Source organism: Gracilinanus agilis, chromosome 1 (genome assembly GCF_016433145.1).
Source record: "Gracilinanus agilis isolate LMUSP501 chromosome 1, AgileGrace, whole genome shotgun sequence".
Taxonomy (NCBI): domain Eukaryota; kingdom Metazoa; phylum Chordata; class Mammalia; order Didelphimorphia; family Didelphidae; genus Gracilinanus; species Gracilinanus agilis.
Genome location: NC_058130.1, coordinates 311,984,464 through 312,128,642, shown reverse-complemented (window position 1 = coordinate 312,128,642; position 144,179 = coordinate 311,984,464). Strand labels below are relative to the sequence as shown.

General features: G+C 36.5%; 1 protein-coding gene across 1 annotated transcript; it reads left to right on the top strand.

Moving 5' to 3' along the window:
- The first annotated feature begins 44,348 nt into the window (after positions 1 to 44,348).
- RHOBTB3 (Rho related BTB domain containing 3) lies at positions 44,349 to 135,693 on the top strand. Its single transcript, XM_044662712.1, has 12 exons — positions 44,349 to 44,381; positions 44,619 to 44,847; positions 50,922 to 51,114; positions 57,226 to 57,380; positions 70,648 to 70,759; positions 75,472 to 75,837; positions 95,674 to 95,786; positions 106,029 to 106,149; positions 117,338 to 117,511; positions 120,926 to 121,092; positions 123,518 to 123,614; positions 135,511 to 135,693. Coding segments are annotated over exons 1-12 (1,845 nt in total). The 5' UTR covers positions 44,349 to 44,379; the 3' UTR covers positions 135,627 to 135,693.
- The last annotated feature ends 8,486 nt before the right edge of the window (positions 135,694 to 144,179 follow it).

Sequence of the window (144,179 nt, the reverse complement as noted above, 5' to 3'; positions counted from 1 at the left end):
CCTCTCTCCACTGTGCCACCTAGCTGCTGCCACTCTCCTTGCTATCATCTTGTATCTCTCCTCCCTTTTTCATCCAAAGTCTGAGGGGTATACAGAAGGGAGAGAGAACAATTCAAATCCTCAGCTTTGATAAGAGAGAGGATCTGATTTATGAAAATTAATTAATTAGATACTGCATCTAGAGTTAGATAATGTGGGCAACAATTTTGGCCCTACTGCACTTCACCTATATGTTAGTACGAAAGTCAATGAATTTCTTTGGGGACCACTTTTCTCTTTTGTATAAAGTTGGATTAAATCAGGCATTCTGAACTTAGTGTCTATGCACAGATTAAAGGGGTCACTGAAAAACTTGCATAGAAAAATATATCTTCATTTTTACTTTAATATTTAGCATTGGAGGAAATGAAATTATGAATTTTTAAAAAATTGTTATTCTAAGATGGGGGTCCATGGGCTTCACTAGACTGCCAAAGTTATCACATAAAATGTTAAGAACCCCTGCACAAGATGATGCCTAAGAGTTTTTAAAATTCTAAATCTTATGTCTAGAAGAAGGGTGGCAATTATGGAGAGACCGCCTCAAGTATTTTTAATATCAGGTAGAGATATCCTTTTGGCTATGTGGCCTCCAATTAGAGCATTCTATAAACTATAAAGTACAGGGCCTAGGGTTACTATACCTTAGGGACAACTCTAGGTGACTTTTTTTTAATACATTCATTATTTATTCTTACCATTCTTTTTCAATTTTTTTTTTTTTAAATTTTAAACCCTTAACTTCTGTGTATTGACTTATAGGTGGAAGATTGGTAAGGGTAGGCAATGGGGGTCAAGTGACTTGCCCAGGGTCACACAGCTGGGAAGTGTCTGAGGCCGGATTTGAACCTAGGACCTCCTGTCTCTAGGCCCGGCTCTCAATCCACTGAGCTACCCAGCTGCCCCCTCTTTTTCAATTTTGAGTGCTATATTTTCTCCTTCCCTTTCACCGTTCCCTGCCCACTGAGAAGACAAGCAAAATATGAATTTTACATGTGAAGTCATACAAAACATATTTCCATATTAGTCATATCCTCTTCCAAAACAAAAAATAAAGAAAGCTAGAAAGTTATACTTTAATTTTCACTCAGAATTCATTTTTCTCTCTCAGGAGTTCGATAACATGTTTTCTTTACCATGAGTCCTTTGAAATTGTCTTAGATCATTGTATTGATCAGAGTAACCCAAGTCTTTCACATTTAATCATCTTTAAAACATTGCTCTTATTGAATGCAATGATCTTAGTTCTTACTTTCTCACTTCACTTCTGTTTTTTTCTAAAACAACTGCCTTTGTCATTTCTTATAGCACAATAGTACTCCATCACAACTACATGCCACAACATGGTCAGCCATTCTTCAATTGATGAACTCCCCTTCAATTTCCAATTCTTTAAAACCACACAAAAAAGCTGCTATAATTTTTTTGTTCACACAGGTTTTTTCCTTTTCCTTTGATCTCTTTGGGAGTACAGGTCTAGTAGTGGTATTGCTGGGACAAAGGGTATGCTCAGTTTTATAGTCCTTTGAATATAGGTCTAAATTGCTCTCCAGAATAATTGGACCAGTTAAGCAACCTACCAACAGTTCATTAATGAAAGCATTTCCTTCATTCCCTCTAGCATTTGTCATTTTTGATAGTTGTGAGATAGTATCTCAGAGTTTTAATTTTGCCTTTCTCTAACCAAAATTTAAAATTTTAAGTTATTTCAACATTTTTATGATTTATGACTTAAAACATTTTTTATAACTATAGATAGCTTTGATTTCTTCTGAAAACTGTTCACATTCATTGACCATTTATCAATTGGGGAATGTTACTTATTTTTAAAAATTTGACTTATTCTCTATATGTTTAAGAAATGAGGCCTTTATCAGAGAAAGTCACTATAAAATTTTTTATATTACTTCATTGTTTATGGTACCTTTTGGCGGCATGTATGGGGTGTAACAGGAAAACTAACACCTCTGGTATGAAGGGTTGCAAAAACTTTTTTTGTCTATCTTTGATGTCCACCTTTCATCCAACTCTCACCTGTGGCTCCAAGAAGCTGTAGTATGTGTCTTGGCCACACTTTGGTAAAACCATGTTGGCAGACAAACTAAACCAGGTTGAGGATAACCTACAGACCTCAAACCCATTGGTGAGTTAGTGGGATGTCTACCCCAAAATGTGAAGATTTTTCCCAATGGAATGGGCAGATGAGAACAATTCATTTCGATGGCCATGAAGGCATTTGAAACAGGTGCTATTTAGTGCTTAGATCTTGGCCAGACAAAGAAGACATCAAAGTCATCCACTATATCCTGGGCCATTGCCAGTCATCTTGACTTTTGTCTTGACACTGAACTCTGATGACCTTAGAAAAGAGAGTGAGGCTGGCATCTTTGTGCAGTGTTGGCTCACTTATATTCAATTCAGTAGCAATTCAAGATATCACTTATCATGACTTCATTGGCCCTCTTTGAAAATAAAAGACAACAATATCTTTTAGCAAAATCGTTTACCTAATTATCTCTTTTAATTAGGTCTGTTTTTCACTTTTGCTTTGTCTGAAATTATGATTACTACCTCTGCCTTTTTAAATTTCAGCTACAGCATAATAGATTCTGCTATGGCCTTTTATTTTAACTCTGTGTGTCTTTCTGTTTCAAGTGTGCCACTTATAAACAAGATGTTGTTGGATATTGGTTTCTAACCCGTTTTGCTATTGGCTTCCATTTTATGGGTGAGTTATGATTACTAACTGTGAACTTCCCTCCATCTTATTTTCTTGTGTTTATCCTTCTCTCTCTTTTTATCCCATTCCTCCTCAAAAGTCTTAGTTTCTGATCATTTACTCTCTTAATCTACCCTCCCTTTTGTCACCTCCTATCTCTTATTCCCTTCTCCTTTCCCCTATTGATTCAGTTGATTTCTATACTCCTTTGAGTATATCTTTCCTTTTTGAACAAATTCAGAGGTTCAAGTATTGCCTTCTAGCCCCTCCCATTTCCCCCTTTATTGTAAAAGCTCTTCTTTGAATGCTTCTTTTATTTAATAAAAAATTCCCCATTCTACTTCTCCCTTTCCTTTTCTCAGGGCATCCCTTTTTCTCACTTTCAGTTTTTTGAAGTTCTTCATAACATAATTGATTCATACTCATAACCTCTGTCTATATAGTCCTCTAATTATGATGAAGTTCTTAGGAGTTACAAGTATCGTCTTCCCATATAGGAATGTGAACAGTTTAAACATTTTGACTCCCTCATAATTTCTCTTTCATGTTTACCTTTTTATGCTTCTTTTGAGGCTTGTGTCAGCATATCAGATTTTCTATTCAGCTCTGATCTTTTTAACAGGAGGGCTTGAAAGTCTTCTACTTCATTAAATATCAGTTTTTATCCTGAAGGATTATACTTAGTTTTGCTGGGTAAATTATTCTTAATTGTAATCCTATTTCTTTACCATGTGGAATTTCATATTCCAATCCCATAACTCATTTAATATAGGAATATAAAAGAAAAATACTGAAAATTATCTTCTGAGCAGAAATGACTTTATTGTGAATGCACAAGTGACATATATCAGTGGTTTGCAAACACCCCTGCCCTTTATCAGCTAACAGGTATTTATATTTTATGAGAAAGAGCTAGATTACACAAACTCCTCCTAGAATGCGGGGTTGGTCAACTATATCTTTCTTCTTTGAAAAGTGTTGGTCAGCTACATCTTTTTTCTTTGAAAGAATGGCAACCACAATTTTGTTTTCTTGAAGATGAAGCAACTATAGTTCCATAGTGATGGGAGGTCTTGGGTTAAATCTGGCCTCAGATACTTTCTAGAGCCATGATGGTGATCCTATGGCACACATGGCAAAGAGGGTACACAGAGCATTCTCTGTGGGCATGCATGCCATCCCCCAGCAGAGTTCATTACTAGAAAGGCAGAGGGATTTGGGTAGAGCTACTCCTTTCCTCCTCTCCACCATACCTGATGACATTTTTTCACATCACCTACCCCTCTGCCCAACAGCCTAATGGGAGCACTTACTCCCCTCTCCCTCTCCACCTGAGCTAAGGACATTCTTCACTTCACTTGTCCTTCTACCTAGCAGCCTAATGGGAACACTCAAGTGATAAAGTAGGCAGCAAAGCTGGAGGAGAGTGGAGTGCTAGGACCACTCCCCACCCCTCACCACAAGCTGAAGACATTTTTCACATCACCTGCTCCTCTGCCCAGCAGCCCAGTGGGGATATTTTCTCCCTCCCCTGTGTGGGTAAGGTTGGGGGGACACTCAGCACTCGGTCTGGAGGTGGGACACAAAACTGCACACAGTCTCTAAAAGATTTGCCATCACTGTCCTAGGGCAAGTATTGCCTAGCCCTTACCATTCTTCTGCCTTAGAACTAATATACAATATAGGTTTAAAAAAAAAAAAAAAGAAATAAAAGACAGGGGACTAAGCTGAATCTTCTTCAAGAAGAATGAGGCTTTTTTCTTATCTTCATTCTGTGAGAGGCAGATTATTTAGACACCTATTCCATACATGTTCAAAATAAAGATGACCAAGGTTATTCTGTAGTTTCAAAGTCAAATGAGATATCATAAATCCATAGCCTCAGAAATATCTGAACACATTTTAGGACACTGAAGACACAAACAACCCCCTTTGGCAAGAATATTTTGAAAGGTACTACTTTTTTTTGGAATGAAATTAAAATAATTTTAATGTTCAAAGAGATCTCCCTAGATATTTAACATGAGAAGAACATGAGTGTGCCAACAAGGTACTACATTTTAAAAATTTTTACTCATACGGATTATTGATTCTCATATAAGTTATTTAATCTTAAACAACCTGGATTATTACTTGTAACATAACTAAAATGCTGAATATCTAATAGGATTGTATGCAGAGTATATAAAGTTATAAAGAGGCATAAAACACTGTATATTGATGTTGCTTACTTCCTTCACAGGAATCACTAAATCTTATATGACCATGACTCTACGTATAAATTGTTGTGGTTCCATGATATTTAAATCATTTCTTTCTGGCTGCTTACAATATTTCCTCCTTAACCTGTTTGATCTAGAACTTCCTATAATATTCCTGGGAGTTTTTATTTTGGGATAGATTTCAGGATGTTATTAAAAGATTCTTTCAATTTCTATCTTGCCCCCAGATCCAAGATGTCAGGACAATTTTCCTTTATAATTTCTTGAAATAGAATAGGTAGGCACCCCCTTTTCTTCATTATAGCTTCCAGATAGTTCAGTAATTCTTTAGTTATCTGTCTTCAATGTATTTTCTAGTTCAGTTGTTTTTCCAATGAGATAGTATACATTCCCTTCTATTTTTTTCATTCTTTTTACTTTGTTCTATTGTTTCTTGGTGTCTGTAAAAACAATTTAGGTGAGCCAGATAGGAGGAAAATAAAGGTTGAAAATTGATTCTGATATTTTTGAAAAATGTTATCAAAAGTATCTTCAGTGGTAAAGTGAAGTGAAGCTTGTAGAAAATATATGTAAGGTAATGGGGTCACCAGGGATATTATAAATAAACTAAGTGGTTTGTGGGAACACACTCTAGGATTTATGAAAGACTGGACCAGGATGGAGAGACCAGAGTTTACTGGATTCCCACAGGAATGGCAGTTAATCTTAACTTTCACTCAGCTTCCACTAGGCCAGAGTATAGTAACAGGATAACAAGGTAAAAGGGACTTAACAGCTTTAATTATGTTTGACTAAAAGGTGGGAAAAGGGATTTCTATACTTAAAATCTAAAGGATAAAACCACAGGGCAATGGGAGGACTTATTCTACTCTTATCTAAGTGATCTAAACTAACAGGGCCCAAGGAGCTATAAATGGAGTCTCTGGGCAACTGCCTCAGACCTGGAACCTGCCAGGCTTGAGTACAACTGGGGCCTTTGTGGCTTTGGGATTCTCACTGCAATCCACTGATGATCTCTGGATGCCAGGAGTCAAGATGATCTCAGGTACCAGGTTGTGAGGGTTTTGCTTGAAGCACTGTCCATCAGATCTCCAACTTCACCTCTTCCCTGGCACAGGATTATTGATCTTCTCTCCTTTTGCTAGATGCCACCACTCAGTATCCCAGGGGAAATCAGGATGCAGGGTGTCCTTTGCTCTGAGGTCTCCCAGGCTGGCAACAGTTTTTGCCCACCACTAATGGAGTCCTCTCTCAGGCACAGACACACTTCCTCCTCCCTCATTCTATCCTGGAATTCCCAGCTCCAGCTCCTTCATGCTATGTACTTAATACCTAATTAATAACTACGCTAATCTAATCTTCCTCACAGCAAGCTCAAAGATGAACTTCCCTTCAGGGCCAGGCACAAGGAATTCTAAAGAGACTCTTGTTATAGAAAATTAAACTTTTTATTTAATATATATACAAAGGTAAAAGGATTTCTAATTCTAAGGGATTCTAATTCTACCCAAATAAACTCCCAGGTTCTGCAAGAAACCACTTCTCCTGTGGTTCACAGACTACACTAATCCTTCCTGATCTAACTAACAAATGTTTATACTATTCTAACTAAAACTACCATTACAATTCTTAACTTCGCCTTTAAGTTATAAAGATAACCAAGGCTAGCTGGTTGAGTCTCAACAGGAATCAAGTTAGGACTCTGAGCCTTAACAGACTCAGAGTCCAAATCAAAGACTAGGTTTTCTTTGATCTTTTCAGAGTTTAACCAATCTATACACAGTAACAGATAAATGAATAGTGTTTCCCAAGTTGGAAAAGAAAAGAGACTCCACTCCTTCAAGTCTTTCACTCAGACAGATAAGAGAGAGGCAAAGGTGTTACCTTCTCTAGCCCTGCAAGAGAAAAGAACCTGCATGTGGCTCTGTCAACTGCCAGAAGCCAACTGTCAGAATGCCACACCCAGAGTGTGTAATTGTCATAGAAATAATGGTTTCAACCACCAACAGTTGAAATTAACACTCTCTCTCAGCTCTATTTGAAATTCCAATTCTTCCTTAAGCCAGCTTCTCTACTTCTTATCTCTAAACTAATAAAGTAATACTTATTTTCTAATATCATCCTTATATGTCTCATGGAGTCATTAGCTTCCACTTGCTCAATTCTAATTTTTAAGAAATTATTTTCTTTAGTTAGCTCTTGTACTTCCTTTACCATTTCGACAACTTTTCTGCTTTTTTAAAAAGTTCTTTTCTTCAGTGAATTTGCATACCTCTTTTTCCATTTGACCAAATCTTCTTTTTAAAAAGTTCTTTTCTTCAGTAAATTTTTGTACCTCATTTTACCATTAGGCCAATTTAAATTTTAGTGTGTTATTTTCTTCAATACTTTTTGTGCCTCTTTTACCAAGCTGTTTTTCTCTTTTCAAAAAAATTTTTGTATCACTTTCACTTCTTTTTCCATTTTTTCCTCCACAAATCTTTCCTCTTTCTTTAATTCTTAGGAATTCTCATTGGACTAGGTCCAATTAGCATTTTGAGTACTGCTTTCACATTATTGTCTTTCTTCCCTGCTACTATAGTAGCTTCATAATGCTCAGTTTCTATTTTTTTTTGTAACCTCATTTTTCACCTTACTTCTTGACTTTGAACTTTATTCCAAAGTTGGGCTCTGCTGCCCAAGTGATAGAAAGGCACTGCCCCAAGCTTCAGGCTTTTTTCCTGTTGTTGTTTTTAGAGTTAGTTCTGGGAATCTGAAAGTTTTGGTGCAATCCAGAAAGAGTGTAGTCTTTGCTCCTCTGGTCTACTCTCTGAACTTTACCCAGTGCTATTCTTCCTCTTTTTTTCCTTGGAATTATGACCAGGCCCCCTGCTCCCTAGTGACAAGTGTTATGCACAAGTGTGGGGTAATTGGATGGAAGGATAGACAAAAAGATGCTTCTATAAGCTGGGCCTGATAAGCCGGCCCAAGATCCTCAGGTGGTAAGTGGATCTAGGCTGAGTGGGGATAGTGATGTTTGGGTAGCCCCCAAGATATGCTGGTAACCACCAGGGCTTATGGATGATCAACTCAGCTAAGCAACTGACCCCACAAACAGTGCCCAAACCAAAGTTATTGAGAAAGAAGCTGTATATATTGTTCAACAGCTCCTCTGGTCCATTGGCTTGGGGTGAGGTTAGATGGTAAAAGTTGGTAATTAAATTGTTGGTATTTAAATGGATAACGCTAACAGACTGATATGTTGGTAATCCCTTTCCCCTTTGGCTGTAGTTATTTACTTGCCCCTGGAATGAATGCCAGTCTTCACTTGAATCAGGCTTGAAAGGGGTTTAATGCTTTGACTTAAAGGGGTAGGAATCAGGATAAGGAAAGAGCTGTTGGGAATGGCTATGCTATACCTAATGAGAGTTAAAGTAATCTAATCAATGAACAACAAGTTGGTAATTGGCTAGAGATTCTTCTCCCCCTCACAGACCCTGGTCAGACCTGGCCATGGTCTAGACCAAAGGAAAGGAGGGGATAATGATAATCTTCTTGATGGCTGTGTTGTTGTTGTCTCTCAGCTCTGTTTAGTAATAAGTGAATGAACTTCTTGTGGTGATAAGGTACAGATGCTGGATCTGCAGGTCTATAGGCCTACCCACCCTTCACCACCCCTCTACCCTCCAGAAATTCCCTTCTCAAGACTGAGACCTTGAGTGGCTGAGCCCCTGGGCTTTTATAGAAGTGGTCCCAAATGTCTTTTGCTCTTGGCTTATGTCATCTGAGTAAATTCCAAGTTCTATCACTCAAGCTGTTCTCCATCTTTTTCCAGAAGTTACCTACTACACCAGCCACAAGATCTCTCTCCACCCTGGAACTATAACCCAGAACTGCTTACTATCAATAGAGTTTCCAATCAGTACCAGCTATGTATAGGTTCCCTGTAATTTCTCTCTGATCAGTTTTCTGATTATTTCCTGATAGTTTACTATCTCTATAAAATAAAAAAAAGATTTATATTATAATAAAAATTATGATACATAAATTACTAAACAATAGTCACATAATTACCAACAAGCATTTATTAAGTGTTTAACAATGTGCCTGGTCCAGGAGAGAGGGAAATGAAAGGTGAAAACATTATCCCTATATTTGATGAGCTCACAATATAATGGGAAAAACAATATTCAAAGTACCATGCTAAAAAAAAGATATTCAGAATAGGTAAGTCAAAATGGACACATAATTTAGAAATAAAAGATGATACCATAAATAAATTAGATGAATATGGAATAGTTTACCTGTCAGATCTATGCATAAGAGAAGAATTTATGTCTAAACAAGTCATAGAGAATATTGTGAGACATAAAATAGATACTTTGCATTAAATTTAAAAAGTTTTGTACAAACAAATCTAACACAAACAAAATTAGAAGGAAACCAATGCACTGGGGAAAAGAAAAATTTGGAACAAGTATCTCTGACAAAGGACTAATCATTTCTCAAGTATACAGAGAACTGACTCAGATTTACAAGAATAAAAAGCATTCCCCAGTTGACAAATGGACAACGGATATGAATAGGAAATTCTCAGATGAAGAAATTAATACTATATTAGTTATAGGAAAAAATGCTCTAAATCACTATAAATGAGAGAAATGCAAATTAAAACCACTCTGAGGTACCACCTCCCACCTATCAGACTGGCTAAATATAATAAAAATGGAAAATGATAAATGTTGGTGGGGATGTGGTAAAATTAAGGTGGTACTATAAATTGATCCAACCATTCTGGTAAGCAATTTGGAACCATGCCCAAAGGGCCATAAAACTGTGCTTATTCTTTAACCTAACAACACCTCTACTAGGTTTGTATTCCAGAGATATTAGAGATAAGAAATATTTTTGGTACCAACTTGTATAAAAATATTTATAGCAGCTCTTTTTGTAGTGTTGAAGAACTGGAAATTGAAGGGATGTCCATCAAACGGGGAACAGCTGAACAAGGTGTGTATATTATAGTGAAATACTATTGTCTCATAAAAAATAATGAACAAGATGATCACACACACACACAAAAAAAAAACCTGGAAAGATTTATTTATATTAAGTGATTATAAGGATGGGATTTGTGCTGAGGGGATGGGACAGAAAGAGCCGGAGAAGGAGTTGCTGACAGTTGGTGACAGTTGAGACCAGAGAGAATTCTGGGTATTTTCTCCAGGAGAGGAGAGGAGGAGAGAGCTTTGGGTGGAGGACTGGGAGGAGAGAGGAGGAGGACATCCCAGCTCAAATCTAATCCTGAGGGATTCCTGAGGATCTTTCTTTTGGAAATTGAAACCCTGATTCCCCGATCAAAGCCATTTCATTGCATCTCACCCATCAAGACTTCAACCATTAAGTTAGCTAAGTTTTTGGACTCCATTTTGGGAGTGATCTCTTAGTCTCCTCCCATTACCTAACCTTGCAGAGAGACCCACTTTCAGTCAAACTTACAATTATAGAAAAGGATAGAAACAGAAAACTAGAAATAGAAACAGAAGGAGAAGGGGCAAGGGGAGAAGCTTAGGAGTGGGAACCCCAAAGGTTCCCACCCAAAGTAATGGACTTCATAGAAATAGAGAAGAGGGTACCGCCAAATCCCTCTGCCCTTCACCCCTTTCCCCAGTCCCTTAATTGCGAATAATAAAAGTCATTCATCAGTCAGATGGTGTTCCAGAGAGCCTGAGAGTCAACAAGGGAGAGGGGAATCACAGCTTGGTCTGGCTGCCTCCATTTTGAAGACAGACCACCTGCTGTGAAATTAAATGATGGCTGGGGAGAACCCTGTCCTTATTCAGAATCAGATTGAGGTACCACAAACCTCCTCTTATAGGGAAGCCTCGCTCCCAACTCCTGTGGGGTGGCACAACCATCCAGGTCACCCAGTTTCGAGGTGACACCACTTTTAAAGTCTCCCAGTGTGTATTTGGCCCCAGGAGAGAGCTGGAAGAGAGAGACCCAACATAGACTTTCTCTATCTCCCCTCTGTCAAACATTGATGCAAAATGAAGTAAGCAGAACCAGAAGAACGTTGTACACAGTAACAGCAATAATGTACAATGAACTTGTGAATGACCAGCAATGCAAGGATCCTGGACAACTCCAAGGGACTCATGACAAAAAAGGCTATATACCCTCATTGAAGGAACTGACAGAATCTGAATGCAGGTTGAAGTATACCATATCCATTAGACAACTATACCTGACTTTAAAAACTCAAAAATAATATTAAAAAAATCCCAAAAGCTTTTACCTTAAACAGCAAATTTCACCAATTGGAGCTGAAAAATTTCCAAGATTCACATACACAATGAAAAGATTTGATTTTACAGCCTTTTTTTTTTTTAATAATGATCACCAATTTTTCTTTCCAATAATTTTCCAATCTTTTCTGAGTTTCAATTCTCACTGACAATGCTTAAATTATTTGGCAATTCTTCACAATTCATACAGAAAAAGGGTTAATAATTTTGCTGGAAGTTAAATTTTCACTAACATTATCTTGATTAATGATGACTGGTATAATTGGAACTGGGGAGTGGGTCGCTAGACTTCTCTGATGGTTTCTCACTACCTTACAGGTTTGCAAAGAAAATATCTATTATTTAATTTTTATCTTATTCCAAATCAATTTGGGCCAACATTATCCTCCTAAGTGATATATATTTTGTACTTTGTCAAAATTTACATTAAACTTTTAGTTTACAGTACTAATCATATATCATTGCAAGAAAACAAGATCAAATTCAAACAAATTGCTCTAACAAATGTAAATGTTTACATTTAAATACATTCTCAGTTTTTCAGAATCATGCTTGCACAAAGTACACATTTTGGTAACATTCAATATATAATAATTTAGTAAAAAATCCAAACCCTTAATCTAAAATTTACATTTTATTTCTTTTTTAAGTAGTTATCTATACTTATGACATGTTAATTGGAGATTAATCAGAATCTTGGTGGTCTAAAGTCATTGTCAAAATAGTTTTTGAATCTGCTTTGTTTGTTTAAAAATTTGGAAATGCTTATTGTACAATTTGCATTTGGTTTAAAGACATATTCTAGATTTTTTCCCATAAGTTTTTATAATCTTACAATTCTGATATTTCCATATAGGTATTTGAATAGTTTATTCAAATTATGGTTATTGTTTACCATTTTAAAATGTCTTTATTTTTGGCTTTGGTTGCAGTATTATTTTTTATACCAGATCAAAATTTAATAAAGCTGCTAACTAGCATCTTAGGTTTTAATTTTCTGTTTATTGTGAGGAAGGGGTTAATAAATTTGTAGGAAGTTCTAAGTCTTTAGCAATATTATCTAAAAGATGTCCTACTTGTGATTTATCTTGACTTCATATCCTAGTAAGTGCATATTGCTTGGGAAATGAGGAAAAATATCTTTTTATTACTAACAGCTTTGTTTTTCTATTCCTTTTTTGCAATTTAGATTACTAGACTTATAATTAACATGTTTTAACATTGATATTAAATTTTTATATACTTTATATATATTTTTTGAAACCCTAATATTTATTAAGCAGCCAACATAGCGCTTATCAGGAGTTTTGCTGCTTCTCTGCTTCTTTAAGACTAAAACAAAACAAACCTTTTTGCATCAAGCTCCCAAAGATAGAAGATATGTGGGACAAGAGGGATGCATCTTCTGGGATGCCAGGGGGTCACAAGGCATGTCCTCCTTATTTAGATAAGCCTCAGGCCCTATTTTGAACACAATCCAAGGATGGGGAGCAAGACTGAAATGGACTCTCAAAACCTTCTCCTTAAAAAGGAAAGAGGGGTAGAGATTTATGTTAAATTTAAAGTAATAGGAAAGTTTGGGAGAGAGGAGACTTTGGGAAAAAAGAGAATGAGTTCTGTTTTTGATATGCCGAGTTCGAGATATTCTGTAAGCAGTGCAGGACTGGAGATCAGTACAGAGGTTAGGAACTAACTGATAAATAGATCTTAGAATCAAGGAAATGATAATTAAATACATGGGAGTTGATGAGATCACTGAATATTATAGAAGGAAAAGAGAAGAGGTTCCAAGATAGAACTGTGTTGGACACTCACATTTAATGGGCATGACTACAGTGAAGATCAGGCAAAGAAGACTGAAAAAGATCAGTCAGACAGATAAAAGGAGAACAAGGAAAGTGGCAGGGGTCACAAAAATCTAAAGCAGAGAGACTCTCCAGGAAAGGAGAGTGATTGACAGTGTCAAAGGCTGCAGAGCTCAAAAAGGATGGGATTTGAGAAGTAGCCATTAGAGTTGATTATTGGTAATTTTGTAGAGAGCAGTTTCAGGTGAATACTATTGTTAGAAGCCAGATTGCAGAGGGTTTTAAAGAAACTAAGAAAGAAAGTGGACTCACAGATTATATTCTTCTTAAGGAGTTTAGCCACTAAAGGGAGGAAATGTAGGAGACAGATAGGGATAGTTGTATCAAGTAAAGATTTTTTTAAAGATAGATAAGATACAGGTATGTTTGCAGCCAGGAGACAGTGACAGATTGAATATTAGAGTGGGAAAGAGAGAGAGGATGATTTGCTGGAGAAGATGGAATAAAATTAGATTGAGGATTCAGGTAGAGGAAATTGCCTAGGAAAGGTGGTTCTTGGCAGGGGGGCACTAAAAACAAACTTTCTAGTCTCACTAGAAATAAAAACATGATAGCTATCATTAAATCCTTGAAGGACTATTATAAGGAAAAGGAAACAGGCTTGTTCTGCATGGCCCCAGATTGATTGCAATGGGATCATTTGTGAATGTAGAAGAGTTTTCCTTATTACAGAGAAGAGTCATTTCTTTGAGTTAAACAAGAGAGAAGACAATTGAGTTGTATGAGATGGGAAAGGGGAGGAAAAAGCAACTCTGGGTGAATATTAATAGCCCCAAATTTTTTCAGTATGAAGTATAAAACATAATCATTTATTGGCTAGGTTACAGAGAGAATTCTTTTTGAGGGTTATAGACTGAACTAGATGCCTCTGAGGTTTCTTTGATCTCTTGAGATTCTATGATTCTATGATTCCATGCAAGTGTAAGGCTTATATTGAGAGAACAGGAGGAGGATAGGACAAACAAATTTAAGAAGGCTAGAATGAACATGTGGTTGTGTTTTGTTTCATTGGTTGTGCCAATTGGAGACCAGCTTTATTGGCTGGATGATTTTTGTTAGAGAACAGTGAGAAAAAAATGATGTGAAGTAGGATCTTATAGTGGGTTGTCATTATTTGTCATTTAAGTTGTTTCATATCTAGATGAAAGTGGTATTTAAGGAAGATTAATTATGAATCAATATGCAAGATACATTGAAGGTAAATAAAGACCAGAAGCAAGAACAGTTCTTTTTGAAAATGACTCTTGAGAAATAAAAAACAGGACCATAGAATTTTGCAAGTATGTAATAAGCATTTAAATATACATGGTTGTTAAATGAATAAATCTGTAGTTAAGTTATAAACAAAAGGTGAGAAATAGAGTGGAGATGGAAAGGCATAAATAAAGAGAATTATTTTGAATTTTTAAAAATGTACAAGAATTTGATATACATTTTTAAAATGCACAAGAAATTTGGTGTAGAGGATGAAGAAGAGGATCATCCAAGAATTTCTGGTCTCAATGATTAGAAGAATTTGCTGTTGATAGAAGTAGGGAAATTGGTTGGAGGACCTGGATGGTTGTTGGGTTTTTGGTTTTACTGGGACAGGAGAAGAAATATTTTCAAAATATCAACACTAAGGTAAAGATATGGGGAAGTGAACATATGAAAAAAGCCAAGAACAGAGCACTGAGTCTGGGAGAATATCCATAGTTTAGGGAGAAGAAAAGGAAGAGAATCTTTGAAGTCAGAGAGGCAGGAAGAGAATCAGTATGAGTATGGTATAATTGTATTGAATACTAACAACAAATACAAACTTTAGAATATTCCAGTAGAATAAAAATGATGAAATGAAGTTTCATAATAATTGTTAAATATTACTAAAGTATGCTTCAATTTTTTCCAAATATTTTGTTCTTCCTCACTCCAGTTCCTCCTCACAACTTACTGCTTCTCCCTATGGGTAAAGAAACTCAATAAAATAAAGATCATGTAAATTTTAAGATGGTTTTAGTAAACAGGAACTTTGTATATTTCTTATATAGCATGCTTTGAGTTATGTGTCTGTGTGGTGTGGACAAAATAATTTCACTTCTCTGGACCTCAGATTTCATTTTCAAAAATGAGGGGATTGGATTGAATGATCACTGAGGTCTCTTCTAGCCCTAGTCTTCTATGATTTTATGATTCTATGAATGATCACTAAACTCATACCCTTGTGAAGAAGGCAACTATAAAAAAAATTAGGTTTTTTGAGTCAGTATTCAACATCTTGTTATGTAACCTATTAATATTATTGAGTATATTTTTGTATAATAACACTGCCTTAAAATAATTCTACTTCCATAACATCTACTTTATAATAAAAGTTTTAAAATTGAGAAGTGGAAATTTATAAGAACAGTAACAACATCAATAACAATATCTCATATTTATATTATGCTATAAGGTTTGCAGAACACTTTCCATATAGTACATCATCTCATTTGATCATTGAATAGAAAAATCAGGTAATTAATTTCCCTAAAGAAAATATTATTTTCATTAAAAACATCTAAATTTTATTGTTTTACTTATAAGCTAAATAAAATGTACATGGACCACTCCTAAAGTTGCAAGATTGAGCATATTATGGCTAAATTTTATTCATTTGAAACCCACTAACTTGGAATTTGGTGGGCAGCGAGGTGATGCAGTGGATAGAGCATTCAAACTGGAATCAGAAAGACCTGAACTCAAATATGACTTTCAAGTCACTTAATTTCTCCCTTCCTAGGTTTATTTCCTAATAAGTAAAATAGGGACAACAATAGCATTTACTTCTCTGTACTTACCTCTTTTGAGGATCAAATGAGATAACAGTTGTAAAGTATGCAAACCTTAAAATGATACATAAATGCTAGCTATTATTACTTGTGAAAGTTTGCCCTGGGGCTATGCTTTGCTAACTTAAAAGGACAAATTTGACTATATTGTGTCAAAGTAGTGAAAAGCCAATGCTGTGTTTGGATAATGAAAAAAAGTGTTAGCAGAAGGTTTTTATAAGGTCAAATCAGGAACCAAGATACATGTGACATGTGGATTCTATACTGCTACTGCATTTGGAAGCTCAACCAATTCCATAACACACTGCAATGACAAAGCAAGGTACCTAAGATGACAGTACTTTAGAAATGCATTTGGTTTTTTTAACCTGAGCCTCATTAACTCACTTGGGCTGGAAATGCAATGGCTACTCCCAATGCTTGAAAGCTTCAACCTGCTCTGTTTCTGATATGGCCCAGTTTACCTATCCTTAGGAGTCCTGGTGGCTCTCCTCTGAGGACTCACCATATTAGTGCTGAACTCAGAGTGGACAACTGGTTGGTATAACACACTTCAGCTTAGAACCTCTAAACTCAAAAGATCCACTAGCCTCAACCTTCTGCAGTAGCCATGTTTCCACACACACATGACCATACCTAGCCCTCATTATATTAAAGAAATTTCACTATACTGCTTTTATCCCACAAGTGATTTGAGTCTATTAAAGTTCGGAGAGGAATTTTCTATGACTAATTGTGTAATGCAAACTGTGTCAAAGAACATTTTCTTAAATAAGAGTAGGGACATTTGATATCTACCTCTAGGCATGAGACCAAAGAACAAAAATGTCTTCCTTGTGGAATATACCAAAATGTAGCATAATTATTAAGTTCAGTTTGCCAAATATGAATGATCTGTTATGTGCAGAATATTGTGCTATTCATGAGAGGATATACAAAATAATACAAAATCTTGATAACATACTGTTTCTGCCTTCAGTTTAATAGAGAAATGTGACACACAGATAACTATTAAACAAAATAACACAAGTACATAAGCACTATGGGAGATCCAAGGTGGTGAAAGGTCATTACAGAATAGGGGAATCAGGGAAGGCTGCCTGGAGAAGATGGAATGTGAGTTGAGCTTTATAGGATGAATAAAAATAAAACAGATTAGGGAAAGAACTATCTCAAATATGCCCTGTTGGTGGAATTTGAGTGTGGATATTGTGGTATCTTCTGGAGAAAGCTGTGTTTCAGTAAAATCAAGGAGGTGAAATTGTTAAAGACTGAAGAAAAATGTCTGAGAGTTAAGGCCAGTGGTGCAGGGGGCAGCTAGGTGACTCAATGGATAGAGTGCAGGTCCAGGTCTCTTCCTGAGTTCAAATCTGATCTCAGATACTTAGTAGCTGAATTAGGTGACCCTGGGCAAGTCACTTAACCCTGTTTGCCTGAGTTTCCTCATTTGTAAAATAAGCTGAAGAAGAAGTGGCAAAACTCCAGGAATTTTTGCCAAGAAAATCCCAAATGGGATTGCAAAGAATAAAAAATGACTGAAAAACAACTGAACATTGAAAAGAGAATTGTATTCAAAAGGACATAGAGGAATGGGCTAGGAGATGGGGTGAACTAGGTTGGAGTGTGCCTAAGGAGTAGGACTGATCCAAATAGGAATGAGGGTTTCGAATAGAGTAGTAGGGGCAAGAAGGTTGCATCTAACTTGTTGATATTGGATCATAAGGACTGGGGAATTTAAATGATGGGGGTTAGACTAGAATAACATGTTGACAGTACAAACCTGTATAATTAGCCACATCCAGAGTTCTAAGTGGACTATTTGAAGAACATCATCTGAGGAAACAGTGACCCAGAGAGAATGGCAAGAAAGCAAGTTTGATCTCAATAGTAAAGTGACACATCTATGAGTAACTGTATTATTTGAAAATGAGACAACTTGCCAAAAAGAATGGTCCATGTGATCCATTGATTTGGGGTTGGGAGTTAGCCTATTTATTACTTCATTCATTCTTAAATCTTCCAGTTACAAATGAATCTTACATATTCATTGAAGCAGATGTAAGAATATTTGTTACTTTGTTATAATACATACTATATTCTTTTTATTTATATCATTTATAACTTATTCTACAATTTGGATTTTTTACCAATAAATTAGTTGGAAAACAGATTTTTTCTGTAGTTTCAAGCATTTTATATGGTCTCTGATCCCATCTTTGTGGTAAAGGAGAATTAAAATGTGGTTTATAAATTGTACTTACTTATCTTGATGTTATATTTTATTCATTTCTTCAGTTTCTACCTTTTCATAATAAAATTTTTTTCTTTTAATATTCCATGACAGATGTCTCCCTGATTTCTCTGCCTCCCCTTAAGACTGTCAACAAATACTTTATTAGAAATCACATGGAACATTTGCTACTATTTGGCAGAAGATCACTCACTGGTTTTTAACTGAGGAATTGCTCTTATTATTCTCTGATTTCCATCAAAGAAAGACCAGATGTTTAGAAATATTTATTTATTTTAAATCTTTAAAGTAACATCTGTAATAAATCTTAGGTTTTGTTGTTATCTGGACTGGTCTCATACATAATTCCTGTGGCTGCAAGTCAGTAAATACCCTGCATGACCCATTTTTAGTTTTTGTTTTACTAGCTAAATCATCCACTGCATTGTTTTGTTTCTAATATTAGGCTGAATAGAGACATGTGACAGACACATAGTTGCATCAGATGCTAATTTAAAGAGATGTTAAATAGTATCCTGGAGTCACAATACTAACCAATAGCAAATAATTCATGTGTGATATACTTTGATTTTGGGGAGAGAGAACTATTATAATTTTTTACTTATTGTTATATATCTGCAATATAGAAATTATGTTATTATCAGACCATATTATGACTTTAAAAAAATTGTACAATCAGTTCCTTTCAAATTCGAATTTGTTATTAACTTTCTTTCATATCATTATTTATATTCATACTAAAGTAAAAAAGATATTCTCAAAATGGTTAAAATAATTTATATATACTGCTACTACAATCATAAGTCATATAAGTTTTCATTAATCAGCACCAATAGTTTTGTTGCTTTGTCATTTTTCAATTGTGCCTGACTCTTGGTGACCCATTTGGGGGGTTCTTGGCCAAGATACTGGAATAGTTTTCCATTTCTTTCTCCAGCTTATTTTGCAGAGGAGGAAATCAAGGCAAACAGAGTTAAATGACTTGCCCAGGGTCATATAACTAGTAGGTGTCTGAAGCTTGATTTGAACTCAGGAAGATAAGATTTCCTGACTCTAGACCCAGCACTCTATCTACTATACCACCTAGCTGCTCTATCTATACTGTAAGAGCACTATAATTATGATTATTTTAAAATAATATTTAAATCAGAGACCATCTTTACTATTTACTGTTTAGTTTTACAACCATGTATCCAGAATTCATGCTAACATCCCAAGTCTGCTACAAAAGAAGTTTGCCAATTAACTTGTAAAGTGGTGTGGTGCCTTGAATTTATGCTAACAAGGTAGCTTTAATGTTTTTACTTTACAGTATAGCTATATATCTTTCTTTTTGACTCCTTAAGTATAATTATTTGTTGATTTGCAATTTAAGCTACATGAAATTTCGAAACTTGACAGTATTGGTATGAGAACATTGAACTAAGAGGCTTTTTTACACTAGGAATGCAAAACAAGCCTGCATCATTGAATGGAGTGTTGAATGATCTGGAAAGATGAGAAGCACTTAGTAAACATTATGGAGAGCCCTTTTTGCAAACTGCAAGCTACCTGAATAAAGAGTACATTCTAGTAGCCTTACAAAGTTAAGAGAAAGAATAGTTGGTAACTAATGACCAAACTCATCATGGAAGAAGATATATATATAACATTTCAGACCATCCTATAAAGGAAAGGATTGTTTGAAGTTATTGTGCATCAGTAACTAGTACAAAGCAAGCAAGAGCAAGATTTTCTCCATGACAAATTCCAATCATTTTGGTGATAGTTGTCATATTTGGCTGGTGAGAAAACATTTGAGTCCTGAACAGGACATACTAAGAGACTCTGTAGCAGTGGCAAATAATTTAAGCAGAGATACAAAAGAGCTTACTGAACATGGTTTCAAGGGACCAGGTTTTGATCTAGTATGTAATCAGAGATGTGAAGCCCCTGATGTATAGTACTGGAATACATGGCAGACTAGAGAAGTGATTTGGCATAGGAGAGGCTCTATAACAAGCTTAAGAAAATTTATCTTATTTTTTATGTGTTTGCTTTACAAAAGATAATATATATTTGTTTCCAAATATGTCTCTCCTCCTTTGCAAAAAGATGGAAAAGCCACAACCAAACCAACAGAAATCACATGATTATTTCAATAGATGCAGAAAAAGCCTTTGTCAAAATACAACACTCATTCCTATTGAAAACACTAGAAAGTATAGGAATAGATGGGCCTTTCCTAAAAATAATAAACAGTATATATCTAAAACCATGAGCAAGTATCAACTGCAATGGGGATAAGTTAGAAGCCTTCCCAATAAGATCAGGAGTGAAGCAAGGATGCCCATTATAACCTCTATTATTTAACATTGTACTAGAAACACTAGCGGTAGCAATTATCGAAGAAAAAGAAATTGAAGGGATTAAAATAGGCAATGAGGAGACTAAACTGTCACTCTTTGCAGATGATATGATGGTCTACTTAAAGAATCCTAGAGAATCAACTAAAAAGTTAGTGGAAATAATCAACAACTTTAGCAAAGTTGTAGGATACAAAATAAAGCCACACAAATCATCAAAATTTCCATACATTTCCAACACAACTCAGCAGCAAGAGTTAGAAAGAGAAATGCCATTTAAAATCACCTTAGACCAGTGATGGGCAAACTACAGCCCACAGGCCAGATGCGGCCCCCCAAAATGTTCTATCCGGCCACGTGACATTATTCTTAATCTGACTAATAGAATGAGTAGGATACAATACAATGAAACTTCGAAAGAATTGCCTTAGAAACAGACTGACAGATGAACATTTCCTTTCCTTTGGCCTCCTCTTTAAAAAGTTTGCCCATCACTGCCCTAGACAATATAAAATATTTAGGAATCTATTTGCTAAGGCAGACATAGGAATTATATGAACACAACTACAAAACACTTTCCACACAATTAAATCTAGATCTAAATAATTGAAAAAACATAAATTGCCCATGGATAGGATGAGCTGACATAATAAAAATGACAATCCTACCCAAATTAATTTACTTATTCAGTGCCATACCTATCAAGCTACCAAGAAACTTTTTTACTGAATTAGAAAAAATTATAACAATGTTCATTTGGAAGAACAGAAGGTCAAGAATATTAAGGGATATAATGAAAAAAAATGTGAAGGATGGGGGCTTAGCAGTACCAGATCTTAAACTGTACTATAAAGCAGTGGTCATCAAAACAATATGGTACTGGCTAAGATACAGAAGGGAGGATCAATGGAATAGACTTGGGGTAAACATCCTCAGCAAGATAGTATATGATAAACCCAAAGATTCCAGTTTTTGGAACAAGAATCCACTGTTTGACAAAAACTGCTGGGAAAATTGGAAAATAATGGGAGAGACTGGGTCTAGATCAACACCTCACATTGAATACCAAGATAAATTCAGAATGGGTAAATGACTTAAATATAAAGAAGGAACACTATCAGTAAATTAGGTGAACATAGAATAGTATGCCTATCAGATCTATGGGAAAGGAAATAATTTAAGATGAGGCAAGAAATAGAGAATATTACAAAATGTAAAATAAATGCTATTGATTACATTAAATTTACTTTTTTTTTAAAACCCTTAACTTCTGTGTATTGGATCATAGGTGGAAGAGTGGTAAGGGTGGGCAATGGGGGTCAAGTGACTTGCCCAGGGTCACACAGCTGGGAAGTGTCTGAGGCCAGATTTGAACCTAGGATCCCCCGTCTCTAGGCCTGACTCTCAATCCACTGAGCTACCCAGCTGCCCCTGATTACATTAAATTTAAAAAGTTTTGTTCAAACAAAACCAATGCAACCAAAATTAGAAGGGAAGTAACAAATTGGGAAAAAAATCTTTATAAGAAAAACTCCTGATAAAGGTCCAATTTATCAAATTTATAAGGAACTAAATCATTTATACAAAAAAATCAAGCCATTCCCCAATTGATAAATGGGCAAGGAACATGAACAGGCAGTTTTCAAATAAAGAAATCAAGACTATCAATAAGCACAAGTAAAAGTATTCTAAATCTTTCATAATTAGAGAAATGCAAATCAAGACAACTCTGAGGTACCACCTCACACCTACCAGATTGGCCAATATGACAGCAAAGTAATAAATGTTGGAGAGGATGTGGCAAAATTGGGACACTAATCCATTGCTGGTGGAGTTGTAAGTTGATCCAACCATTCTGGAAGGCAATTTGGAGTTATGCCTAAAGGGTTTTAAATGACTGCCTGCCCTTTGATCCAGCTGTACCACTGTTGGGTTTGTACCCCAAAGAGATAATAAGGAAAAATACATGCACAAAAATATAGCTATGCTCTTTGTGGGAGCAAAAAATTGGAAAATGAGGGGATGCCCTTCAATTGGAGAATGGCTAAATTGTGGTATCTGTTGGTGATGGAATATTATCGTGCTGAAAGGAATAATGGAGGAATTCCATGTGAACTGGAACAACCTCTAGGAAGTGATGCAGAGCGAAAGGAGCAGAACCAGGAGAACATTGTACACAGACACTGAAACACTGTGGCATAATTGAATGTAATGGACTTCTGTACTAGCAGCAATGCAATGATACAGGCTAATCCAGAGGAACTTATGAGAAAGAATGCTATCCACATCCAGAGAAAGAACTGTGGGAACAGGAATGCAAAAGAAAAACATAGGATCAATCATGTGGTTTGATGGGGATATGATTAGGGTTTTGGTGGAAAAATGGAAAAATATTTGAAAGAAAGAAAGAAGAGAGGAGTTCTCACCAAATATCCACACCCAAATAATCTTCATGATTTAAACACTTTTTCTAAGATTTGGCTACAATTGTGAAACTTCACAAAGATCTCATTTGTGAATATATGGTTAGGAGAAGGCAAAGGAAAAAGCATAAAAAATGGAAATTCTAAATCTCTTAAATAGAAATGATTGGGATGAGAAGTATGAACATGTGTTTAAGGATTTGTTCAACAGCCTCTTTCATACACAGGTTCACCAAAGCAGATCATTTATGCTGCATCCTGGTTCAAGCCTGGAAGGCTTGAGAGTAGTCACATGTCAAAAGACAAAAGAGACTTAATTTTCCAGGAAAGAAACTAGATGACAGTGAAATTCATTAGTTGTATCTATGATTATGAAGTGGGCTGTCACTGAGAAGTTCTTAGAATACATGTATGGAATATAATTTCAAGTATGGACTGATAACATTCTGCTAACTTGATCAGTGCTAATGTGGACACTTCCTATCAAGGACAGGCCAAGGCATTAACCACCTCGGAGCTTAGCATTCACCATGGGTCAGGGAATACCAATGTGGATGCAGTTGCCCTATCCTCTAGGCCACATGAGTGTGAGTTCGAAGCCTAAAAGGAGTGATGTGTCATATGATGGACCTTTTTCATAGGAAAGTACACATGAGAATTGGGAACTTCCAAATCCAAGCGTGTATCATTTTAATGATATGTTTATGATCTGTTTCACTGAGCTGATTCTCTTTATCTCAGTTGTTAGTAGAAGTAACAGTATAATGAAGGATTATAAGAAATGATCAAAACCAGAAAATGACTCTGAGGTACTCTAGTTGCATTTCTTAAATGGTACCTTTTTGTTGAGGCAGTGGCAAAAGTTGGAGCTATGCAATGGAATGTTGTATTCCTGCACATGGTACTATGAAGAAGTTTCTTCTGAGGCATTTTGTTCTTTGGCTATGATATCACTACATGACTTTGGACATTGGGGTCAACAGGGTCTTACTTGGTAAGAAGCAGATTTAATCTAGTCCTTTAATTTAGTCCTTAATAGCAGCAGATATATAAGAAGTATGGAACTTGTACTTGTGTTCAAAGGAAATGCTATCAATTTATGTTGTATACTTAGAGAATATAAGTACCATCATGCTTCTGGAGGCCATGTGCATTGACTTTTTGCCTTTGGAAGATAAGAATGTTAGCAACATCCTCTTGGTGACTGAGCATTTCGCCCAGTCCGCATAGCCATAATCAACCTGGAAGCAGACAGGTTAGGTGTTGTGGGAGAAACATATCTGTAGTTGACTTTCCTGCCAGAAATCAAGGTAGAGTCTTGAAAAGCAAACTAGTTAAGACATTTTCACTGGCAGAAATCCAGAAATCTACCCCTAACAATCTTGGGGAGAGTCATAGTCTGAGAGATGCTGAATGTGCTCAGACACAGAGTCCTAAGAAGAAAGTTCAGTGGTGGCATCAATCACAGCCACCAGGAATGTTACCATAAGGTATAGGGAACAAGATTAAGAGCAATTCCTTCTCAAGAGCTAGATTCTCCTTCCTTCATTGACTTCCAGACATTACTGAACTAGCTCACATTCAATTTAAAGGCCACCAGGGGATGTCACTGATGATTCATCCACCTAATGACAATTGCCCTTATAATTCCATAAAGTTTATTAAGGAACTTCAGATCTAAAGGAGCAAAAATGTTGTAAATGCTTCTCGATAAGTGCTTTATAAGCAGGAAATGGATCACTCCCCATTTTGTACCCTTTATAATTAGCAGGTAAATCAGAGTATTAACCCCTCAAGGTTTCAGGCCTTTTATAAGCTGCTCATTAAAGCCTGAAAGAGATGAAACCTTAACATATTATTTCTTTGAGAACCAAAATGATCAGGGATTGTCTGATCCCTGTACTAGCTACATTCACTACCATATCCAGACTCCCTATCTTCATAATCTGGAAAAAATACTACTTCTAGATTTAGTGTTCCTCAGTTGTATGAATAGAGGTTTCCAAGGGTCAAGATAGACTTATTTTAATTCTCTAAACTTCTAGAGGGTATTAATATTTATATTCCTTTTTAATGGAGTCAGAAACACTCTGGTACAATTGATAACTTGTCTCTTCTTTCTCCCCTTTGTTACTGACCCGGAGTCCTTAGTTTCCATCTTGGATGGTGGAAAGGTATGTCACATCTCTTTTGTTGTTTCAGCTTTTTGACTTTAGAGTCAGCACCTACTTCAGCATAGTTGTTCATGTCATAAGATGGATATAGTTTTTAAAAAGCCTTATTATATCCATCTCTCTCCACTTTCTAGAATGGTACCTTGATAAATTCTTACTGAATAAAATTAGTTCTTCTCTAAGATTTTTCCAGGTCCTGGTCATTTCTCTCTTCAGCTGTGCCTCCTGCTTCTCAGGGCTGTCAACTTTAGGAGGTCCTTACTCAAAGTGTTCTCCCATTCTACCTGAACAACCTTACTTCTTAGCAATTTCCTATTCCTTACAAATACACTGATGAAAATTAGTCTTCATACTCCTACTTTAAAATTCTTCTTTAGATGCCCCAAATAATTTTATTCATCCTTTCTTCAGACCATTTAACTTGTCCCTTTCATTCAACAAGTCCATCTTTAATTTGATCTGTCTTCTGGATCACCTACTAAAATCATCCCCAGATCCTGACAGATCACTCATTACTGAAATGGATCTTGAAATCCTAATCTTCTCTGAATGTTTCTTTGACTATAGGAGAGAGAAACACAATTTCTTCCATACCCCCACCTTGTCTAAACATTTTTATTTGCACATGATGAAAATACTTTAAAATATTTCTTTAATGCATTTCATTTGTTTGTAAAATAAATTGAAACTGATGTTTTCTTATGTATGTATAATCCTTGAGAGCAGAAATAGGGCAACATAAATTCCTTTGTGGAATTGTTCAGTATAGCATTTCTAAACAATTGCTTCATAAAAATCTTTAATAGGGACAGCTAGGTGGCTCAGCAAATTGAATGGGTTCAAATGTGACCTTAGACACTTCCTAGCTGTGTGACCCTGAACAAATCACTTAATTCTCATTGCCTAGTCCTTACCGCTCTTCTGCCCTGTAACTAATACACAGTATTGATTCTAAGATGGAAGGTAAGGGTTTAAAAAAAATCTTGGATAATAGTGATTTTTGTATACTCTACATCATCAAGGCTAAATTTGAGTAGCATGAGGATGCCCTTATAAGTCATCAAACCTCTTTAGTATTCAACTTATTTTGATGAACAATTTTGAAAGTATTCTAAAACCTTTTCCAAAAATTGTTGAAATATTATCTCAAGAAAATTTCTTTTTATTAGAAATCATACCAAGACAATAACATGGACAGACTGAAAATTCCTCCCAAGTTTAGAGGAGTTGTGCTTAGAGAGGCATTGGGCAAATGGCTGTTGTTTTTGGATCGTTCCCTAGAAACAAGCTGTTCCATTTCAATGTCATACCCAGTGAGTAAAACATGCTTGTGTAAAAACACACACACACACACACACACACACACACACACACAAAATAAACTTTTCTTTGTTCTTTATTTTAGTTATGCTATACTTCAGTGCTTTTTATGTTACCCTTGGGGTACTTTTATTTGCATTCCTGGTTATCTCATTAATTTTGTCTGTTGATGGAATTGTTGATTTTCACCTATAACCTTGAAGCTAATGAGGCATAGTAATAAGTAGAAACATGGCTTTCCTCAACATGTCAAGCATGCTAATAACAATCATTACATATCCATTTGTACTTCTACCTTTCTCCTGTTAACATAACAAAAGTTAGTAGTGAGTTAAATTTCTTCCTAATCAGTTCTGTAAAGTGTCATTCTTTATCATGTACCACAAAAGAACCTCACTATGGTTGAGGTATCTCTGTTAATACTGGATATATTTTCATGAATTCAGAGACAGAATTTCCAAAGACTGATGATGTCACATATGACATTCTTAGGATAGTAGAGGTCAGCTGAAAGTATCAATATGCTTTGCTATTCTTCTTTATCCCTTTGAAAAAGTTCATGCCATCTCACAGGTCATTAAACAAATATCTAAATATCCTTTAAGGTAATCTGAACAACCCTCTCAGTACTAATTTTATGAACAGAAAGTTGCTTGTCAATGCTATACTGAATAGTTCCACAAAGGAATTACTAGATATCATAGAGGAATGAAGTTGGATGAGAAAACACAATTAGTTATTTGTGTATATGTTTATTCCATACCAGATTTTGAACTCCATCAGGACAGACTCTTTTATTTAATCTTAAAAGATATTTATTGCAGTTGAAGTAATTAGCACAAATGGTCCTGATTTTGTAGTTGTTGTTTAGTCATTTTTGAGTCATATCCAACCCTTCATGACCCTGTTTGAGATTTTCTTGGCAAAGATACTGGGATGGTTTGCCATTTCCTTCTCCAGCTCATCTTATAGCTGAGCAAACTGAGGCAAACAGGGTTAAGGTCACATAACTAGTAAAGTGCCTGAGGCCGGATTTAAATTCATGAAGATGAATCTTCCTAACTCCAGGTCTGGCTCTCTATCCATTGTACCACTTAGCTGCCCCTGTAGAGGTAGTAACAATAATAGATTAAGGAAGGGTGGATAGTCTGACTATGGATGTTATAGATTTAGCAGAAAAGAAAACAACAACTGCAGAAATCCATGTCTGGTTTTTAGGGAAGAGAGGAAAGGACTTCAGAGAAGAAACTGAGCTCCTTATTTAAAAAATCCAATGGTCCTCTGAATGAGGAAAATGAAGATTTGTGCCTCAGTTTCCTCATTTATATAATGGTTGGACTTGGTGGCCTTTAAAGTCCCTTCCAGAGCTAAATACATGGTCCTATATTCAAAATCAATAAGTATGTGAACAATTTGGCCAAATTGAGCAGCATAAACATTTTCCCCCTAAATCTATGCTTTCATTCATATAGGAAGCTACTGGCCTGATAATTTCCTTATTAATGAAGATCAGCTGTGATTCTACAACTTATTATTAGAGTGTCGCCAGGTCACTAAGAAGGCCAGCCAGTGTATGTCAGTCAGAAATTGAATCCAAGTTTTCCTGATTCAGAGGCCAGCATACTATCCAATTTGTCACTGCTAGCTCTTAATGTGAAACAGAAGAGAAAATTATAAGTGAAAAATTCCAAATGTTTCTAATATTTGAAATCCCTATGTCTCAAGAGACCACAATATAAGCTCAGTTTCCCCCCTATATATCTAGGGCACCCATATTACAGGTTCATATTGTCTTTTCCCCCTACTATTTCAGGGAACCTATTAGTACAGATGATCAATGAAAGTCAGCAAAGCTCAGAGCCCCCAGAGTAAGGAAGAAATTTATTTTCTTTCCCTTTGCATTGGGCAGACATTCATCTCTGTGCCCTATAGTATACTCTGAAAAATCTCAGTCATTTATCCACACCATCTTTTATAAACATGAATCAATAAAAATTAGCTTATATTTATCTGGAGGCAATACTCATTATCAGAATTCAAACATCAAATAAACAGGACTTGAAAGAAGAGAAAAACTTCTTGAAATTAGTGAAGCTTTTTGCTGGGCAGTGATAAGGCTGGGAAGAGAGAGAATGGAGAGTAGATAAATCTACCAGATTCCAGCCATGCCATTTGGTTGACACAGTCAGGAAAGTTCTATATGAATAGATCATTCTGTAAGTAGCTCAGTGAGGGAAGGAAGGATCCAGCTGTGCATACGTGTGGTGAGTCTGGGAATAAAAACCATTTTCCATTTGAGGTTATCTACCACTATTTGAGTGAGCCCCTTGACATCCCACAACATCTTTTTGCCAAATGCTTCAGTGTTGATCATTTAGCCTTTTCATTGTAGTGAAGGAAAACCATGCATGCAGTTCATTCTCAGCACTGGTGATAGTGAAGTTCTAGAAATTCTCCACAAACACTGAATTAACAAATGGTAAATCATTGGTCCTGGGGGAAATTCAGGGTGGGTTACATTCCTGTGAGCCTCTCATTACATTTACTTTAACATTTTCTGGAGCAGTCTTATGTAAAGATCAGCAAATTTCCCCTTCCTTTTTCTGGACATACCATATCTTTCATTCATTTACACTGAACTCACAGCTAATAACACCATAACTCATGCCTGAACAAAATTTGGCTAACACATGTATTTTTTCCATAGGTCACATCACAACCTTCTTGTGCTTAGGAATACCAGACAACAATTCAACACTATATTTTGGGGACATTTTAAAAAAGAAAATCACCAATAACAAGCACAGAAATGTGAAAAATGTGACATTAAGTACAGAACAAAAAAGATACTTTTTATAGGATGAGGGTTGAACAAGAAAGCAGAGCATCCCTTTGTTGGACCTCAGCTGGGAACATGTGCTACTCAGATTTTTCACTGCTCTGCACATGTCTGCAAGTGACTGAGAAAGTACCTACAAGAAACTTGTAGGGCACTAAAGGCGATTGCCTCTAAAATAAATTCCCTCCTATTTCTACTTACCAGATCTCTTCCTTCCATTATACTATGTGCCCAAGGAAATGTAAGTCAGTCTGGATTCGTTGCAATACCTAATTTTGGAGATTTTAACAATATGCTATCAGTAAAAAATAAAAATACACACAAAACAAAGAAAGAAACAAAAACAAAAACAAATTTGAATTTTCCTTGAGCCCCAGGGTTTGGCAAGAGTGAATATAGCATCTCTTTCAATTGCCTTTTGAGTAAATAAAATACATATTAGTGATGTGTTAGGTTAAGCACAGTTTTATCTTAATTCAGACTTTTAGAGACTACATAGACAGAAGAGCCAAATAGACTATAAAGAACAGAGAGAAATCTTAAAATGGATACATGCCCTTCTGGGAGGGAGGGGAGAGAAGGAAGATAAGGAATGTCACCATCCTTGTTCTCAGAAAACAGACACTTACACAACGATTCTGCACTAACTCCTGGTTACAGTGTTTTCTTTTCTTCTCATCCCTTGTTGGAGCAGTAGCACTAACAGAAGGAAGCTCCCATCTTCTCTTCTCCCCCAGTTTGCTCCCATAGGTAAAGTTGCTGGGTGTGGAAGATGTACCATTATGGTAGAGGTTGCTCAGATGAGGAAACTTTGGTAGCCTCCTTTTCCTACATAAGTCTCTGTTGCTGAAGTTATATATTCCCAGAGCTTCTCATATCACTCCTCAGTGTGCACACACTTTTTTCTGAAACATCGTCTTTCATGAGCTATCCTTCTGTTCTTCCTTTCCACCTTAGGAAGAAGGGATGCTAAGCTTTCTTTTTCTCCTTCTTTTAATGGTTTAATTTTGTTGAAATTTTATTTTATTTTGAGTTCTGAATTTTTCCCCATCCCATCCCCTACCCACTCAGAAGGCAAGAAAAAGATCCCACCATTACAAGTGTGTATGTATATGTATATGTATATATGTATATATGTATATATGCGTATATATATGTATATGCATATATGCATGTATGCATATATGCATGTATGTATATATATATATATATATATATATATATATATAGTTTTGAGGGGAAAAAAGTCCCTGTGTTAGCTGTAAAGAAAAAAGGTCTAAGAACAAAGCTTCTGAGTAAATTGGTGTTGATATAACAGTAAGCAAATATCACACAAGCTGGTGGTCTACAAACATACCCAGTTAGTCTGAGACCCTGAACATCAAATGTGACACATCTTTGTAGACAAAAATAAGAACTTACAAACTTGTTTATTGCTCTCTCTAAGAACAGTCCTCTTTTGGAGATCCTGGGTGCTGTTCTTTTTTGGAGAACTATGACTGGTGGTGGTGGGAATTGTCTTTAGTGGGAAGTTTGGCAATGATCTATGACTACCTATTTCCTACAGTCATTTCACAAGCTTGTATGTGAGATGACTTCATGAAATGACTATAGAAACCAGACAACCACTGCTTCTGCTTCAAATAAGTCAATTACAGAAGCAGAGAGAATACTTGTTTTGACAAAAGGAAAAGCCAAAGAAGTTCTTACTTCTATAGTTTTCTTACTTTTCTTTTTTTTCTTTCTTTCTTTCTTTTTTTTAAACCCTTGTACTTCAGTGTATTGTCTCATAGGTGGAAGATTGGTAAGGGTGGGCAATGGGGGTCAAGTGACTTGCACAGGGTCACACAGCTGGGAAGTGACTGAGGCCAGGTTTGAACCTAGGACCTCCTGACTCTCACTCCACTGAGCTACCCAGCTGCCCCCTTCTTACTTTTCTATAGTTCTATATGAACCTAGCAGTCCAAATGATTATACTTGAAATGATTAGGTTATTATTACTACTACACGTTATAAGTTATAGGTAACTATACTCAGTTATTCAATTAACTAATAACCAGGATCTATCTCTTACTGTTAAATCAACAGTTACAACTTAACAAGCAAACTTATCTATTAGTAATAATCCCAAATCAATAATTAACTTTATCATAGCTATGTACACAAAAAGAAAGAAAGAAAAAAAAAAAGAAAATTTGCTTCAGTGCACACTCAGTCTATCTGCTTTCTATCTGAAGGTAGTTTGAATGTTTTATCATGGAATCCTTTGGAATTGTGGTGGACCACTGTGTTGATCAGCTTCTAAACATTTCAAAATTTATTATATTCATACTATTGCTTTTATTATATAAATGTCCTCATAATTCTGCTCACTTCACATCAGTTCATAGAAGTCATTTGTGGCTTTTCTGAAATCTTCTCCTTCATCATTTCTTACAATTTACTAGTATTCCATTACATGCATATAACTAACTTGTTTAGCCATTCCTGAATTGATGGGCATCTCCTCAATTTCCAATTCTTTGCTACCACAAAAAATTATTGTAATTTTTTTTGTACATATGGGTCCTTTTTCTCTTTCTTTAAACTCTTTGGGGGAATAGACCTTGTAGCAGTATTGCCGGGGCAAAGTATATACCATTCAATAGCTTTTTAAACATAGGTACAAATTGCTTCCAGAATATATATATATATATATATATGTACATATATATACACATATATATAAATTTTTTTCAGATATCTGGTTTTATATTTACCAGCAAACTGCTAGCTAGAGGGGACAGGACATATTTTTAGGTTTAATCTTTGTTACTAACATCTTCTCCACCTATTCCTTAAGACTAAACAACAAAACTACAAATCAAGCTCTGTTTTGCAACCTTTGCTGATTTCTGAGCTACAAATGCTCTCCTTGAAATTTTAATAATGAACTAGGTTGGAACTGTTTCAAGCACACCCCTAGCCATAATTTAATGATTCTATAAATACCAGAATTGAATATAAATTCAAACAAGAGAAATCCACCAAGAGATAGGAATAACTGCAGAATTTTTTTACATTGAAATATTCTAGCAATACTAAGTAAAGTTGGTAGAAGAAATTGTAAATTATAACATTTGTTTCCCTGATGCTGCCTGCCAGTAGAGAGGAGACAGCCTAATCTCTGAGTGTGGGGGACACTAGAGAAGGTGCAGTTACTGCCCCCTCCATTTGGAGCGGAACAGGAGTCAGGTTGTAAGCTAGAGTAAGCTTGGAGTAAAGTTTTTCATCAGCTACTGTGTTTACTTTTACTTTGAGACAAAGCTATTCAAGCTTCAAGAAAAGGCTCAGAGTGTGAAGAAAGAAAGAAAATCTTGCTAAAAAGAAACTGGGCATTCCAAGTTACTGGATCTTAAAGGTGCTAATGGTTAAGTTCTTCCTTAAAGTGATACAGTATGGTGAGGAATCACTAGTTCAAGATGACTATAAAAAGGGTTTTAATCATCTGACACTTTTTGCTGTTTATAAGCAGCTACAGCATTTGATACCAATTTTATAGGAAACTTGCTACCACTGTAAAAAAAAAAAAGCTAAATGCTTTTTGCTGAACTACTAACAATTATCTAGAGAATTGAAAAGTGTACAGAATTTGGCTGAAGATTATGTGGAATGAGAAACATGTCAACATCATAAAGTCTGAATAAAAAAATTTAAAAATCTTAGTCTAGTAGGAAGGAGTTGTAGAGGGAAGACAGACATGCTACATAGGAACTATTGATTATACTGAAAGAAGTTTAATTTTGTGTAGGAAGATTTGCCTGGGTTTTTAAATTTTTATTCATTCTGCTGAGAATATTTTGGTTAAAATTCATTTTATACTCTGAATTATCTAAGTATCATTAATTTCATTTATTAGTAAAATATGCATTTTTAACATACATATGAGATGACACTATTATGAGTTAAAATACTAATGTTTTTTAAAAAACAAGTCAAGGGAATAGAAAGAATTCTGAACTTTGTGTAAAAAATTTAATAATACTTTTAAAACTCTGAAAAATGATTTCTTTTATTGAATTGGACATAGTGCACAAAAGGATTTTTATCTGTAAAATACAAAAATCTTATTTTCTATATTTCCAAATATATGTTGAAATCAAATACTTTATAAAAATATGCCATTATGCATAAATGCCATAGCTTTGATATATAGTAGTACTTGATAATGATCACTTAAATTTACTTTTGTATGTTCCCTGGGGTGCTTTATAAATTTAAACCATTCTTCTTGCAACTCAGGAACTAATGTACCCAGCAGGCATATCTTGCAAGCCAGGTTTATTTGAAGTTTAACCCCTTGAAAAATGTGGCATATTATCTGCTCCTTTAACTTTTCAAGTAACAGCTAAACTGGAAAGCTGTGTAACTACTTGAAAAGTAACATTACACATAGTAAAGAAAGAATAAAGATAGGTCAACAGGATAATTTGTTAAAAATGAAATTTTAGGGGTAACCTATGTTCTGGCTTATACAGATCAGGTTCAATCTTGGGAGCTGCTCCTTCTACCCCATCTTACACCCCAATCAATAACTTTTGAGTTCATAAAGCCCTCATTCACAGTTCCCTTTGGTAACTACAAATATAGTATGCATCTAGCTTGTGGCTAGTTCCGCGTAGATGTGGGTCCCTGGATCTTATACAAGAAAGCAAGCTAACATGTGTATATCAAGTACAGGATAGCTTTTATTCTAACCCAAAGAAGATTCTGAAAACAAATAAGGACTCACAGTAGCCCATAAACATTCAAAACAATTCCGTTTACTTTTTAGTGAGTCTCACTTTCCATAAGGTATTAAAATCCTTCACACCATCTGGAGATTTAGAATCATCTCAGAATGGAAACATATTTGGGGTTGTTAGTGGCATAACCTGCCAACATTTCAGTAAGTCTCATTTTCTAAAGGTCCTATATTGTCTCCCAGATTCATAGTGCTTGCTGCCTTGTGTATGGGTCTCTCTTTGAATGGGAGACAGTTTGGATAGACAATTTTCTTCTCCTCAGACCCACACTGCCTGAATAACTTTAGGTAAGAGCATAAAGAAAAGTCCATGTCCCTTGATCTTTCATATTGTGGCCGTGGTCCCTGGCCACTTCTTTGCTTCAGAGGCTATGTATATGTGCTTCTTCTCAGGGGGTTATCATTATTCAGAAATTCTTTGGAACTCCTTTGTCCTTTGATAGAATCTGGATTTTGGAACTTTCTAACTTCAGGTTGCTAGAAAGGCAGCAGAGAAGGTTGGCACTGCCCAGGAAATCCCCTTCTTTTTTTTTTGAAGACTGGATTCCAAGAGCACGCTTCCCAGGAAATCTCCATTCCCTTACCCCCAGTTTAGGAGGCTGGAATTCAGGAACTTGACATTGTCCAGAAATTCCCTTTTTCTTTAGCCTAAGGTTTGGGAACTCTCAAGATTCTTCAAGAAAACTGGAGTCTAGGCACTCCCACCTCTTAGATGAAGTGGTTTCCCTCTACATGGTAGCATTATTTCTGAGAGATTATCCAACTATCTCTCCAAGGCTACAGACAGGAATTCTTCTCTTCAGTCATATGGATAAGTGCTCATAGCACTCACAAGCCTTGCTCCAAGGTAGTTATTAATGGCTCACCCACTGACCTAGTTGACTCAGATCTGCTTCTAGCTTTCCTGATTACTCATAATCTCAAAATCAAGGTGAAATGGACACAAAGAGGCCAAGGGTGCAAGGCAAAGAAAGACCTATACTAGTGGGAGTCAAACAGTTTATAGTGGAGGAATTTTCTCAACCGGGCGGCAGTGGGCATGTCCATACCCTTCATTGGGAGATGCGTTCAAAAGTCCATATAAAGGCTCACCTCCAGGTAAATTATCAACTTGATCAATGAGCAACTTTAAACAACCCCCTATATTGGCCTTTGCAGGAAAAGTTTGTGATAGTTGTGAATTACATGTAAATTGTCATTCAGTATTTTCAATTTGGCTTTTCCAAATGGCATAGCACAAATCATTAGCTCCTCACTTCCATTTTGTAAAAATCACATAACCCTTTCTTTGGGATATAAGTGTAGGAAGATAGTAAGATAAGTAATCATTCTTTTTTACTGTCTAATAATAATAATAGATGATTCTTATATAGCACTAAATATATGTCAGGCACTGGCTAACCCATTTTACAATTATTATTTCATTTGGTTTTCACAATAATCTAAGAAGTAGGTGTTGTTATTATCCCCATGAGTATTCTTGACTTCAAATCCAGTATTCTGTCTCACTTAGCTTCCTATTATCACTGGAGAGGAATTTTGGGGCTAAATCATATTCAATTTAGTAAGCGCAATTATTTATTTTCTCTTGTATGCCAGGACCTGTGTTAGGGACTGGAGTTACAAAGACAAAAACACCGTGTCCCCCAGATATACACATAGTAATTTCTAGAGGAAGCACAAAGGTCTCTTATGAAGGGCCATTTGTTAACAATAGAGATCTTCTAGGAAGCACAGTCAAAGAGTAGGAACCAGGAAAATGGAAAGGATGATGCTGAGAAAGATGTATTTAAGAGTAGAGAATGGTGTCTAGGGAAGGGAGTCTAGCTAACCTACAATTCAGAATCACATCTTGAAAGGGGTAATAGGATTGTCATGCCCTTTCCAGGAGTAGTGGCACATAATATTGGTTTATCAATCACTGAACAAGAGATCAAAAAGGAATAGAGGAATAGTCTTGCATGATAAACAGTTAAGAATGCCTGGGCCTGCCTGGTGGTCAGTGGAGCTCTAGGGCTTGGCTGGTTATAGAAGGGTGAGGCTCCTCTGAGATATTCACTTTCTAAGAGGACAGCCATGTCCCCAGGCTTACTCCATTGGTAAGTTAGGGTTGTCTCTCAGAGTGAGGGAAGCTCTGGAGGGTCTCTGGTCCTGGATATGAAGAATAAGTGAAGAGATTGGGGATATTTAGCTTGGAAATGGCACACAAAGGAACCTAGATTCATGTACTTGAACAGCTTTTGTGTAGAGGAAAGTGAAAATAACAAGACTTACCATAACTGTATCATTCTCGATAGGTCAGAACTAAGAGTATGGCTATAAGTTTCATGGAAGCAGATTTTACCTGGACATAAGGTAGAACTTTGTAACAATTAAAGCTATACAAAAATGGAAAGGAGTTGTCTTATAAGGAAATGGGTTTCTTGTTCAGAGACTTGTTAGAGATAGCAGTTAGGATCATAAAGTACCTGACAACTTAAGAATTTTGTGAAAATGTTAACTTGGCTCAAAACATTTGTGTTTCTAAATGTTTCTCTTTTGAAAAAAAAAAGTTTATATGGCAAGGACAGAAAAAGAAATTTCCTATATTACCAGGGGAAACCATTACAGAATCTCTGATTCTGTACGTCTGGTGTTTTTTGTTGTTGTTGTTGTTTTTTTAATTGGGTAATATATGAAAATCAAGAAGAAACTAAGCAAGAAATGTGGGTTTTTTCCATTGGTAGGAGGAATTTGCACCTTTTAACATGCAAGCTTATGTGCTTTGTCAGAGAAAAGCCAAAGAAGTATATTTTAGTGACTGTGAATCTTATTGATGTGGGTTTTCTCTGTAGTGATGCAAAATCCATAGTTCATGCCTTCTTATCCTTCGGAATTCTTGTTTCAAATCCCCCAGAAAATCCTTAATGGGGATCTACCAGTTGTGCTGGGGCCAGCCTAGAGATATTTTAACATTATATGGTTACTAATAGAAAATGCAGGCCTAAGAAGCCATCTTCTCTTGGGGTCTAATATCTCTTTCTCATGATATATTTTATATTGTTTCTATTAATCAGCTCTACTTTAAAGAATTTACATGAGTAATTTGTTGTAGGCAGCTAGGTGGTGCAGTGGATAGAGTGTCAGGCCTAGAATAAGGAAGACTCTTTTTCCTGAGTTAAAATTTGGCCTCACACACTTAATAGCTATGTGACCCTGGGCAACCCACTTAACCCTTTGCCACAGTTTCCTCATCTGTAAGATGAACTGGAGAAGGAAATGGCAAACCACTTCAGTCTTTGCAAACAAACAAACAAAAAAACCCAAATGGAATCATGAAGTATCAGAAATGAGTGAAAAACCACTGAACAACAGTGATGTGTTGTAAACTATTCGGAGGCATTATGCACCATTGTCCTTTGGATGTCACTAACCTTTAATTCTTTGAAGACCATTACATTTTATGATTCACAATAATCATCAGAAGAATATCATAATTTAAAACAAAGAAAAGGTGGGTTTTTATTTCCAGGAAGTTTTAAGTCTTTAAAAGCATTGTTTAATATTTCATAAACTGCTATTTTCCTCCTGTTTAGTTATGTACATAGCTCATTTGTATGTCTTTCAAAGATATATATTTTGACAGTCCACTTCTTAAGGTAGTCTAAACAATGGCATGCCATAGCCTAGACCAGTGATGGTGAATCTTTTAGAGATGGAGTGCTGGTCTCCACTCCCACTCTACCCCGCCAGACCAAATGACATACTCCCCTCAATACTGAGTGCCAAGCCCCACCCCCTTTTACCCCACACAGGGGAGGGAGAAAGCTCTCTCATTAGGCAGCTGGATGGAGGGGTGGGTGAAGTGAGGAATGTCTTCAGTGAATATAGTGTGCTTCCATTGGGTTGCTAGGCAGAGGAGCTGGGGATGTGAAAAAATGTCATCAGGCGTGGTAGAGAGGAGGAGGGGAGTAGCTCTGCTTGAGTCCCTCTGCCTTTCTAGTAATGAACTCTTGGGAGGAGATGGGGAGGGAAGGTGACTGATTGCCTACAGAGAGCACTCTGCATGCCATTTTTGGCACCTGTGCCATAGGTTCACCATCACTAGTCTAGACTGTAGATATTTTTCATCTAATTGGGTTTTCTTGGATAGCCTGAATTCTTTTTTTGTGGGGGGTGAGGAGGTGGGGAGGGAATATTCTGAACTTTTTCTTCTGTCTACTTACATATACACAGACACACACACACACACACACACACACACACACACAAATTTATTCACTTTACAGCCTCTCCCTCCCCTCCCTACACTATAGAAAGCATTATCCAGCAAACAGTTATGTATATAGTTAGTCTGAGACTAGGGAAGCCAAGGGACTCTTTAGCACAATAGGCAACATGTCAGTCTTGTAAGCTGAAGGTCCTGAGTTTAATCCTCGAAAGCAGGCTGTGATACAGTGGGAAAGGCTGCTGGAGACAAAGAAGAGTTACTCTGGCTTGGGCTTGGCCCTGATGGGAATGGTCATCCCCACTCAAGCTCAAATAAGGTCTTTTGTTAGTCTGAGACTAGTGAAGTTGGACTTTTACTCAGGGAGGGACTTTCATGTGACAAGGTTAAACCTGGAGCTTTCACCTTTAAGCTAAGTAAACTGGGGTTCATTAAATCTTTCTAGGCTACAAGTTTGGGGACTTCTAGATTCCACGTTGACACATATGTAGAATATATCTTTCATGTTCATTCTCTGGAGGTAAACGTTCACAAATTATTCTTTAAATATTAAATCTGTAGCTTACATAATGGTCTTTTAGTTTTACTCATTTCACTCTTCATTATCACATGTAATTATTTTCAAGTTAAAAAAATTAATCTGCTCATTGTTTCTTATAGTAAAGTAGTATTCCATTACAATCAAATACCACAATTTGTTCAGGCATTCCTCAATTGATAGATGTCCCCTCAATTTCTAGTTCTTCTCCCCCACAAAGAAAACTTATAAATATTTTAGAACATATAGGTACTTTTTCTTTTTCCCTGATCTCCCTGGGAAATAGACTCAGCAGTAGTATCACTGGGACTAAGGGTATATACAGTTTTATAAGTCTTTGGGCATAATTTCACATTACTTTCCAAAATAGTTGGAACAGTTTACATATCTGGCAACAATGTATTAGGGTCCCTACTTTTCTGCATCCCCTTCAACATTTCTCATTTTGTTCGTTTGTTATTTTAGCCAATCTTGATGATTGCAAGATGATACCTCAGAATTGTTTTAGTTTGCATTTCCCTAATCAGTAGTGATTTAGAACATTTTTTTTCATATACCTATATGTGGCTTTGAGCCTGAACTCTTTCAAGTGATTTGTTGCTGAATAATTTTTCAATTACATACAACTCTTTGTGACCACAGTTGAGGTTTTTCTGGGTACAGATACTGGAATGGTTTGCCATTTCCTTTTCCAGCTCATTTTACAGATGAAGAACCAGGATTAAGGGATTAGCCAGGGCCATACAATTAGTGCTTGATGCTGGATTTGAATTCAGGTTCAAACTCCAGGCCTAGCACTCTACCCATTGCATCACCTTGCTGCCCCTTTCAGGATTATGTACTGTAACGAATTAAATTTTTTGGAGGCCCATATAGTCAACTTTAAAATATTTATGAATTGGTCACTCAAGATTTTTAACTAGCCAGTGGACTGACTCCCCCTATAGTCTGAACAGATGCCAAAGGCCTTAAGGCAGGAAAGCTAAGCAAAAGAGCAAGAACTTCCCTAAACACACCTTGTGACACCATTATCCAGTCTCTCCCCAAGACATCCCTGATTAGAAAACAGTTCAGAGATCTAGACAAAAGAAGGGAGGACCCAATCCAGTTTCATAGCCTGGAGGAGAGACTGTTTGGAGCTTTAAAATCAAAAAGTTTTTCAGGAGGGCTAAAGAGAAAATCCGACCAAAAAAATCCCAATTCAATTTTTCACAGTATCTCATTTAAGAGGTTCTACATTGTTTAGGGAATTGATACAATCAGAATGTTATGTATATACAGGAGCATCTGGAGGAACTAGTGAATCCTTCTTCCATTTGGACCCTGGGATGAACCTACTTTAAGAATGCAAGAATATCTCCTTGTTTCATTTTTTTATATTAATAATCAGGGAGTCATTGAACAATCACCTATGTTTTTACATCTTTAGAAGAACCTTGTAAAATTTTGAAATGAGCTTGGAAAATACTTTATTGGAGGAGAGCCTTTAAGGCAGCATTTTGCTTTATTGAATCAAGGTCAGTAAGAAAAGGACAGTAGGGTCTTGTATTTTCTATGTCTTTAAGTCAACTGTAGGACAATAAAGATATGGTCAATACATCGACACCTTTAAAATTGAGTTGCCTTCAGCATAGGACTCCTTTGTGCATTTTTTCTAGTCTAGTTGTTCTTCCCAACTGTTTTCTTCGGTGTCATTTTTTCATCATTTTGTTGTCCTACTTTCATTTTCAAATAGTCTCAATTTTGCTCAGCTGGATTTCTCGCTAACCTTTCTTTAAATTTTTTTCTCGATTGTTTTTTATATTTTGTGTCGCTCTACTACTCATAATCTTTCACCACCCATTCTATGACACCAATGTTGACCTTGGGTGCAATATCAGTCTGCTTTGAAGAGATCAATTTTGTGCTGGCTTAGGCTCTTTGTCTCCTCTTTATCCCATTTTAGCAATTGATTTACATTGTTTAAAATACTTACTAATAATAGTCAATGTCTCTGTTATCTTTCCTATTTGGGGGCATTAATAGATTGTTTTTAAAATATCAGGTTGGAATCTTTCTTCGAATCTGGCATTGATTTGTTCTTTCCTCTAGCAAGCTGATGGTTTGACTTACTGAAAAATGACCTCACATTAACCAGTCATTTCCTATCTGTCAAAATGTAATCAATTTCACCTTTTTGTGTTGTCATTTGCTGCTTGTTTCCTATGATGTCTCCTGAATCTCTTCTTAACAAATCTATTCATGACAGAAAGGAATAATTTTTCTGTATAATTTACACATCTCTGAATGATTTTGTTCCTTCCTCTTGTTTTTGCTGTCCTCTTTTATGACTACTTTTACAATGAAATCATTGTGAAGTATATTTTGCTTCATTCAGAGAGTTTTATCAAATTGTCTATAAAATTTCTCTATCTCCCCATCTTCCGGAACAGATGTTGGCATATGTGCTATGATTATTTTCATAGTCACATTTTTGCAAACACTTCTCATGGGCACTGCAATATGTGATGACTAAATGTTCCACAAAATGATGTTTCTTTTTGCCTATGGATATGTAATGAAACCATCTCCATCTATTATTTTATTTTTGTCTCCAACCTGTGAACCATACTTTCATTTTAGCTACACTTTTCATTTGTCTTCTGGTTTCCTTTGTAATGAGGTCAAGAGAGATGCACTGTAGTTCCTGAAATAGTATATTCACTCATTAACTGAGGCATCAAGAGCTCACATTTAGAATACTAGCCACAAAGTTGAAGTATGTGTATGTGTGTGTATGTTTTTAAAATCTTGTTATTCTTAGAATCTTTTGCATCTTTAACCCCTTTCTGCTATGATACTAGCTAGCATTGGTACTTGAAGTCCTGTGTAAGATCAAAGGCCATTTTGTATTTTTTTTTAATTTCATGGATTACCACAACCAAAGAATTCATCACTAAGTAGCCAGCTAGGCTGGTTCTCTGAAAGCAAATATAGTTTGTTGCTTGAACCATATTCAAAACTCCTTCAGCATGGTAGAACATGCTGGAGCTTGTAGTCTTTTGGCAAAACCTTTGAGAACTCTGGTTCAACTCCACTTTGTGGAGAAGGATGCTGAATTAAATTAATAATAAAATAAAGAAAACATAGAAACAGCACTATTCACGCCTGAATCTTATTCTCTGTCCTGTAGTTGGAAAATATTAAAATTCTTTCAGTTAAACAATAAAGACCTGCAGCACATCTTTTGAGAGATCTTTAATATCCTTTGCACTAATCACATCTTTGAAATGACCATGTCAAAGGATCACAATTATTAGAACATGAGCTTCTTCATGGTTTGGACTATTCTTTCTTTGTTTGCTTGTTTGTTTTCTTAGAACTGCCAGGAACAAAATAAGCCCTAATAAATGCTTGAATGACCAACAAAAGTAAAATCTTATTAATAACCAGATGACATTGTGATTTGCTTTATTACTTAGAGAATGTTCTAAGTACATGAAACATTATATGAAATTGAAACCCAAAGTAAACTGTTAATTTTTTCAAACTAGTGTGACTTTTGGAAAGTCATTTCCCTACTTTTGAGTTTTAATTTCCTCACCTGTAAAATAAGGACTAAATATTCTCTAGATACTTATGATGGTGATATTCTGTGATTTTTGGTCCTTATATTAACACAGTTGCTTGCTATCATCTGCTTTGAATATCTATACAAGTACTTATATAGGTTTTTTGGGAACCTCAAGCATCATCTCAATGTGTTATTCTATAATAACTATAAAAACCTATGAAATGTTATGGTATTATTTTGATCATTTGGTACCAGGAACTTTTAAAGTTTAAATGGTCGCATGGCTAGTTTCTTGGCTTGTGGCACCTGTAGTCAGGCCCATTTCTGGCATTTATTAGGTGTAATCTTGGGCAAGGTAGGGCATTGAGGTGGCACAGTAGATAGAAGGGTGGGCCTGGAGTCAGGAAAATCTGAGTTCAAATTCAGCCTCAGACATTTACTAGTTGTATGACTCTGGACAAGTAATTTAACTTTTCTTGCCTCAGTTTCCTCATCAGGAAAATGATCTGAGGGAGGAAATGGTAAAACCATCAATCCATTGTATTTGTCAAGAAAACCCCAACTGGGGTCATAAAGAACAACGTAATTGAATAACAACAACAACAAAATGGGCAAGTCATTTAATCTTTTTGAAACTTAGTTTCCTCTCCTGTACAATGCAATTAATAGCAGCACTTTTATGGAGCTGTTGTGGGGCTCAAATGAGATATAATATATACAAAGCACTATGTCAATTATTATTATAGTCTCTACAAATGCATAATTAGATTACCTAGTGAAAATCCTTAAAAATGAAAGGTTAGACATAATCATTTGTCATGTATAAAATATGAGTCTTTCTTCAAAACAATTCCCTTTCCAGGCCATTGCTTTAATTTTTTTTTTATTACTATGATTTGTGTATTATTAAAAGATGCCAATCGTAATGTAGTAGGATGATCTCCCAATCCATTTTAGCCAGGCTATTTTTTGAACAAACTGTATCAGCAAGAATGCTGCTTCTAGTTTTTTCTAAACACAATTTTTAAGAAAGCTCCAGTACATGTATCTATTAAGCAAGATGTTGATAATAACGCAGCTACAGAGATGTTTCTTAAAAAAAAAAAAATAAAACAAAACGCTTTCAGTCCAAACCCTTCCTCCCCGCAAAAAAAAAGGAAGGGTAGGGGGCGGGAGAAAAGGATAGGGGCAAACCTTTGAAATCCAAGAGCCTGGTCCTCGGCTTCCTCCCTTTCTACCAGTAGTCCAGAGGGAGCTGCTACCCTCCTCCTTTCTTCCTGCTGGTTTGGATCAGACCTTTACAATTCACCAAACTTGCTGCAGGGCAGAGAGGCGGGCGGTAAGCTCTCCCGGACTTGTACATTTTCTTTTTTAATTGATTTTCTTCCTCGCCGGACCGGCCTAGTCCCTTCCTCCTACCTCCTGCGTGGCTTAGGCCTCGGAAAGGGGAGGGGGTTCCTTTGGGAAGGGGGGGCCTGCCCTGCCCCACCATTACGTGGTCTCTGCAGAATCACCCCTTCGCGGTTGCACGTGCGGTGCACTTGGGCAGTCGAGGGTTTTTTCTTCCCTCCTTCCCGGGATGGTAGGGGGAGGAGGCGATCGCCTTTTGGCGAACTGGCCGCAGCCTGAGAGGAGGAGGTGATTTAATATGCTGATATTCACCTAGCTGAAGATTAACTCCGGACACGAATGCCCGGGCTGTCACATGCGGCCGTCCATTTACATTCAGGGACCAGCCGCAGCAGCAGCAGCAGCGGAGGCAGCGGCAGCAGCAGCAGCAGCAGCAGCTCCAGCTCTCAATAGGATGGTCCAAAGCTTTTCCTGATTGGTCTGAAAGCCCACGGGAAAGCCCTGCGTTTGCCGCAACGATAGTAGAAGAAGGAGCATTTGGGTGGAAACAGATGGAAATGAGAGAATCCACGGGGTAAACAAGCCGGAGATTTATCATGAGAGTGCCCGAAGAGCTGCTCTTTTCTAATTCGCTACTCTGCCTTTGGATTTAAGATCATGTACGTATCCAGTTTTTGCCTCTTTTTTATTTTTTGGTTGAGTAATTTCAAAAGGCAGGATTCATAGATTTTTAAAAATTGCATTCTTTAAAGCAGCATATTTTCGTCCTTGCCTCCTTCCTTGCTTTCCTTCACTTCCTGTTCTAATAAAAGTGGGAAATCGGTCTCAAAAATGTTTCTTCTCCCCCTCTCCCCTTTCTTTCTTTCTCTGTCTCTATCTCTCTCTCCCTTTCATAGGTCCATTCACATTGTTGCATTAGGAAATGAAGGAGATGGATTTCCCGAGGACAATCGCCAGTCAGGTCTGATCTGGACTTATCTAGGGAGAAGTGCTCTCGTTTCAGAGACAGAAAGCAGCTTGTTGCTGAACTCTGATGCCAGCTCGATTGCATATCCTGTATTTACTGAATATCAAGCCTGTGTGTTTGGAAATGTCAGACTGGTGGTACATGATTGTCCCGTCTGGGTAAGAGAAGGCAGACCTCTATACACTTCTAAAGGAGTCTGAAAGTACTGGGTTTTTTCTCCCTTTTTAATACCCTAGGAAATTTTGACACTATTAATGTTTTTTTCCTTTGGTCATTTGCTTCATTGGGGGGAAGGGGGGAGGGAACTAGTCAGCTAAAACTCTGTGTGGATCACTTATTCCTGCTAATGTTTCACAGTTACTAAAGCAAGTCCTTTGGTACAAAGACAGCTGAGTGTAGAATACACCAAATGACAGGGTCACATTGTTGCACCCATGGAGAGAGAGCAATGTTTTTTTCCCCCAGTTACCTAATGTGTGATAATATAGTAATGATGTTCTAAAAATAAAGCCCTCTGAAAGCTAATAGGCAAAATTCTTTTTCAAATGTCAGTTTAGAAAGAGGACTAAGTTTAAAAAAATTATGGCTGAAAAATGATTTTTAAATGTCCTTTTCTGGCAACAGATTAAGCTTAGAAAGTCAGGTTTATATGATGATAAAAGTTGTTATTTTTTTTTAAGGAAGGTAATTCCTATTGATTACCATTTATAGTTACTTAAGGTAGAGTAATAAGAGCATGATGATTTAAAAAAATGAATGCAAGACGTTTTCCTGTAATATAAATAATTAAATTACAATTACATTAAACGCTTCTATGAGGTTGCTGAAAGGTATAGTGGATTTCACTGGCATACCAACTTTTTTTCCTGAGTATCCCAGAGTTCTAGCTTTTGAAATGGTCAGTTTGTCTTTATTGGCAGACCACTTTTATTTTAAATTAAGAGTGCAGTGTCAGGATTTCAAAAGCAGAGATTGTACTTTGAAATTTTATCAAAAATGGGTTTTTTAAAAACTTAAATCAGTTTATAAAGAAATCAGCAGTCATTTAAAGAAATGTTTGCATTTGTAGCTATTGAGTAATTTAATTTGAAAGTAAGTGAGCATTTACAGATATTAATTTCAAATTAAAAGAAAGTTTTATTAGGTGTCTAAAATAAATAAAATTTAAAATACTTCAGGAGTAATGATGATTATGAAATTTGTAATATATTTATCTGTGTCTATTTCTCTGCCAGGGATGAATATGCCAACTAATTAAATAAGCCATTTCTTTCCTTTCATCAGATTTGCCCTATTAAATCTTAAAGTCAATAACAGAATATTGACTTATTAAACAGGGTTAGTAAAGACATTCAAGCAACTGAACAAACTTTGAGCAAATAAAGTATTTTTGAGGAAAATATAAAGCACAATTCGAAGTAGGAATTGTGTCCCTGCTTTTTCTTTGACCCTTCAATGTTTTCACATTTGTAGTGCTTCATTATTATTATTGTTATTATTATTTAAAAACAATAATAAGTCTTTAACTCTAGTAAATGGAATCTTCCAAGTAGATTAAACGTTTTCCTTTTGCCTCTAAGAGGGAAAGAAATTCCTTTAAAAATTTTTTAAGTTTGCCATGTGCAAAATTTATACCTAGCACTTTTTATGGTTTGTCATTTTCATTTTAGCATAGATATTGACTGGTTCTGGATTTGTTATCCATTTATAATTTTTTAGGTCACAATGCCCAGTTCCAGCTGAATAATAGAGTTGTTTAGTATTTTTTTCCAAGTACACATTTCATAAACATGGACAACAATTATGTTCCTCAGTTGTCATTTGGTGAATACTGAATCTGCTTATATGGATTCTTTAAAGATCCCATTTCATTCATTGGCTAGTCTTTATTATTATTTTTTTGTTATTTATGAAAATGATTTGCAGATAGTACTTGCTAAACACTTTATACTTATTATATTGTCTGAAACTGTGCTGTAACGTAGGTACAAGTCTATGAAGAAGACCTATATATTTTAGTTTAGTTTTTAATTTTTTTTTTAAACCCTTGTACTTCGGTGTATTGTCTCATAGGTGGAAGATTGGTAAGGGTGGGCAATGGGGGGTCAAGTGACTTGCCCAGGGTCACACAGCTGGGAAGTGGCTGAGGCCGGATTTGAATCTAGGACCTCCTGTCTCTAGGCCTGACTCTCACTCCACTGAGCTACCCAGCTGCCCCCAGACCTATATATTTTAAATATTTTTCCGTGTTTCCATGATTCATGTTCTTCCCCTCTCCTCTTTCCTCCCCCCTCTCAGAGCCGACAAGCAATTCCACTGAATTGTATAAATGTTATCATAAAGTAGATATATTTTAAGATCTTGATGTTCTAGCAACTTCAGTTTGTATTTTTAAATAAATATATTTCTAAGTAAATATAAGTAGACATATGAAATACTAATTATTTTTTATGTCTCTTTTAAAAAATCAAAACCATTTATATTAGGCAGTTATAAACTGGGCATCCCAAAAGGATAATAACCTGTTTCTAAAGATGAGAAATGTTAAATGTCTTAACACACACACACACACACACACACACACACACACACACACAGGCATGCATTTAAAAAGATCCTGTAAAGAATATTCCTTCAAAGGTATATGACCTATAAGCAGTGTCATAATTGTACCAAAGTGTCAGGGTGCATTGACCTATTTGGACTTGTGTAGACCCTGGCTGGACGTTCATTCCAAGTTACTTCTGAGATGTCTGGAGAGCTACAAGACAACAGTTTGATGATTCTGTAGTGTCTGCTGCCAATGTAATGCTTCCATGGAAGCAGCAGGCACTTTGTAAAGAGACCTTGTAACAGAATAGAAATATTCTACTAGAAGAATGAAGACTTATTACATGTATATCCCACCCTGGGCAAATCAGTTGACACTTTGTAGGCCTTAGTTTCTTCTGTGAAATAGAGTTATTGGACTATATAATCCTTAAGGTCCTTTATAGCTCTACATCCTGTGATTTAAATGATTGATCATGCCACTTATTATGTGTGTTAACTGTGGGCAAGTAGCTTTTTTTATTATTATTTTTTTTAAACCCTTAACTTCTGTGTATTGGCTCATAGGTGGAAGAGTGGTAAGGGTGGGCAATGAGCATCAAGTGACTTGCCCAGGGTCACACAGCTGGGAAGTGTCTGAGGCTGGCTTTGAACCTAGGGACCTCCTGTCTCTAGGCCTGACTCTCAATCCACTGAGCTACCCAGCTGCCCGGGCAAGTTGCTTTTAACATTTCTGGGCCTTGGTTTACCCACCTATAGGTTGAGGGGATTTAATTGCTGTATCCCATAATGATTTCTCCGGCTCTATTTGTATATATAACATCCTTGTTATAAGGCAAAGCCTTAGCATTAGTTCCATATGAAATAAGTAAGATGGATGAAATGAATACTCCAGAGGGCACTAGTTTAATGCTTGGCATATTAATAATGGTATATTTGGAATATTACTTGAAATAATTTGAGTATTTGCATCTTTTCTCATTTTTCATTTGCTGTTTTCAAAGACATATTCATTTTTTTCAAATTGGGTGAATTATGACTCCTTGAAATGTGTCTTGTTCACAACACTTCCAGGAAATAAAATAGTTACTTCACTTTATAATGTCTGACAAAAAAAATAGTGAATCAAGATCTCTAAACCCTGTTTCTGAGGCTATGCCATATAATGATATAGAGAATTCCTTGGAAACGTTAGTATACAAAGGAGTAGGAATGGGTAGTTTTTTTCTCCCCCTAATGGAGAAGAAAACAGTCTTCTTATCCATTTTTGAATAGTGTAATGTTCACAGAATTAGAATAGGCAAAGTGGACTGCTAATTGGCACAATGTTACATAAGAACACTTCCTACAGATCACTAGCTTTTTTGAAATCTATTAGACATAATTCATTATTTCATATACATATTCTCCTTTGCTCTCATTTTTTCACATTGTACTTGACTTATAAAATTTGAGATCTTATTTATTCACAAAAATATACAAAATTAAGAAGTGATGCACTAATCATTTCTTGTGTACAGGTACAACTAGGTCCTAATTAATGCAAATAATGAATCCTGCATTATTCAAATACTCCCTACATATTAACTCTGGGCTAGAACTGGGATCCACATTCTATACAATAATAACTTTGAATTCTGCAAATTTTGAATTCCTACAGACTACTTCCTTATTTGTACTGTGACCTAGATGTACATTCCTTTCCATTTATATATATGTATATGTATATATAACATTTATTTAACATTTGTGTAAACTTTCGTTTCATTTTTCCATTTAATTCCTTTGAGTTTGCCTATATTCATGTGTATATATGCACAAAATCAGAATGGAAATAATTAGAAAGGGTTTTGAGCATGGATTAGGAAGTATTGGCAGATTGTACTGGGAAACTTTCCCACTTCCCTCCTGCCCTATGCCCAACTCTTTTTGATGCTCTTCCTTGTCACTTCCTCAGTAAACTCCTTGACTTTCATGTTTTCATTTCTTAGTTCTCCCATCCTTAGTTTCCTTTTAATTTCATTGAATAGCTGCTGCTTACTTTGCAAATTTGTTCTCATTTCTGTAAAGCATTCTAGATTCCTCACACTTCTGAGGGTACTCTTGGTACTTTGGTAAAGAAAACTCTGTACTGTTCTGTACTGTATCCCATACAGTATCCTGTACTTTAGCAGTCCTCAAGTCAAAGGAACATGCAGTACACAAATAGAACTGCCAGTTTTGATAGCATTTCTGTAAACATTGCTAAGAGTTCTTACCAGCTTTCTACCACAGGAAAAAGGGGCCTGCAACATTGCCTCAAAATGATGGATGCAAGACACTAATACTCCTGTTCTCTACTCACATTTCAAAGTACAGATTTCCATAACGCAACAGTTTTAGACTGATCTCCAAATTCTTTCCCTTCTGGAGCTACTCAGTCACTCAGAAAAATATACAAAAGGTCCCCACAAATGAAAACAAGGAGGCCTTTTACAGCACAGTTAAAAAGAAAGTGAAATTATTGCAGTAAAACTATTGGCATGGGTACAATGGACCACAACACTTTTATGCTTCAGACTGTTTTTTCTATGTAATAGTATTCACACATAAAAATTTAAACATTTGTACATTTATATAATCTTTGACAAAATACCAGAAGGAAAGGAAATTTTAATGAATTAGAACATATACAAATATAGCAGTGAATTTTTTTCATTTTCCATAACTTGTGAGTCTGATCTTTAATGTGTACTTGTACTTTAGGCATACATATTCATATACATATATATATTTTGTATGTGTATATACAGTCACATTTATGTTATTTTAAATATCAATTTTATATATTCATATAAAATTTGTAAGCATACATATACTACCTACAATCCCTAAAGGTTTGAGAACTAGGGAAGAAAATTATTCAACACTTATCATTTACATGATCCATTCATGAATTAGAGATAGCAAGAATTGCAAATAAATCCTTACTAATGATTTTTTAAAAGCCTTCTCTCTTGGGATTGATATGAAGATCCAAGACAGAATTGATTCTAAGATGGAAGTGTGGTAAGGGCCAGGCAGTTGCGTTTAAGTGACTTGCTCAGGTCCACCACACAGCTAGGAAGTATCTGAAACCAGATTTGAACCCAGACCCTCCTGACACTAAGCCTGATGCTTTATCCACTATATTACTTAGCTGCACCACTTACTAACGATTTTAAAAAATTGATTTGGTTCCAGACCTGTGATTTCATCTGTATTGGGAGTGTCTGATGAGAAAACTATCTTCACTAATGCAGATTTGTAACTGTTATACAACAATTGGTTTTAGCAATTTCTCTGAAAGAGTCACATAAAAAGCTTTAAACTCTCCTGTATTTACTATGGTGCTATATTCATTCAATAATTACAAAGAAAAAGCATACTTTAAAGATTTGTTTTAAAATACAAATGCTAAGTATTTAGCTTTCTATTACCATTTTTTTAGGAACTCTGGACCTAGTCTATTACTGCATAGTTTTCTAGATAAGAAAATCTTTTTATATAGCAATAATAGAATGCTCATTTAAAGGATTATATTATCTTTTTTTGCATGTGACACAGTAAATAAAATAAGAATTAAAATTAGCCTATCATATAATTTATAATCTATTTTATGGTTGATATGAGTAAAAGGATTGTTCTTTGCATTTTGATTTAGGGCATTTTCGACAGTGATTGGTATACCTCTCGAAATCTTATTGTTGGGGCCGACATCATTGTAATCAAATACTCTGTAAATGACAAGTCTTCATTTCAAGAAGTAAAAGATAGTTATATTCCAGTGATAAAAAGAACATTGAGCCATTGTTCAGTCCCAGTAATAATTTCTGCTATTGGTATCAGACAAAATGGTAAGTGTTTTATTTTTTGCATTATAAATTAGATGTAAAGTACCATACTACTCTGAAATTTATTCTTAATTTTATATAATAAATTTAGTTTTTAAGTATAGGCAGTAACTGTGGTTCAAATGCCAGCTATTATGAATTTGTTACTATTAAGTGACACTGTCACTGTGATATAAAAATAGATTTGGAGCCAGACTACTTGATTTCAAAGTCCAAGTGTACACATTTACTACTTTTATAATCATTTGCAAGTAACTTTACTTTTATGAACCTCCGTTTTTCTCATCTATAAAATGGGAATAAGAATCCTTATACTACCTACCTCTGAGAGACAATGTTAGGATCAAATTAGAGATGTGGAGAATTTAGTAATATGCAGTATTCCTGAGATAAATTATTTAGAAACTGAAACTCACAAATAAAGTTTTTAAGAAATTGGATTTTGGGGCATGCAGTTCCATTTGCAAGTCACCTAAAGGACAATGGAAAAAGTACATGTGGAACATATTATCTACACAGAATTGCACAGGAAAGGCAGTATGAAGCATGTTATCAGTGGGTCAAATTACCAATAGTTGGGCTCAGGATGTATTTGGAGTAAGGAGTAGTGGACAACTTTTGTATGCTTCACTGGGATGCATACAATGTCAGGGAACCTAGGACCCTTACCATCTTGGGTGGAAGATTTATGGGACAACATGAAGAAGGGCGATTAAGATGAAGAGTTGGATCACAGATCCACTGACTTATTAAAAAACCTAAAAAAGGATAGTTAAAGAATTGTGATGGACCCATTATAGTCATCATTTGATGAGGATTCCATCACCTTTTATCTGGAGTCTTTTACAAGAGCCTTCAGTTGGTCCCCCTACCTCAGTCTCTCCTTGCTCCAATCTATCCTACACATAGTTGCCAAAGCAAGTTTTCCTTAACTACAGATCTGACTGTGTTATTCTAACACGATCAATTTAACTAGTTTCCTATTGCCTCTACCCTTTCTTTGACTTTTAAAACCCTTCATAAGCTGAACCCATTTTACCTTTCCAAATTCCTTGTATGTCACTCTCCTTCCCAACACTCTAAAAGGTATGTTGGGGGGAGGTAGGGGTAGTCAGGCCAAATTGACCTTCTTGTTATTCCCCAGTGACAGTCTAATCTCTGTCTCTGTCTTTGCACTGATCAGTCTTTGAGACTGGAATGCACTTCCTTCTCTGACTCTCAGAATCTCCTCACTTATCTTTCCTTTCTTGATCTTCCTAGATGCTAATTATCTCTTTTGCCAAACTATCTTATGTTTATTTTGAATTTTTTCTTTCTCCATTTTCTATATCTATATATCGACTTAGCACTTTGTGAGCAGACACCTACTTTTTTTGACTTTGTATTTTTTTAAACTTTGTATTCCCAGCACAATATCTGGCATAGGTTGTTGTTCAGTTGTTTCAATTGTGTCCAACTCTTTGCTACTCCAAACGGGGTTTTCTTGGCAAATATACTAGAGTGGTTTACCATTTCCTTCCCCAGCTTATTTTACAGATAAGGAAACTGTGGCAAATAGGGTTAAGTGACTTGCCTAGAGTCTCACAATTAGTATCTGGAGACTAGATTTGAACTCAGGAAGATGTGTCTTTCTCATTCCAGGATCAGCACTCTATCTACTGCCTCTCCTAGCTGCTCTTGCCTACAGTTACACAACTGCTAGTACAAGGGTCTAAATTTAAATCTAGGTCTTTCCACTAAACCAAGTTTCCTTTAATACATTGTGTATATTGTCCTTCTGAAATGAACTAATTTAATTTTTCAAACGTATTTTTTGTCAAAAGCATTTAATATTATTTTTCATTATGTTTTACTTTTTTCATTTGAAGCATTGCTGACCTTCAGTCATTTTGCCTTGAATCAAGGCATATTAAGGCAATCTGCCCACCCCCATTCCATCAACATAAGGAGAGCTTTGTAGACATAAGGGGGCCTCTGTTTTCACTAAATCAAAGGCCCTGTTTATTGAGGCTTTGTAAAGAATGTAAAATACTAAAAGTGTTATTTATCAGAATAGGGTAAGTTCCTTATGAAAATGTATTCCTTTAACTCAAAATCTAATCTGATTGTAGAAAAGTAAACTCAGATCAAGCTTATGTATGGTATAACTCATAGAAATCAAGCATGATTTGTGGTCTTTATCTTAGATATCGTAAAATCTTCTTTGAATGCCAAATGTTTATCTTTCTTATTGAAGGCACATTTGATTACCAGGCAGCTCACACCACATTTTTTTGTGTGTGTATTGATTACTGTCTCACCACATTTAACTAACTACATGACCTTGGACAAATTAGTCAATCCCTCCAACCTCAGTTTCCCTAACTGTAAAAGGATTTACTTGATTCTCTGTGTCTAAAACTATAGGATTTTATGTTTTGATAATGTCTTTGGATTGGTAACCTCTTCATGTCCAAGGGTTTAACTATTTTTTTTTAATTTTAAACCCTTAACTTCTGTGCATTGACTCATAGGTGGAAGATTGGTAAGGGTGGGCAATGGGGGTCAAGTGACTTGCCCAGGGTCACACAGCTGGGAAGTGTCTGAGGCCGGATTTGAACCTAGGACCTTCTGTCTCTAGGCCTGGCTCCCAATCTACTGAGCTACCCAGCTGCCCCCGGTTTAACTATCTTTGAAGCTGGGAAGTAGCACAGTAAATAGAGTGATGGGTTCTATTTAGGAAGACTTGCGTTCAAATGTGACCTTAGGACACGTGCTACCTATGTAACCCTGGGCAAGTTTCACTTTTGTTTGTTTTTTGGAAAACGGGTAAAAAAAGTATCCACCTCACAGGTTGGTAGAATTTTTACAAGGCATTTAGTGCAGTGCTTAGCATGTACATAGTAAATGCTATGAAAATTCTTATTCTCCCCCTTTCATCTCTCAATTCCTCACCTCTCCCTTTTCCATCTTTAGTCCCCTCCAACCCCTTCCCCTTCCTAAGGAAACTCGTAGATCCAATTCAACTCTCTCCAGAGTTCGATTCTCTATCACCAACCAAATGCCTATTAATATTTCAAATTAGACGTCCAAGAGAAATCTCAAACTCAGCATTGAAAATTGAACTCATTATCTTCCCTCTCAAACTATCCCTTCTTCCTGGGGTTCTCATTCTACCTCATGAGACATATCTAATGCTTACTGTTTCTTCACAGTGGTTCCCAAACTTTTTTGGCCTACTGCCCCCTTTCCAGAAAAAAATATTATTTAGCCCTCTGGAAATTAATTTTTTAAAATTTTAATAGCAATTAATAGGAAAGATAAATGCACCTGTGGCCATCACTGCCTCCCTGGATCTCTGCAGCACCCACTAGGGGGCGGTAGTGCCCACTTTGGGAATCACTGCTCTACAACATCTCTTGACAATCAACCCCTTTCTCAGATTCACAGGGAACTTTAATTAAGGCTCTCATCACCTTTCACCTAGATTACTAAAACAGTCTCCTAAGTTGGTCTCCATGCCTCAGGTCTAACCACTTTAGTGCATCCTTCACATTGCTGCTGCCAAGGTCAAGAATGACTTAATTGCCTATCTGACCTAATAATTCCCATACTCGGTCCTCTCCATTGGTTTCTATTGTATCTGGAATAAAGTATAAGCTCTTGTTAGCCACCAAAGCCCTTCATAACTTGGCTACAACTGATCCAGCCAAAGTGACCTGGCCTTCCTGCATGCCTGGAATATAGTAGTTCCTCATCTCCACTTCACAGTCTCTTTCTTCTGTTAAGGTACACTTGACAAGCCATCTTTTGAATGAAGCCTTTCTGGATTCCCTCAACTGCTAAGTGCTCTTGCTACTATGTGATTTCATATTTAAATATTTTATATGTATATATATAATTTTCTCCCCCATTAGGATTGTGAGCTCTTTGTGAGTAGGGATTATTTCATTGTTTATATTTGTATCATCAGTGCCTAGCATAGTGCCTGGGACATAGCAAGTGCATAATAAATGCTTGTTGATTGCCTGATGGATTTTTAAAACTTTTGTATGTTCATTTTGCTTTATATAAAAAAAAATAATTCATTTAACAAGCATTTATTAAGTGACTTCTGGTGTCCCGGGTACTGTGCTATGTGCCAGAGATATGAAGACAAAAATGAAAAATAGCCCATGTCTTTGAGAAACTTATATCCTATTTGTGGGAAGGAAATGGTTATACCATTTATACAGCTAAGTAAATGCAAGTAGTTTAAGGAGGCTGAGAACAATAACAAAAAACCTTCCCAAAGGCATGGCACCAAATTAATCCTTGAAGGAAGCACCAAATTAAACCCTGAAGGAAGCCAAGTATTCTAAGAGGCAAAGGTAAAGAAGAAGTTCCTTCTTTCTATGGGAGATCTCCTATGCATTGAAGGAAGAGATGGGATGCAGAATCTTGGAAATGCAAGTAGCCATGCTCAAATATATAATAAATAAGGAACTTTGGTGATGGACTAGTCTAAGATGTCATCAGGGACATGTATGATTAAAAAAAAAGCCTTTACCTCTGTCTTAGAATTGATATTAAGTATTGGTTCCAAAGCAGAAGAGTGGCAAGGGGCAAGCAATTGGGGTTAAGTGGCATGCCCAGAGTCATCAGCTAGGAAATATCTGAGGCCAGATTTGAGAAATGTATGATTAAAAGAGAGGATGTGTTAGTCACTTGGCAACTAAGAGAGATATGGATAGACTCACTCCTCAAGTATTGTATTTGATAAGTCAGGAGAAAGCAAAGATCCCCACACATTGTATGGACTCCCTGTGGCAAATGAATGGGAGGACATATACAAGAGTCATATAATTTGAGGAGGCATGGATAGGATGCTGTCAATATGGATGGAGGGAACATCCAAATCAATCGCAAATATAATCGAGCATTTTTTTGAATGAATGATTTGAAAAAGGAAAAGACTACAATCTTGGAGATCAGTCTTGATTCTATTGCAATAATTTAGAAGAGAGATGATGGAGATCTGAACTAGAGGGGTAGATAAATGAGTTGAGCAGAGAGAAGCTGATGGATGAGAAGGACATTATTGACTAAGATGGCTTGGCAACTCTGTGTGTGTGTGTGTGTGTGTGTGTGTGTGTGTGTGCGTGCGCGCGTAGGGCAAATAAAGTTATCCGTCTGAAATGGTATCAAATCCATTGTTTGTCTTATTAGCAAATTAGTGGTAGCTAAGGAAACATGTGCTACATTTATAAATCTGGAAATTTTACTTTTTGAGAGGAAATTTATATTCCTATGATTTTAAAAATTGAAATAATAAATAAAAATGGTTACTTTTCCATCTGTGCTTTTGAATATGGGTAGAATATAATGTATAAAATAATTAGATTAATGGGTGTATAGGTTATGTAAAATTTATAAGTAGAATGAAATTTTGGAGGATTAGGATTTTGATCTTTTCAGTTAATTTTGAACATTAAAAAGTTTGTTAATACAAGGATGCAAAACCCAATGAATGCTCTGTGAAGCAATTTAAATAATTTACTGAAGCTAAAACTTTTTTTCAGTTAAATTACTCTGCTCTTGCCCATGGACTCTGAGCTCCTTGAAAGCAGGGTTTTTGTCTTTCTTTGTATTGTCAGCACTTAGAACAATGCCTGATTGATGGTAGGTGATTAATAAAAGCTTGCTGACAGTCTGATTGGTCAAATGCTGATGATGAAATAAATGAAACTAATTTTTTTACTTATTATCTGATATAAATTGTTGTTCTCTTACTCAAGATTCTATCCAGGGACTGTCACACCTAAAAGGAGATTTCCACAATTCATAATTGGGTGATTGTTGGCTCAATTATTAATGAAAATAACTATTCACCCAAGAAAAAATTCTTGTGTTTTAATTTCAGATTGTTTTTTCCCTATTCTCATTGATGTATTCTGCGATTCTTTCTGCTATCATTAACTTTTTTAAAAGTGTCACATTGAAGACCTTGTGTGTTTAATGAATCCTGAGGGTGCTGGTCTGAACCATGATTTGTTATTTAATTATGAATGATGAAGGTCACTCATTGGTTTTAGCCATTTAGACACATGCTTCTATTTAATTATGATATCCTTTGATTCAAACTTATTCCCCCAGAAGAATTACCTTGTACTTGCCCACTGTGTACCTCTGATAGAGGAAACTGTGTCTCAGCTTCTGAAGGAATCCAACTTGCTAAAGAACTAGGAGCCACCTACCTTGAACTACATAGCCTCAATGACTTCTATGTTGGAAGATATTTTGGAGGAGTGGTAAGTAGAAATTCCTATTATATAATTATTAAAAGCTGTAAGTCAGTTTTGGTAGATCAGTTATTTTCCCAAGTGTCAATTACAGTCTTAATATTTAATTTTAAAGGGCAGCTAGGTATTAGAGCACCAGGTCTAGAGTCTGATTGACTTGGGTTCAAATCTGGCCTCAGACACTTCCTAGCTGTTTGACCCTGGGCAAGTCATTTAATGCCATTTGTCTAGACCTTACCCTTGTGTCTTAGAGTTGTTACTAAGACAGAAGGAAAAGATTTTTAAAATTTTTAATTTTAAATTAAAATATTTGTGATAAAAATCTTGACTAATAAGCCAAAAGTAGATATTTTATTGGACCAGATTAGGAAGAAATTTCATTATTCTTAACATGAATTATTTTCTATTATTTAAACAAAATGCCCAGAATTTTTGGGACTATTTAGATGGTGTCTTCCATAGAAAAAAAATTTTTAACAAATAATGGTATTGTCAATCTGGTATCTGACTGCCAATACAGTTGGCTGGGTCCACAGCTCTCTTTTATTGTTGTCTAGCTTTCAAAGAACAGTTTCCCCTAATGAGGTGTGTTCCTTAGAAAGATTTCATAACATGAGCTATCCTAAGGGCCCTATCACTATTCAGACCAACAATTTCGATAACTATCCGATGAGTGAGGAATTAGGATTCTACATTCCTAATCCAATGAGCTATTGTCAATTTTGTCTCAATGGTGGGAAACTAAAAAAAGTCTACTAAACTGACAGAATACAAAGAATTTTAGTCATATGTGTTGAATCCTATATGCCATTTAGACATAATCAATATTTTATTAATCTTGGCTGCTTATAATTAGGTAATGAATTTTCCATAATTAAAAAATATATAATCTTAATCAACAAAACTAAATAAACATACATTTGTGACTATTTGTATTGAAAATGTTTCAAACTGTAATATGTTATAATTTTTATTACTTAAATAAACTGTAGATGAAGCACCTGGTTGCTTAAATTCTTTGAAGGATCTCTTCTGGCTTCCCTCCCTATTCTCTGCTTGTTTTTCTGTTTCTGAATTTGTTTGAATTTTAAATTTTTTGGAATGTGAACTTTTCCTGTTCTTCTAGTCATTGACATTGTATATATTGCCTTTCTGGTTTTTCTTTACTTATTTTGCATGTAAATCTTTCCAAACTTTTCTAAAAATGTTTATAGTTGCCTCATTTGCTCCAGAGCAGAAGTGTCAAACACACAGCTCACTGCTAAAGCAGATTAAAATATAATTGGGAAATACTTAACAAAATAAGCAAAAATATAATAAAACATAGATAATGTTAATAAATGTTAATATGTGATTTTCTATGTTAGCATGCAACCCTCATGGATCTTTATGTATGTTTAATAGTCACATTTCTCTTTGAGTTTCACTTGACATTGTTCAGTTATTTTTCAGTTGCTTCAGACTCTTCATGATTTCATTTGGGGTTTTCTTGGCAAAGATACTGGAGTGGTTTGCCATTTCCATCCCTATCTCATTTTATAGATAAGAAAATTGAGGCAAAGATGGTTAAATGATTAGCCCAGGGTCACACAGCTAGTAAGTGTTAGAAGCTAAATCTGAACTCATGACTATGCATCTTTCTGACTCCAGGCCCAGCATTCCATCTACTGTGGGCTCTTTCTGCTAAAGTAATGAATCTGCTTAGCATCCCAACAAGGTACCTGTGCCTTGGAAAATAAAAATTTATTGAAAATAGATATTAATTTATCTCAGCAATGAAGAGATAATTTTTAATATTATTTAATTAAAATAACTTTGTGTCTTACATATAATATACTTGACAAATGTTTGTTGAATGAATAATGCTTATTGAAAATACTCTGACCCACTGACTGCCATTATGAAACACTTCATAAAAAACATATATATTTGAGTATGGTGTGCTGCTAATAAGTTTTAATTTGAGGAAGACTGCTTTATTACTGGAAATAAAACAAAATTCTATCTATTTTCTAGTAAAAAAATGATTTATTAGGATAACTATTTATCCAGTGGGCTAGGCACTGTTTCTGCACTTATATTGTCTCAAATCTATCTCTCTACAACTTCTTTTCATTGTTCCTATTCCTCCTTCTGGAACTGGGGAGAATTAATTTAATCTCTTTCCTACACATCAGCCCTTCAAAATAACTATATGTTCTCCCCAAGTCTTCTCTTTTACTACATAAACATTTTCAGTTTCTTTTATGGATTCTTTTCTGCTGTGGTCTCCAATCTCCTCACCATCTTGGGAATCTCCTCTGAATGGATGTCACCTTGTCAATATCTGTCCCAAAATGTGATGCCTAGAACTGAATATAATATTCTAGATGTGATATGATTAGGGCAGAGTACAGTGGGATTATCATTTCCCTTGTTCTGGTTGAAATTTTCTCATATCAACCTATTATGTTTAAAATTCTCTGGAGACTGTATCTTAATTAATATTTTTTATTAAGTAATAAAAATGTGGCCAGAGAAAGCCAGATGTCGCCAGCTTATTTCTTAGCTACCTCCTTCCCAAGTATAGCTGTGCCAGCCCCAAGCCAGACCTGTGCTGGCACTCTCTTATGCCTCCTCAGGCTGAGATTCCAAGGAAAGAGAGCTGCTTCCTCTCCCTACTCCATTTTATGCTATTCTTGATGTCCTTTTCCCAGGCCTCTTTGATTGGAGGACTCTGACCTCAGGCTAGAGGTGGGTCTTCCAAATGTGAGTAGTCACACAAAGTTTAGAGTGGCCATACAACATGCATGTCCACTTTGACTTTGCCTAGCATATTTAAAGAACTTGTTTCACCCTGATTTATCAAAGGGTAAGAAGCACAGATTTTTTTTTCCCCTTTAAAATTCAAAGATTGTCTTGAGATGCCAAAAAGGGGCACAGATTAGTTTTAAATTTCCACAAACCTAATATTACACTATGTTTTTTTACTGCTCTGTCATATTACTGTGCTCATAGTCCACAAAATTTATGAGTCTTTCTCACATGAAATGTTGTCAAATCATATGTCTTTCATTTTGCCCTTCTGAATTTGATTTTTTAAAAAGTCAAACGCAGGATTTTTCATTTATTCTTACTAAATTTCACCTTATTGGTCTATCATTCTATTGTCAAGATCTTTTTGGAGCCTTACTCTAATCCAACTTTGTGGCATCTATAAATTTGTTAAGCATGACATTTATGCTTCTTCCAAGTTACTGATGAAAATGTGGACAGAGCCAAAGACAAATAGATTTCTCTAGTACTTCATAAGAGATTGCCCTTCATTTTGACATCAAGCCAGCAATATCCAAAATAGAACTCATCTTTCCCTCTAAAACCATCCATCCTCCCTTCAATTACATTCAGTACAAAATTCATTTTAAAATCATGTGCTAGGCACATAAAGACAAATTCGAAACAGTCCTAACCCTCAAGGAACTTTGTACTTACATTCTAACAAATCCTCTCCTTTTATTAAGGGCACTACTAATCTTCCAGTCACTCAAGTTTAGAACTTGAGAATTATACTAGATTTTTCATTCTACCTCATGCCCCATATCCATTCAGTTGCCAAATCTTATTGATTTTAACCTTCAAAATGTTCTCGCATTCATCTCCATCATTCCACTTTCCTAATTCATATGCTTGTCACCTTTATCCTTGGGCAATGTGACATACAAATGTGGGGACCTTTCTACTTTTCCCTTTTTTGAAAATCAGTATATTTGCTCTTTTCCAGTCCATCAACAATTATCCAACTCTTCATGATCTTTAAGGCAGAGGTAACATGGGTACAGAAAAATATTTGTGGAACGATATTATCTCATATATTTGGTCACATGGATGAAAATCCAGCTAAGGGATTTGAATTATTTCAGAGTACAATAACAGTTAACTACCAGACAGTGGTCACATTTTAGCAGTAATGACAGTTTGAATAAGCTTGGACAGTTTTTTCTAATCCTCCAGATGGAATCTTAGCACACATGGTATTTCCCTCCTGACTTCCAGATTTTTATCTAGCTTAGGAGATGAAATATTTTATCTAGCTTAGGAGATGAAGAAGAACAAATATTAAAAGTGAAATTTAATTGAACTCAACCCATGTGTCTCATGTTGGGTTCTTAGGATCTTTACTCCATGTTCTTTCTGTTTAGTGTGATCTACAGAAAAAGAGTGTGGCTAAATTAAAATAAAATAAATATGGCTATGAATGAGACCAAAAAATGTAATTTATTTACATTTTAGCTTACTTTCCCTATACTTCAAGGATATTTTACTGTCTCAGGTTTTTTTCCCTTGGTACTCCATCAATTCAGACACATAGTATGTTATTATCCCAAACTGTAGTCAAAAATAAGATGCAGAAAGACAATACAAATTTCCCCTTATTGTACCCACTTTTTCCCAACTATGTGGAGCAAAGGAGACACTTACATACATGCTTGTATCCACAGCTTGCATACCTTTTTAAATGAATGGGGCAGGGACATCTATCCCAGGTTCATTGATTAAAGGAAAGGAGGAAAGGACAAGTACCTTGTCCTTCTCATCAGTCTGGTAATGAATGGGAGACATAATAGATTCTGGACCTCAGTTAGTTCTGAGTCATACCAGCCATGGCTCCATTTTTACTCAGGTCAGCCTTCAACTTCTCCAGGGTCCTGGTTGTATCTATTCATGCTTCAAAACAAGAAGTTTTCATGAGAAGAGTAAAGGGTGCAGAGTGCAGTGGATGTCTTTTATCCCCTCCCATGACATTTTGTTGCTGAGAAGCTTTTTATAATGCCTGAGAGTGGGTAAGAGTATTCTTTTTCCAATGCCAGGATTTCACTACTTTCCCCATTCTTTTTCTCTGTGATTGATTTTTCTTGGGCTCTAAGGATCCTCAGAGACAAAAAAAAAAAAAAAAAAAAAAAAAAAAAAAAGAAGGAAATATTCTTTCTGACTACTCCTCTGATTCATCTCCTTGCTTCTTATCTTTCTCCTCTCCAATCTCTTTTTGGCAGATCTGCCAAACATATTTTTAAAACAATTCTCAGCTTTTCTGTTCTATGTTCTAGAAGCTTCAATGACTCTTTGTTGCCTCTAAGATAAAATATAAATTTTTCTTTGGCATTTAAAACCTTTCAATTGGACTTTGGTCTGTCTTTCCAGTCTTCATTTTATTCCCATATTCACTCTATATTCTAGCCAGACTGCTCTATTTGCTCTTCTCCATATAAAACTGTCCATCTTTTTGGCTCCTATGCCTTGGCTCAAGCTATCCCCCATGCCTGTCTCACCATTACCTCTCCAAATTTAATGTGCTTCAAAGTTTAATGGTCTTTTTCTGATTCCCTAAGTTGTTAGTGCTTTCTCCCCACCCCCAAATTTATTTTGTATTTCCTTAGCATACATTTTTTGTTTCTTATTTGTATCCTTATTGTATCTTGCCTATTACCACTAGCTTCTTGGAGTCAGTGACTAATTTTTGTCTTTGCATGTACAATTCTTATCTCAATTTTATATGTAGGAGGTACTTTTGAATGGAACAAATACTTTCTCTTTTAGTACTTCTAGTACAAACAATTTTTGAATCTACCTATTAGACCATAGCCAATGTCTGTCCATCTTGTCTACAAGTTTGACAGGAGAGACTTTGTCAAAGGCCTGAGACACTTCCTAGTTGTATGATCTTGGGCAAATCCCATAACCCCATTTGCCTAGCCCTTACTGTTCTGCATATTATCCATTCTAACAGAGAAGGTAATGGTTTAAAATTAATGCAGGCATGAGACATATATATCTACCAATTCCCTTTCTATATTTGTCCATTGACATTGTTATACTATTTTAGGATCATGGATTTAGAGGAAATAAAAGGAAATACTCTCAGTCTGACATGACTTGTTTTTGATGAAGCCATGATGACTCTTAATGGTCCTCATTTGTCTCTCCAAATGCTTACAAACCATCTCTTTAATAATATGTGTCAGACTTTTGCCACAAGTCAGAAGGAGACTCACACATTGGTAATTTCTAGCCTATTTCCTTTTCACTTTTTGAAAATCATTTTGCCCTTCTCTAGTCTGACAGTGACTATCCAACTCTCAAGATTTGTCAGAGGTCATTGAATTGGGATCAGTAAACATGTTCAATTCATTTCAGTAAAATAAGTTCTCATTAAATTCCTACTATATGTAAATACTGTATTGTAAAGATGGCGAGGTGGTATAGTGGGCAAGAGCACTGAACTTGGAGTCAAGAAGATTTGAGTTCAACTCCTATCATGGACATTAGCTATGTGACCCAGGCCATGTCATATATCCTCCCCTAAGCCTTAGTTTTCATTTTGAAGATCAAACAACATAGCATCAAACCTAAAAGCTTATATAAATTCTAGCTATTATTATTATTTGGCACTGCTTTTATGTGCTGAATATATGGTGACAAAGAGCCCCTAACATTCTTGCCCTCAAGGAGTTTACATTCTTTTATTATTTAAATATTATAATAGTTATTTGAGTATTGTGGAATGTAGTCATTCTGACTTGGTGACTGGAATTCCATGTTGGCAATTTAATGTACTTTTCTCTTACCATCTCTTCACTGATCTTATATTTCATCTCCCTGTTAAGCAATTTTATTCTATCCTCAATCTAAATATATTTTTCCTTGGCAAAGAAAACATAAACAAAACAGTAATTGAATTGTTTTGCCTTCCATCTATCATGTATTATCATTTTCCAAACCACTTCAAGTATAGGAGATTGAGGATTGGGGGTTCTAGCCATAACAAAGAGGGAGTTCTGAGTATTCAAAAGAATGCTAACCTTGGCAGTAGAGAGTAGAGCTGCAAAAATAGAGCAGACCTGGGATCCAGATGAGCAACATGCCTAACAAAGAAACTGCATTTTTGCATAGATATCATCTATATAGACATCTGAAGCCATGAGATTTATAGATGGTTCCTTCTTGGATGTTGTTTCCTATAAATTACTGTTCTTCTCCATTGCTCTTCTTTAGGCTAATTTTTCATTGACACTTGGTACATATAGTCAAGTTTCTCCTCCTTTCTTCCTTTTTAGAAAAGAGCCTCCTTGGATTAGAGTCATGACTCAAGGCAAATATATTTTTATTAGTCCTTGCAAAAATACTGGTTACTTATAGTGCATTCCTGGGCAAGAGTCCCTCATTCTTTTGTTTTAAGTTGTGACCCAGAAGTCCAGATCCCCTTCTCAGTTATCTTCTTATCCTGATGTTGACCTTCTATTTCTGCCTTTCCCTCTAGAAACCCCTGACTTCAAAAGGATACAGTAAGAAAAAGTACTACCTATGCCCCTAGGATCTTCAGTTCCTTGTCCAGGATTTCATAAGCCCTGATAATGTGTTTTAGTTTCCTTTTGGCAGGAACCTATATGCCTAAATGAATCATCCAGAGTGCCTAGGGTAGTCAGGTTTGACAAGTCTTGGAAAGGAGTATCTTTTTTGTGTATATCAGGTGCACAAATATGTTAATTCTTCTTGTTCTAGTATTGCATGACCTCTCTCCTACTGCCACCTTTTTCCTCTTGGAACACAGAAAGCTTCTTCCTCAGAGAATCTAGCTTCCCCTTCTGGGGGAAGAGTTTCATACCTATTAACTTGGTTCCAAATATTCAACTGTCTTTCTTCCCTTAATTATCTGTGCCATATTCTTCTGCCCTTCAGTCTCCTGTCAGAAGTTAGCATTCACTTATATCTCTTCAGATCCTGTTTCATCTTTGTTTTCTTCTTGAAGTTCTGCTTCTGAGCTTTCAATGAAATACTTCTTTAATTCTCCCTGAGAAGCTGCAGAGTAAAGGATTCTTCTTGCTATTTTATAGTTTTCCTAGGAGGAAGAACTACCTCCACTTTGTGTATGGACAGCTGTTATTTGTCACTAGCAAGAACACAAACATAATGTACATGATACAGATCACTGTAAAATTCCTTTTTTTTTTTTAATTTGGAGGATTCTTTTTGTCCTTTATTTGAAAGAGACTGGGATTTCATCAGTGTGACAAATTCCCGGTGTGGAGTTTCTCTCTAGCAACTCTTCTATAACTTACAGTCTTTGAGAGTAGCCTGAGGAGATAAGAGATGAAAAGAATTACATGATCTGTCTGATACTGTGTGTCAGAGGCAGGACTTGAATCCAGATCTTCCTTATTAAAAGGTCTGCTTGTTATCCTATATGTCCCACTGCCCCTCTTGTCCTCTTTGTTTCCTGGAAATGAAATGCTTCTTCTGTTTTTCCTGTTTAAGTAGTCTTATGGTTAACTTTGTCTTTGCCACACCTCTTCTTCATTCTGGTGTCTCAGACATTGAAGGTTTATATATAGTGATCTTCCTGCTTTTTCTTTGTTCAAGTGCTTTTGATTAATAATAATCAGCTTCTGTCAAAGCCTCAGTGAAGACAGAAGCTGCTTATAGCTGCTATTATCTCTGAAAGAGTCTCAAGAACAATCCAAGTACTAGCTACCACTATTCCTCTATCTCCTTTTTTCTCTCCCACTAATCAGATTTAGAAACTAACCATCCTGTTACCTCTCTGCTCTTTCTCCTTTGAGGTTAGGGGAGCCAAAGAAAAAAATAATACTTATCCTATACTATGTTTTATTACAGTATTTAGTTTTAGGCTCAAATTTGCCAGAAGCAATTTTATTTAATTTATCATTAATCTATATCCAAGACATTTCTAACTTGGGGAGAGAAATCTCCAAAATCACATAGTTCCCTATAACCTCCAACATGACTCTCTTTCTTAAGACAATTTGAACAAGAATAAGATTATAATATGTTAAAATACAGTAATATTCTAGAATAGCCACCATTCATTTTCTTCCTAGACTACTCCCCTTCAAGAACTGAAGAGTTCACTACAGTGATCAATATCTTAACCTTGAATGCAAAAGAAGACCCCCTAGATGGGTCATGGCATCAATCACTTCTCATTGGTGAAGAGGCAGTGATCTTATAAGAGAGTTAAGTTCATTCTCATTTCCTTAAAGGAAAAAGTCTGGGAAGGGTTTTAAACTGGAAAAATATTATTTCTTAATATTTTTAGAAAGACTATAAAGGTTTTCTTAACATGCTTCCATAGTGGTTTAGTGAGGTAGTGAACATGGTCATGTTTGATGGGAAACTTAGAAGCTAAAGTAGATCATGAAAGAATCATGGTAAAAACATGCAAAGTAACTTATGACCAAAGGTTCCCCCCAATTGTCAAAACAAGAGTATTCTTGAAAATAAAAGTGAACAAATTCAATGGTGTGGGTTCCCCCCTCTTCCAAGAAAAGATTCCTCTCTCCTACAAATTCTCATAGACTTTTGTATCTCTTGTGCTCCTTCCAACTCTCTAAGATATTTATCTGTATTCATCTTATCTTTCCATCCTACTTGAATATAAACTTCTTGAAATCTGGGACTACATTTCATTGTTACATATGCTTATTTGCATATAGTGTATAGCCTTTGATACAGTTACATTGAATTGAATTTTGTTAAAACAATAGAACATCATTTAGTATAAACTTGACTTTTTAAAAGGATAAAGAAGATGACAGAAGGATCAGAAGTAATGCAATGAGTTCTCCACAAACTCCTGACATATCTAGAAAATGCACCATGCTGGTGGATCCTGGTGGGCAAATCCAGAAAAGGTCATAATGAGTCTTTTGCCCATCCCAGATTGACATAAGGGAAACAGAAAGGGATATCTGTGGACACTGGAGATGGGGTTGGACCAGGAACACACTGTGGGGAACACTTCATTGCCCAGGAGAGAATGTGTACCAGAACAAGAGAAGTTCTGAAATCCATGCCAGGGCACTGTTACAGGGACAGGTGCCAAATGACAACTTTGTCACCTACTACCAAATCCCGGGCAGAATGAAAAAGGGACCACTCTTCTATAAGGAGGTCCTTGGCTGTGTATGGAGAAAGGAGAAAGTTCAGAAGCCAGCAACAGCAATAGCAATAAGGTGACTTAGATCACAGGTACAAAGCAGATTCTCACTTTCAGCATCTAGCCCAGCTAGCAGAGGAATAACCAGGACAGGGATCCCAGATCTGAAAGGAACCTATAGTTCTTCTACTCTGAGCCCACAGAGCTTTAATTTTAAAAATTTAAAAGGAATAAGAGGCAGCATGGTGTAGTGCCAGCTTTGGAGCAACAAAGACCCAAGTTCAAATTCAGCCTTTGACACATTCTGGTTGTTTGATTCTGTGCAAGTTTTATAATCTTTTTGAGTTCTAGGCAGCTCTTTTTTTTTTTTAACCTTTACCTTCTGTCTTAGATTCAATACATTGAATATTGTATTGAATATTGGTTCCAAGCAGAAGAGTGGTAAAGGGTAGGCAATGGGGGTTAAGTGGCTTGCCCAGGGTTACACCACTAAGATGTGTCTGAAGCCAGATTTGAACCTAGGACCTCCTGTCTCTAGGCTTGGCTCTCAATCCACTGAGCCACCCAGCTACCCTCTCTAGCCAGCTCTTTGAAAATATAAATCACAATAAAGTTGTTGTCTTGCATTGAAAGGAGACTGATCATTCATCAGTTCCCTATACTATCAGAGGTGCAATTTTTAGCTTTATCCCTAAAAAAGTAAGAAATGATGAAATCTGTGATAATGAGCTGATAGAAAATAATAGAAGCGTGAAGCATGAACAGGAATTTTAATGATGGGCTAAATTGAACAAGAATTTTAATGGTAGGAAAGGAATAGAATTTAGAGCTATTTATAAAAAGAAAAAAAATTTAGCACTAATCCAGAATTCAGAAGTTGAAACACACATGATTTGGCAGCATGATCAACTCTTGAAGGTATTTGAGAAATTGAGGGGTATGTGTCAAGGGGAGGAGTGAGGAAGGCTGGGTGATTGGCTTTGGAAATTTCTTGCAAAACCATGACAAACCATGTTCTTGCAAAGGGGTAGTTATTATACAGATCATTATCTTGACCATCTGCTGACATCTGGTAATTATATCAGTTTCTGACTTTCCATAGTACTTCCTCCTATGACTAGAGTACTGAGAAAATTATTACTAGTCACACAATTATAGGTTTTAGCTTTATTGGCTATTCAAGAAAATAATTCTTTCTTGAATGAGTAGTTGTTTAATTATGTTTAGACAAATCATAATCTATTTTGCCTGATTCACAATTGAAGTGCACATTAGAGAAAAAGTATTTGCTACTCTTAATTCCTATATCTATATTCTAATATCTTCTTATATAAAGTAAGGCACACATAGGGGAATACTTGTGACTAAGACAATTCTCTTCTCAGTTACTTCAAGGCCCCCACTGTCCTTTCCCTTCTCGTGGTTTCCTCATGCTGTTCTGTGACAGATGCAACCTTCCTTGACTAGAACTTTTGTACCTGCCCTTCTCTGTGCCTTGATTCTTAGCTATTAGGACTAACTCTGCTTTTAGGAATTAAACTGCACTGAGCTCTTCTTTCTTGACTGATTCCAGAGCTGGGAAGCTTGTTTTTTAAAGGCCATTAAGAGTCTATGGCTTTTCAGCCAGCCAATGGCAAGCTGCTTTCTAATTCCATAAATGAGAACTTTTTTACACCTTGTAAAGGAGTAGCAAAGTTTCAAAAAAATGTTTATTTGTATTTTAAGTCTTTAACACCTTGTAGTCTCCATTACCTATCCCTCTCCTTATTTCCTGTGATTATATCAACTGAGCTATGAGAAAATCAGTCAATATGGGTTATCTTCATCGATTTCCCTCCATTATGTCTTCAAGTAATTGTTCCTTTTTGCTCATAAAACAAATAGGTGAAAAGCCCAGTCACATATATAATGATGTTTCATTGAAGACCAGATATCATTGCTACTGGTATAAAGGTGGTTGATTGATGGTGGACAGATATAAATGCATCTGTGGTACATAGCCATCAACTTCAACTATCCCCCCCTTTTCACAGCACTCCTGAAGAATGGCATATTCAGAAATAATGTCATAGCCTCTTGCCTACTGTCTGCAGTTTAATGGCAGAAAAATCTCCCTATGGAGGTATAGATATGGTTTGTGTTTGTTTGCCAAATTGTTAGTAACAGGATTTTCACTGCTCAAATAATCACTCCACATAATAAATGTGTACTAAGTAGGATAGCCTTCATTTAAAGCAATACAGATGATGTAAAAAGATTTCACAGGGAGAGAAGGCTTTCAAAGGTCTATAAGGAGGAGGTACTGCAAAAGCATACAGTACTCAAAAGTAGTTCCAACATTCCAGTTAGTCTCTCTTTGTTTAATCCCACTGTTACCACTGACAGCTTAGATACTCCCAGAAAAAGAACATATATTGAGCTTGTAGGATAGAGAATCTTCATACCATCAGGGTGGCTTTGTCTGAATAACTTGATATAAAGGTAGGTTTAAGTCTCTCGCTTTTCTAAGTGACAGGTCTCCACTTCCATCTGTGGATATTATGTGATCTCTTCTTCTTTTCTCTAAGAAAGATGCTACCCAGGAATTCCTTTTAGGTCAAATGAGGGAGTCCATGCCTGTTTCTGCCGGGTGCCATCTCTTGAGCTAGGAAGATCTATTCTCAGGTCTCAGGATCCTGACCTGTGCTCAGAAAACCACATGTAACTCCTGACCCAAAGTAGTCTAACAGGGTTCTATAGGTGATTGTGCATGCAGAGAATGTTTTTTCCCTAGGAGCCCTATTTTGGAGGGCAGAGCCAAGATCGTGGCTTAAGCTGGAACTCCCCCAAGAATCCTTCAAAACCTAGAAGCTCTATCTTTTCTGCTGTGGACTGATCTGTCTTCTAAACTGGTACAGATAAAAGGGAAATTATAAAAAGACTGAACGAGTCTATGACTTTATATTTATAGACCATAGAGGGTGATGGTTCTTCCAAACAGAATTCATGTTTCTGATTCTCTGCCAGTCATTTATCTCGGAGACAGCCCCAGTTACTGAAAATCAATTAGAAGCTATCTATTCTCTAAGCAAGATGCCACTGCGCCTCTCTGGGGAGGTGTTTTTCTAACCCCACACAAAGGCTCACACTCTGAAACCTCATCAGGTTGATTAGAGACTTCATTAAATTGCTCAGGGGAAATTCCCCTGATAGACCTGCTTATGTTATATTTTGCCCACTATTTTAAACTGTTGAAATTATGACTATAGAACTATACTCATAGAAATATAGGCCACTCTGTCAATACTCATGTCAGGTTCATAACTTTAGCAACTTTGTGTTTTACCTATTGTTTTCATGTTATAGTTGGAGTATTTTATGATTCAAACCTTGAATCAAAAGTCATCTGAAAAAATGAAGAAAAGGAAAAAAGGCAGCAAGTGTCATGGAATTAGGCCACCTCAGCTTGAACAACCAGGTGATCTTTATCTCTCATATAGGCATAATGCTAGAATAATGGTTGTCACTTATTAAATAGATTGGCTATAAAATTTGCTAATAAAAAGTATAAAAATAATTTGGCTCAAATGATAATCCATCAACTGTCTTAAGCATTTGCTAATAATCATTCTGTTTGTGATGTAGTAGTCCCTTAATTGGAGTTTTTCATATTAGGTACATTTACTTTGATTTGAAATTCAAGTATAAATGTTTCTATACTATGGGTACTCATTAGATTAGCCAACAGCAAATTACATAATTTTGCTAGGAAAAGTTTCTACAACCTTTCAGAAATGAAGTAAAATAGTATTTTTTCTTTTAAAAAGAATGACCCTCGATATTTTTCTGGTCTATGGTTTGAAGAATATGAAGGCTTTGCAAGTTTATATTAGGATGCAAAATTTTAGCTTTGCCCTGTTTTAGAGAGCAGTGGGAGAGTATGCTACTGATCTTTATATACCCCAAAGTAAGGAATGATAACCCCTGAAATAAAGAGCTTAAGAAACTATACTTCATAAAACTATAATGTGGGTTTTAATCTGTATTTTGTGCATTTTTCATTTGTTCTATAAGTGAAAGTAAACACTTTATATACATAAAAAGAAAAAATCAATCTTGTATGTTATAGAACCCTAAAATTCTTAAAATCTAATGAAATTGTTGAAGGAGTGCTAGATTTGGAAACAGGTCTTTGATTCGAAACAGCTCTGGTTTTTACTTACCTGTGTGACCTTGAACCATTCAAATGACTTGTCTGAGCCTCAGTTTTCCTTATTATAAAAGGTAAGGAGTTGGCTGAGATAATTTTTAAGGTCCCTTATAACTGTAAATCTTATTCTGGAAAAAACCACTAAAAAAAACCTTAAGTTATAATCATCAGTCCACCTGATGGTGGTTTTGATACAAGAGACAATGAGACCAGAGTAAGGTAATAGAGCAAAGATTTAATGGAGGGAAGGAGAAGGGAGAGTCCCATAAGGGTGGGGGAATGGAGGAAAGAGGAGCAAGGGGGAGCCCGAAGCCAGTAGATGGCCCATGGGTTGGGGTAAGGAGCAGCAAGGGGGAGCCTGGTGCCAAAAGAATTGGCTACAGAGTCCCATCTGACTGGGGGAGTCATGAGATCTTATAACATTACAGGGTGGGATATCGTTGGCAAAAGTCAACCATGTCAATGTTTTTTGTCAGCCTTTTGCTTAGTTGGGTTTATTGGCCTTCTGTTGCCTATGTTGGGATTTGTTTGTTTCTAGGTTTGTCATTCCCACCTTTTTCTTTGTATAAAAAAGAAAAATGGGAGTGGAAAATTTTTTTTTTCTGGGGAAGGGGGTAGGGATTCATTTGTCTCATATTTGACAGGCTGAGACTCTTATTCCATTTTTTTCCTTTATATAAAGTGGAATAAAAAGTGGGGTTTGAGAAGGACCTGAGAGTCTGAGGGGAAACAGGGCATAGTTCTTGATCATCAGATTGCTTCCTGCTGAGGATGGTCAACATAGGTCAATGGGGATTCTCTCATGGTCCTATCTCCAGCCTTCAGCAGGATTGGTGTTGGTGATATCTGAAAGACCTCAATAGGAGAACATTATGGACAGTAGAGGAGAAGGGGATTAGAAAAGGAAGTATATAGGGTAGCCATGATGAAATCAGGAGTTATGATAGGGAATTACTGGTTCGGGGGAGCTAATCAGGTAGGCCTAAGGCCAATAGATAAGCCCAGGGGCTAGTAGAGTAGCCTTTTTGGAGCTGATAGTATGGAATAGCAGCTCTGCTTTAGGGAGGCAGCTTCCTCCAAGGCAGTGATTCCCAAAGTGCATGCTACCGCCCCCTTGTGGGTGCTGCAGCAATCCAGGGGAGCAGTGATGGCCTCAGGTGCATTTATCTTTCCTATTAATTGCATTAAAATTTAAAAAAAATTAATTTCCAGGGGGCTAAGTAATATTTTTTTCTGGAAAGGGGGTAGTAGGCCAAAAAAGTTTGGGAACCACTGCTCCAAGGAGTGAAGCTACTCCCGGTAGAGTGGCAGCCTAAGATGTCACCATCCTGATCTTAAGTCCCCTGTAGTAATACAGCAGAAATGAGTATGTAGATAGAGTACTAAAGAAAGCAAAGATGATACAATAGCAATTAACATTGACTAACATCAGATTTCTTTACATTTTAGTAGCTTATCCCCCAATATCAACAGAACTTTATCTCAATTCTCACATGTCCCATGTAGTTATCTGAGTTCCAAAAACCATCTTTTCTCTGACAATTAGGGTTAGGTTTCCTCTTTAGTAGCTTGAACACACAAGTTACAACATTCTTGTAGAGAGATTTCTCCACCCCACGTTCAGTGATTACACAAATGAATCAACTTATAAGAGATTAATTGTACTCCAATTGAAACAAAAACTTGGGGTGGGGTACTTAGATAAGTAGTGGAATATATTTGATTGCTGTGCATATTCAAATTTCAGGGACTTCAATTACCAATTCACTTCATTGTTTGGCACATCTTAAAATTTGCCTGATGCTCATGTCTTCCATTGGCCACTTGCTTTTGATTATAGAAATTTGCTATGAAAGGAAAAAGCAGGGAAAGGATTATAATACTATTTGACTTCAGGTAAGAGTCAGAGTTATTAATCAGTCATGCAGTAACAATTGCACTTCACAGCCAGACTCAGGAATAATCAGGTGGGATTCATATTAGTTGGAAGGGATCTCATCTTAGCTTATGCTAAAATTGTCTCCTTAACTTTTAGAACCTCCATCTGTGATAGTTCAGGATCACACTTCATTCAAGTACCTTGTGACTTTTCTCTAAACTGGTGGATTACAGACAATCATACCTGAATTCAGAACTCAAACTAATATTAGTTTCACTCCCCAAAGCTTTTACCTCAAGCAGCAGAACTTATTTCACTAATTGTGGTTTAAAGCTAAAAAATTTCCAGGATTCATACAATGAAGAGATTTGATTTCACAGCTTTTCTCTATTAGAAATCATTGCTATATTATGAACTGACTTGTGGATTCACAGTGAACCAATTCCATCGTTTAGAAATTCTATAACCTGAACAAGATTTTTGTTTTGTAAGAGCTAGGGAGTCAGATCAGAAGTTATAGCTAAAAGAAAATGTGCAGAAAAAGGGTTAACCCTAACAGGTTTTTTGTTTTGCAGGAGCTAGCAAGAGAGAAGAAGGGTTAATAACTTTGCAAGGAGTTAAATTTCCACTTTGATTAATGATGGACTGGTCTCAGAACAAGCTCTTTATGCTTGGTTGGTCACAGAACCTGTTTGGTGCTGGATTTGTGGCTATAAGCAATAGGCTAATTAATTTGCTAACTGCAAATAGGGTCTGGCTTTTTAAGTCCAGGACAGTTAAGAATTAAGATGTTGGGGGCAGCTGGGTAGCTCAGTGGATTGAGAGCCAGGCCTAGAGATGGGAGGTCCTAGGTTCAAATCTGGCCTCAGACACTTCCCAGCTGTGTGACCCTGAGCAAGTCACTTGACCCCCATTGCCTACCCTTACCACTCTTCTGCCTTGGAGCCAATACACAGTATTGACTCTAAGACAGAAGGTAAGGGTTTAAAAAAAAAAAAGAATTAAGATGTTACTTCTAAAACAGCAAATACACACTTTTTAACTTTGAGATAGCTGACTCCATCATGGAAAAGAAGTTTCTGCCAGAGCAGAGAGAAGGATCAGAGGAAGTCCAGGAAGGCAAATGAGATAGTGTCAGAGCCGCTGCCCCCAAGGTGAAGGTGGGGGGAGGTAGTGAGAATGAGAAATGGCATAAGCAGAGTTAGGGAGAGAAGGTGAGACTTGAGCCAGGATAGAAAGATTTGCCAGCTACAGAGGAAAGAAAGGTTATGAGACAAATGGGGAGAGAGGAGAAGGGAAGGGTAAGTTCAAGATTCCTGCCCCTGTTTCCCCCTGCCCCCATAGAGGGATTGGAAATGAGAGTGGCTCTGACTAAGCACTCAGATTGTCAGGGGACAGTTACCAAGATGAGAGGAGATAGGAGCCAGACTCACCTGCAGATCCAGTGCTGAATAATTGGTTGTTGGAGGCTGGAGACCTGTTAGGAGGATAGTATTAAAAAGCCAAGGAGGGAGAGAGAGAGAGCTCCATACTCCACTGACTGAGTGAGCCAGAAGGGAGAGAGAGACAGAGACTGACACTGACACTGACACTGACACTGACACTGACACTGACACTGACTAACTCGGGGCTGGGCCAGGGTTTCAGCACCACTATGTCAATCCAACTGACTGTGGTTCCACACAAGAGACAATGAAACCAGAGTAAGGTAATGGAGCAAAGCTTTAATGGAGGTAATGAGAAGGGGGAGTCCCAGCAGGGTGGGAGAATGGAGGAAAGGGGGAGCCTGAAGCCAGGAGATGGTTCATGGGAAGCCAGAAGATGGTTCTTGGTGGGGGGAATGGGGGAAAGGAGCAGCAAGGGGGAGCCCAGTGCCAAGAGAATTGGCTACGGAGTCCCATCTGAATGGGTGATTCATGAGATCTTATAGCATTATTGAGTGGGATATTGTTGGCTACAGTTAACCATGGCAACTTGTTTGTTGGTCTTCTGTTGCCTAGGCTGAGGTTTGTTTCCTATTGCTTAGCCAGAGTCTTCAGGTTTCTTGATAATAAAGCTATACAATGATTCATTTATTTTTCTTTTTTCATTTTTTAAATAGAAAAAATGCCTGTCTTAAAGGGTGAAGCATCACACTATAACTCCGACCTGCATAACCTATTGTTCTGCTGCCAGTGTGTGGATGTGGTATTTTATACTGAAGATTTAAAGGAAGTTGTAGAAGCCCACAAAATAGTTCTTTGTTCTGTAAGCAATGTCTTCATGCTGCTATTTAATGTGAAGAGTCCCGCGGATATTCAGGACTCCACTGTGATACGCACTGCCCAGGATCTCTTTGCTGTAAACAGTGAGACAACATTTCCAGCTACTAGCCAAGGCCCTCCATGCAACCCACCAGTAAGAGTCATTGTTAAAGACTCTCTCTTCTGTTCTTGCTTGTCAGACATTCTGCACTTCATTTATTCAGGTATCTTCTTGGAATGGTTCCAGCTACTCAGTGTTTTTAAAAATTTTGAACGTGAAACTTGCATGTGGCCCTTCCCAATAGTCTTATTCACTTTGACAATTCACATGCCTCCCTTCTTCCTCTTCTAGGTTATTATTGCTATGGATGGATTCTGTAAGGAGAAAGCGGGTTGTTGAGCTATAAAGGAAAAAAAAAATTCAGTTCAAGCAAATTTTAAAAATCCCAACAGATTTATTTGTCTAGCCTTACTGGGAAATAGCAGTAGTTAATAAATTATCCTGTTCCTACTGAATAGGCAAAACTTACAATATTATCAGCAGTATTTACCAAAGATTAATGTGTGCTCAGGTGGACAGAACTTCTTGTAGAGCAGAAGGACAAATGTTCATTTGTTTTTTATTTCAGTGTGAATGCAGACTATGAAAGCAGGGCCTTACAGCCCTAACCCCCAAGGTTTTAAATAGGAGATGGAAGAAAAACAAATGGTAATGTTCCTGAGTAGATGGAGCACTCTGCTAGTTGTCACAAATATCTGGGTTCCAGTCCTGCCTCCGACATGAGCTTTGTCAGTTAATTTCTCTAAGCCTAATGTAATTTCTTAAGCCTTATTTACTAAGTTCTGAGTTCTGATTTCTATACCAATAAAATCAAAGATTCTTAATGTATTGGGATATTTATAAAATATAAGAAAACACAAGGAACTCTTCTCTAAATTTACCAAGTGTATTTGAGATATCTTGATAGTTTGTCATCTCATTACTTAGCTTAGTAGTTACTTTACTGAGAAACTGAGCAATTTTCAGCAAACTTTTTTTTTTTTAATTTTAAACCCTTAACTTCTGTGTATTGACTTATATAGGTGGAAGAGTGGTAAGGGTAGGCAATGGGGGTCAAGTGACTTGCCCAGGGTCACACAGCTGGGAAGTGTATGAGGCCAGATTTGAACCTAGGACCTCCCGTCTCTAGGCCTGGCTCTCAATCCACTGAGCTACCCAGCTGCCCCCTTTCAGCAAACTTTTAAAATTAGCCTACATTTGGGCACAAATATGCTTAGATACATTTTGGTAATAATTTTCTTAAATTTCAGTACCCTCTCCATCATACTGCCTTTTCCTTGATTCTCTTCCTTTTTCTGCTCTTAGCTGCTACTAAAATCCAAAGCAGATATTTTGCTTAATTTGTTTGCCAAATAAAAGTATAGCATGGCAAGATCACACATTAAATGGAAAGGATAAGATTTTTTAAAATATTATTTTATTTTTAAAATATTTTTCCATGGTTACATGATGCATGTTGTCTCCCTCCCCTCTTCCCTTCCCCTTCTTAGAGCTGACAAGCAATTCCATTGGGTTATACATGTATTATCACTCAAAACCTATTTCCATATTATTCATTTTTGTAATAGAGTAATCTTTTAAAACCAAAACCCTAAATCCTATGCCCATATAAACAAGTGATCAATCATATGTTTTCTTCTGCATTTTTACTCCCATAGTTCTTTTTCTGGATATGGAAGGCATTCTTTCTCATAAGTCCCTAAGAAGGGGCAGCTGGGTAGCTCAGTGGTTTAAGAGCCAGGCCCAGAGACGGAGGTCTTAGGTTCAAATGTGGCCTCAGTCACTTCTTAGTTGTGTGACCCTGAGCAAGTCACTTAACTCCCATTGCCCACTTCCTAGTTGTGTGACCCTGGGCAAGTCACTTGACCCCCCTTGCCCAGCCCTTATCACTCTTCTGCCTTAGAACTAATACACAGTATTGATACTAAGATGGAAGGTAAGCGTTTTAGAAAATAATAAGTTCCTCACAATTGTCCTGGATCATTGTGTAGCAAAATCCCACAATGTTTCAGTTATTTTGTATAATGTTCTCCTGGTTCTGCTCATTTCTCTCCTTATCAGTTCACGTAGGTCCTTTCAGTTCTTATGGAAATCAAGCAATTTACCATTCCTTATAGCACAATATTATTCCATCACCATCAGATACCAGTTTTTTCAGTCATTCCCTAAATAAGGGACATTCCCTCATTTTCCAGTTTTTTGCCACTAAAAGTATAATATTTGAAATAATATCAAAATTAACTTTCTAAAACAAGAAAAATATACCTTTAGCTTTATTCTCAGCCATTCGAGCTAGAATATGCTTGTCTCCTTTCAACTGAAGCTAATCATGTTCCTAAGAGCAATCGGTTGGAAGCTTTCTTGATCTGGTTCTGTACTTCAGAATTTTTAACTAGGACCATATGGTGAATTAGTTTTGGATGCGTTAGGGAAAAGCATATCACTGAATATATATGTGTGTGTGTGTATATATATATGGAACAGTTCTAAAACTGTTGATAGAAATTAGGTCACTTTTTCCTTCTGTTGTTTGTGTATAACTTACATACATGAATGCTTGTGCACAAAATCTGACACTGAAATTGATTTTTAAAAAAAAGATAATAGCTATATATATTTAGATATATATCTATATCTACAAACGATAAGGAAATTATAGAATTATTGGAATGGAAATGAGTGCAATCAAGTGAACTGGCATTTTTTGAGCACCTACTATGTGCCAAGCACTGTGCTAAGTACTGTGAATATACAAAGAAAATCAAAAAATAAGTTCAGCCTTCAAGGAGCTCACAATTTAGTGGAGGAAGTCAACATACAAATGATAATTTACATATAAGATATATGTCCTTATGCATATTATATATATGATAAATTAGAGATTATCTCAGAAGGAAAGCACTAAGCATTAAGAAAGAAGACCAGGGAAAGACCTTTACAGAAGGTAAGATTTTAGCTGAGACTTGAAGGGGGCAGAGGTGAGGAGGGAGAGAATCCCAGACATGGGAGATAGTACATATTGGAGAGATGGAGTGTGTTGTACAAGGAACAACAAGGAAGTCAGTTACTAAATTATAGAGTAAATGGGAGAGAATAAGTTGTAAGAAGACTGGAAAGGAGGTGCAGCTGGGTGGCTCAGTGGATTGAGAGCCAGGCCTAGAGATGGGAGGTCCTAGGTTCAAGTCTGGCCTCAGACACTTCCTAGCTGTGTGACCCTGGGCAAGTCACTTGACCCCCATTGCCTAGCCCTTACCACGCTTCTGCCTTAGAACCAATACACAGTACTGATTCTAAGATGGAAGGTAAGGGTTTAAATTTTTTTTAATTTAAATTTTAAAAATAATAAAATTAAAAAAATTTTAAAAGAAGACTAAAAAGATAGGAAGGTGTCAGGTTATGATGGGTTACAGAGGGATTAAGTGTTTACAATTTATTCTGGTTAAACAGAAGCAAAAATGCCTTTAGAAGATTGAATAACTTGCATGAAATAGCTACTTAATACAGGGTTGTTGAATGAACAGCTGTACAAGATATGATATTTTATGTGAATTATTGTATCTTGCATAAGGACTTCATTTAGTGTTCTGGATTGCTATGTTTAAGATCTTGAATTGTTTAATTGTTCACTTGTTCAGTCATGTCCGACTCTTTCTGACCACATTTGGGGTTTTCTTGGCAAAGATACTGGAATGGTTTGCAATTTCTTTCTCTTGATTTTGAATACTTCAGTTCAAAATTTTATTTAATAAAAAATTTAATTGGTAAGTGAGGGGATATAAATTGTTAATAGAAATAAAAAACAATGTATTATGCTTTACTTCATTATTTCAATGATCTGTTGGGATTTCCTTCACTGATACAGATCTGAACTCTTCTGTAAGTTAGGAGATGGTCTTTGAGAATTCCTGTGACCAAAAAATTCATCATTTTGCTGCCAGCCTGTTGTTGAACTTCTCCAAACTCAGCTAATCTGGTCTTCATACAACAGTCTATCCCCAACCTGCCAGGCTCTGTGGTACAGCCTTTAAGAACTCAGGGTCATAGGAATTTAGTTAGTAGAGGAATTTGACTATTTTTCTTTAAAGAAAATTTTGAGGAACAGCTTAGCTTTCCTCCTTTACAAGAGTACTGCAAATATGAATTTTATTAATTAATTGAAACAGTATTAATTATTAATGCATCACCAAGGCCCTACCTATCATGGTTATCTTGGTTTCTTGAAGGCTGTGCTAATACATCTACAAGCTCTGGCAGGTTCTGCTGTGCTGGAAAGGCACATTCTGGCCGATAATCATTCTAGATGAGTATAGAAGGCTCATCACCAGGAGGTGATGAATTCTTTTGTCATGGTGTAACTCGTGAAATGAAGAATAATACAGAATAGCCCTATGTCCTGTGATTCCCTCTTCCCCTTAACCAACTATGGTAAGAGAGTGGTAGAAAAGGAGCTAGTATATATGCCTAATCCACAGCAACCTGGGGCAGGGGGGGGGAGGTAAGTGTTATTCTTACAGTTGAGGAAACTGAGGTCAAAAGACTTGCCTGGAATTACAGCTAGTAAGTGTCTGAGGTTGGATTTGAACTGAGGTTTTTCTGACGACAGTCCTAGCAGCCCACCTCCTATATCACTGAGCTGCCTTTATGTAAAGGCAACGTAAATCCATATAAACCTGAATTCTTCTGGTTATGCTATGTGACTACATAGCATAGAATACCATAACTTTTAAAGAAGTGAAATTGCTTATGACCCTGTGAGTTACAGAAAGGTGTGTTAGTCATAAATAGATTGAAACTTATGACCAGTAAGGGAAAAGTTGTGAAAAGGTGATTAAAGAGATGAACTACCAGAAAAGGAGGTGGGCTAGTGGTGCACTAAGAGCATAGGCTGGTAGATGGATTGGGACTGTTTCACATACTTCTTTGGTACTCACATAAAACAGCTAGAATAAAATCCCAAGAGGCATTTATTACGTAGGATGAAAAGGCATGGATAGACTCTATCTTCATTGGAGAGCACCATAATGATGAAATTACAGGTCTTTTGGAGTATGTGAATGATTCAGCTATATTCTCTCATTTTACAAGAAGTTAGATATATACTTCATACACTGAAGTCACTGCTGTGACCCAGTCAACTTACTACCAGAAGTTCTCGTTTGACTCAGAGGGACCTCACTTTCTCTCAAATGGTAATTTATACATTGGAGAAATGTGACTGATGAAATAATTAAATACATTAGATCCATTTGTCCTCTTGAGGCCAAAGGAGTAATTATCCTTAGCTTTCTTACACATTCTACTACATGTGGTGTTAATACATTGTTTCCCAATAAAATACCAATTATACGTAAAACTGGAATTTTATTCCTTTAATTGGATCGAAGCTGTGAAGATGGCTTAGAGAACTCTAGGTCAGGAAAACCTTGTACCAATGTAGATCAGCAGCTGTTTTAGAATGTAATGTTTTGAAGGGTTACCTGGGACACTGAGAGGTGAAGTGCCTTGCCTAGGGTTCAGAGGTAGGGCTAAAGCACAAGTCTTGAGACCTACTATCTGCTTTGTCACACTGCCCCTTATCATTCCCTGACACAGCCAGAATTATTCCAATACCAGGATACTCCCCCTGTGTGTCAGTGCTTCACCAGTTCAACTCTCTGTGCTGGGCTGTCAGGGAAATGGATGTAACCTTCAAAGGGAGAGCTACCTCAGGCAACAAGTAGAAAAGTTGATTATAGCCCTAGCACTTAGAACACATGCTGAGATAAAAGGTGCTTGAACTCATATACATGTCCTATAAACTTACTGCCAAGGCAGGAACCAGAATGGATTTGATGGTATTGGTGATTTTAATTTTTGTTCAGTCATTTTTCAGGCATGTCCAATTCTTTGTGACCCCATTTAGAGTTTTCTTGGTAGAGATACTGGAGTGATTTGGCATTTCCTTCTCTAGTTCATTTTATAGATGAGGAAATGGAAGCAAACAGGATCAAGTGACTTATCCAGAGTCACACAGTTAGTAAGTATCAGAGGCCAGATTTGAACTTTTGAAGATGAGTCTTCCTGACTCCAAGCCCAGCACTCTATCCACTGATCCATTTAGCTGGCCTAAATTGATAGGTACAAGCAATGTATTTTCTATAGCTGTTCCAGTGGTGAATAGAATTATCAGTGAAGATAAGTTCTGATACTAGCTTACAAAGGGGTGAAAAAAACCATGAGTGCTCTTTTGTTGATACCTCATTTCATTCAAAGCTATGTTATTCAACAAATATTCTTAGTCAACATGGACTTCTTAAGTTCCAACTACTGTGCCAGTTCTCACCCCTGTCCCAGGGGTATTTACATTCATCGGCAGGGGTAATGATAATAGTGCTGGAGGAATACAATGTATTCTTAGATTAATAAATACAGGATTTATACAAAGTAAATTAAAGCGAAGTGCACCTAGGTGATACAATGAATAAAGTACTGAGCCTGGGGTCAGGAAGATGAGTCTTCCTGAATTCAAATCTGGCCTCAGATACTAGCTGTGTGACCCTGAGCAAGTCATTTAACATTGTTTGCCTCAGTTTCCTCATCTGTAGAATGAGCTGGAGAAGGAAATGGCAAATCACTCCAGTATCTTTACCAAGAAAACCTCAAATGAGGTCATGAAGAGTCAGACACGACTGAAACAAGTGAACAACAATAAATCCAAGTGATGGGTGATACTAACAACTGGGAAAAACAGGAAAGGCCTCTTGAAGGAGATCACCTTCGAGCTTAGGCTTTGAAGGGGGTTAAAGATTCCAAGATGCAGAGCTGAGATGTAATAGCATTTTAAAGATGGGATATAACCTATGTCAAAGCATGGAAGTGCAAGATGGAATGCCCTGTAAGTTGGGAATGAGAAGTAGGCTAATTTGGATGAAGCATATAGAGTGCTTGACAGGAGAATATTGTCAATCAGTCTGTGAAAGATAGGCTAGAGTTAGATTCTGAAGGACTTTAAATACCCGACAAAAGAGTCTGCATTTTATCCTAAAGGCAGGGGACATTCTCAAAATCCCTTGAGCTGGAAAATGACAGAATTAGATCCATAGTTTTTGTGCCATTGTGTGGAGAATGGATTAGATGAGAGGGAATGGATATAGGAAGAATACTTGTTTGGTTACTGCAGTCGTCCAGGTGAAAGTTTATAAGAGTTTGAATAATTGTGGTAGGAGTTGAGAGAAGGGGATTCTTATAAGGAACCTTCAAGGGGATAGAATTGAAGAGACTTGGCAAAGTCTTGGAAATGGGAATTGAGTGAGAGTTGAGTTGCGTATAACTCCTAGATTGTGAACCTAGAAGACTGGAAGAGTTGCGGTACACTTGACAAAATAGGAAGTTAAGAAAAGAAGTGGTTTGAAAGATTCCTATGAGATATCCAGGTTGAGGAGTACAGAAGGCAGATGGGATACGGGGCTGGAACACACAGCAGACAGATGAGGAAAAGATCAGAGTAAATTTAGAGTCATCTGCGGAGCACACGGTCAAATCTCTGGGAGCTGATGACATTACTAAGATAGAGTGTGCAAAGGTTCTTGACTCAAGGTCCATGGACTTGTTTTTAACTTTTCTTGGTAACTATTTCAGGATAATTGATTTCCTTCAAAATCTTTTGCATTTTCTGAGAAAGGCTTAGTCAAAAGGGTCCATGATGCACACACAAAAAATAAAGAGGAGAAGGCCTGTGACAAAGCTTTGCAGTATGCCTACGAATGGGGAGTTGGACATGGATGATCCTCCTGCAAAGGGGAATGAAAGAAATTGGTCAGTCACATAGAAAAAGAATCACAAGAGAAGTGTCACAAAAGTGGAAAGAGGAGATAATATTCAGGAAAGGAATAGTCAACCGTGTCAAGTGCTGCAGAGGATGAGAAACAACCATTGTTTTTAGCAATGTTGCTTAGCAGTGACCTTGAAAAGAATAGTTTTAATCTAATATTGAAGACAGAAACTAGAGTGAGTGGGGGATGAGGAAGTAGAGGCAACAACTGCAGGAAACTTTCTAGGAATTCAATCTGAAGGGAAGGACACTTTAAAAACTATATAGCTTAAGGGCATGGTGAGGTCAAATGAAGGGTCTTTTTTGTTTGTTTTTGTTTTGTTTGTTTTTAAGAATGGAAAACATCTAGGTATGTTTGAGAGCAGAAAGGGAGGAACCAGTGTATAAATGCTGAAAATCAGGGAAAAGATTAGGAATAAGCTCCTAGAGGAGACTGCGCCAAAAACCCAAATAGGACTGGCTTTAGCTGAAAGGGCCATTTATTTCATCTTCTGAAAATGAAGAAAAGGAAGAGAGAGTTAGGAGTAAAACTGAGATGAAATGGGAAACTGAGAGAGGAGACTTACAGTGGATGGCCTCAACTTTTTCAGTGAAGTATGATAATAAATATCTTGCCAAAAGAGAAAGGTTAGGGTTAGATGATAGAAGAAGATTGAGAATAGATACGGTAGCCTATGCCTACTTTTGGCAGACTTTTTTTGAAAAAATCTAATCGGGGTTCTTGCCATAGACTTAGGATCATTAGACCATTGGACTTGAACAGGAAGCCAAGGGATTATAGGTCTAGAACTGAAAGGGACATTGGATGTCACCTACCCTTACCCCTCATTTTACAGACAATGAACTGAGACCTACTAGAGAAGTTAAGTGACTTCCCGGAAAGCACATAAATGAAAGAACTAGGAATCTCAGGTTCTTTGACTTCAAATTCAGCATACTTTTCGCTATATTTATATTAAAGCATTAAGTATATCATATTAAGCAATTTTGAAAAAAAGATTTTGTTACATAGTAATTTCCTTACAATAGGACTAGAGAATAGAAGCCAGCAGCATCATATAGTATAAAAGCCATTGAATCCTAGAGCTGGAAAACTTGGGCTCAAAAGCTCACTTGGCTACTTTCCATCTTTGTGATCTTGAGACATTTCTGGGTCTAGGTTTCTTCATTTGTAAAAAAAAAGAGGGGAGTTAGACAAAAGTTTTGTGAATTTTTTTCTAACTAAATCCTGTGATCCCCAGTGGAAAGAGCACAGGGTTTTGAAGTTAGAGGTCTTGGGTTTTAATCCTAGCTCAGTGCATCACAGCCACTTAATTTCTTTGAATTTTAATTTCCTTATCTGTAGAAGAAAGAGGGGATTGGACTAATCTCTAAAATCCTTTCAAGCTTTAAATCTGTGGTCTTAAGGAGTGGGCTTGTGCCAAGAAACTAGGTAGAGAAGATAAATAAGTTCCTGTTAATAACAGCCTACATTTACATAGCATTTTAAGGTTTACAAAGAAAATTCTTCACTTATGATAGCCCTATAAGGTAGGAAGTGCTGCATTTTACATATAAGGAAAGGGAATAGTAGTGAGATCCTGTAACTTTCCCATGACAATGCAGCTGGTAAGTGTCACAATGGCTATGTTTTCATTTTATTGTATTTTGTGACAGGTAGACAAATGTGGTACAGGTCCTTGACAGCTCTGAAATTCCTTGCCATCTCAGGATAAGTGCAGTACCTTGTCAGTGATTGTAATGATAGGGAAAGAGCTTGAGCTCCCAATTGGGTAAATGCCAGATCCATAAATCATATAGTAAAATGTTTAGTTGGAAAAACAAAATTTGTTGTCTGAAAATCAAACAATAGATTGGTTTTTGTCCTCTCGTTAATGAAAACAAGTAGTTTCCCACAGACCGCCATGCCACTGGAAAAGGGAACATTTCCTAGAGAACTTCTGCCCCCAAGTGAAAGAGGATTCCCTCCAGGAGGATGTCCTGGAGTTCTCCATTGCTGCTGCCACCACTGCTGCCCCACTTCACCTCTGAAGCTGCCATTTGCGGCTTTGTTGCTGAATTACTGCTGCCATCTGCTGGAACTATTTGTTGCTGTGGTTTCTTTTTATTTGGGACTAAGGAAATAGATGGGATTTGTGTTCAATCACTCTTTTTGTGAGTGCCAATTTTTCTCAAGGGCTAATCAACACATTTTCAGCTCTTTCATTCAAAACACCTCTTCTCTCAGCATCACTTTCCTAATGGTCCTTCCTACCCCAATGGAAACTCCCTCTGCCCTTGCTTCTAGTGGGTTAAGGCAAGCTTACTGGCAGCCAGTACCCAGGTCATAGTAATTATTTTGAAGCTTCAGGACTATATTCAAGGAGTTACTTAGTAACCCTGGAAGAGACAAGGTAGAACTGGTGATCTTTGCCTTGCATTTATGATATAATCAAGTGAGTATGACCTACTTTGTACTATGCACTATGCACTGTGCTGGGTTCTGGGAATACAAGGACAAAGAATTAAGCAATCCCCATTGCCAAGGAGCTTACACACTCAAATGGGAAAGAACAAGTACATATATAGGCATACACAGAATAAATACAAATAGAAAGTCATTAAATATAAGGTAGTTTGAGTAGGAAGTTGTAGCTGAGGGGTTAATAAAACTAATAATAGCTTGCATTGCTATAATGCTGTAAGAATTTGCAAAAAACTTTATATGTGTTATCTCATTTGATCTTTATAACAATTCTGTGATGTAGGTGCTGTTTTTATTATTCTCATTTTATAGAATCAGGAAATATAGAATACTATATAGAATAATATAGAAAAGCACTATTCTACATTAGTGCTTTAGATTACTGACTAGGTATATGTAGTGAATATGCCTTATAAAGTATTGTTTTAATATTGTAAAAGGACTAATCATGAAGGAAATCTTATTGGTAAAAAAACAACCAAACATGTTGTTCCAAGGGTCCTCAGCATTTACTTTTAGGATATATATTTTATTAAAATGTGTATGGTATTTTTCTTGTTTCCATAGAAGTAATTCTTATATATCATAAAATAGAAATATCACCTGATCCAGCAATTAGATCTACTATTTTATTAGCCAATAAATTCCCCAAGGTTAATGATTTTTATCTGTAGGAAGATCATCTGTTCAGCAAAAGTTCTTCCTACTTTAGGTGCCCACAGATAAAAGATATGTTTTCACAACATTGATTTCAAAGATTCCCTCAAAGAAAGTGAATCATTGTTACCTTTTTTTTTTCACTTCCCCAATTTTGGAATTTATTTTCTGTTGCTCATTAATACTTGGATTTCATGTAACATAGCTGGGTCATTATTAGTTACGCATACCATATATTATAATTCCTTTCTACAATGATATAATTTTATACACATTTATATGTCCAGAGCAGACAGTCTGTTATCTAGCACATATTAAGCACCTCCTTTGTGCCAAGCGCTGTGCTAAGTTATGGAGTTACAAAGAAAGGCAAACTCCTTCCCACCAAAGCCCCCAAAACAAAACCCCCAGAACTCTCTGCCAGACCCTGGAGTGGATATAGAGTTAGGCCCTATCCTTGCTGTCATAGAACTTAAAAGACTAGTGGAGTAAGTAATAAGGCACATACACTGATAATTAAATAATAAAAGAGCAGATAGTAATTCCATTAGAGAGATGGTGAACAAAAACAATTGTGAGATCTGAAGGGTAAAAGGTTGTTACTAAATCAGGGAAGGCTTCATGGAGAAGGTGACGAGAAGAATTCAGCAGGCAAAGTGAGAGAAAAGAAGATATTCTAGAAAAAGGAAATAACAATCAGAAAAAGCAGAAAGAAAAAGATGTCCTATGGAAGAAAGAATAATCTAGTTTAACTGGAACGTTTCAGGGAGTAGAATGAGATAAGACTGGAAATGCAGGGTAGCACAAGAATGAGAAAAGCTTTGAATATGAGCCAGAAAAATTTGAACTTGTCAGCCAAACCATTACACTACTCTCAGCAGAGAAATAATGTGTGAATAGACACAATATTTGAACAAAAAAAAAGAAAATTGTAGTGTAAGGATTTTATTATTTAACTGAAAAATGACTTGGTAAAGATTTCTGATTACAAACCTTTTTTTTTTTTTAACAAACCTTCTTAATCACCATCATGTCCTTGAAAACTTCTTTTCTATCATCTTTTTCTAAAAAAAGTATATCATAGGACTTTTTTCCTATTTTCTATGGAAAAGCTGAGTCTTATTTGTTTGTATAGGAACTGTATTTGCTGTCAAAAATAAAGTTAAAAGTATGATTTTGCTGCACAACCCAATTAAAAAGGTGACTCATAGGAATTGGTATAAACAGATTTTGGCATAGCTGAAAATTACTGAATAAGCCAACTTTTCTGGTTTACTTATGAATGAGTTTAAACTATGTTGGAAAAGAATGTATTAGCATATTAATAACATCCTTCTTCTATTTCCGACCATTCTCTTGGTCTCCCAAGTCTTTCACAGTCTTGGAATTATCTTTGATTCTTCTCTCTTCCTTACATCTCCTATGCAATCGGTTACCATCTTTTTTTCAGTTCTAACTTTGAAACACTTCTCTTATCTGCCTCTTCAAATTTGTTCTCCCTTATAACACCTCAGGATAAGGATGATTTCCACTTGTCAGTACTAACAGGCTTATTCAAATTCATACTTTCACTTTCTTGCTGTTATAACCCATCCCTCAGATTTTTAAAAAAATTTAACTCAATTTCCCTCACAATTGCATGTAAAAACAGTTTCCATCCTTTTAAAAGGAATTTTGAGTCTCAAATTCTCGCCCCCCCCACTGAAATGGTAAATAATCTGATACAGATTTTACATGTGCAATCATGTAAAACATTTATTCCTTTTGTGGAAGGAAACTTGAACAAAAAAAAATTAAGAAAAGGAAGTAAAAAAGTTTGCTTTGTTCTAGATTCAGTCTCCATCAGTTCTTTCTTTCTTTCTTTCTTTCTTTCTTTCTTTCTTTCTTTCTTTCTTTCTTTCTTTCTTTCTTTCTTTCTTTCTTTCTTTCTTTCTTTCTTTCTTTCTTTCTTTCTTTCTTTCTTTCTTTCTTTCTTTCTTTCTTTCTTTCTTTCTTTCTTTCTTTCTTTCTTTCTTTCTTTTGTAAAACACAAAACACTTAGTTTATTTTGAGAAGTTCAGATAGGAAATAGGAAGGACCAAAGTGAGAATATTACTCTAATATCGTATAGCTATACCTAAAATCCCAATCTTGACTAAAATTTCTAAAAAAAACCCAAATCTAACTGTCTTCAAGGATAGGTGTTTCTGCTTGAGCCAGGTCAGACCTAAACTTCTCTACACTGTCTACATAAAGTTATATTCGCTATCTAACTACCTATGCTAATCAATAAACATTAATCATCAACACACCTCCTTAAATCCAGTTTCCAAATCCCAACTGTCAAAAGTCCAACTGTCAGTCTGACAGAGTCAAAGATAGACAAGCCTCCTGCTCTCTAGAAATTCAGAGGAAAAAAAAGAGTCCTCTCTCTTAACTGTCTTTTTCTTAATCAGGTCCCCATCTCCTAGGTAATGGAATCTTGAACTCCTGGCTAACTCTTACTTACAAATGTTTCTGTTCCTACCTCTCTTCTGCCTCTTAAAGAGACAAAGGGAGAGATAAAGTAACTCCCTTTAACACTATTCATATCCTTTGATTCCATCAGTTCTTTCTCTGGAAGCAGATGACATGTTTATCATAAGTCCTTTGGGATTATTTTGGATCATTGTATAGCCAAGAATAGCCAAGCTATTGAGAGTATTCCTGTCACTGTGTACAATGTTCCCCTTGTTCTATTTAACTTCACTGTGTTTCAGTTCATGAAATCCAGATTTTTCTGAACTCCTTCTACTTATCATTTCTCATAACACAATAGTGTTTTATACTATAACTTAACCATTCTGCAATTCATGGTTATCCCCTCACTTACCAATTCTTTGCACCACAAAAAGAGCTCCTTTAAATATTTTTATACATATAAGTCATTCCCCTTTTTGTTTTTTATCACTTTGGGATACAAACCTAGTAATGGCTGGTGGTTCAGACAGCGTGTACTATTTTAGAGCCCTGTGGACATAAATCCAAATTGCTCTCCAGAATGGCTGAATCAATTTACAACTCTCCCAACAGTATATTAATGTCTCAGTTTTCCCATATCCCCTCTAAGTTTTGACATTTTCCTTTTCTGCCAATCTGATAGGTATAGGGGTCATATCTCAGTTATTTTAATTTTCATATCTCTAATTAATAGTGATTTAGAGCATTTTTTTGCATGATGAGCTTTAATTACTTTGAAAATTGCCTGTTCTCTTTTGACCATTTATAAATTGAGGATTGACTTGCATTCTTACACATTAGATTAATGTATATATTTGAGAAATGAGGCCTTTATTAGAGAAACTTGTAAAAAAGCTTTTACACCATTATGATTACTGCATGTTACTCTCCTTAATGCCTGGTTTAATTTCTGACTACTATATCCCCCAATTTGCCCTCCTTTTTATTAGCCCCACCCCCTTTTCTTATCTTTCCCCTCTTACTTTCCTGTAGGATAAGAAATTTCTCTTCCCTCTTGATTGTGTATATTCTTTTCTCATTGAACTAATTTTGATGAGAGTAAGTTTCATGAGTTCCCTTCCCCACCTCTTGCATCTTCCCCTTCACTGTAAAAGCTCTTTCATGCCTCTTTTATGTGAGATAAATGACTCCATTTATTTTTCACTTCCCCATTTTCCCAATGCATTCTTTTTCTTATGCCTTAATTTAACTTTTTATATCATTCCATCATATTCAACTCACAGCCTTGCCCTTTGTTTATGCCTAAAAATGCTCTAAATCACTATTAATTAGAGATATGAAAATTAAAATAACTGAGATACAACCCCTAAACCTATCAGATTGGCACAAAAGGAACAACTCCTTCTAAATGATCTAATAATTATAAAGTTCTTAGCAGTCATAAGAATCATCTTCCCACATAGGTATGTAAAAAGTTTAACCTTATTGAATGACCAGATTTCTCTTTCCTTTTTACCTTTTTATGCTTCTCCCAAATCTTGTATTTGAGAGTCAAAATTTCTATTCAGCTCTGGTCTTTTCATCAGGAAGTTTTGAAAATTCTCTATTTCATTGAATATTCATTTCCCCCCTCTCCCCTGAAATATTATGCTCAGTTTTTCCTGTATACGTGATTTTAAGTTGAAGTCCTAGCTCCTTTACCCTCTGGTATATCACATTATAGGCCCTCTGATCCTTCCATATAGAAGCTGCTAAATTTTGCATTATTCTGACTTTGGCTTCCTGATCATTTGAATTGTTTCTTTTTGGCTACTTGCAACATTTTCTCCTTGATCTGTGTGTTAGAATTTGATTAAAATTTTCCTGAGTTATCCTTTTGAGATCTTTTTCAGGAGATGATAGGTGTATCTTTCAATTTCTGTTTTACCCTCTGGTTCTAGAATGTAAGGGAAGTTTTCCTTAATAATTTCTTAAAAAGATAATTTCTAAAAATATAATTCTCTTTTTTATCATGGCTTTCAGATAGTCCAATAATTCTTAGATTATCTCACCTGGATTTATTTTCCTAGTAAGTTGTTTTCCAATGATGTATTTCACATTTTTCTTTTATTTTTTCCATTCTTTCAACTTTAGTTGTTTCTTAATGTCTCATGGATTCATTCACTTCCACTTGTTCAATTCTAATTGTTAATATATTATTTTCTTGAGTGAGTTTTTTTATCTCCTTTTCTATTTGGCCATTTCTACTTTCTTAAAGTAGTTTTTTTTCTCAGTGAATTTTTGTACCTCTTTTTCCATATGGCCAATTCTGCCTTTTAAGGAATTCTTCTTTTCAATGCATTTTTATATATCCTTTTCCATTTGGCCAATTCTGTTTTTTAAAGAGTTCTTTTCAGCAGATTTTTGTACCTCTTTTACCAATTTACCTAGTCTGTTTTTTAAGGTATTAATTCAGTATTTTTTGTGCCTCCTTTACCAGTCTTTTGACTCTTTTTCATGATTCTCTTGTGTCACATTTCCTCTCCCCATTTTTCTTCAATACTCTTATTTGATTTTTAAAATCATTTTTGAGTTCCTCCATTAATTCTTTTTGGGCTTGTAACTAATTTATATTTTTCTTGGAGGCATTAGATGCAGGAGTATTGACTTTGTATTTTGGTCTTCCCCATAACCTTTGTTGAGTTCCTTTTTTTGTTTGTTTTCTTGTTGCTCATTTTCCAACCTTTTTTTTTTCTTTTAACTTAAAAAATGTTAAATTAGTTTCCATAACTGTTTTGAAGGGAGTACTATTCCAAGCTTCAGGTTCTTTTTGCAGCTGCATTCACAGTTAACTCTGAAATCTATATGCTTTCAGTTCTTCCAAAGTGATATGATGTAAGGAGAGGTGTGTTTAATACTCTCCTGGCCTGTGCTCTGGTCTGTGAGTAACCACAAATATTTTTTCTGCCTTGGAACTATGACCAGAGTCTCCTGCTCCTCTGTGGCCTCGAGTGTTGTTATGTGCCAGTGCTCTTCCTCACCCTGGGATCCGGGACTGCCAACCCAATCTTCATATGGGCAATGCAACACAAGTCTTGCAACCAGAGCCAGCAAAAGAATCCTGTAATCTCCTTCTGAGCAGCTGTCCAACTCCCCCTAACCATCTGTGTCTGATAGCTCTGAAAGCCATTGCTACTAATTCAGCATCCCCTAAGGCCTTGTTGTGAAAGTGGGGACTGTCTTGGTATGCTGCTTTGCTTTCTACTTCCATCTGATGCAATATATCTTTCATGCTGGCCTTCCAAGTTGTTTTGGGCTGAAAAAATTATTTTACCCCATTTTTTGTTGGTTTTACTGCTCCAGAATTTGTTTTAAGGCATTATATAATAGTTTTTTCGAACATAATTTGATAGAGATCAGTTGGGTCTATGTTTTTTCTCTGCCATCTTGACTCCTGCCCCTAATCCCCATATAATTATTAATATGATATTTTCTATAGTCTGATAAGGAGAAAAACCTTCAAATGAGAGGAAGGGGAAAAAATGACTAATAGAACATTAAAAGATGGGAGAATTAAATAGACAGTAAGAAAACAATTAACTATATTTGGTTTCACATCAGACTCAGATAAACTACATCCCAGGAAATCATAGAATCAACAGATTTAGTTGTTGAGCCACTATTGCTTATCTTGAGAGACTATGGATAGCCAAAGAGATATTACCATACTGAAGAAGAACAAATGCTATGATTTTCAAAAAACAAAATAGAGTTGGTAACACAAACCAAAAGCCAATGAGTCAACAAACTAGATTCCTGGTAAAATCTTAACAATTTATTCTTAAAGATAGAATGAATATTTAGAAAGGGAAGTGTTGAGCACAGAGGGCCAGTATGGCTCTACCAAGAATAAGTCATGCCAGAATTCCTTTTTTGAATAGAACTAGACTGGTAGTTTGTGGAATGCTGCTTCTATGATTTACTTAGATTTTAACAAAGTAGTTGGCAAAGTATATCATGACACTTTGAAGATACAAGCTAGAGAGATATGTTTGGACTATCAGAAGGTTAGTTTCATTCAGAATTAATTAAATGGCAGGACAAGAAAGAATAATCATTAAAGGTTCAATATTAATTTGAGGGTTATTTGGCTCTATCCTGTTTAATATTTTTGTCAATGCCTTGAATGAAGACAGAGATGACATGCTTGTCATCAAACTGGCATATGACACAAAGCCAGCAGAGACAGTTAATAAGTGGAATGAGAGTTTAGGATCCCAAAATATCTCAACAGGTTAGAACTTGGAGCCAAATCAAATATGATGAAATTTAATGGGAATAACTAGAAAGTAATGATGTGACAGATGGAGTGCTGACCTTGCAATCAGGAACACCTGAGTTCAAGTCTACCTCTAATATTTACTAGCTATGTGATCTTCAACAAATCACTTAACCTCAGCTGATTCCCTAGAAATTACCTCCAACCTAGATTATAGCCCAGTTGAGATTGGAATTGATGGAAGGAGGGGCCACATTGGAAGTTCCCAATCCTAGTGAAATCATAATCCTTTTCATAACTGTTAAAGTGTAGAGTCCTGCACTTGGGTTCAAATAGTAAATTTGACAAGTACAATTATGGGGGTGATGTGGTAAAACAACCACTCATATGAAAAATATGTTTAATTTTACTGAACTATAAGTGTAATATAGTCAATGGCAGCTGAAAAAACAAATTCAGTCTTAGGTAACATTTAAAAAAGAATCACACAATTGGAATAATTTAATATCAGATAGCCACTTTAAAAATCTTTTCATAGTTGATTAACTGGAAATAGTGGGCCCATAAAAAGAAATGCTTTGAATAAATTATCCCTGTGAAAAATAAATTATAACTTGAGATTCCATGTGATTCCATTTGGAACATACATCCAGGTATAACTGAATTTATTCTGGTCACATTTTAATTAAAATGTGTCTCTCCTAATTAAAAAAATAATCAGAGTGTCTGGAATGGGAAAAATGAAAACTTTAGTCAGACCACACCTAGAATACCACATTCAATTCTAGAGACCACATTTTAGGAAGAAGCTAATGAAAATGGTGAAGATCATGTCTGATGAGTTATTTAAAGGAATTGGGAATAGTTAGTCTAGAGAAGAAAAGACTTAGAGGAATGATAATTTTCTACAGTGCCTTAATGGGCACTCATGTGGAAGAAAGCTCAGACTTATTCTGTTTGGCTATAGAAGACAAAATGAGGTGTCATGAGCAGAAGTTGTTGCAAAGCAGATTTTGGCTTCATGAAAAATAAAGCTTCCTGACAAAAGCAGGAAATATTGGCTTTCCTTCATGTTGGATATCCTACCACACCTTGATAATTGCTTGTTGAGGATATCACACCGAACATTTGTTTGGATATGGATTGAATTGGATTTTATCACCTGCATAGTAAAATTCAAAATCCTCTGTATAAGAGAAAATGCCTTCAGAAATTTAGTACTGTCCTACCAGATGTTAATTCATGTTATTTCCTTTCTGAGTACTCTTTGCTCTAAGCCAAACCAGACTATTCTCTACAGTCCCTGACCATACATTATATTCTCATACATTATAAATTCTTATCCAGATCTTCATTTAAACTGTAGGTAAACCAGATTTCAAGTGTATTTCTTGTAGGCTGTTGTTCTTGAGCTGTGCTTTTTGCCCATGCCTAAAATACCTTATGTTTGTCCTGTAAAACTCACCTTAAATGCTATTTTTTCAGGAAGCCTCCCTTAATCCCCTAACTGGTAAATGTCCCTTTCCCTCTGGCCTTATATTTTGTTTCATGATCCTGTAATGCATTTATCATATCATATAGATAGATATTTTTACTAGTATCTAATACATCCATATCCCTGGACTGTAAGCTCTTCAAGGGTAGATATATTTTTTTTAATTTAAATCTGGTACTTCCTTCAGTGCCTATAGTGATGTTCTAAGAATACCCAGTAAGTGTTTTATGAATGTTTTTTTGCATTATATTTATTGTAGTGTATGAGAAATCCTAATCTTATAGTCATCAGGGTGTTTTGAGCCTCTCTGTTTGGTGAATAGTGCAAACTTTCACTATGAATCTAAGTAATATATATATATATATATCTAATATCCATGTTTCACAGTCAAAGCAGAGTAAAGATGAAATTTAAACACTATTCATTACCAGTGTGACTTTCAGACTTCACTTCTGAATTGAATATACATACATCCTGAGCTTACTCCATTATAGTCCAGCTCCTGGCGTTGTATGTTTGGTCCTCCCCAAGATGGTAACATGTTATATTAACTTCTGCATTTTCTGTGACTGATAGTAAAAGTTAGCTAAGACCTAACTTGGTCTTAGAGAGGTGTATTTTCCTATGCTTTCAGGCCAAGGACAAGAGCATGATTGCTTGAGTTTGTTTCCCTATCATTGTTCCTTCATTAGGGGGAATGCAAAGTACTTTTTTTAAAATAAGGCTTTTTGTTGGTACTTTACAAGAAGTATGTCATTGAGCAAGTTGTGACTGATATTTGATAGTGAGATTTCTTAAATCTACCTTTCCCCTGTGGTCAATTTTTAAATCCAAACTCAATTTTTATTTTCCCCTTATTTTCTTATTTATTCACAGGTGCTTTTCAATGGGAAGAGTTAGAAGAAGATGTAAAGAAGAAGTTGAAAAATCCCAGTGATGTTTTAGGTGTAATTGAGAAGGTTAAATGTATATTGAAAACACCAGGGAAGGTAAATTAATTAACTCTAGTTTCTTTTCTCTTCTTTATAAAGAGTAGACAGTCTTCAGAATACTGTCAAGTACTAATGATACTTTCTTAAATCATGTTTTCATCTTTTTAGCATTTTAATAAAATAAGTCAAAGTCATTGTTCTTTATTTTTCAGTTTATTTACATATTAAAATCTAAACTCTTTCCCTTTAAGATGGTTACTCATGTCTTCTGACCCTTTTGATTATTTCCATAGAGTCAGAGAACAGACGTCTAAACTTTTAGAAAGGAGTTTTTATTCTTTAGTTAAGCTTTATTTTGAGAGATGATTTCTCAATAGAGTCAGGCCAACAATACTAAAGTGGGTCAGTTTGTGCATGTGTCTTTGTGCACATGTGTATGCCTATGAATGCACACAGGTACTATTTTTAAAAAATATTTAAAATTTTTTCTTTTTATTAAGAACTTGATAAAACCCAACAAACATAAGCATTTTGGCATATGAAGAACATAAAATGTGAATTATTTACACAATTTGACTTCTGTTAAGTACATTTTATTTTTATGTACATAATAAATTTAGTATATTAATTCTTAAACTGTCCCCCCTTATCTCTGCTTTCCTCTGAACCTTCTCTTCTCTATTGCACATCTAGCTTTATTGACACTTTCTCCTTTTCTTTTTTTTCTGTATTGCTATTATTAATCTTCTGTCTTCCCTCGCTCAAAAGCAAAACAATTCCCTCCCTGTAACAGATAAGCCCAATCAAGCAAAACAAGAGGAACAATAACAGCAGCAACATGAAAATTACTCATTGGCCATGTCTAAAATGTATATTTCCTTCCTGATCTTGTGTTTATCAGCTCTTTATCAAGAGGTGGGATGCATGCTTTGTCATCAGTCTTTTTGATTTATTGTATGTGCTACTGTCCTTTTCAATCACAAGTGGTCATTGTTCTTTTTGGCATTTGTAAGGCTTTCAGGATTGGTTTTCTTTAGAGTGTTGTAGACACTTGATAACTTGTCCTGCTTCTGTTCATTTAAATCTGAATTACTTCTTATCACCCCTTCTAAGTTTCTTACAGTCTCTTCCTTCATTTCTTCTGGCACAGTAATACTTCATTCCATTACTATCTCATCATTCATTCAACCATTCCTCAATTGATAGGCATATTCTTTATCTCTACTTCTTGGCTACCACAGAAAATACTATTATGAGTGTTTTTGTACACATGAGTCCCAGTATTGCACAGAGGATGCATAGATTAATGACTTTTGTGGTTTAGTTCCAAATTGCATTTAGAGTAGCTATACAGAGTCACAGTTCTACCAACAAAATGTATCAGTATGCCTATTTTCCCACAGTCCTTCCAACAATTGTCATTGTCTTTTTTATTTTTTTTTGTCATCTGAGCAGATCTTATATGTGAGCAGAACTTCAGAATTACTTTGTTTTGCATTTCTTTGATTATAAGTGATTTGAAACATTTATGAATTTGGTTATTGATAATCTGATTGTCTCTGGAGAATTGCCTATTTCTGTCTTTTACCCACTTATTTATTGGAGAATGGCTTTCATTTTTATATATTTCAATCACTTTTTTATATGTCCTGGACAAAAGATGTTTATGACAGAATTTTGCTGCAAATTTTTTCTCAAATATTTCTCTAATTTTAATTTAATTGACTTTGTGAAAAACTTTTGAGTTTGAGGTAATCAAAATTAGCTATTTTTATCTTTAGTGATCTCTGTCCTATGTCTGGTCAAAAATTCTTCTCATATCCATAGCTGTGAAAGGAATTTCCTTCCCATCTCTTCTAATTTGTTTATGTGACTTTTTAGTATAGATTACATATCTATTTGGTTTAAATCTAATTTCTGCTGGATTCTTTTCCAATTTCTCTAACAGATTTTATCAAATACTGAGTCATTACTCAGTGAAGGATATGGAGTTCTGTGGTTTATCAAACATTGTGCTGCTATTTTTAATTATTTCCTGGTCTTTTTGAACTAATATATTTTACTTATCAACTTTTCTATTCTTTAAATAGGGCCAAATAGCTTTTTTTAATCCTTACTTTCTATCTTAGAAGACTGGGAAGGGCTAGGCAATGGAAATTAAATGTCTTGCCCAGGGTCACACAGCTAGGAAATATTTGAATGTAGGACCAACCATTTCTGGGCCTGGCTCTCAGTCTACTGAGCCATCTACCCTAGAACCAAATAGATTTGATGATTATTTCCTTATAATATAGTTTGAGATCTTCTTTGAGATTCTAGACTCCCTTCCTTTGCACTTTTTTCATTATTTCTCTTAAGGTTCTTGATCGTTTATTCTGGCTCATACTGCTGGGCTTTGTGGTAATATATGGAAAAGCTAATGATTCTGTGGATTTACTTTATTTTATATCCTATTATTTTGCTTAAGTTATTATTTTGGTTTATTTATTTAGTTAGTTGTTTATCCATTTACTTATATATTTATTTGCTTGCTTGCTTATTTATTTTAAAATCCTTACCTTCCATCTTGGAATCAATACTGTGTATTGGTTCCAAGGCAGAAGAGTGGTAAGGGCTAGGCAATGGGAGTTAAGTGATTTGTTCAGGGTCATACAACTAGGAAGTGTCTGAGTCCAGATTTGAACCCAGGACCTGTCATCTCTGGGCCTGGCTCTCAATCCATTGAGCCACCTAGCTGCCCCCTGTTTCAATTTATTTTCAGTTGCATTTAGAGTTCCCTGAGAAGACCATCATTATCTATAAAAATGGATGTTTTTGTTTACTCTTTACCTATATTAATTCCTTCAATTTCCTTTCTTGTCTAATTGCTCTAGCAAGAATTTCTTAAACTATATCAACTACAAATGATTACAACAGATAACCTCACTTTACCTTTGGTTTTATTGAAAAGACTTTTTTGTGTTTCTCCATTACACTTTATGCTACCTATAGATTTTAGATAGATATTATTTATCATATTAAATAAAAGTCCATTTATTTTATGCTCTTAAAGTTAAAAAACACTGTGTATTGGTTTTTTATTTTATTATATCAAAAGCATTTTATCAAATTCTTTTTATACATCTATTGATATATGGTTTTTATTATTTTTATTTCTAATGTGGCCCATTATGTATCATTTTAAAAATACTGAACCAAATCTGCATTCCTGGTATAAATCCATCATGATTATAGTGTAAAATCTTTTAAATATATTGCTGTAATTTCTGTGCTAATATTTTATCCAGTTTACTATCAGTATTCACCTGGGATGTTGGTCTAGTTTTTCCTCTCTGCTTTCTTTCTCCGTAGTTTAGGTATGAAGTTCATATTTGTGTCCTAAAAGGAGTTTGGTAGGATTTCTTCTCTTTCTGTTTTATCAGATAGTCTTACATAATATTGGAATTAATTTTTCTTTGATTGTTTGATAGAATCCACTGGGATATCCATTTGGTCATCAATTTTTTATTTGGATTCACTTGTAGCTTGTTAAATTTCTTTTTAATCTGGATGTTTTGTACTTTTGTAAATATTCATCCATTTCAGTTATCATTTTTGTTGTTATCTATTTGGGTCAAATAGTTGGTAATGATTTCCCTATTTTTCTTCATTTGTTGTGAATTTTCTCTTCTGTGTTAATTTCATTTTAATTTCTTTTAATCAAATTAACTAACAATTTATCTGTTTAATTTTTTTCAGAAATTAAGATCCCAATTTTATCAATTCATTATTCTTTGGGGTTTCAGTTTTATTTATTCTTTGCTTTCAGAATTTCCATCTTTGTGTTTAGTTGGAGTTTTTACTTATTGCTTTTCTCGTTTTTAGTTGCATGTCCAAGGCACTCATCTGCATTTTCTCTCTCTGGTTGATGAAAATATTAAAATATGGGGCAGCTGGGTAGCTCAGTGGATTGAGAGCCAGGCCTAGAGACGGGAGGTCCTAGGTTCAAACCCGGCCTCAGACACTTCCCAGCTGTGTGACCCTGGGCAAGTCACTTGACCCCCATTGCCTACCCTTACCACTCTTCCACCTATAAGTCAAATACACAGAAGTTAAGGGTTTAAAAGAAAAAAAAAGAAAAAAAAAGAAAATATTAAAATATGTACATTTCCCCCTTCAGGACAGCATGGCTACATTTCAATTTTTTTGGTATTTTTTCTATTGTTGTCATTAATGAAATTCTTTCATGTTCCTACAGTTTCTTCTTTGACCTACCTATGTTTAGGATTCAATTATTTAGTCTTCATTTAAATTTTAATATTTTTCTTCAAAGGCACTTAAAGCTTACAACTGCACTAAAACTTTTCAGACACTATAAAAGAAACTCTTGGCACAGTGACTGATAAATAGTAAGTCCTTCATAAATGTTTGTTGATCGTCTCTTGATTGTTGTATATTGCACTTTTTCTTCTCTTTTTTCAGACAAAAAGGTGGTGAAAGAGAAGGATTGTGGCAATATTAATGATCTTTGTTTGAATAGATCTGCTTTCACTTCACACTCTCCATTCTTTCTTCTCTTTATCCAGACCTTGTCACTGGTTCTTATAATTTCTTTGCTTTTAATTCTTTCTTTATGGTTTATCCTATGAAGCAGAAGTTTGTTTCCTCTCCCAACTTTCTTTCCCATCTCTTCCCACGACCCTGTGAGTTTAATGTATTATCATAGCAAGCTTTTGTGGTATGTGTGTATGCCTGTAATTCATCCTCCTCTGTCCAGTTCAGATGAGAATGAGGCTTTTTGCCTACTTCCTCCACCCATTCCTGTATTTTGTATACATTGCTTACTTTTTACATCCTAATTATGAGACATAGTAAACTCTACACCATCTCCCCTCGTTTCTTCCCTAAGGTATTGCTTTTTCCTTCTTTGTTTTTTCCTTTCCCAAGACTATCAATATAGCACAACCCTCCCCTTCCCTGTTATTCTCACTTAATTTCCTCTTTGATTGTAAAATTCAGGAGCCTTTTCAAGGAACCCTTAACTCTCCTTTTAGAAAGTAAAACTTCACCATCATTTAGCCCCTTCCAATTGTCCAAATGTATTTCCTTTTTTTAGGCTTCTCTTTACTCCTATTGTCTGCATTTTAAAGTTTCTACATAGCTCTGGCTTTCTCAATAAAAATCAAGGAGCAGCTGGGTGGTTCAGTGGATTGAAAACCAGGCCTAGAGATGAGAGGTGCTAGGTTCAAATCTGGCCTCTGACACTTCCTAGCTGTATGACCCTGGGCAAGTCACTTACCCCTCATTGCCTAGCCCTTATTGCTCTTTTGCCTTGGAAATGATATTTATATCAATTCTAAAATAGAAGGTAAGGGTAAAAAAAAGAATGCTTAAAAATCCTTAATTATCAAAGATCCATTTTTTTCTCCTATGGGATTATGCTCATTCTTGCAGAGTAAGTTATTTTTTGCATGGGTCTTCATTGTTTATTTTTTGAAATGTGGTTTCCCAACATTGTTTCTCCTTTAGATTGTTGTAGCTTTAGCATCTTACATGAGTCTAAACTTTGTTTCCTTAGAGCTTGAAATCTTTCTTTCTTTATCTTTGGAGTATTTTTTGTAAAGTTTGAATTTTTGCTTTGGCACTTCTTCAAGTATTCATTTTGATGTTTCTTTTAGGAAGTGGTTGGCAAATTTCTTCTGTTTAAACTTTATCCTCTAGTTCAGTGATGGCAAAATCTTTTAGAGAAGGAGTGCTGGGCCCCACCCTCCCACCCCCACCCCACAGAGGGGAGGGAGAATGAGTTCCCATTGGGCTGCTGGGTGGAGGGTTGGGTGAAGTGAGGAATGTCCTCAACAGGTGTGGAGAGGGGGAGGGAAGTGGCCCGAGCACTTTGCTTCCCTACAGCTCTGCCACCTGTGAGCCACCCACCTTAACCTCTGTGCACTTCCTTTGAGCCCAGAGGAATGGATGATGTGAATAAAATGTCATCGGGCACAGTGGGGAGAGGGAAGAGAGCAGCTCTACCTGAGTCTCTCTGCCTTTCTAGTAATGAACTTGGGGTGGGGGAATTTGGGGGATGGTGCAGAGGGGAGGGCAGTCATGTGCCTACCAAGAGCCCTCTACATACCATCTTTGGTACCTGTGCCATTGGTTTGCCATAACTGCTCTAGTTTATGATTTCATGAAATAAAGCTTCAAGAGCATAGTCATGGTTTTCAAGGAATATGATTATTATGAAATTATTTCCCTTTCATCTTTCTCCTTGTTCCTTTATTTTTGATAGTTGATACTTTATGTTTTCTTCCATTTTTTCCACTTTTGTCTTTGTTCTAAGTTTGGAGGAGTTGATATAATTATAAATGTGATTTAAGAGGCTATATAGAATTCATTTTTGTACAAACTGTCATAAAATTCTTGTGTATTTTAAATTCTGGTCCCAGTTAGAGGAACATTCTATAAACAACATTGAAGGACAAATTTATTAAATTTTTTGAAATGTACTCTATGTAGTCTTTAGTTCTGTAACAAACAAAATTAAGTAAGACTGAGGAAAAGATAGACTCTGTTCTGTGGTATGCAGAAGTCATAAGCTCACAGATCTAGTGCTGGAAGGGACCTCAAAGGTCATAGTCCAGCCCTGTCATTTTTATAGAAGAGGAAGTTCTCCAAGGTCACACATGTATACAGCATCTAAGGCAGGATGTGATTTTGGTCCTCTGGCTCCTGAGCCAATTTTTTCCAATGTTCCATTGTTACCTGAAAGGAAAAATATATGTGCTTTTGCCTTTGACTACATTTTGCAAATTGTTTCTATTATGCTTGCCGACTGTTATTTAAGCTTCAAAGTTGTTAGTTTGCAGACTTAGAAACAGCAGGAGGACTTGATTAAGAATCTACATGTTTGTTTTCCAACTGAGGAAAAGGGCATTTGTCTGTTTCTCCAACAAAGAAGTTTGGGATAGGAGAGAGTTCTTTTTCTCTCCTGTTGTGTTGGCTACAGATAATGGCTAATAGGCTAGGACAGAGATGACAAACATTTTACAGACTGTGAGCTGGGTCCTGTCCACCCCACCCCCGAAACCACATGCTATGCCCACCCCCCTGACCAAGTGCCACAGCCCCCCATCACTTACCCCAGACAGGGGAGGGAGAAAGTACTCCCATTGGGTTGCTGGGCAGAAGGGCAGGAAGGCTTGGTGAAAAGGGGGAAGGGAACAGCTCAGTGTATGTGCCCTCTTTGGCACACACCCCATAACGTTGCCACCGTGGAGCTAGGGCATATGGCTAACTGCAATCGTTAGCCATAATCCAATTTAAGCAATTTGCAGCAGAGTTTGTGTAGATCATCTTCTACAACTTGAGAGCAGAAATTCTTAAATTTTAGGGGGTCATGGATTTGTGATCAACTGAAAACCTGAGGAACTGTTCTCAGAATGTTGTTGTTTTTTTTTAACCCTTACCTTCTGTTTTAGAATCAGTACTGTGTGTTGGTTCCAAAGTAGAAGAGCAATGAGGGCTAGGCAATGTGAGTTAAGTGACTTGCCCAGGGTGACACAGCTAGGAAGTATCTGGGGTCAGATCTAAATCTAGGACCTCCTGTCTCTAGGTCTGGCTCTCAACCCACTGAGCCATTTAGCTTCCCCTTTCTCAGAATGTTCTTTAATGCATCAAATAAAATACATAGGATTGTAAAGGATACCAATCATATTGAAATAAAGTTATAAAAAATTTTTTAAAATCCAAAGACCCCAGTTTAAGAATCAGTGCTTTAGAATAAGTTGTTTATTAATATCTACAGAAATATTTATCTGCATTCTGTTCTTCACACACCACTCCCCCTCCCCCCCACACTATTTGACTTGAAGTATCTGTGCCAGGAGGTTGACTGGTTATATTGAAACATAATCCTTATATTTGTGAGGAGGAAGTAGTGCCTTTAAGTCTGAACACTCAACTAAACTTCAGCCTGATATTGAATGAACAGTGCACTAATGTGAGTTATCATGGAGCCTAATGACTTGTCAACTTCATAGGATAATACTTAGGCAAAGTGAATTCATTCTTAAGAGTCCTTTGAAGCCTCTAGATTGAAAGTACTATATGATTACAAAGTACTAAGATCTTGTCCTCCCTCTTGTACTTGGGGATTTATTTTCTTACAATGAGGAAGGAAGAAAAACACTTTCCACCCCCTCTTCCTGAATTTTCCTAGGCTGAGGCAAATTAGCCAGCTGTCACCAGGAACCAGGACTCTCTGTCCTCTGACTGAGCCAGCTAGCTGAAGCCCTCTCTTCACCTTCCTCCCCTATCTCCTTCATCCCCCTGGTCCCATACACACATTAGTATGTATGCTGATCCTGTGTGTAGGAAGCTGGGGATTAGCCTAAGAGAATCTGAGCCTTGCTGATGTCTAGTCTTGACACTGGCTTCCTTTCTGGGATGTTTGTCAGTTCTACATTGGCAGGGTAGGCCCAATCAGTACCGCTCTGCTTTCAAAAGCAGTTATTCCTTTGACTGTCCTATAATTCACATTGTGCCATCCAGATTGATTTTACCCATACTGCTTCACCTTTCACCTTAGTGGACAATGGATTTCATTTTTATTCCTTTTTCCTTTTTTTTTGTTTAGTCAACCTCACTATAAAATAAAACAATATAATTTTGAACATTAACAGCAATTTATACATAAATAACATTAGTTATGTATGTATATATACGATATTATGTAATGACTGACTTCATCTACTTATTGCACTTTTTATTACTGTATTTTTAACATTCTTGTAATCTCGGTAGCTACATTTCTCATGCTAGTTGTTCTACTTTCCATGTTCTTCATAGATGCGTTCATAGCTCTCAGTTTATCAGACCAATACAGTGCTTCATTGTATTAATGCCCTTCAGCTTGGTTAGCTATCCATTTAGCATTTGGCATGTTTCCGGTTTTTCACTATTATGAATGATTATCATAAAGATCTTTGTACAAAAAGGTTCTTTTTTTCCTTTTTAAAATTATTTCCTTGGGCTGTATTCCAAATAGTGGGATTAATAGGTCAAAAGGGACGATCACTTGCATTGCTCCAGTTACATTTCCAGTTGCATCTCACTCTATTGCTATTTTCCAGAAAGAATATATTAGTTTGCATGGCCATTGGCAGCATATCCTAACCTTGTTTTAACTCAGTTTGGCCTGTTTCCCCTTTATTATTTTTTTTATTTTTGCTAATTTTATTAGAGTAAGTTAATACTTTATAGTTCTTTCAGTTGGCATTATTTTAATTCTTTGGTTGAACTTCTCCCCAAGTGTTTATTTGGTATATGCTTCCCCTTTGGGGAGATTGTCAGTTTATATCAGTTCCTCATCTGTAAAATTGGGAAAAAAATATTTGCCTTCCCCACCTTGCAGGATTACTATGAAGAAAGCACTTTTTGCACCTTGAAAGATTATGTGAATATGAGCTATATATTGCTTGATTCTCAATTCTCATACTTGCTAAAGAAAAGCGTGCACGTGTGCGTGTGTGTGTGTGTGTGTACATGCCTGATGGGAAACAATGATGTTTTTTCATTTACAACCATATGATACTCTCTAATCTTTATGCTATTGAAAATATTTTTGCATTGAAAAGCAATAGTTGTAGGGAGTACTGTGATAGGTAAAAGAAGCTCTCAAGATCAATTTGCTTTTATCTTTTCTTAAATTGTAGATTCTGTGACTGCTCTTTATATAAGAATTCACATTTTTAGAGTGATTTCAAGCCACATTTTATTAGTTATTCTTGTGAGATAAACTGGCATTCGCTTTCCTTGAAAATTGAGATACAGACATGTTACTCTAATAAATCAGTTTCAGGATTAAGCAACTTGATTCCTCTATGATAGGCCATTGCTTAGCTCATTGAATTTTGTAGCATTGGCTTATTAATATGTATAGATTTCTAATATCTTTGTTGATGATGTAATTACCACAAAAACTATACTAACATGTGACATAAGTTTGTTAGACATGAAGAATGGATTAGATTAGTGGCTCTCAAATTTTTCTACATTGGAGAACCAACTCATTGTCATAAAATTCTCTAAAATTATTTTTAACGCCTTTTAATAGATATATGGTTTGCTTAAAAAATAGACTTGGGGTGTTTCAGGATTCCTTATTTGAGAAACACTGGATTAGATAATTTCCAAGATCCTATACAGTTCTAAAAGACTCAAAAATGGACAAAGAGTTTATAGTAATTCTGTATCTCGTTCAAAATAATCAAGGTTACTGTACAACATGATTTTTCTTGTGTCTTCTTTTTTTGTGCCTCCTAGATGAATTGCCTGAAGAATTGCAGATCCTATCAGGCCAAAAGGCCCCTCTGGCTTTATAATACTTCTCTCAGGTTTTTCTTTAATACACCCATGCTCGCTGATGTTATCTTCAAAATCCAAGGTACAGTATGCTTTCCAGCTGTCCAAATGAATGTGTTCGTTTCTTGCTTCTTGTACCTCTTCTCTATCATTTGCAACTTTGGCATTTTTAGAATAGAACAATGATTATGATCAAGTGCAATGAAATCTTTTAAGGAAAATATATTTTACAAAGAGGTAATGTTTGCTATGTTTTGCCAATCAAACAGCGTTTATTAAATACTCACTGTGTGCCATATACTGTGAGGATTCTGGGTATACAAAAAAAATCCCTTGTCTTCAAAGAGCTTACCTCCTGTTGCTGGAGACAACATTTACACATTTACTCATATACGAAATAAATAAGTTATTTAAGAAAATTGATGGAGTCATTAGCCAGTGGATGATCCAGGGATCAGAATAGGCCTCATGTAGGAAGTCACTTTTGATCTGAGGTTTGAAGGAAACTAAAGATTTTTAGAAAAAAGGATCAGGAGAGAGTGCATTCCAAGCATTAGACACAAGCTTTGCAAAAGCCTAAAGCCTAGAGATGGAGTGTCTCCTGAAAGGAGCAGCAGAAAGGCCAATTAACTAGATTATAGGATATCTGAAGCAGAGTAATATCTAATATGGCTAGAAAGATGGATTGGATCCAGATTATGAAGGACTTTAAATGCTAAATAAAGGAGTTTATATTTGACTTTAAAGGTATTGATGAGTTTAATTGAGACAACAATGCACTTATCTTTGAGTATGTTATACTTATTTTGTTTATATTTATATATGCACAAATTTCCTTCCCAATAGAATTCAAGCTCTTTGGAGGGAGGAACTCTTATACTGTGTTTTCATATTCCTAAATCACTGACATATATCAGGTTCTTAAATACTTATTAATTGATTAGCTGAGTGAGTAACCTGTGGTTAAGAATATAATTGTATATAAACACATTTTAATAAAAAATTTTAAAAATTAAAAAAAAAAGAATATAATTTTGGAAGCTGTGAAGGGGATGAATTGAAGAGAGGAGAGACTTTAGACAGGGAGACCAGTTAAGAAGCCATTTGTAGAGGCCTGGAAAGAAGTGATGAGACTCTGAAACAGAGTGACAACCATGTGAGTGGAGAGAAGAGGAAAGATGGCAGATGTAGAGGTAGAATCAGTAACACTTAGTAACTGATTGCCTTTGTTGGGGGAGGGAAAGTGAGTTGTGAATTTCTTGAAGATTGAAAACCTGGAAGAGTAGAAGTAGTGGTACCCTCAGCAACAGTAGAGAAGTTTGGAAGAGAGCAAGTTTGAGGGAAAAGATACTGATTGGGGGTTTTATTATTTGACTTTGCTTGTTCATTTAAAGTTGTTTTTTTTTCCATCTGAAACTTCACTTACTTCACTTTTATGCTTATTTTAATCAATTCTCTTCTTTTTTCATTGAAAGTAAATATCCATGACAAGGTTATTTTTATGCTATAACCACAACAAAATAAACTTTTCTTCTTATTTCTATAGGAAAGAAACACTTCCTGTATCTAATAAATTTTTGTGATCATGAATCATTAGTGTAATATTAATAGTACTGGAGCTTTCCATAAATTGAAAATGTAATCATTAAAATTAAATTGGAAGATTGAGAAAACATAAATTCAATAAGGAAGGTTAAAAGTATTTGTATTATATGCTTAAGTTAGATTTTGAAATTCTGATAAAATCAAATGTGTTTTTATTAAGACGGAAAGGCCAAATATAAATTTTGTATAAAAGGGAATATAGTATAACTAATATAAACCTTTAATTTTGAGAATCACCCTCCAGAGACTTTAATTTTACCTTAAGTTTTGTCATTTACCAAGATAAATATAAATTTGGCAAGTTTCCAGAATGCAGCTCGCCAAGCTGCTGTCATCACTCTACATAATGTGGGCCAGTCATACCAAAAATAATTCAGTAAGAACATCGTTGAAGTAATAGCTCCTTGCAGAAAAGCAAGGAATGGATCACTAACCTCTAGAAGCCTCTTCTAGGAAAGGAATCATCTTACTCATAGCTACAAATAATAAATGCAATTCCCCTTCTGGGGTCTAAGTCAATATCTTATATTTATTTAAGTTTTTTCCTTAAATGATTAGTTACATTCCATACATAGCCTCACAAAGAGAGTATAACATTTATGTTATTTTTAGAAATATTATATTCCAATATAAAATAATATGGTAATCCAGCTTATTCTGTGAATAATAGAGAAGCATCTCTCTGATGATGATGATCTGATTATTTTGCAAAACGAAGAACAAGAGTCTTTTTTTTTTTTGTTTTTTCTTATGTCCTGATATGTATGTTTATGCTATTTCCTGGAATTAATTAATTTGAATACTATTGCCTCTTTTTTCTCCTCCTCACAAAAGATGATAGTAATTATTGTGAAGTTAAAAGATTTTGAAGATTGAAGACATAGTCAGGAAGAGTGCTGGCTAGCATGTATCTTGTGTATCATTATTTGCAAGTCTTGCTTAAGAAGCATTAATGTGAAACATTGTATTTGAAGCTTAAACAAGATTCTAGGCTAATTCAGTTCAATAAGTTATTAAGCCCTGACTATGTACTGAGTCCTGTAGATATAAAGACAAAAATGAAATAGTCCCCTGACCTCATGTTTATGTTTTGAAGAGGTACAGCATGTATAATGATAAGTAAATATTAAGTAGCAAAGTGATATAAAGTAATTTGGGCAGGAGGAAGCACTTAACTTGGAACATCTGGAAAGGCCAGGAATGGAGGTGGCATCTGAGTAAACACTGTTAGAAATTCCAAGAGATGCAGATGAGGAGAGAGAGCATCCTAGACAAGAGAGACAGACTGGGTACAAAGTCCTAGAAGCAGGAGAAAGAATGTTGCATATGGGGAACAGCAAGTAGACCAGTTTAGCAGAAACAGAAAGAGTTTGAACAGGAGTGATGTGTAATTAACTTGGAAAGACATACTAGAGCCAGATTGTGAAAGGCTTCAAATGAGAAAGGGATGAGTTTGGCCATAGGGAGGTACTGGAGCTATGCGATCACTATTTTACTTCGGTATTATGAAGGTAGCATCAGTGTGGAGAATGAATTAGAAAAGGGAGAGGCTAGATAAAGGGAAAATCAGGAGACTATTGCCATCGTCCAAGCAAGGAGCAGGGTGGTTTTGATGTAAGTGGTGGGAGGGGGCAGGAAGGTGTGAGAGATATGGAAGTAGAGTTAACCGTACTTGACATCTGATTAGTAATATGGAATGAAGGAGAGTAAAGCAGAGAGGGTGACTGAAGTTGCAAATCTGGAAGATTGGAAGGATGATGTTGCTCTTAAAAAAAATGGCAAATTTTTAGAGTAGAGGTAGGTTTGGGGAGAAAGATAATGAGTAATATTTGGACATGTTGAGTTTGAGAAGCAAATGGGGCATCAATTTGCAGATGTCCAGTAGGAATTTAGTATTAAATTTTCAGAGTTCTTTAATGATAGGTAATAATGAAAGTGTTAGAACTGATGAGATGTTTAACACGAGAGTGTAAAAAGTGAAGAGAAAGTGGGCTCAGGTTCAGGGTATTTGGACAATGATCTAGGAAAGAAGAACAAGTAATAGGAATCATTTAAGTAGAGAGGAGTCATTGCAAAGAGTGAGCATTGCCATTTTTTTTTCCAAAGGAAGATTTGCCTTCTCTCTCTCCCACCTCACCCCTCCCCCAATTTAGAAAGCAAGAAAAATAGACTCCCTGTTAAAAATATGTGTGTGTGTGTGCACGCGCGCATAAGCAAAATAAATTTCTGCACTGGCAATGCCCAAAAAATTATATCTCAATCAGAGCCCATCACCTCACAGTCAGGAAATGGGTAGCGTGTTTCACCATGAATCTTCTGGAGTAAGGGTTGGTTTTGTGATTTTCAGAGTTTCTAAGCTGATTGTCTTTACAATATTGTTGTTATTGTATAACTTACTCTCCTGGCTCTGCTCACTTCACTTTGTATCAGTTCATATGTCTACCCAGGTTTCTTAGAAACCATTTCTTTCTTCATTTCTTGTAGTACAATAACATTCCATCATATTCATATATCATAACTAATTTAGCCATTCCCCCAACTACTCAGTTAGCCATCCCACCAAATTGGTGGTAACCTAAGTGTTTTCCAATTATTTGTGACCACAGAAAGGATTCCTGTAAATATTCATACATATGGGTCCTTTTCCCTTTTGTATCTCTTTGAGGTACAGACCTAGAAGTGATATTGCTGGGTTAAAGAGTATGAATATTTTCTATTAATTAATTAATTAATTTTGAGTATTTTCCCATGATTACATGATCCATGTTCTTTCCCTCCTCTCTTCCCTCCCCCTTCCCTGAGCTGACAAATAATTCCACTGGGTTATACATGTATTATTTTTCAAAACCTATTTCCATATTATTAATATTTGCAACAGAATGATTATTTAAAGTCAAAATCCTCAATATTATACCCATCGAACCACATGATCAATCATATGTTTTTCTTCTGTGTTTCTACTCCCATAGTTCTTCCTCTGAATGTGAATAGCGTTCTTTCTCATAAGTCCCTCAGAATTGTCCTGGATCATTGCATTGTTGCTGGTAGAAAAGTCTATTACATTCAATTGTGCCATAATGTATCAATCTCTGTGTATAATGTTCTCCTGGAACTGCTCCTTTCACTCTGCATCAATTCCTGGAGGTCTTTCCAGTTCACATGGAATTCCTCCAGTTCGTTATTCCTTTCAGCACAATAGTATTCCATCACCATCAGATACCACAATTTGTTCAGCCATTTCCCAATCAATGGCCACCCCCTCATTTTCCAACTTTTTGCCACCACAAAGAGCGCAGCTATAAATATTTTTGTACAAGTCATTTTCCTATTATCTCTTTGGTGTATAAACCTAGTAGTGGTATGGCTGGGTCAAAGTGTTTTAAAACCCTTTGCACATAGTTCCAAATTGCCCTCCAGATTGGTTGGTTCAACTCACAATTCCAGCAGCAGTGTATTAGTGTCCCAATTTTGCCACATTCTCTCCAATGTTTATTATTTTCCTTTACTGTCATATTGGCCAAGCTGCTAGGTGTGAGGTGGTACCTTAGAGTTGTTTCAATTTGCATTTCTCTAATTATGAGAGATTTAGAACACATTTTCATGTATTTATTGATAGTTTGGATTTCTTTGTCTGAAAACTGTCTATTCATATCCCTTGCCCATTTATCGATTGGGGAATGACTTGATTTTTTTGTACAATTGACTTAACTCCTTATAAATTTGAGAAATTAGACCTTTGTCATAGGTTTTTGTTTAAGTATTTTCCCCAATTTGTTATTTCCTAAAGGGTATGAACATTATAATAGCTTTTGTACATAATTTCCAACTGATAGACAGGTTCACAGCTCCACCAGCAGTACAATAATGTATCTGTTTCCCTACTTTCTTTCTAGCATTGTTCTTTTCCTTTTTGTCTGCTTTTTCAATCTGAGGGGATTAAAGTAGAACCTAATAGTTATTTTAGATGAATTTCTCCAATTCCTAGTAACTTAGAGCATTTTTCATGTAGTGTAGATGACTTCTGAAAACTGCCTATTCATATCCTTTAACCATTTATTTGTGTAATATAGTTTGAAATCTGATATTTTTAGGCCCTCTTCCTTCCCACTTGTTTTTTTGTCGTCTTTGAGATTCTTTAACTTTTCTTCCTCCAGATGAAATTTTTTTTCCTGCCTGAGAGAGGATTGTTATTAAAGCTAAGAAGGAATTAGTATTCTGCAGGAAGAGATGATCAACAGGGTTAAACAGAGTAGTGAAGAAGAAGAAAAACTGAGAAAAGGCCATTTTGATATAGCAATTAAGACATCATTCATTGGTAATGTAATAGGGAAATTATAAAGATGTAGGATAAGATGGATAGTTGGCTTTAAGAACTGGCATAACATAACTATGTACTCAATAACCTTGAAGAAAGAAGGTTTAGTCAAGTGTTGGGTAGGAAGCCAGATTGTAAGAAGCTGAGAAATAAATGAAAATTGAGGAAATAGTGGCAATTAGTTTAATTCTTCTGGAATTTGGCTTTGAAGGAAAGGTGAGATAGAGGATATGTCTTTTTTTTCCCAATTCACAAATTGGTTTTTCCCCCTTCCTACTTTCTTTCTCCCTTTGGGGAAAAAAAATGAAAACAACCCCCCCAACCAATATGCATAGTCATTCAAAACTAATTTTTGCATTGGTCTATAAATGTATGTGTATGTGAAAGTACATCCTAAGTCTTATTATCATCACTGTCAGGGGGTGGGTAACATCTTTCATCAGAGGGTCTCTGAAATCATTGTAGGTCACTGCTTTGATCAGAACTTTTAAACCTTTCAGAGTTTTTTGGCATTTTTCCTGAGACAAGAGCCAGGTCTTCTGAAGGTTTTTTGTTTTTGTTTTAAGATAGAGGAGGTTTGAGAATGATTATAGGCATCAGAGAAGGAGCCAAAAGATAGAGTTTGAAGAATAGAAAGACAAATGATTCCAGAGGAAAGGTCCCAGAGGAGACAGATGGAAAGGATTGGCCTCAAGGACACAAGAAAAAGGGGCAAAGAAAGGAGAAGACTCTTCATTCTCTGAATCTGGAAGAACAGAGAGTGGAAGATAAATGTGAGGGAATTTAATGTGTAGAATTGGAAAGAAGGAACTGCTGGTGGATGACTTCTCTTTTCTTAGTAAGTGCACAAATCTCCTCTTAAAAAGGGATAGTGTAGGTCAATGGTATCAAACTCAAACAGAAATGGAGACCATCAAGCCATACTTCAGGATCCCTGAAGGCCATATACTAACTTCATTTCAAAGTTCAAAATATTATTTATGTTTCATTGTATTTTATTGACGTTATTAAATATTTGCCAATTATATTTTAATCTGGTTCAGGCTGCACTTGGGAGTGTTGTGAGCCAAAGGGTTTGACACTAATGGAGATGACATGGAGAGAAGACAAGGTTTGGAAAAAGCTGTGGGGAGTGTAATAGAATCAGTCTCATGAAAAAGTAAAAGAATTGTCATGTAGCAGGAAAGGTCCATTTATGAATAGATAGCATATAATTGATCATTGGGATCATATGTGATTATCAAGAGAAATAGTGGCAAGAGAGAGGAGAAGAAAGTCCAGAACTGAGCTGTGGGGGACACTCATGGCTGTGTTAGCTAATGTGGTCTGGATGAAGATCCAGCAAAGGAGACAGAACCATTCAGAAGGAGAACCAGAAGTGTCATAAAAATCTAAAAAGGATAGATTATCTGTGGAGAAGAGGGTGTTTGAAAATGTCAGAGGTTACAAAGAAATTAAGAACTATGAGAATGAAGAAGAGGCCATTAGATTGGGCAATCAAGAGATCAACGATTCTTTGAAGAGAATAGTTTTAGTTGAATGATGAGGTCAGAAGCCATCCTAGAGAGAATTAGGAAGGAAGTGAAAAGAGAGGAAAATGTAAATATTGATTAAGGAATTTAGTTACCAAAGGAAGGTGAGATGTAGGAGGATGCTAGAAAGAATAGGCTAATCAAGTGAGAATTTTTTAAGGGCTTATTTGTAGACAGCAAGATCTGGATTCAGAGGAGCCAGGTTTCCTTCTCTTTTGCTTACAACTTATGTGACCTTGGGCAATTCCCTTAACTTCTCTGGGTTCCTCATTGATAAAATGAGGGGGGTTGGGGTTGGACTAGGGAGAATCTGAGCTTACTTCCACCTCGAAATCTATAATTCTACTACTCCAAGTGCAATTAGATGACCTTACACAGGTAAAAAACAAATACAGGTTTTTAATCCTTTCAGTAGGACTAGCTCTACTAATTCTGTTAGTAATAACACTGTGAACACAGGAGGTTGTATTAGCCAAGGTCAGACAGCTAATGAATGAAGCATCCCAATCTAGAATCTAGGTCTTCTCATTCTCACTTCAGATTTCTTTCCATTGTACCATCTTGACACTAGGAAATGAGGTTAGAGCAGGAACCAGCAGCTTGATATTTCTTCTCTCACTTGTAGAAGTTGGCAGTCTCAGCCACCCACCATGTGGGGGGTGGGGGGGGAAGACCATATGTTATAGTAGGGAAATCATTCATTACACCAGGAGTTGAGGTTTGGTTTCTAATCTTGGTTGAGGAAAGAATTACTTTTGTGGACATTTTTAAAAAGCAAAAAATCCCCATTAACCTTTTATTCTACTCTGGCTGTCAAATTAATTCAGGATACATTTTTCAAAATGCTTAATTGATATTACTGTTTTAGCAACTTTCTTTGAAGAAAAGAATTGCAGTAGCAAGACTTAAATTCTCCATAGGCAAGCACTTAGGCTGTTTTAGATGTCTTTTCAAAAATTCTTTTGATCTCCAAACAGTTCTACCAGGCCTTTCCTTCACCCAGGATTTTACTTTTCAAAGGTAGAAGAAGGATAGTTTCAAAACTTATTGCTCAATAAAATTGGTGATTTGGGTTATTAATGTTGTTGATACTTTTAAAAGCCTTATGAAAACAGAAAACAGTTAATCTTGAAAGTTCTATTTAAGCCTACTCCAGGGGCTTAGGCAATTCTACACTTATCCACAGCCCCATTTTCTGTCTTTGTGCAGTAGCAACTCCTGCTATTTATACCACAACAGTTGGTCTTTTGATTTGTTTGAAAGGGTATTTTAAATTTTTGAGTCGTATTCCAATTAATCCTTAAATCCTAAGGTTGTATGTCTAATGCCCACACTGTTGATCTCCGTGTACAGATAATATAAACATACAAGTTGAAACTCTTCAGGAAAGCTCCTCCCTTATATCACTGTAAAACTTATTTGAATTCAGCTGCACAGTTCTGGAAAGGGCAGAATGATGCTAATAGGGTACAAGTATGATGACTGAATCAGATCACGTATTGAAACTTTTATTCTTTCCTGAAAAAGTACATACTTCAAATTTTATAGGTTGGTATAGAAATTGCATGGTCAGTCATGGTAGTTTCTAGGCAGCTATACTTGCTGAAAAGATAATCATAGAGGTTGAGCTAGAGCTCCCTTTTAGGCCTAGGACTATAGAATCATAATGAAGGAGGAGGATGATCAGGGATTTGTCCCAGGACAACAAAATTTAGAGCAGACTGAAAACACTTGAAGCTCTCTAGTAACTAGATTAGCTTATTAAAACAGGGAACTACCAGATGGCCCCACTCTTTGCCATATCCCAAGTGTGCTATGCCCCAGGCTACCCCTATCCAGCAGCATTGGAGGATGTGTTTTGTATTTTCCCATAACCCATTTGTACTGCTCGGCCCAAACACAAAATTATTATTTCAAGCTCTGTAGAAGAATGTAATAAGTCACATTTAGAAAGCTCTTTAAGTTTATAAAGTAGTATACATAAATTATTTCATTTGACCCTTGTGATAGCCCTATATGTTAAGTGCTATTTTTACTCCCATCTTATAGATAAGAAAAACTAGGGTACAGATATATTTAGTGACTTAGAGATAGGATTTGAACCCAAGTCTTCTTGACGAGTATAATGCTCTAATATACTGCTTCAGAAATTTGCACAGGAAAGAGTCCACTGTTTATAAATATTCCATACTTGTGGATATGGAATGGATGTAGGGAGCAGCTAATAGAGTTCTTTCAACTCTTGCTGCTAGAGGGATTGGTTGGAATTCCTCATTTCCCCACACCCTTGTGTGCTCTTGCATCACCCTCAAGGTTGATAGCTTTGTTCTTCATTTCCTGATGGAGCAACAAAAATTCCCCACCATCCATCTTTTGAGGATTTCTTCTGTTGTGATGGCATAACCAGGAAGCTAGTTAGTATCTTTTGCTCTTGATGCCATGGTAGCTTGCAGGTGGCTTCTACAGAGAGATGACAAGCCTTAATAGTTTTTTAGATCCTCTATACAGGTGATTCCAAAAGTCAATGCAGATTCTAGCTTTGGTAACTTAAAACTACACTACAACTTTTGGAATATCCTGTATTTTATTTTACTCTATTTAAAAATTATGGGTTTTTTTAGCATTCTCTTTTTTATTTTGAGTTCCAAATTCTCTCCCTTTCTTGATTCCCCCCACCCTTACCCCAACACTCCTTGAGAAGGCAAGCAATATAATACTGCTGGAATATCTTGTATTTTAAAGGACTCAGGGTGGGACTAGGCTGTGATCTTTCAAGGTGTAAAGGAACTGTCTGAGTTTTTAAAGCATCCATTTCTCCCCAAGAGTAGCTATAGTTTCTTAAAGAAAAAGCAGACTACTGGAGAAATGACAGCCCCTCTAGTCCTGTCACTCAAAAAGGGGAAGCAAAGGGAGCAAGCATTTATATAACACCTACCATGTTCCAGGCACTATGCTAAGAACTTCACAAATATCTTATTTGTAAATACTTTTCAATATGCCTGGATATGAAGGAGGTGCTATTATTATTCCCATTTTACAATTGAGGAAACTGAGGTTGACAGATATTAAGTGACTTGCCCAGGGCCAATTAGCTAGGCAGCATCTGAGGTTGGATTTGAATTCGGGTCTTCTAGGCTCCTACCCCAGGATTCTATCAACTGTCCTACCAGCTACACCAGGGACAACCTGGAATGTTCTCAGTAGGATAAGGATTGTTTAATGAGGCCCTCCCAGGAAAAGCTGCCTGCCAGTTCCTGGACTGTCTCAGAGACTCAACATGTTTTTCATCTCTTTTTCATTGCCACTCACCACTACTTTTTTAAGTTAGCCAAGTTTGGTGGGGAATTTGTGGGTGGGGTGACCAGGAATCGGTGGTGTTATTTCCTGGGGAGACACATGGTATTGATGCTTGGTTGGTTAATTATTATTGTTAATTCAGGTTAATTTGGTAGGACCATTTTCTAAATGTCATTATAATTATATCTAATATACGTACGTTTGGCATTTCTATTTCCCAACATTTATAAATGAATTATTAACTAGTTAACTAGTTAACTAACTTTTATTCAAAGGGAAAACTGACATATTTATTTGTAAACTGAAGGAAATATATATAAGGAAATATATATATAAGGAAGTCCTTATATACTCTACTGGCCATGCCCCATAAAATCATCTACTAAGAATGAGCCCAAAGTCTGCTGAATGAGATATTTGCCCTAGAATACATATTAATCTCATGACAGGCCATCTTAAGATTTAATTTATACTTTACTTAATTTGTCTGACTGTAATCCCCATTCTCTTTAATTTTCCAGGATCTACTGTGCCAGCCCACAGAGCTGTCCTGGTGGCTCGTTGTGAGGTGATGGCTGCTATGTTTAATGGTAATTACCTTGAAGCCAATAGTGTGCTAGTTCCAGTTTATGGTGTTTCCAAAGAGACTTTCCTTTCCTTTCTAGAGTACCTGTATACAGATTCCTGCTGCCCAGGTAAGCAATACTAACATTCATTTTAGTTCAATCCATTCAGCTTTTGTTAAACAGCCCGTATATGCCAAGTAGCATTAGGAGCTTGGATCTTGAAACAAAAGATTAACAATCCCTGACCTCATGGAGTATATAGTCAATGAGTTGCTGGATCATGGTTTTACTTATTTTCCTCCTTTTCATTTGTTTTGATCAATTAGTTTTCAATAAAATTATTTTCTTTAAAGATGTGTCAGAAGTTGAATTTACAGAAGTTTTTATATACAACTGTGAAAGGTTTTTGTGTATATAAAATTTGTAGAATCAATTCACATGATTTGAGTTAAAGACCAATAATTGAGCATCCCCTGGAGGGGATTTAAAGCCCCATTGAGGCTTGAAAAATCACCTCAGGACCAAAGACTGGCTTATGGGAATTCATAACTCCCCCAGATTTGTGGGTATATATCTTGGAGTAGCTGCAGCTATCCAGAGTGGGAAGTAAAGGAGTAAGGAAAAAGAGTCCTTGATTTAAAGCTAACTTTTGATTGGAAAATCCCTAAGAGATTTGGAATTACTCTGTCTTAACTACCTCTGCTCCCTTTGGCTTCTATATTGTTTTGAGGACAAATTGGTACTTAAATGGCCAGATTTAAACTAAATCTTCATGAGACACTTCCAGAGTTGTTCGGGATGCCCAGGGGAGTGTTAGAAATTTCCTTGTCCCGATCTCTCTAGGTCTAGGACATTCCTGGGCAAGGAGCCAAAACCCTGTGTCAGCAACAAAGTTGAGACCTTTCTTGGCCTGGTCCTTTGGCCGAAACTTACATCCTGGAGATGATATGAGGCTCCCTCTCCCAGTCCCCTAAGGACATAGCAGTATTGGCATGGAGCCAATGCCCAACTGACAAGTCTATTGTGACATGTACTTAGGTAGAACATTAGGTGCCCATTAATGAGAGCAGCAGCATGCCATGTACCACAGTAAAAATAAGCAAAACAAAAGGAAATGTACTTACTGTCAGTTTGCCTGGTCATGTTTTACTTTTTTTTATTATATTTTTGGAAATAGTTTTCCCTCCCTTCCCACTTTGGAGTTTCACTGAAGTTGAAAATAAGCTTACTTTATTTGAAACTTGTCTAATGAGTCCATCTAGTGGAAAATTTTAGAAGTTGTAAAAGTAAAAATCCTTTCCTAGAGGTTATTTTTTCTTAGGCAAATTATTATTAGTGGATCCATTAATTAAGGGTCAGTTAATTTGGTTTCTTTTGTTTAGTGATTATTTTCTACTTACAAAGAGGAAGAGGCCAGTGCTAGGGAAAATAGTCTGAAACTGGAGCCAGAGAAACTGAGTTTAAAATCTGGCTCTACTATTTAATTCCTATGACCTTGTGCTAAATCATTTCACCTTTGTGGACCTTATTTTCCTCATCTGCAAAAAATTAAGGAGTTGAACTAAATGGCTTTGGATATCCTCTCCAATTCCAAAATCTTTGATCCTCAAGTGGACAAAAAACAAAGATGGCATTTACCATTGGATGTTCTATGGTGCACCTGCATTCACTGTCCTCCATGTTACCGTCTATCTTGTTATTTTACACAGAGCCAATTGAATCTTTAGACTTTAGATGTGTTCAGGTATTTGAAGTGTGATATGAGAAATGGACAGCCATTTCTGTAGGTGCTCTGTGTTCCAAAGTGGCAAACTGCTAACTTCCACCTGCAGAAATGGCTGCCCATTTCTGCATATCACAGAAGTGATAGGGAAGTTTGATTTCTCAGTAACTCAACTGTAGCTGGCAGATGGCAAAAACTGTCAAAAAAAATAAACGGGGCAGCTGGGTAGCTCAGTGGATTGAGAGCCAGGCCTAGAGATGGGAGGTCCTAGGTTCAAATCTGGCCTCAGACACTTCCCAGCTGTGTGACCCTGGGCAAGTCACTTGACCCCCATTGCCTACCCTTACCACTCTTCCACCAAGGAACTAATACAGAAGTTAAGGGTTTAAAAATTAAAAAAAAAAACAGAATGAAGCTCACTAAATTTTGGTTCAAGTCCATGGACCACCAAGTGAGGCATAGTAGACAGAGACCTGGCTTCAGATCCACCTGTGTCGCTTGCTCGTTGTGTAACCTTACCTAATAATACCTATTTCATGTACTGTGAGACTCAAATGAGGTAATGTTTGCAAAATGCTTTACAAATTGTAAAGTCCTATACAAATGTCAGTAATTATTATCAGCAGGGCAGGAAAAAGCTATGAGTCAGAGAAAATAACTAACCTTAATGTAGGGATGCTTTTATTAAAAATATTGCATATAGTGCCCGAGATGATTTTCCTATTATGTTCAACATTAGTCAGACAATTTTCAAAGTGTTCTGGCCATTTGTATCATAGCCTACATAGCTAAAGAGGAATGTGAAAGGGGGCACCTGTGTGGCTCAGTGGATTGAGAGCCAGGCTCAGAGATGGGAGGTCCTGGGTTCAAATTTGCCCTTAGATACCTCCTAACTGTGTGACCTATAGCAAGTCACTTAACCCCCATTGCCTAGCCCTAACCACTCTTCTGCCTTGGAACCAATGCATGGTACTGATTCTAAGATAGAAGGTTGGTGGGGGAGGTGTTTGTTTGTTTTTTCAGTTTTTTAAGAGGAATGTGAAGAACTTAAAGAGGAATAAGATGAAAACCAAGGGTAGCTTAGAGGTGAAATGGATGGAGTGCTGGGGTGGGCCTGGAATCAAAAAGACTTCCTGAATTCATATCTGGCCACAAATACTTACTAGCTGAATGACCCTGGATATGTCACTTAACCTGTTTGCCTCAAATGGAAAAATGAGTAGGAGAAAGAAATGGCAAACCACTTCGATATCTTTCAAATGAGGTCACAAAGATTCAGACAAGACTGAAAAATGACTAAACAACAACAAAATATGAGAACCACAAAAATGATTAGAGTTAGAAAATCATATCTACAAGGAAAGTTTAAAATTTAAAAAAAAATTTTAAGCTGAAATGAAAATCCGCAAAAAGAAAATGCTGGTGTGCAAACTATCGATGATTTTTAACAGGCACATGCCTCATACACATAAAGCAGTGGCCCTATCTTTTCCATTTCAGCTGAAGAGATAGTAAGTTTCTATTATTAGTAAAGTACTAAAAACACTTAACAGGAAGATTTTTTTTTCTTAATGGCAAGGTATATTAACCTTGTTAACAAGGGCAAGGAAGGGATCTTCCCAGAAAGTTTTAAAAAACAGAATCTCTTCTAAGTGTGATGTTCTAGGCTCGCTTTTACCTAAAAGTAGGGAAATGGATGTAAGCCTGCAAGGTTCTCCACAGATTCTGACTTGATGATTTGGTCAACATGATTTTTTAAAGCTCATATAAGATATATTATTGGGGGTTTTTTCTGGTTTTCCCTTCTTTTTTTTTTTCAGCCAGCATTCTGCAAGCTATGTCTCTCTTGATTTGTGCTGAGATGTACCAGGTATCTAGACTTCAGCACATCTGTGAGTTCTACATCATTACCCAACTGCAGAGTATGCCCAGTAGGGAATTGGCATCGACAAGCCTCAGTGTTGTTGGCCTACTTAAAAAAGCTAAGGTAATTTGGTGATCACCTGTATTTTCCTAACTTGACAGTTAGGTATACAGATACTCATATTACTTTTATTTCATTGGTATATATCTTCTCTCAGAAAAAAATTATAATCTGCATTAGTAGTGGGGATGGCTAATATTTGATGTTTTGGAAATAACTTTTACTGCAATATTCTTTTGTAATTTTGCTTTCTTATGTCAAATATACATATTTATATATATCTACATGTATGTGTTTAAAATCTCCATTTTTGTAGCCTCTTTCTAGAGATTAAGTATTCCTTAGAGAGTAGAATCTTTTCTGGTAGATTGCTGTGCTGATTGTTTCTTTGGCACATAAGTCTTAATAATATTTACATGGGAGCAGGTAGGTGGCCTGGTGGATTGAGAGCCAAGCCTAGAGGTGGAAAGTCCTGGGTTCAAATGTGGCCTCAGACATTTCCTAGCTGCGTGACCCTGGGCAAGTCATTTAACCCCTATTGCCTAGCCCATACCACTCTCCTACCTTGGAACCAATACACAGTCAGAAGGTAAGGGTTTAAAAAATAATAACAGTTATATGGAATAGAATGTTTGGAGCTGTGATTTGTTATTACCACTCGGGACTGTACTCCAATTTTCCAAATGGGAGATACCACCTACATACTTAATAGGAATGGTTTTTAGAGTAAGTATTCTGTTCTTCATATAAACAGTTACAGTTGACTGGCTAGGTTCTTTGAGTTCATTAGATGAGGGTCATGAGTAGTGCTGACCTCTACCTGACCAGGTTCTCCTTGTCACAAACTGTCGCATTTTAGTAAGTGACTTGGGGAAAAGAAATTCAAAATGAGGAAGGTAGGCTAAATGATCTCTAAAGTCACTTCCAACTTTAACATTTTAAGATTCTACATTAGTAAAGATGGAAATATGACCATTACTTAATATTAAGGTACTTCCAAATTATAATTTTTTTAAAGCTCTTTTGAATTTTCCCCTCAAGATTTACAATCTTTAGACCTGACTAATTCAATATCCTGCTTTGGCACTGACAATTTATAATTTATTGAGAACCTATGATTCTATATAAGGTGTACAGAATAATTCCTGTCCTCCAATAGACAATGCTCTGAATTGGTCAATTAGGATGAACTGGAGAAGGAAGGGCTATTGAGGTCACTGTATTGGCAGTAACCTGATGATTTCTGCCATTTTATCTCAAGTTCCTTCTCCTCCCTCTACACACAACCCATTTGAATTATTCTTAAAATAATGAGTTTCTTCTAGAAATCTACTTTCAAATCACTGAACACACAAGTTAGAAGCAGATGCATTGGTGTGACATTTCTCTAAATTAAAGCCTACATTTTATGTAGTAGCTAATTCCTCCCTATGGCATTTTTTGGCTGTTTCAGAGACATGACCACATTGCTTCCTCTGTCTCCACTTCTCTATTCTCATATTCTTTCATTTTATCATAGCTACCACAGGATCTGCCCCCCCACCTCCTTCTTCCTCATACTTTTGTCTATGTAAATAGATTTTGGTCTACCTGATGATTTCCTAGGATTTAATTTGGAGGCCCAAGCTGGCTCTCCTAGACCCTCCCTGCTGTCACAGGAAATGTTTGCAAGCCTCACCCTAGAGCTCTATCTGTAGTTACCTTTTAAAGATCTTCCCACAGCTGTTGCATTCTAGTTGTACATTTCTTCCTTGCTTTCATTTGCTTACTATGATAAATGGCATTTTGTTATTTTCATCTTTTGTTATTCTGCTTTTGCTTCCATTTTGCTGATGCCATATAGTCAATTAAAAAAAATGCCTGGAGCAGGAAGTGAGGCAGAATGTTTATTTTTTGCTTTATAAGGCATTGGATTTCTCAGATTAACTAAATTGTAAGCAGAATATTTTTGCATTTCTCAGCTTTTCCATTTTCCCTTTTGGTTCTGACATTTAAAACTTTTAATTTAAGTCTGACTGAATGTCATTGAAGAGAACATTCAAATTCACATACTAGAGTGCAGAGTAGTGATGCATATATTTCAATTTGCAAAGACTTGTTTTATCTTTTCTACAGCATATGGGATCCCCTAAAGTCATTTGAGTAGTTCAGGATCTATTGCTTCCAGCTTAAGGTACTGAAGCTTTAGTCCATGAGATGTTATCATTTTGTTATCAAGTGCAGGGAGTGCTTCCATTTCTAGAAAAAAAAAATGACAACACTTGCTGTCTTGGCAGTCTATTCCCTTTTGGTTGGCATGTGGACTCATGAAAACATCATCTATATAAAGCCTAAGTTGAGTCCAATCCCTAACATGTCTTGACCTTGCATCCAGAACCTCATGTCCTGAATCACAGCATTGTTTTCTCTTGTATTTTTCCCTCATCCTAATAATCTTGGTGATCATCACATACATACAGTGTTGTTTTAATTCCCTTTTTTCTTGCAGTTTCACAACTCTGATTGCCTTTCAACATGGCTCCTTCATTTTATTGCCACTAACTACCTCATCTTCAGCCAAAAGCCAGATTTTCAAGATCTTTCAGGTAGTTTGCCAATTCCTGTTTTAAAAAGAAAACTTTGTAACGAGATCTCAGTACTTAGATCTGAGATGTAATTAGCAGAAATGTTTGTTCTTATAAGAATGTGGATTAAAAATGATGCAGTGAGGTAAATGGTTCAATCTGTGCTAGATAAGCACATTTCAAACATGTTCAAAGTATTCAAGGCAAAGAGGACATTTTCTATTATGTTTCAGTGAAATATCTTACTTTTTTGTGAAGGTGAGGGGAAAAATGTTCCCCCATAGGGTAGGGAAATCCTGTTTTGTGTATGTATCTCTTTATCATTTCATTGGTTTTGACATATTTTCAAAGAAAAAGAAATTTCAATTTTGGACCAAGCTGAAAAATTCTTATGAAGTAAACATATATATATGTGTATATACATACATATATATGTAATTAAGTAGAGACTTGAGTGATTGTCTAGGGAACAAGTAGTTTAAAAAATACATTAGAAAGGCCTTTATTACTTTGAACCAAAAGCTGTTACAAAATATATGGAGCAATAATTATGTATGTGAAATATATCAAAACAAAGTAAAACAAAAAGTGAGTTTGACTATTAAAAAAAGGAGACAACTACATAGGGCAGTGAGGTGGTACAGTGGATAGAATTAGGAAGACCTGAGTTCAAATCCACAGCCACTTATCATCTGTGTGACCATGGGCAAGTCACTTCACCCTGTTTGCCTCAGTTTCCTCATCTGTAAAATGAGCTGGAAAAAGGAATGGCAAGCCATTTCAGTATCTTTGCCAAGAAAATTCCAAAGAGGGTCATGAAGAGTCTGATATAGCTGAACAACAGCAACATAGAAAGAAAGCAAATAGAATAACTATCAGAGTGGACCATTTATAAATAGTAGCTCTTATTCTCACATGTGTAGGTCATTTGACTCAACATGTCTGAAATAGAACTCATTATCTTTTGCCCCAAACCCACCCAACTACCAGACCTCTCAATTACTATGGAAGGTAGCACCATTCTTCTTGTCCTTCAGGTTTGTCATTGCAGTATTACCTTTGACTTCTTAACCTCTGTCATCCCACATATCTAATCAGTTGCCAAATCTTACCGTTTCTATCCCCACAGTATCTCTGGAAACCAGCTCCTAATCTCCACTCACATAGCTGTCACATAAGTGGGATCCCTCACCACCTGACATTTTAGACAATTCTGCCTGCCTCAATTCTGCCCCATTCTAATCCATTTCCCACATAGCCACCAAAGTGATTTTCATTAAGCTCAAATCTTACTGGATCACTACTATTCAATAATCTCCAGTAGCTCCCTGGGATAAAATCTAAACTCTGTTTGACTTCTAACATTTTTAGAACTTACCCTCACCCTACCTGTACAGCCTCATTATATATTATTCCTCTTTCTGAACTTTAGAGACTAATCAAACTGGCCTTCTCTCTATTCCTCATCAATCACTTTCCTTTTCCTGTGTCCATGCCTTTGCCCCAGCCATCCTTCTTGCTTGGAATGCACCCCCTTCAAACCTTGGCCTCATCGATTCTCTGACTTCCTTCAAGGCACAACTCAAGTACCATCTTCTACATGAAACCTGTTCATGCTTCCCTTTCTTGTATTTATTTAAACACCTTGTACTCATTTTGTAATTTTTTTTGTTTATACTTATATAAATATACATTGTCTCTTCCAATAGAATGTCTGTTCCTTGAGTGTAGAGCTTATTTCATTGTTTTTGGTCTTTATGACCCTAGCACCTAGTATATAGTATCTGCTACAAAGGAGCTCTTTAATGTGTGTTGATTCAGTTAATATTATTAATTCTCAACACATTGTAGATATTTTTTCTTGTGAAAAGAAAAATGTAAGTAAATCAACAAATATTTGTTGAATATCTCTGTGCAGAGAAAAAAGACTAATTATTTAAATGTAGTCTGTCAGCATCCTCCAAAGATAAGGAATGCTTCCATTAGCTGTCAGAATGGAAAGGAGATGGCTTCTCCTTAGAAGGCAGAGACAAAACACTTAATTGAGATAGAGGGCCCTCTTATTTCAGCTTCTGCCCCTGACTGGGCCACCCTTAATGCCCTGGTGTCTTTGATCTATCATTCATAAAATAGAAATAAAAACTTTGCACAGATGGTTTACATAGTTTTGCAATCCCTGGGAAAAGAGAGTATGATAATCATAACAATAGCTAAAATGTATATAGCACTTACTGTGTGCCAAGCATTACACCGAGCATTTTACAAATATTACTTTATCAATACCAACAACAAACCTGCAAAATTAAGTGCTTTTGATATCCCCATTTTACAGTTGAGGAAACTGCGGCAAACATTTTTTAAAAATAAGCGATTCACTGAGGAACAAAGCTAGTAATTATCAGAGGCTGGATTTGAACTCAGGTTTTCCAGGTTCAGTGCTGTATCCACTGTGCCACCTAGCTGCCTCTACATTTTATTCATATTTTTTTTTTATCCTGGGACTCCATTCTAGGAGCATAGGGCCACAACCAGTAGGCAATGGGTCACACAGTCGCTCAGGGTCACCCAGCTGGGAAGTGTCTGAGCCCGGGTTTGAACCTAGGACTTTTCGTCTCTAGGCCTGGCTCTCAATCCACTGAGCTAGCCCAGCTGCCCCTACTTTAGGTTGCAGTTTCTTTAGCAGATGTAGTTTTTACAGGGTGGGGTTGCTAGCCCCACGCCCAACCCTCCTCCTTTTTCATCCGGGCTAGGGACCGTCCTTGGCCCAGGAGTGGTAAGGGTGGGCAGTAGGGGTCAAGTGACTTGCCCAAGGTCACACAGCTGGAAGTGTCCGAGGCCGGACTTGAACCTAGGACCTCCAGTCTCTAGGCCTGGTTCTCAATCCACTGAGCCACCCAGCTGCCCCATTTTGCATATTTTATTCATATGCTATATTATAATTTGACCAAATAAAAATATTTGAATTTTCCCTAACTCTATAAGAGGATTTGTACTCTAATCATAGGATATTTAGGAACAACTTTGTCTAACTTAGAATAAGAGAAAACAGCTTAAATTCAGTTTCCCCTTATGAGACTTTCTTAGTTGAGATTTACAGTCCTTTCTCAAAACATTCATTTTGGGGAAAAAAACATTGAGCACTGAAAACATTAAATATTTATTGTAAAACAAAATTGGTATTTTTAGGAACCCCCTTCCCATTATACTCTTTTGTGTATGTGTGTGTATGGGGGGGTCCCCCTTATTCCTGTTTTTCACAATGATACAGTGGCCCCCTACTCTCCTACCATCTCTTCTTTGCTAACTACCTTGCTGCTTTGGAGAAACTTCCACCGAGTCCCCTCCACCTCCTAACTTGAGGCTGCCAATTGTATCCCCTCTGATAGCATAATGCTGGGCACCAAGTAAGTGTGCAATAAATACTTTTTCACTCATTCAGCTCACTAATTGATAATAACATGCCTTGTTTCTGTAAAAAATATGGTCCAAGTGAATAATAGGTGTTACTGTGTTTCCACACGGTTCATGGCAGAGTGGGATACGGCATGTTTTGTATCCTCTCCAAGATGACTGACTAGCCCTAAAGTGATCCCATTTGTAAGGCATGTAGAGTGGAATGGAAAGAGCATGTGACAGGATATCAGGAGGCCTGGGTTCAAATCATAGCTCACATAATTACAGGAGAAAAGGGGCAGGTCACATCACTGCTCTGTGACAACTTGGTTCTCTCATTTGTAAAAGGACAGGACAGGGTTGCAGTAAAGATCCTTCCCAGCATTAAATTATATGATGTATATTCAGATCCCAACCTGATCAGTAACAGACTGTCCATGCACATGTGTGGGCATGGACCCCAAGGCCACAATTAAATGGTCTTGGTGAATAACTCAAAGGACAGCTGAAAAAATAAAGTCAAACAGTAACCTATCAGGGAGTGCTACTGCTAAATATAGAAATAGGGCAGTGATCTAGGTATAGCTATAGGAGTGTAGGACACAGGTCATCTACTCCCATATTGCTCAATACCTCCTCTTCTGCTCTATTTGGCCATAAAAGGACTTTCTGGAAGCAGGTAGGTGGATCAGTGGATTAAAAGCCAGACCTAGAGACCAGAAGTCCTGGGTTCAAATCTGACCTCAAACACTTCCTAACTGTGTGGCCCTGGGCAAGTCACTTGACCCTCATTCCTAGCCTTTGCTGCTCTTCTGCCTTGGAACCAGTACATAATATTGATTGCAAGTTGGAAGGTAAGGGTTAAACAAAAAAAAGATTTTTCTTGTTTCTTTCAAACATTTGAAACCTTTGCAAATGGATGATTAAAGTGGAATTTATATTTATAAAATCTATGCCCCCCCAGACTGAACAGAGATGTCAGTATTGTATTTTCCCCCTTTAAACAGAGCTATTAATATCTACATGTGTCATACTTTTTTTTTATTTTCTTAAGATATCAACAAGCATTCACAATAGGTGTTGGCAGCAAGAATATTCAATAGCTTTTTAAACAAATATTCCATGGTCTGGCATCTGTGTCAATAGAGAAAAAGCAGGTGGCATGAAGCATGAGTTATAAGATAAAATCAGATCATGAATCCTGTGGCAATTCCTGAGAAGGAAGAAAATAATGAAAAAGCCAGAATAGAGTACATGTAAGGATGCAAACTGAGGGGCCTTCATGATCAGAGAGTTATCCTGTATTCAAAAATATGAAAATGTTCACATAATAGTGGCTCCAACCTTGGTATCCCAGAATGAAGCTGGCTATGCCACCCGCCTTCAGAGCTCTAGGGGAAAACTCTGAGGAATTGGGGGTGTCTTTCTCTTAAGTTATTGGTTCAAGCCCTCATTCCAGTGGGTTCTTCCCATTCTTACCAGACAGTGATTGATACACCAGTTTTAACAAATTAACATCAATTAGGTTCAAAAAAGATGTTTATTTTGAAGACAAAGCAAAAATAGAAGTACAAACATTTCTCTTTCTCCCAGAACAACACTTAAAGGGACCCTCTCCCTTATAGCGATCCCTAGGGAGAGGAGCAAGAACTCGGCCTTAACACCATTTCGATATAGCACCCCCCTCACCCCTAACTCAAAAGTTTACTTTCAGATGTGGCATTGATCAGTGGGCAGATGACTCTGCTTCTCTACTCCTGTTAGCTCTGGCTTGGGACTTCACCCCTCACCTCCTGACTCCTGGAAAATCCCAGCAGAGACTCTAGCTCCCACACTCCAGTGATCACTTTGTTGAAATTTGGAAGTTTATAAGGTTATCACTCTCTACTTCACTAAAAACAGGAAAGAAGAGATGCAAAGAGGCAAAGAACAGGGACGTGTCTTCATAAATCACATGTTGGCTCCAGATTAGAAGAGCCTTTCCCCTTATAGTCTTCCTAGAACCAGGCAAGGAGAAGACAAACCATTCTCTGGAGACCTAGGGCACATCATTTCCAGCTATGTAACCAATTGGTAGACTTCATCATGTGATTAGCAGACCATAAGCAGGTACACATTGTGTGCATGTGCTCCAACTCAGGGAGGAATGCACTTCCATCATACATCATCCCACTGAAAGACAGCATAACCTCATGGATAGAATATTAAATATTAAATCTATAAACATAGGATCATGGATTTGGAGCTAGAAGGGATGTTAAAAGACATCTAGTCCAACCCTCTCATTTTACAAATAAGGAAACGGGTTCAGATAAGTCAAATGGCTTGTCCAGAGTCACACAGGTATTAAGTGTCAGAGGTGATGTTTTATTTATTCTTCAGAGCTGGCAAGTCACAGAATATCTAAAAGATAGGGAATGTTCTTGCCAACACACGTTGTCAGCATTTGGGATACTGTAAGAACACAATAAAGCTTGAAATAATGTTCAGTACTGATAACTGCCAAAAAGGGGGGAAAATACTTCCACATGTAAATTCCATTGTAATCCTCCATTTGTCATTGCCATTTAGTCATATCTGACTTTTTGTGACCCCACTGGGGATTTTTTTAGCAAAGATAACTGAAGTGATTTGCCATTTCCTTCTCTCATTTTCCAAATGAGGAAACTAAGGCAAACAGTTAAGTGACTTGCCCAGGGTGTCCATGGCTAGATTTGAACTCAGGACTTCCTGACTCCAAGCCCAGCACTCTTATCCAGTGTACTACCTAGCTGCCCTATAATCTTCCATTTACAGTGGTTCAAAATGTTCAGAAGAAAAGGAAGATCTCTTGATATAGTACTTAAATTATTGACTGAAGGGCTTTGAACCTCAGTTTGTTCCTTGTGATAGGTGGTAGGCCAATAATCTCCCTCTTATCCTTGCAAAGGTTAAATTTTTCCTAACCCTCTCAGCTTCTCTACTCTGAAAAACAATTTTCTTTTTCTTTTCAAACTATCCTGGCAAAACAACAATGAGAAGGAGAATTGCCCTACGCCTACACTCCCAAACTGACCTCAGCATGTCCCAGCTTCCCCAACCAAAAGTGTTAACTCATTTGCCAAGAAATCCCAGAGCTGAGTCTCTTCGCTCTATGAATTTTTATACTGAATTAGTAATTTTCCTTTCTTTGACCTTGAGCCCCCAGCCAAGAATTGCCTTGGTAACTATGACATCACTCACTACCAAAACTCTAAGACAACAACAGCTGACCAAATCTATGAAGGTAATATCGTCCCATAAGAAGCATGACCAAATGTAGGAGAAGAGGAGGTACTGAGCAGTGTGGCAACTGAGGACCCACCCTCCTGGCGGTTTACCCAGATCACTGCCCTCTTTACATAATTAGCAGTGGCACTCCCTGATATACTACTACTGTGTTGGACTATATTTTAATTATCCTTGGAGTTCTACACTAGGATCTTATTTAATGGTGGCTTTGGGGTTCATTCATGTACACGTATATAGTCTGTCAGTGACCAGGCTGGGGTTGGATTCAAATCAAAGGATTTGATGGTGGGAGGGATCTTTACCCCACCTCTGTCTTGTCCTTTTATAAATAAAGTTTGTAAAAGTTCTCACAGAGCAGTGACATGACCTACCTATTCTCTAACTGTGTAGGCTGTGATTTGAACCCAGTCTCCTGATTCCCTGTCACATGGTCTTTCTACTCCACTACACATACCTTAGAAATGAGATGACCTTAGGGCCAGCCTGAGATGCTCTTTTAACTATAGACATCTTGGAAAGAATACAAAACAGACCTGCTTTGGTTTTCATTGAAAAAACAACCCCCACAGATCTGTTATTTATTTCGACCAGTGGTGTCAAACTCATCTAGAAACATCCCTGTGAGCAGCATACTAGAAAAACCTCTCACATAACATTAACGTTATATTGCATTATATTTTTAATTAATTTTGTTAAACATTTCTCATTTTAATCTAGTTGAGTCAGCAGGCTGTGAATGTGACACCTTTGCCTTAGACCATGTTTCTCACAGAAACAAAACATCTTATTATGAATTATTGAATTGAATGAATGATAAAACTTTTATTGCATACTTACTTTATGCCAAGCACTGTTCTAATTTGTAGGGATAAAAATTGGCAGCCTCAGAGAGTGGGGGACCCAGGGCAGAAGTTTTTTCAAAGCAGCAAGGAGGTTAGCAAGGAAGAGGCAGCTGGAAGGTAGAGTCACTGAATGAGTGTGAAATATAGGAGTAAGCAAAAATAAAAAGAGACTAAATAGTGTAATCCTGGGGCATGTTAAAAATGCTGCTTTTGTTTTAAATAACATGTTTAAATGCTTCTGTCCATAATAAATATGATGCATACATAATAAATCAAGAAGACCCAGATTCAATCCTGATCTCTAGCACTTACTAGTTGTATGACCTTGGTAAAGTTTTATAACCTTGCAGATAGGGAACATGGTATGGTAGAAAGAGTCCTGCATCTGGAGTGAGAAGATCCAGGTTCAAATCCCATCTTGTTCACCTATGTTACCTTGAATCAGTATCTGATCCTCTGTTTCCTTAGCTGTAAAATGAAGGGATTTAGACTGGATGACTTTTAGAATCTTATATCTAAATTTGTGACCTTTTTGTTCTCTCTAAGACTATGAATTGTCAATGAATGTTCCTACTCCAGTAAAATCAAAGGTCATTATTGTCATATTCACTATGTTAATGTTATTGGTCCCCAAGCAAAAGAAAACTGTTGTTTTGGGCATCTAGGTAAATAGCATGGTTTTAGCTTATATAACTCAAATTTCCATTATGGTTTAGATATGAAGAAAGGAGCAATAGTTGGCATGTATCTATAATTTATATGTATTGGCAGATTACCAAGTCATCTCTGACATGAAGCCTTGAGATCTGATTGGAATTCTGCCTCAGACATGTACTAGATATGTGACCCTAGGCAAGTCACTTAATCTCTCTCCACCTCAGTTCCCCTATCTGTAGAATGTAGATTATAATAGTACTTGTTTCACAGAATTGTAAGGATCACTTGAGAAAATATGTAAAGCATTTTTCAAACATTAAAGCTTATTATTCATTTGGATGAAATCTAGGTAAAAAATTAGCCCATTTTAGAAATTAGGGAATTAGTTTACTTAGAAATTAATACTTTAGAAATAAAAATCAGAAATTCATAACTTAAATGCTGAATGAAAACTTTAAGTCCATAAGTTATGAATACTTAAGCTCTTAAATAGAAAATTAAATTTTAACCTTTCTAAAAGGAACCTTCTTGAGCTGAAGGAGATCCTCAGTAGCAGAGAGGTTGGTCATTAGATTGTATACTTTGTGTAATGGTGTTATAAAGGATGAGTTCCAGCATAAATTTCTGAGCTGTGTATCTTAAAGTAGCAGTTAATCCCAAGGAAGTGCAATTGGTAGGTTAAACTAAAATGACAGCTAAGAGCTCTGAAGATTCTTTGATTCTTACTGTTGCTGCAAGATTTGGAACAAAAATTGAGCTCTAGCCCTGTTGCACTGCACAATGACCTTCAATATGGTTGAATTTTTTAATGTTACTTTGTACTTCTTAGGCAGATACCTAAAATACCTAAGATCTAACTAACCTTGTGGAACCTAGACAGGAGTGAAGTCCTTCATCATAGGCCCTTGTGATTGCCTCTGCAAAGCTTCATTTTTTAGACATGCCAGTTTTTCATTTTTGCTTTAAAAGCTATTGTTATAGTTTGAATTGTTAAGGGTAAATTCAAAAGCAGGAAAGATTTGACTTGGGTATCTTTCTATCTCCTCTGTCCAGGGATTCTTGAGGCCACCTCAAGAATTTCTCCTTCTGCTACCTCCTCCCCATTTTCATTTCTTCCTCCTCATCTTGGCTCCACAAAAAACCCTTATTCCTAAATGATCTGACATGGTAGAAAGAACACTGACTTTGGAGCTAGAGCTCAAATTCTGCCTTGAATGCTTTGAATCCATTACTAAATTTCCCTAGGCTTCACTTTTGTCATGTCAAATAATAACTAGAATTTATAAAGTGCTTTAAGTTTTACAAAATGCTTTACAAATATCTCATTTGATTCACATAACAACCTTAAAAGGTAGGTGCTATTATTATTCCCATTTTTTTTACAGATGAAGACACTTAGGCAAACAGAAGGTAAGTCACACCCAGAATCATACAAGAAACTAGTGTCTGAGGTGGTATTTTTAACTTGGGTCTTCCTAATTCCAAGCCCAGTGCTCTGTCTAGGGGACAAAGCCACCTAACTGCCCATAAATGAGGCCAAGAAGGCTTCGGATTATATGACCTCAAGATTTCTTCAGCTCTGGATCTCTGAGCCAATGAAATACAACTTTTAAATTTCTAACTTAGTAGAAACATTATTCTAAAATGCAAATAAAATTTACCTAAATCTGAAGTACAGTCCTATTATTCACTCTCCTTCCTTTTTTCCCTCTTCTTTGTACTTTTCCCTGATACTTATCCTTTCTTTGTTCCTCTACTAGTTTCTTTACTTCTTCCTTAGCACAGTGTTCAGCAATGACTTTTTGACTTCCTTGACCCTTACCATTTATTTGCCTCTAATATAAAGAACTAGGTGGCAGAGTGGATAGAGCAATGGACTTTAAATCAGGGAGACTCATCTTCATGAGTTTAAATTTTACCTCAGACACTTAGTAGCTGTGTGAAGTTGGTTAAGTTATTTTAGCTCATTTGTCTTAGTTCTTCATCTGTCAAATGAACTGGAGAAGGACATGGCAAACCACTCTAGTATCTTTGCCAAGAAATTTCCAAATGGCAGCAGGAAGAGTCAGACATGACTCAAACAACTGAACGACAAATATAAAGAGCTCTAGGCTAGAAATCAAGAGATCTGAATTCTAAATCCTAGCTCTCTCAAGTACTAACCAGGGTGGGGGTTGGGGAGAAGGGATGGAGGGTGAGAGAATGTCTCAGAGAGTTCTAAGTGGACTCAGTCTCTACAACCTACCCACAATATATCCTTTTGGATTTGGTTTCCAGGGCTTTGCAGAATTGGAACAGCTGGCAGGGATAACTGCTGTTGAGCTTTGCTACATTAGGTTTATTGTATTCTCCCTATCCTTCAACTTACTTGCTGCTACTAAGTAGGTTTTAGCTAGTGATGAATTTGGGAAACCTGAGTGAGGCTAAATGAAGACAGTTTTCTCTTACTTAGATTTCCAGTTTTAATAGATCAGACAAGAGAAAATTACATAGTCTCCAAAAGCTTCCCTTGGATCTGGATTTCCAATAGAACCCTATTATTATTAAATATCTTCAGTTCTTGAGGTTAAAATATTATCTTTTGAAATATGATTACATGAGGTAGTAGATAGAATACCAGGTCTAGAGTCAGGAGTACCTGAGTTCAAATCTGGCCTCATACAATTCCTACTTGTGTGACCCTGGGCAAGTCATTTAACCCCAAATGCTCTAGCCCTTACCACTCTTCTACCTTAGAATTTATACTTAGTATTGATTCTAAGACAGAATATAAGGGTTTGGAAAAAAAAGAAAGAAATATAGTTATATAGAGGTGAAAAAAAAAAGAAATACAGTTATATAGAGGAAGTCTTCATCATTCCTTGGTGATTCACTTGGTCTGTATGTTACATCACTGCACTGCTTTTATGCCGTGCCCCAAATGAATTTTATTCCTTACCATTTGCCCTTTCTCTTTTTCCTTCCTCGTAGTACCCTCAATCCAGATGCTTTTGAGTGTCAGAAAGCCCTTACAAGTGGGCTTTTCTCTAGTGAGCTGCTCATCAGACATTATCTCCCCTCTCCTTCTCTTCCTAAGTACTGGCTAGTTACCTCCGATTTCATCAGAAGCCCACAGAAAAGCAGAAAAATCCCAAACCAAGATAAAACTCCCCTACCAAGCACTGTTTTGTTTCTCACTTTTGAAGTTTCTTGCTAATGTGAAAGATATTTGGTGCAAAGTTAACTATTAGCCAGGAAACAAGTTTTTTAGTTCCTGGTGTTTTTTTTTCTCTCTATATCATTCTAGGACTTCTCCATTCCTCCTCCTTTATATCTGGAAAGTATCCCCAAGAGCATTCTTTATAGTCAGTATCGTTTGGCCTGTTTATATGCAAGAGAGCTTGGGTTTGAGTCCTAGCAGACGCTTCCTGTATAGTCCTGAGTGAGCCATTTACTCTCCCAGAACCTCAGTTTTCCAACTATAAAATGGTAGGATGATATTGACACTGCATCAACTCACATACTTGTTATAAAGAAAAAGCTTTGTATAACTGAAAATATTGCATGGCAGAGTTGTCATTATTTATCCTTGGCCTGATAGCAGCATTATAAAGGAATTCCAGTAGACTCAGGAGAACTCTTTAAAACTAAGGCAGACTTGAAGGAATAATATTTAAAACATATTTGAAATGAACTTTTAGACCCTTTGGTTGCATGTATGTGTTTTTCGTTAAAGTACTTCATATCTAACACTTTTCCCCCCCTAAAACTTTTAGCGGAAGAACGCAGTTTTGTTGAGATGCACAGATGGCCATCCAACATGTATTTGAAACAACTTGCAGAATACAGGAAGTATGTTCACTCCCGGAAATGTCGTTGCATAGTAATGTAACCTGAAGATTATATTTTTTAATTTGATTATGAAGACTGGAAGATCTGTGGGCACCAGTAAAATTTTAGTAAGGACAGAAATCAATACATCTCTGTTCAACAAACAATAATACAGTACAGTGTGTGCTTGTTAGTTCTCTTTGAGATAACTACTCTTGTGGTCTTGAAAGGGATCGAAATACACTATAGGCTAGAATAAGGTTTTATCCCAGTCTAGAAAGCTGCTGTGCAGCCATTTCTTTTTAAAACCCTCTGTCACTTCAGAAATATTATAAACTTCTGAGTAAGAAATGTTTAAAACAATTTAGTTTTTGTAAAACCAGTTGCATAGTATTAGTAAACATAAATTCCATTATATCTAATGGTTGTGCTAAAATAGGGGACATTGAAAATTTTTCTGTGGCTAATTCCATAATGGTAAATTTCATGAATCTTTGCCACTTTCCAGATTTGGGGCTGCCTTAAGAGCTGCCCCAGAAACATAGACATATTGCTTGAGGTTTTGAAAGTAAAATGCCATTTGTATTCATATTTGAATTTGTGTCAAGTGAGCCATCATGAAGGGATATTTTAGGATTTTCTTCTCAGTTACCCAACTTTTCTCCAACCCCCTCACCATCTCTTTGGGCCTCTGGTGCTTCAAACTGGATTCCCAGTGGGGCAGAGAATGTAGCAATGTCTCAATGTCTCTTGCTCATATGTTCCCTTCTTCAGAAGAATCATTACCGTAAAATTAAAGGGGAGGAAGGCGGAGTGCTGGAGGGAAGTTTTCATGGTAGAGAATTACTTGACTTTCACTAAGGTGCCACCTTCCAGGGTCCTGTTTTGATAGGGCAGCCCAGGCCCACCTTTTGTAGGTAAGTATGAGAGTACAGTGACCTGTCGAAGTTTTGCAACTTCATTTTCTTGGTGCAGATGACCACATGTGTGATACTGATCAAAACAACTAATACTAGGAAGGTAAAGGTGTTAAAGACATTTACAGGCAAAGGTATCTCCTAATGTTTTCACTAATAAATACGCAAAGGATTTTTTTTTAATTGTAAATATTGAGCTGTGTCAGGGCCCTTAGCCACATGTAGCTCAGCACCAGGGGTTTGATGACTAGAATCCTTCTCAAAAACTAAGATTGTGTGGCTGATTTTAAATGACTATGTGAAGAGTATTATTAAGACTCTTTAACAAAGGAGTCAGAAAAAAACAAATAGTCCAAAGAAAGGGATACAAGTCAAAGGGAAGACTTGGGACCCACATCCCCTGAAAATAGCAGTAGGAGGAAGGGAAGAATTACTGTTTCGCTTCTACCTAAATGTATCAGTAGATGTATTGATAAAACCCACAAGTTTGAAGGGAGTCAGATTGTCTTATATTGGCAGGCACATTGCTTTTTTGTCTCCTACAATCTTTCTTTTAGCTTCCTTGACTACAAATCAAGAAGAGACCTTTGAACCTTTGTCAAAGAAGTTTTGAGTATAAAATTTAGTAAAATGGCAAAAATCCATCCCTTTGATGCATAGAATGTGTAATCTCGCAGCAAACATCTAGCCAGCAAACTGAATCTCAATTGTGCAGTGCCTTGGAAAATGATGGGGACACATTTTGGGGCTGTTTTTTCATTGAAATCCCTTTAGCTAATTGTCCGTAGATAAATTCCATTTGCCAAGGATTAATCTGGGGATGTAGAAGATTATAGATGTCTGCAGGCTTCCTTCTCCCTCATAGAAATGGCATCTTTTAAATTCTAAGTCAGTGGCTTTAAACTTAAGAAAATAAAAATTGTGTATGTAGGGTCACAGAAAAATAAAAATGTTCTTGGAAATTGAACAGAAACATCTATTTAATTGTATTTGATCTTGAGCAGAAAGTTGGACATGGAAGTGAATTATTGGTGTTGAGCAGGGGTTTTATTGTGAAAATGCTGTACCAGCTTATTTGGCTAGGATTCAGAAATACAGATGTGAACATGGTCTAAAATTCATCATATTAGTAATCAACTCAGTTTTTAATTAGTTTGCATGCAGGCTTCAAATCCCTTTGGGATTGTTCCAAATGAAGAAAATTCTTAAAAGGTTGGGAATAAAGCACAAGAAAATTTATTTGAAAATGCCTATAAAATACTTTGGAGGAAATGAGTGTTACTCAAAATAAGTTCTAGCTTATGTGTTTGTGCACATGTATGCATGTGTTTGTGTGTATAAGAAAGTTATCTAGTTAAATAGGTGCTTTGAGCTAATCTCAGCTTCTCTTAGGATATTGACTATATTTAACAAACCATTTTAATTAGAGAAGATAATGCTGTATACAGTAAGACTGAGGCCTTTTCTTTCTGGTCCAGGCCCATTCCACATAATTCTTTGTGCATTCTTAACTACATTGTGTTCATACAGTAAGGAGATTAGACTTGAGAAACAGAATTTTAGTAATAGCATCTGACTTCATCAGCATAAGATACTTGATCCTAACCAGCACAGTGACTTTGTATTGGGTAACCGAAGACATTCAAAGAATACAGTAACTTTACCTTCCAGGTTAGATTTAACAGTTCAGTTGTAGCTAAAAACACACACGCTGCACTCATTGACTATTAGACTAAAAGGTTTTTAAAGAATTATTTTTATTTCATTAAGGCATGCATTGACTTCAGACTTTTAATAATTTCACAAACAGAAGGGTATGTTTGTCTTTTAATATAGCCTGACTTGAATTTATATGTTTTTAGCTTTAGTATTTAACATTTTGTAACAAATAAACTTTTTTTAAAAAACAAATTTAATTTGCTATACTGTGTTATTTTACCTTGGTTGTTTACAGGTTAAAATGAATTGTGTGTTCATGCTACTGATGTTTTATTTTTAAATTTTTCAGTCAATGAAAATGCCTTCTTTTTATCACTCCCTTCCTCCTTCCCTTCCTAGCCCCCCCAGTTGGGAAAGAAAGAGAGAGAAAAAAACTGTTTTTGGTTTTGGACTTAACTGACTTGGAAGTACTAGTAGGGCCAAAGATTTATAGCTGCATGGCACCCTAAAGAGTATCTAAGTCATATCCCTCATCTTACAGATGACCCTGAGACCAGAAATATTAAAGGACTTGCCTAAGGTCATGCATATCTAAGTGTATCAGGAAGAATTGGATCTCAGATCATCTGATCCCAAGTCACATGAGTACAGTTCAGAAGAAAGATTAAACGTTGATCTTTTTCCTATAGTGTGTGTATAGATATTTACATCTGTATATATATGGACATTGTGCATGTGTATACATACATCAAAGGAGAAGAGCAGCCCTGAAAAGAGCAAACTCTCACACCAGAGGTACTAGTCTTCCCTGAACATCCTTTACCCCCTACCTGCCACACAGCTCTCACTTGTAGTTAGTTACAAGAAGCTACAGCATGTGCAGCAGCCATACCCTGGTAAACTACCTCAGCCAATGGGCTAAAGCAAGTTGAGAATAATTGACAGGCCTCAAACCAGTAGATGATTTAGGGAGGTGCCTATCCCAGGCATGCGAAGATGAGCCCCAATGTAAGGAGCAAGTGAGAACAATTTTTCCAATGGCTATAAGGGTAGTATATAAACAAATGCTGTGAACTACTCAAGGTCATCAATTGGATCGAAGGCCATCACCACTTGTCTTGCCACTGGACTTTAATGACTCCGGAAAACAGAATGAAGCCAACAACTTTGAACAACTCTGCCTCACTTAAATTCAGTTTATGCATGAATCAAAAGACATTGCCAGTGATGTCATTTTGGTCCTCTTCAAATATGAAGGACAACCACCAACCATATGCATATGTGCACATGTTAGGGTTTATTCATACATGTATCTTTGGGAGTCATCTGCATAGAGGTGATCATTTAATTCACTAAAGTGTTGACATCATGTAGAAAGAGAATAATGAGAGGAGAACCTAGAATAGAAAAAAAGGGAGAATATAGCCATGGAGGGAAAGGAGACAAAGAATTGATGGCCAGATAGAAAGAATCAGAAGAAAGTGGTATCATGGAAACCAATGGAGGAAGACGTCTACAGAAGGGACTGGCTGGTCAAAAGTTACAGAAATGTTGACTATAAAGTCCTCAGACTTATTAGTTGAAACAATCGTGAACCTTGAAGAGAGTTCAGAAGACCAGATCGGAAGGGGTAGAGAGTGAAAGAGTGATAAGGCAATGGAGAAAACTAGTTTGTGAAAGGAAAGAAATATTGGACAATAGCTTAAGATGACAACAGGATCAAATTCAGGGTTTTTAAGGATAGGAGAGGCATGAGTCTGTGGGAAGGAGCCTGTAAGGAAGTAGATAGGAAATTTAAATGAGAGAAAGATGGAGCGTTTGAAAGGGCAAGCTCTTGAAGGAGATGGGAATTAAAGGGATCGAGGGTACAAGTAAAGGATGACTTGGGTAAGTAGAATCAATCAATGAATTAACCATTTAGTAAGTGCTATGTTCCAGGTACTGACCTAAGCTCTGGGATACAAAAAGGTAAGACAGCCCCCTTAAGGAGCTCACAGTCTATTGGAGACAATAAGCAGGCAAATACATACAAATAAAGCTACATAAAAGACAAAAAGGAATTAACAAAGAGAAGTCACTAGAATTAAGAGGGGTTGTGAAAGACTTCTTTAAGAAGAAGATTTTAGTCGGAACTTAAAGAAAGTCAGGGAAATTCAGAGTTGAGGAAGAAGAGCATTTCAAGCATGAGAGACAACCCCAGAGAAAATGCCTAGAACCAAGAGATGGAGTGTCTTGTTCATGGAACAGCAAGGAGGTCAGTGTCCCTGGATCAGAGTACAAAGCAGGGAGTAAGTTTAAGACTGGAAAGGTAGGAAGGGATGGGATTATGAGGGACTTTGAATGCCCAACAAAGGGGGTTGGTTTGTACTGATCTTTGAGGTAACGGGGTGCCACTGAAGTTTATTGAGTAGCAGGGGAGACATGATTGGACCTGCACTTTAGGCAAATCAGTTTGGTGGTAGATTGAAGAAAGGTTTGGAGTGGGGAAGAGATTTGAGGTGGGTAGAACCACTTTTAGGCTATTGCGAGAATCCAGACATGAGGCTATGAGAGCATATATTAGAGAGGTAGCCATGTCAGAGGAGATAAGGGAGCATATTCGCAAGATACTGTAAAGATAAAATGGATAAGCTTTAGCTTATCAATTGGAGATGGAATGGATTGGATATGGTGGGGGGTGGGAGATAATGAAAAGAGGATGACTCCTTGGTGATATGCCTCAGGGTCTGGGATGAAGGCATTGCCCTGTACAGTAATATGGAAGGTGAAAGTGGGGGAAGGTTAAAGGGAAAAGATGATGAGTTCCATTTTGGATATGTTGAGTTAAATATGTCTACTGCACATCCAGCTTAAGATACCTAAAAAGCAGTTGGATCTATTAGATTGGAGGTCATCAGAGAGGTAACTAGGTGACTCAGTAGATAGAGTGCTAGACTTGCAGTCAGAAAGATCTGAGTGACCCTGGGCAAGTCACTGAACTTCTGTTTGCCTTAATCAGCTGAAGAATATAATGGCAACCCACTCCAGTATCTTTGGCAAGAAAAGCCCATGGATAGTATAGTCCATGGTATCACAAAGAGTTGGATATGACTGAACAAGAGAGGTTGGGACCATATAAGTGGGTTTGAGAGTCATCATCACAGAGGTGGTAATTAAATCCATGGGAACTGATGAGATCACTGAGTGAAGTAGCATAGAGGGAGAAGATAAGAAAACTCAAAGACACGGTGGGGATGGTTTGGGGTTCTTAATGATCTCAGAGAGAGTTTAGAAATTTAGTTTACTTTCTAGCACTTGCTAAGAAAAGCTGCCTGTTTTTTATTTAAAGTGTTTTTCTTTTGTTTTACTATAAGACTGTTTATGACAAATAGCTCCTTCTTTGTTCTAAAATTTAATGACAAAACCAATATCTCTTTTTGTTCTTTTGATTCCACACCTTCTTTCTTCCTTTGATGACTCTACTATCATCCCATCTCTGCCTGACCCTTCAAATTGTGCCATCTGTAAAGCTTCCTGTGTAGTTAACAAACTTCCTTTCATCTTAAACCTTCCTTTCTCACACCTTCCATATTGTCACTCAATGAGACCTGGCTCCTTCCTGATGATACCACTTCCCTCTCAATTCTTCCCAATGCTGTATACACTTTCTTATCCTTCTACTCACTGGGGAGCCTGTATACTCCTTGCTCCCCATTTTTCCCAGTATCTCCCTCTTCTTAGTAACTTCTACCCAGTCCCAGTTAGAGGTCAGAATGACACAGCTTTAGGATCCAGAAATTCCTGATTATATACTGCTCCAAATACAAAACTGCCAGCTCCAGCCTTCCTTAAATTACCCCCCTTGAGCTTTGAGACTATTTTGCTGGCTAGATCCCTTTTTGTAGTTCCTGCAGGCATTGGCCCATCTTTCCCCTCCTCTCCCACCCACCCCCATCCCCCATCCCCATCTGGGCTGACAAAATACTGTATTTTCTCCTTAAGTTTCTTGATCATTTCTTAGTCTGGTGCTCTTTTTAAACTTTTCTGGAGTAGTTATTAGAGAGCTAAGCACTCCGCTCATTAAACCATCTTGAGGAACTTCCCTTCCCTTCTTTATTAGTGAGTTCACCCCAACTGCTACTCTCATATAAGGGAAATTCATCTTGCATGTTATGTTCCCTTAAGAGTTCTAACTTCCCTGTTCTTCACCCTACTTAATTTCCTTGACATGCTCCTCCATGCATAAAGATGCTCATGAATTTAATCTTGCTATCACCCATAAGTGTTCCTTGTTTATTAAGGCCAAAAAATTCCTTTATCTGATTGTAATTTTTTATTCCATTATTCTTTGTGGTTTCTTACCCATAATTCTGTTCTGTACTCTCTCTACAGATACCAGTTGTTCTCCCCCTCAGTCTTTTCCTAGGCCATCACTCAATCTAGTTATATTCTCTTCTCTGCTCCTGCTCAATTCCTTAGCAAGCCAGTTATGAAACCATGCTGATTGTGTCTACTATGAAACTGTCCTCTAATCTCAACTGAGATTTCATAACAGCAGGGTTATCCTCTACTCTCATTGATTCTCTATTCCATTTATCCCACTGGCTGTGCCAAACCTTCTCTCTCTTCACAAACCTCACACAGCATCCCTCCCTAACTCTCTTGACAAATACTTCACTGAAAAAAATAATCTGTGTCTTCAGAAGGTCTCCCTTATCTCTCTGCATCTTTAACTCTCATCCATTTGACATTAGCCTGAAATATTCTCCTTACTCACATCTACTTCTAAGGATTCTGCAAGATGAGAGAGCACACATAGTGTGCCTAATTTAATAAATACTCATTGGATTTAGTTGAATTATTGACTAGAAATTGTTACAATCAAAATCATCTTGAGAGATTGATTTTTGGGTAAAAATATGTGTTCATTGAGTATATTGGGATTAATTGGTTAGGCCAGCATCATAACTGATAAAGTGATAAAGGTTTCCATGACTCTCTTGTGCCAGGGACAACCCAAGCTGGGTCAGGCAGCTTAATAAATAGATTTTTAAGAGCTCATTATTCATCCCCTCCCATGAACAACACAAGACATCTTTAATTGGTGATAGCTTATTTTTTTTAAACCCTTACCTTCCGTCTTGGAGTCAATATTGTATATTGGCTTCAAGGCAGAAGAGTGGCAAGGGTGGGCAATGGGGGTCAAGTGACTTGCCCAGGGTCACACAGCTGAGAAGTGGCTGAGGCCAGATTTGAACCTGGGATCTCCTGTCTCTAGACCTGACTCTCATTCCACTGAGCTACCCAGCTGCCCCTAGTGAGAGCTTATTAAGAGGTGGCCCATCAACCTATCCATCCCTCTTCAGGCCCACAGGTAGCCAGATCAATAACAGGGAAAGAACCCTTGTCTTCTTCACTTATTAACTAAATCCTATTTTAAAAAGAAGACATTCCTTGGGATGCCCAAGGAAAAGAAAATGCAAAAGCCAGCAGACTAGATGGTATCTCTGATCCAGATCCCAAGCACAGGAATACTCAGTAATTTTCCCTAATATGTAGGAATTAATACAATATATGAAAAAACAAATTCTCACATAGACCAAGTGTCCTAAACCAAACATTAAGCTTTAGGAAATCTGCCAGTTTGTGTACTAGGAGAGTCTCCTTATCTCCAGGACAAAACATTCTAAGAGTGAAATAAATAAGTGATGACCTCTGATTATAGTATGTACTAGCCTGTTTCCCATATTCATATCTAAGAAAAACTGTCAACACAGTGTTAAGGCAAATAAATAAACAAGGAGGTCACAATTCAGAGCTTTGTTGATTTCTTTGTTTACACTGTCAAAACTACTACCAAACCATCCAGAGAAGAAAACACTTGAGAAGGTATGTCTCCAGACTATACAATAATAGACAACTTGTAAATGAACTGTAAGTTAAAATCCTCACTGAAAATAGACCCAGACCCTCATCCACTGAATTTGCTCTATGGCGAGAGCAGGAAAAGGTACCTCACTACTAAAAGTCATAGAGAGGTCAGAGAGGCCAGACAGGTT

Coding starts and splice junctions, on each gene's coding strand:
- RHOBTB3 (XM_044662712.1), top strand. Junction 70,760..75,471: donor ACCTCAGCTTGAACAACCAG/GTGATCTTTATC, acceptor TTTTTTAAATAG/AAAAAATGCCTGTCTTAAAG. Junction 95,787..106,028: donor TATTGAAAACACCAGGGAAG/GTAAATTAATTA, acceptor TGTGCCTCCTAG/ATGAATTGCCTGAAGAATTG.